The 107,215-nt window shown below is 39.9% G+C and overlaps 2 protein-coding genes, 1 long non-coding RNA gene and 1 pseudogene across 7 annotated transcripts in view; 2 read left to right on the forward strand and 2 right to left on the reverse strand.

The window, feature by feature from the left end:
- Tmprss11g (transmembrane protease, serine 11G) overlaps nucleotides 1-15,986 on the forward strand; it is a 40,946-nt gene extending 24,960 nt beyond the window's left edge. Inside the window, exons 4-11 of one of the 4 annotated variants that reach the window (XR_015636515.1) lie at nucleotides 597-664; nucleotides 1,590-1,750; nucleotides 7,148-7,186; nucleotides 7,939-8,110; nucleotides 8,715-8,974; nucleotides 9,283-9,492; nucleotides 12,608-12,750; nucleotides 14,448-15,962. Coding sequence is in view for 3 of the 4 variants with exons in the window: in NM_001008554.1 (NP_001008554.1) it covers nucleotides 597-664; nucleotides 1,590-1,750; nucleotides 7,148-7,186; nucleotides 7,939-8,110; nucleotides 8,715-8,974; nucleotides 12,608-12,750; nucleotides 14,448-14,609 (1,005 nt within the window). In the remaining variant the exon portion in view is untranslated. 4 annotated transcript variants of the gene reach the window in all.
- Nucleotides 15,987-18,768: 2,782 nt separating this feature from the next.
- On the reverse strand, nucleotides 18,769-26,310 carry LOC148001280 (uncharacterized). The gene is made up of 2 exons (XR_015637702.1): nucleotides 25,998-26,310; nucleotides 18,769-20,144 (listed from the first exon to the last, which is right to left on the reverse strand). It is a non-coding gene; the product is annotated as an uncharacterized LOC148001280 (long non-coding RNA).
- Nucleotides 26,311-35,293: 8,983 nt separating this feature from the next.
- On the forward strand, nucleotides 35,294-102,320 carry Tmprss11a (transmembrane serine protease 11A). Of its 2 annotated transcripts, none has more exon segments than NM_001432900.1 (9): nucleotides 35,294-35,425; nucleotides 53,524-53,645; nucleotides 56,177-56,253; nucleotides 73,109-73,176; nucleotides 76,188-76,348; nucleotides 85,002-85,173; nucleotides 87,203-87,462; nucleotides 98,683-98,825; nucleotides 100,735-102,318. In NM_001432900.1, coding segments are annotated over 9 exon segments (1,179 nt in total). In that variant the 5' UTR covers nucleotides 35,294-35,411; the 3' UTR covers nucleotides 100,897-102,318.
- On the reverse strand, nucleotides 67,595-67,721 carry LOC120096852 (U2 spliceosomal RNA; annotated as a pseudogene).
- Nucleotides 102,321-107,215: the final 4,895 nt, after the last annotated feature.

Genomic DNA, 107,215 nt, shown 5'->3' on the forward strand with positions numbered 1-107,215 from the left:
CTGTCGCTATTGCTCCTGCTTTGGTAAGAAGTAAGTTCTAGAATCATTCACCACTGCTGAAGGACTCTGCATCAGAATGAGAAATGACACGCTGTAGCAGTCATAGACGTATTTTATTCTAAGTAAATATTTTGTACATTTCTCTTCATAAGTAGTTAAGTTTGGAGAAGTGCCTAACAGTGTATGCATCCTCCTCACAACCCATTCTCCAATGCATCAAAACTTCATCTGAAACTGTTTCACCAAAACTTAAAAACTGATCTTTGCAGCACTCAGAGTTTAGAGATGTTGGTTGAATGCATAGTGCATAGTGTGTCCATGGCAACCTTACACAGACAGGCTGTGGGCCTCCAGCTTCTGCTTTTGAAATGTCTGCCTTAGTTCAACTCTGCGCTAATCACCTGCAAACACATGGGAAGTTTTTCCAATTATAGGAATGATTACATGACAATAAGATTATGTTCAAATGAGCTTCTTTGAAATTATTATAAACAAACACTATGGGGTATTTTTTGTATTTTGTATCACAGGGGGTTTGAAGTATATTGAAATGTATAAAATTAATATTTAACTACATTCTCTTTTTTATTTTTCAGATAGATGTGATATTTCAAAGATCCAGTTTAAAGCATCATTATGTCAAATCTCAAGTTGTCAACTTTCGGTAACTAAAGTCACATGATGAAAAGGCCAATTTGTACTATCTAGTTATTCTTTACCCATTCTCTCTGCAGCCAAGATCTAAAGACCCACATACAGCACAGGAAAACTAGCACCGTCTTTTCACATTGCAATTGTTCCTACACAGACTAGAGTGGGAGAGTTAGTTGAATAATCATGAACTGTATTCTTCTCCTCATTCTCTCTAAACTTCTACATTTCACATGGAGATTTCATCAATCCTAATTACTTCTGTTTATCTTGCTTGCTTTTTAGTAAATATCTGCTAGGAATATTTAAAACTATATATATATATATGTATATATATATATATATATATATATATATTCTTTTTTCCCACATGATTATGATCAAGTGTTATAAGCATAGGGTAATCTAAGTCTTTGACCCGTCCAGCAGGTCCAGTTATTCAGGGTCCCAAAGAGGCGCTACCTGAGGGTCAAGGGGGTGAGAAAAGAAGGAGACCAAGCAAAGTTCTGTTATCAAGGTCTCGTTTATTGAGAGGAATGTACAGCATTTAAAGCTCTGAAGCAGGAATTGAAGCAGGAACTGAAGCTTAGGGCAGGGGAGTACTGGGAAGGGCCCAAGGACATAAGGTGAATCATTAAACTGCAAGATATCCTGCTTAGACAAAGAGGCAACAGACTTCCGGGGACAAGTTCTTTGAAAAGGTCAAGCCCTTCTCAGGAATCTGCTCAGGGCAGGGCACTGGCTTTGCTTAGTTCTGATGTCCAGTCCCCGACAAGTCTTAACATATGTGTGATATATAAGGGGAAATTCGTGACAATAAACTCTATGAAATATGTGTTTTATTTTCTTGAGGATACAAGTAATAGTTAAGTACTAATAATATGGTATTAATTCTAATTACTGGGCCATTGCCTCACTTTGGTGCCTTTCTTTTCCAGGCCCAGTAATGATGGTGTGAAAGCAGACATACTGATTAAATTTCAGATTCCCCGTAAGAATGCGGATACTTTAAGAAGTGAAGCTGATAGCATTTTGAATAAGAAGTTGCAGTCCTCCCAGAGCTTCTTGAAGAGAGACATTTCCTTACCTTATCTTAGAGGCAAGACCACTTTTTTTCTTCTCTCAACAGTTAACACTTTTTAAGAATCTTCTGTCTACAGAGAAAGCTTTTTGATTTCACTATAAAACAAATCCATTTTTATTCTAGGTCTCTGAGTCACTAGATAGTGCACAAATTGTCATGCAATTCACACCAAAGATTAGCTTCCCTTGGTTGGCATGAAAATAATCACAGTAACTGTCTGATTACCCAGATATGAAAATATTTTCTGTTATTAAATCAAACTTTAGCAACATCATTTCAGTTATATAACAATGAGTGTGGTATTTAAAACAACCTAGCCTCCACTATCGATCTTTCTTTTTACAACAGACTATGCTTCCATGGCTACAGGAAATGTCCCTGCTCTACCCAATAACCCATAAACAGGGCACTCAGTACTAGGCAGGGAGTGCGGTTCTGCCAAATGATTGATTTTCAGCTCTGTGAACTAACTCAGTCCCTTGAACGTGAGCAAGATACAAAAGGGGTCTTTTAAAAGTCAATTTGAGATTCATCCTGTTCTCATTAATATTTATTCTAAGATTCTTTTAAGATAGGATTTTTAATTTTATTGCATTTGGAGTTTTCTCATTTTATGTGAGCCTATACAGTTTGAACCTACACAAATTTGAACCCCTGTCTTTCACAAATTTGAGGAGTTTTCAGCCATTCTGTTTCAATGCTCTTTTTTAGACCCACAGTTATTTCCCTCACTTTTAAAAATTCACAAGCAGCAGTGCTCTGTGTAGTGTCCCATACACACAGGAGGCTTTGCTCATCTGGATAGTTTTACTCTGTTCTTCAAGCTGAATGGTTCTGCTCTGGTCCTCAGGTTCACTGATGTGGTTCCCACCATCCATCTGCACTAAGGACATCAGCAAGCCAGTTCCTCTGTTCCCACTGCTGCTATTATTCTCATAGCTTGCCTATTCGTCTGTTAATTGCAATCATTTTCAGTGATATTTTCCTCTGTGACTATATTTATTCATTTTACTGATTTGTGACCTTTTCTATATTTCATTTATTACATTTAATGGTAGCAGCTCTTCAAAACTCTACGTCGGCTATTTCTAGAGTGACAGCTCTTCCCAAAATAGCACTGGTTGATTCTGTACTCATTCAAATGATAGATTTCCTATTCTGTTTTGTTTCATTTTGTACGGAAGCTTGTGTACCTCGAACAGTGTATGTTAGGAGAATCTTGGTCCTATTGATGTTTTCTTCTCTGGCACAAGTCAACCTATTTAAGGCAGGAGTCTGGATTTATCATCTACTTTCATTATTTCAATGGCAGTTCCGTCTTTTACATTCTTGAGATGCCATTCTGTTTTCTTTTAAATTAATTACTTTATTTATTTATATTCCAGACATTGCCTTCCCCTCCTGGTCCCTCCGCTCACAGTTCTTCATCCCTTTGCCTCAGAGAAAATGCCCCCCCCCAAGCATCTCCCTTCCCCGAGGGCATTAGGTCTTTACGGGATTTGGCACATCCTCTCCAACTGAGGCCAGACAAAGCAGTTTTCTGCTACATTTGTGCCTGGAGCTTCAGATCATCCACTGTATGTTCTTTGGTTGGTGACTTAGGCTCTGGGAGCCCCCAGGGGTCTGAGTTATTGAGACTCTTGGTCTTCCTTTGGGGTTGCCATCCCTTTCAGCTCATTCAGTCCTTCCCCTAACTCTTTCACACCGGTCCCCAATTTCAGTCCAATGGTTGGCTGTAATTATATGCATCTGTCTCAGTTAGATGCTTGTAGAGCCTCTCAGTGGACAGCTCTGTTAGGCTCCTGTCTGTAAGCACAACATGCCATCAGTAGTAGTGTCAGGGTTTGGTGCCCCCCTTGCTAGTCATAGTTGTAGAATGTGCTTCTCTAGACTGCTCTGTATGATAGATCTCTGTCTGTGTACCTGGGTCTCCTCGTACCACTGAGTAGAATCAGGTATCTAGAGTTGTCTTCATAGATGCTTTGGTTTGTCCACTAGTTCTTTGGCTACAACATGGGAACTGGGATGGTCAAGGGTTTCCTACTGTCATTGCTTCTGGAGAAATGGACTTCCAGGCTTGGATTTTGCAGTAGATGTCTGGGTAGATCTGAATTGTCCTTCCCATTTCCTAGTACTTCATATATACTTTTCCTGGGATTGATTAAACTTGAGAGTTATGCATCGACAGAACTTTCCAGTCCCTAGTCTATGAAAAGAAACTTTATGAAGCACAGCACTTATCCTTTCTCAAATTCTGAAATCATTCATTATCATCTTTACACCTTCCAGAGTTCTCTTACTGTAAGAAATAATGTTAGTATCAGGTCTCTTATATAAAATGCCACAGTATTGCCATACAATGTATGCAGATGTCCCCATGCATTTTGTGTGTGGGGGGGGAATGGGGCCATAAATCAAACCTAAGACCTTGAGATACTAGGCAAACTACTGACCATTTTCCCCAATCCCTTTCATGAACTTTAAATAAACTAGAGAATTTTTATAATACCTAATATAGAATAAGTTATATGTAAGCATGTGGTATACAATATTGTTTAGGGAATATGATGGGAAGATACAGATTTAGAGTTTACAAATATTTCTGAATGCGAGTTAGTTGAACCCACAGACCAGAATCCACGAATACAGTGTAGACTGCAGCTCGTTGCATTTATAGAAGAAAAGAAGAAAAAGTCTGCAAATCTTGGTCCAGAATCGAAGCAGTACAACATTTTTATCAGGCAAGAAAAGTACATCTATTCAGTCATGCCCTGTCTGAAGCCAGGAGACATGTCATGCCCTAGGAGAGACAAAAGCCTAACAGAAGGCTTTCTGAAGATGGCCCATCATTTTGAATGGCTGCCATGGATAAACTAAAATTGCTAGGCTTTTAGAGAGTTCATCTCAGAACTGATTCTTGTTACATTTCTTTGCCATTATTATTAAATAGCATAATGATCCCTGGGAATTAGCCCATCTTATTGGGCCGATGTTCTGTAGATCAATGAAGATGTACTCTCTTATAGTAATGTTATGTAGACAAATAATTTCCTAATACCTAATAATGATTTTATAGAACTCTTAAATACTAGTAATTACTGAGACTTTTATAGCAAAGTGGCAATTAGGGCTCTGTAAACCTTCATGTGTCATGAGCTAATTGCACTAGGATAGAAAGCAGGTTTCGAAATGAATTCATGATCAGGGAAAACATTCTTTTAAGGCTAGTTGTAAAACCAATATATGATAACTAAAGGTCATAACGGCATATGAGCAATTTATTGTAGGTATAAGGACAAAAGACAAAATGTTGTCTGGTTTATCTATGGGAAATGTAATACTAATGAAACAGAAGGCATATGACTTGCCTCTTGGCAAAACTATGCTAAGAAAAGCCACAAGAAAGTTTTATTATTCACAGAACCTAATCCTAAAGATTTTCTATAATTAACTTTTTTCATATTTTTTATTGGATATTTTCTTTATCTACATTTCAAATGTTATCCCCCTTCCTAGTTTCCCCTCCAGAAACCCCCTATCCCATCCCTCCACCCCACTCCCTCCCACTTCCCCATCCTGGCATTCCCCTATACTGGGGCATCTAGCCTTCATAGGACCAAGTATGCCCGACAAGGCCATCCTCTGCTACATATGTAGATGGAGGCATGGGTCGCTCCATGTGTTCTCTTTGGTTGGTGGTTTAGTCCCTGGAAGTTCTGGGGTGTCTCGTTGGTTGATATTGTTGTTCTTCCTATGAGGTTGTAAACTCCCTCAGCTACCTCAGTCCTTTCTTTAACTCCTCCATTAGGGACCCCATTCTCAGTTCAATGGTTGGCTGCAAGCATTCGCCTCTGTATTTGTCATGCTCTGGCAGAACCTCCCAGGTGACAGCTATATCAGGCTTCTGTCAGCATGCATCTGTTGGCATCCCCAATAGTGACTAGGTTTGGTGACTGCATATGGGATGGATCTCCACGTGTGGCAGTCTCTGAATGGCCTTTCCTTCAGTCTCTACTCCACACTTTATCTCCATTTTTCCTCTTGTGAGTATTTTTTGTTCCCCCTTCTAAGAAGCACTGAAGCATCCACACTTTGGTCTTTCTTCTTGAACTTCATGTTGTCTGTGAATTGTATCTTGGATATTCGGAGCTTTTGGGCTAATATGCACTTATCAGTGAGTGCATAACATGTGTGTTCTTTTGTGACTGGGTTACCTCACTCAGAATATTTTCTAGTTCCATCCATTTGCCTAAGAAGTTAATGAAGTCATTGCTTTCAATAGCTGAGTAATACTCCATTGTGTAGATGTACCATATTTTCTGTATCCATTCCTTTGTTGAAGGACATCTGGGTTCCTTCCAGCTTCTATTATAAATAAGGCTGCTATGAACATAGTGGAGCATGGGTCCTTGTTATAGGTTGGAGCATCTTTAGGGTATATGCCCAGGAGAGGTATAGCTGAGTCCTCAAGTAGTACTATGTCCAATTTTCTGAGGAACCTCCAGACTGATTTCCAGAGTGGTTGTACCAGTCTGCAATCCCACCAACAATGGAGGAGTGTTCCTCTTTCTCCACATCCTCGCCAGCATCTGCTGTCACCTGAGTTTTTGATCTTAGCCATTCTGACTGGTGTGAGGCGGTATCTCAGGGTTGTTTTGATTTGCATTTCCCTGATGACTAAGGCTGTTGAACATTTCTTTAGGTGTTTCATGACCATTCGATACTCTTCCGCCAACTTTTTAATGGTGATTCCAACTCAATGCTCCTTGAGTCTGACCTGTATTAATAAAGACCTGACACTGAAATGTTAGGCTAGCTTTCACCTGAGGATACTTGACTGATTCTCACCGCATATGCTGGCATAACAAGCAATACAAGTGGTTTTGGGAGACAGACACAGTTTATACCAATTTCTATTTTGATTTATGAATAAAAAATGATAGCATGCTGAAAGGAAGTATCTGACACAGTAGAAAAAAAATCTGCAGCCAAATTCTAGAGACTTTGAAGATGATTTGAACACCTTTAATATATAACACCAAGCAAGTGAGGCCAGAAGTAAAGACTTACAGGACTATATGTTATAGGGCATTACCTTAAATTTAACTTCTACTTCAGTGAATGTATTCAGATACATAAAATGACATTAATCTTTCAGGCAATTATTGTCTGTCAATGCCAAGAATTCATATTCTTTGTACTTGTGCAAGAATCTTTCTGAAATTCATGTGTAGTCAGAAACTTGTTAATATTTCTCCTCCTCTTTTTCTGATTTATGCTATTGTTCTTATATTGAGGTCCCTAATTAGTATACTTTTTCCCAGGCTGAGAATGTCATGTCCTGCAGGCACTGTATTTTAAATGTAACAGTTATGTTATTGAGAAATGACCTTGACTTTGCTGTTTTTCCAGAAATGAATGCAGCACAAGCAGAACATATTCTAAACAGCAGTAAGTCCAGGAATGGCACTGATATGTTATTAAATCAAAAAAAAAATCAAACTCATAACTCTTTGGCCTTTCCCTGTATAAATGTATCCTATTTCTCAAATACCTGCAATATTTTCAAGTTCTCAATACAGCTAACTTTTAATCAATGAAAAATTACTAATAGAAATGTTTTTATGGATTCTACGGTAATATCTTCTCTTTTAGTAGTAAGATTCACTGACAGCTTTTTAAAAACACTTCCTTGAATTTTTCCAGTTTATTTGATTGATTTTAAAATATAAATATTTGCATATATTTAAATGAAACTCACTATAATACTGAAAATAATATTTATTTATTGGATTTTGAAATATTATGTTTGGAATTTGTCTGCAATAAATGTCAATTATCAATACAGTAACCTGTTACATATAACAGGACTCAGAAAATGTAAAGAACTAATTTTGAGGAATGTAAAAAAAAGTAATTAATTAAAAATAAAAAACTAATTTCAAAAAGAAAAATGTTTTTAAGCAGTTTTAAAGCACTAAATAAGATGATACCTAACTTTTTATTGATGACTTAATTACAAGAATATACATCTCCAATCAACTTTAATATCCATCATCCTCATAATGTTTTCTGTCATTATGGGATACTCATCCATAATACTTTAAAGGCAAGCCGCATCCATAATTTTTTTAATGTTTAACTATTTGTCAAAGACACCCAACTCTCTGAAAATAGCCATGTTACTTTCTTCTGCCTGGCAGACTGTGGCTTGGGAATGGAGTACCCACGCATAGCAAGGATCGCTGACGGCAAACCTGCAGGCTCAAATTCTTGGCCATGGCAAAGCAGCCTGCAAGTGGAAGGCATTCACCTCTGTGGTGCTTCTCTCATTGGCTCCCAGTGGCTTGTGACCTCTGCTCACTGCTTTGACAAGTGAGTCCTCAGGATACACCCTCGGGCTCCCCTGTGAGTCCTCAGGATACACCCTCAAGGTCCCCAGCATCACTGCGTCTCACATTCACATCCAGTCATTCTTTCCACGAGCATCTCAGCCCCGTGTTAACCGGAGGAGAAAAGCTGATCAGTTTCTGAAGAACAGTGCGAACAATAGATTGCTTTCACCTCTGACTGAAAATATCTTTGGCAGTGATCTCAGTTTTAATCAGAAACAAGTCAACACTGAAAAATCAAGTATTCCTGAAATACATTGAAGTTTTCTTTCAGTGTCATAAATTATATCCCAACCTATAATTCATATCTGATATTCTGCATGTTTTTATTCTCTGTATGACTGTTAGGGGTTTAACGCATAGCACTGTTGGAGGAAAAAGAAATAGACGTGGTGACCCTAGTAACACAAAGTAAAACGGAATAGTTCTTGTCAGCTAGAAAACAAACTGTCAGTATGGGAAAGCCTAAGAACAAGATGGTGTTAAAGGCCAGTTCAAGAATGACCTTAAAAAGTTTGCCCATGTTGAATCCTGGGCAACTATAGACCAGAAGTGAACCCACTGTGCTCTTTTTAATTTTTGATCAGTTACAAAAACCCCAAACTGTGGACAGTAAGTTTTGGAAGAACCCTTGGCAATCCACTGACCACACGGAAGGTGGAGTCCATCATCATTCACGAGAACTACGCAGCCCACAAACACGATGACGATATCGCTGTGGTCAAGCTCTCCAGCCCGGTGCTCTTTTCTGAAAATTTGCGCACAGTCTGTCTCCCTGAGGCTACTTTTCAAGTCTTGCCGAAGAGTAAAGTGTTTGTCACTGGATGGGGAGCACTGAAAGCGAATGGTGAGTATTTCAAGAAAAACAAAGACGCCAACAGTGCATGCAAACCTGTGTTGCTTTTGCATGGAAATACCCAAATACCAAATTACAAAATATAAATCAAAATAATCCCACGACAATCACAGAAACTTTTTTTAAAAATGTACGAAAATTTCAGCTGTAAGTATCCATACATTTACATTTGATATCGTGGTTTTATAAGATGTAGTACTAATATTTCTTGTTTTATAGACTAGTTTTTATTTTCGTACTCTTGGAACATTCTCTTCAAGACTTCTCAGACTGTATTCCTTTGCATTGCCTTCTTTCAGGCCCCACCTTTCAGATGTCGAGGCACTTTGGGTCCGTCTGACTCACACAGTTTGCGAACACAAGGAATGATGAGATTCTGCAGGGCCAAGCTGCTAAGCAGAAAGAGCCTCAGTCACAGAATCTGAACAGCCGATCCTGCCTGACGTTAATTAGTAAAGGGGACTTTCTGCTCAGTGTGTCCCCGAAGTTGCTGTTGAACTGATGGCAAAGTAAAGTTGACACATACACTTCCCTGCACTAAATGATACCCGATAAGCAGCAAGGACAGACTTTTAGATGTGGCCCTGAGTCTTGGGTTCTTTTTTTTTTTTTTTTTTTTTTTTGAAACTTTTTTACTATTTATTTTTTTTCTTTTTTTTAAAATTTATTTAATACTTAATAATAATTCTTTGGTTTCCGGGCAAACATCCCCCTCCCCCTCCCCTTCCTTATGGGTGTTCGAGTCTTGGGTTCTTTGTGCTGCTGCTGCTGCTGCTGCTGCTACTACTACTACTACTACTACTACTACTACTACTACTACTACTACTACTACTACTACTACTACTAAGGCTGCTGAGGTTTCTTTCCTTTCCTTTCCTTTCTTTTTCTTTTCTTCCTTCTTTCTTCCTTTCGTCCCCCTCTTCTCTTTCTCTTCCTCCTCTTCCTTCTCACTCTTCTTGTTGTTCATCTACTTGTTCTTATTCTTCTTCTTGCTCTTCCTCTTGCTTTCCTCTCTCCCTCCTCTCCCTCCTCCTCCTCCTCCTCCTCCTCCTCCTCCTCCTCCTCCTCCTCCTCCTCCTCCTCCTCCTCCTCCTCCTCCTCCTCTTCTTCTTCTTCTTCTTCTTCTTCTTCTTCTTCTTCTTCTTCTTGTTTTATTTGGCTGTGGTTTCTCTCTACGTTGTAAACGGAGAGGAGGATTGCCCAGATCTTTTTGTTCTTTCTTTGCAAGATTTACCTCATCAGAGAATACTTCTGAGAGCTTGTAAAATGGAAATTTCCTTTTCTCCATAGCATTTCTTCCTTGAATAGTCAATGTTATAAAATAACAGTGTACTTTCAAGCACTTGAATCATGCTTTATAGTTAAAAATAGAGAACTTGGAAACACTTATGATTATATGTAGCATTTTATGTCACTTAGGAGGCTGGTGCGATTGATCAGTGGGTAAAGGTGTGTACCTCCAACCCTGAAGACTGATTTTGAACCCCAGGACCTACTTGTAAGAGGGAAGACTTTCCTGGAGGTTGTTCTCTGATTTCCACACATCTGCATGGTTGCTTGTGCACTGATGTAACCCATCCACACATACCTCCACCTCCCACACAAATAAATAAATGTGTTTCTATTTAAATAAATTACAATTAGTGAAACTGCAACTGGTGCAGCCGGAGAATATGTAAAACTTTTGTACACAAAGCCAACAGTAGTGAACATTGTTGAATTATCAACACAAACAATGTTAAGATTGGATTAAAGTTCGTCTAAAGAATAGGCAGCAATCAGATTCTTTTGCTAGAAGCATTTCAAGCAGGACAAAAGCTGGAGATAAATGTCTTATGATCCTCCCACACTTAACACTATGACCTGGGAGGCCAGTGAATAAAGGGTGGTATTTCAAAGACCACAGAGACACTTCGCCTTGCTAGCAAGTCAATCTTAGTGACTGAATCCATCAGTTTCTAACCAGAAAATTGGGTTCCTATACCTAAGCTTTAAAACAAACAAATGGAAGAAAACTAGATTTTTCTCTTCCTTTCAACATCTTTTTTTAAGACTTTAACTTGTGGGTTTTTCTTCTTTTTTATTAATCATTTTATTTATTTACATTTCAAATGATATCCCCCTTCCCAGTTACTCCTCCACCAACCCCCCTCATCCCCATCCCCTTTGACTCTATGAGGTTGCTCCTCCACCCATTCACCCACTTCTGCCTCACCCCTTCACCACCCCCTTTGCTGGGGCATCAAGGTAACACACAAGTTATGTACTCACTGATAAGTGGATTTTAGCCCAAAAGCTCAGAATACCCAAGATACAATCCTTTCAACATCTTAACTGTTCCCTGCTATCACTGAGATCAACTGTAAGCTCATGAGCATTTTAAATGGACAACCCTAACTGTGTACCCTAATAACTATGCTTACTGCAATTCAAATGTGGGTTAAGATGCTATCTCAAATGGTTTTACTGTTTTAACATTAACTTCTCCGTTGTACACACAAGTAAAGTTACTCTCAGTAACCTCTCCCAGCCCCTGAATTCTTAATTATAGTAATATTTCTTAAACTTTTATCTGTTGTCTATGAAATTAGAGCATGTAAGCTCATAGCCTTGCCTCATTACTTGTGTTAATGCTGAAATAAATCTATCCATTCAATTGTTTTGAATGTATTTATAAAAAGAAGTAGAATTTCATATGAATGGTATTTTTAAAGATTTATTTATTATACTTTATTTATTTATACATACATACACACACACACACACACACACACACACATATATATATATATACTGTAGCTGTCTTCAGACATGCCAGAAAAGGGCATCAGATCTCATTACAGATGGTTGTGAGCCACCATGTGGTTGCTGGGATTTGAACTCAAGACCTTTCTCTGGAATAAGAGTCAGTGCTCTTAATCACTGAGCCATCTCTCCAGCCCATGAATGACATTTTGAATAGAAACCGTTAAAGGTGGAATGAAAACACAATAGCTTAAAAGTAGTATTTCATTCAAGTAAATGGCCATTTTGCATTACAATCAATACAAACAAATCAATCAATGTGGCTAGTCAAGAAAATATGAAGAGGTGTTATCTTCCTCTTTGTGTTAATGTTCATTTTGAACAGCAAACCACACTGTTTTCATTATATAAACATCATTCTTTTCATGAAGCAGCAGGATCCCATAGAATGAAATTTGATTCTAGGCAATGCTCTTCTTTCTAAATGATGTCTAATTTTGAAACATCTGTGTTCTCTGTACAGTGTTCGCTGTAGGATTCTGGGTAGATTACAGGTGGCGAGAAACTTTTCATATCTAAACTGGCACTGTTTATGTGACAATTTAGCTACGTGATCATGGCAAGAGTCTTAATGATGGGAACATCAGTTTCCTCAACTAAAAATCCAGATTACTCATATCAATATCTTTAGAAGTTTTTGCAGGGACCAAACAATAAATGTATCAAATATGACATAGATATCATCCCAAAGTGTAACTCCTCCTGAACACTGTCACCCAGTCCCAAATTCTGCAACTTTGAGTTCTGCAGTGTTTAAACTCATTTCTCCCCATCTCTTCATGTTTAAGCTACTCATCTATTTATTGTTTCCTCCTTTAGGTCCCTTTCCCAATTCTCTGCAAGAGGTTGAAATAGAGATCATAAGTAATGATGTATGTAACCAAGTTAATGTATATGGTGGTGCTATATCATCAGGAATGATATGTGCTGGATTCCTGACAGGAAAACTGGATGCCTGTGAGGTAAGTATAGTCTACTCGATAAGGATGAAGTCGTTGATCACAGAGTAATGTCATTTAACACAATTCCGTGAAATTAACTTGGGTAGGAAAGAGGAAATATGAGGAGATGTTGAAGAACAAGCCATCTAATGCCTTATGAAACACCATATCGAACAAAGCTGTCTCAATAAGGTTTTCATTGCAAAACAGAACTTTTAGTGGAGACCAGAAATTCATATAGCTTGTAAAAGACAAGTATGAAACCACAGAACAAAGGCTCAGCCATATCTGAACTTTGAATATCTCTTTCAGACTAATTTCAAGCCACGGTGAGACAAGATCTACTGATATTTGACCCTAAATAGCTTATTCTAATTACTATTTAGAAATCTATACTATTTAGAAAAATAATAATCTGCACTTATTCCTATGAATGTAGTACATCACAGATCATTTTTCAAATTACACCAATACCATTTTGTCCATACTTACAACATATTAATTTTAAGTATTAAGCATTTAAGCACAGTATCAGTTCTCCTTTTTTTTTTTTTTTTCGGAGCTGGGGACCGAACCCAGGCCTTGCGCTTCCTAGGTAAGCGCTCTACCACTGAGCTAAATCCCCAGCCCCACAGTATCAGTTCTAATATATAGTTATTTGTAGGTCTGAAAATAACTAAGAAACTAAAGATGTAACCTCTAGCATTTGCAAGTGGGCATAACAACAAAACAATTCCTTGAGAAATTAATATTGACTCTGATAATTTGGCATATGTGTGACATTTGTTGTAGGCAAAGCTGTCACCATTGAGCCAACATTGGCTATCATGTTATGGTAAGAAACATTCATTCACCTATTTATGTAGGTTTTCATGAACCAACGTCTATTATAGACATTACTGAGAGAAACTAACATTTTAAAAAATTGCAATGATCTGACAATTTCATTAGGGCAGGAGTTACTGAAACAAAAGGAGAAAGTCAGGATTCAGCTAGACATTCTAGAATACAAGGTATCCCTCTGAGGAGAAGCAACATGTGTGTCCAACAGGCAGAATCACAAGACTTCGAGAACAAACATGATCTTGAGCCGACCTTCTCATCTCATTGGCTCATACACCCTTACTGCCTTTTACCATTTGTACAGTAAGAGCATGAGGACCCTAGTTATAATGGAGGTCTGAGAAAAGGGGGCTAAGGAGGACTGCCTTCAGTGGATGGGGGTGTTTAGCAGATGCTGGAAGAGACTAAGAAGAACAGGAAGAATTGTGGAAAGCAAGCACCTTTGGAGAGGCTTCAGAAGCCTCTGCCTCTTCCAAACTACTATTTTCCCCATAGTAAACTATCTAAGGGTATGTTTTTGGAAAGAATAGAGACATACTTAAAGACAAACTTTAAATCTTTTGTAGAATTCTTAGGCTAAAGATTATTGGGAAGCCTTCTTGATTTAGGTACTCTAAATGTGTTTTCTCGGAATTCCACCTTAGCCTTTCAGCCAAAAGTGCTACACATTTGATAGAACACTAAAGAACACCCTTCTATTCAATTAGTGAGTATGGAGCAAGCTGGGAGTCTAATTTAAAGCAAAGCAGCACTCCTATTTAATGGAGTTAACATGTTAGTTCCAGGTATGAATTTATCAGTCAGGAGCCAGGGAGCTCTTATTTCTGACACCTCTTTGTTTATTGAACTGACAACATGTTTTTTCTCTTTTCTAGGGTGATTCTGGAGGGCCTCTGGTTATCTCAGATAATAGAAATAAGTGGTATCTTCTTGGAATTGTTAGTTGGGGAATAGACTGTGGAAAAGAAAACAAGCCCGGAATTTACACCAGAGTGACTCACTATCGGAACTGGATTAAATCTAAAACTAACATCTAATGCAACAGCCACCCCTTTATTCAACCTGGAGTGTCACCCACTGCATCTGGCAAACCGTATTCCATACCCACTGCCATGTGCGTCCTCATCGAGCTCAAGATGCACATGAGTATGGGACAGTGACCTCCCTCTTAAATCAGAAGGAGATAGACTTTCTTTCACATCAGTGGAAGGGTTCCGTTGACTATGAACACATAAGATGCTGTCTGCTTCACAAAGATCTACCATTCTGCCAAGTGTCTGATTACCTCCCTGCTCACCTCTGTTCTCCAACCTCATTCGTTTTCAACTTATACTAATCTGGAAGTTGAATAAGTACTAACTGTCCAGCCTCCCTCTGCTTTTCTCAAGAGATGACTTCCTTCTCTGATTCCTCTATAGTTTTTGTCTTCTTCATCTAAAAGATGAAGGGTGTTCACTGGAAGGTTCACCACTGACTGGACAGGCCATGTTAGTCTTAGTCAGTGGTGACACAGTGACGAAGGAAACACTGGATATGAGGCTAGGACTGAGGAGATGGCAATGAGCAGGTCCGTTCCTTTTCATCTTCAGATATGCATTCAGCTTTTCTCTGAAATTCATATTTATATTTGTGCATATTTTATTTTCTTTACACAATTTAGCTGATGTGTATTTTTAAGCGGTTCACCCACCCATATTTTTTTAATAACATGAGATGAATGATAGACATTCCTTAGTATAAATACCTTTCCGTACTTGCAAATTCAAAGTGCTTTTTCTTGTCCCTTTTATTAGCAAAATGTAAATGAGCAAGAATCTAAAAAAGTTACTTTCAGCTCCATCTCCAAAATGAGGGATGTTTCAACACTTGTGTAAATTTATTTTTCAATTGTATGTTATTTTATTTTAATTCACTTTATTTAAACAGCATTATTTTCAACTAGATTTTGAATAATTAAGTACCTGTATAATGGAGAGTCAACATAAATGAATTCTAAGAAAATATAAACATCTGACATGTGACGCTAAACTACCAGTACATATTCATAAAATACTTGAAAGAAGATATCAGTGAAGATGGATTAAATAGTGCATTCTGCAATGGGACATTTATATAAATCATTCAAATAATCTGGAAAGCATCTTTAGAATTCTTAGTTTGAATGATAAAATTGTCATTTTCATATGTATTTAGTTGCATATTTTATAATATCTCATGTGAATATATACCAGTATCAAAACCGAACTCAGATTCACTCTGTGCATTGGAATCTTTATCCTCCTTTTATCATTGTTAAATTATGTGCTGTCTTAAGTTTTTATTTTGGTTTTGTAATAAGTAAAATCTTACACTGTACATTTATGATAATAAACCAAATTCCTTCTCTCTGAGTAGTCACTGGAAGTGACATGTTACTGAACTTTGTCATAGACGTTTCTTCCTTTAGAAAGAGAAGAAGACCCTCAAGGGCATTGGAGGCTACTTAGTAACACTCCTTACTTCTACACAGGAGTTGTTTGCGGGACTCAGTTCCCCACAACTCTTCAGCCAAGTTGTAACAAACAAAATTGACTCCAGATGTTGCAACATGTTTCCAGTGGAATAAGACTACCTTCAGTTGAGAACAGCTACAATGAGGTCTTCAGTGAAAAAGTCACTGCAAAAAGTCATTCACTCTGTTCTGTCATTGTCCCTGCACTTCTTGTAGGCAGGACAGATTTTTTAATATTTTTATTTATTTGTTTATTAGTTTTTTGTTTATTAATTATTTTTTTACACTTTAGATTTTATTCCCCTCACCATCCACCCCCAGAGGGTTCCACATCTCATATCCCACCCCGTGTCTCCACAAGGATGTCCCCAACCCATCCACCCCATCAGACCTCTAAACTTCCTGGGGCCTCCAGTCTCTTGAGAGTTAGGTGCATCTTCTCTAACTGAACACAGACCCCAGAGTCCTCTGTTATATATACTCGAAGGCCTCATCTCAGCTGGTGTATGCTGCCTGGTTGGTGATCCAGTGTCTAAGAGATCTCAGGGGTCCAGTTTAATTGAGACTGCTGGTCCTCCTACAGGGTTGCCCTCCTCCTTAGCTTCCTCCAGCTTTTCCCTAATTCAACAGGAGGGGTCAACAACTTCTGTTCGTTAGTTGGGTGCACATATCAGCATCTGATTCTTTCAGCTGCTTCTTGAGTCTTTTGGAGGGCAGTCATGATAGGTCCCTTTGTGTGAACTCCCCATAGCCTCAGTAATGGAGTCAGATCTTGGGCCTCCCCTTGAGCTGGATCCCACTTTGGGCCTGTCGCTGGACCTTCTTTTCCTCAGGCTCTTCTCCACTTCCACCCCTGCATTTCTTTCAGACAGGAAGAATTATGGGTCAGAGCTTTGGCTGTGGGGTAGCAACCCCATCCCTAACTTGATGGGGGACGTAGATTCAATAATTTCCCTCTCCCTACTGCAGGGCCTTTCATCTACTTCCCCCTCCCTTGAATCCTGAGAGTCTCTCACTCCCCAGATCTCTGGTACATTCTAGAGAGTCTTCCCAACCTCGTTCCTCCTGATGTCACCTGTTTTCATTCTTTCTGCTGGCCTAAGAGTTTCAGTCCTTTTCCCCCACCCAATACCAGATTATGTCCCCCTCTCCTTCCACCTCCAACCCCTTTTCCCTCCCTTCCTCCTTTTGGTTGCTTTCTTTTTCCTCCCAAGTGAAACTGAGGTGTCCTCACTTGGGCCCTTCAGCTTGCTGACCTTTTGGAGTTCTGCGGACTGTATCTTGGGTATTCTGTACTTTTTTTTTTTTGACAAATATCCACTTAGTGAGAATGTACTGTGCATGTCCTTTTGGGTCTTTGTTACGTCATTCAGGATGAAATTTTCTAGTTCCATCCATTTGCCTTCAAAACTCAGGATGTCCTCATTCTGAATAGCTGAGTAAGATTCCACTGTGTAAATGAACCACATTTTCTGTATCCATTCTTCTGTTGTGGGACATCTGGGTTGTTTCAAGCTTCTGACTATCACAAATAAGGTTGCTATGAACATAGTGGAACATGTGCCCCTGTGGCATGGTGTGGCATCTTTGGGGTATATTCCTAAGAGTGGTATTTCTGGCAGAACAGATTTTAGGTCCAAGGTTTTGTTAATAGGATGGTGTCCTTAATCCTCCACTAAGAGTCCTGCCTAATTACAGGAGGTGGAGCTTCAGACTATATCTGGACTGCTAGGAGTCTCAGCTAGATTCACTCTCATAGACTTCCTGGAGCCTCCCCCATCCCAAATCTCTAGCTAGTCCCAGAGATGCCACCCCCTCTCCAGTTTGCCTTATTCTCCTGCCGACTCCCTAGAGCTTATCTCTCTCCTCCTGCCCCCTTCTTTTTCCAAACTCCTTTTCCATCCAGTTCCCTCCCTCCATTCACCTCTAATGACTATGTTATTTCCCCTTCTGAGTGACATTCAAGCATCTTTCCTTGGGCCCTCTTTGTTGCTTAGTTTCTTTGGGTTTGTGGACTGTGGTGTGGGCATCCTGTACTTTAATATTCATTTATGAGTACAAATGGCTGACCACTGACTGGCTCAACTTGAGATCCATCCCGTGGGGAGGAACCAATATGTACAGTTGCAGGAGTCTACCACAACTGTCTCCTGAGCGGCTCCACAGAGCAGCTGACGGAAACAGGGACAGAGTCCCACAGCCAAACATTAGATGGGGCCTGAGGACTCTTGTAGATCTGGGGGAAAGATTGAGAGACCTGAAGGGAATAGGGACACCACAAGAAGCCCAACAGAGTCAAGTAACCTGGATCCTTGGAGGCTCGCAAAGACTGAACCACCAACCAACGGGCTGGACCTAGGCCCTCTGCACATAAGTAGCAAAAGTACAACCTGGTCTTCATATGGGTCCCCCAACAACTGGATCAGGGACTGTGTCTGAACTCTCTTGCCTGCCTCTGGATCCTGTTTCCCTACCTGGGCTGCCTGTCTGGCCTCAGTGAGAGAGGATGTGCCTAGTCCTGCAGTGACATGGTATGTCAGGGTGGGTTGGTACCTGCGCAGTGGGGAGCTCCTCCTTTTCAGAGAAGAAGGGGAGGGGGAGTGGGAGGAGGAGAGGTTCAAAAGGTGGAGTCTGTAAGGGGAACTGTGATTTGGATGTAAAGTGAATAAATGAATTAATGAAAAAATTCATGCACTTAGGGTCTCCTCACCAGCACTTGGAAATATTTTTATTATCTTACTTTTAATAATGCCAGTGCATTTAAAGTCTAGTGTGTATGACCACAGCATGCCTACATAATTCTAGTCAAATGCAGATCTCTTAAAAACTGAACTTGTTTGGAGAAACGTGGACAAATATCCATTTGTAAACAATCTACAGACAGACAGAAGTCAGAGAGGTACAGATACAAATATAGTGAAATTGTTTTTAGGTTCCTAAGTCATCAGAGCAGCTACAGTGTGGTTTTGGATCAAATATATAAGTATCACTTATGTGACATTTATGGATCAGGCTGAGGCAGAATGGCTCAGCCTGTCCAAAATGACAATGCAGTGTAGAAAAATTTACAAAACATCATGAAGGCCTAAGGGGTATTCTGTCCAGTATGGCAGCCACCATTCAGAGTTAAGTTAATTTTTAAAATTAAAATTTTGCTTCCTTGTTTGGACTTATCATACAATAAGTAAAAAAAAAAAAACACACGTGACTAACGGCTACTATTCTGGCTACATTAATATAGAACATGTTTGTTGTCACAGAAAAATCTAATGGATACAGCTAACGTCTACTATCCTAGGAAGCACCTACATGATCACTTAGTCCTTCATCTAGCAAATTTCTTGAACCTATACTTGGACACTCTCATAAATAGAAATGTCAGATCTGGGTTAGGAGAGTTGGAATGTTGTAGGCCCAAAAACCAGTTTTCTGGTTTTATCTTTAGTCTCCATAGGAGCCATTCATTGCCCAACTGTTGTGTGCCCAACATCCTTGTGACTATAAGGTAAATTCTATTAGAACATGCTAATATTAGATTCCACGAACCCCAAAACTAAAAATGCCACCAGGAAGCATCTGGCTATCAAATAGCCCCATCAAAATGTTTTAGATGCCTTAATTGGTACTTTTCTTTTGTTCTGTAACTATAAAAATTTAACAAAGCTGCTACCACATTAGAACATAGAGTTCAGTAAAAGTTGAATTTATATTCGCAGGTCATAGCCACTCATGTTTGGCTGAGAATGCACTGCATCTTGTTCCCTTGAGGTGAGAGATGCATGTTTGTGCTGTAATCCCCATGTGTTGTATCAGGCATTCAGGACGTTGAATGTACAGCTGTGTTCAAAACCAGTCCCCAGTCTGAAGACCATGGAAAGAATTGGTGGTATCCTAGACAACTGTCATCCACAGCAGTAGGCCTCTTGGGGGAATGTGTGTTGGCTGGCATGGCCATGTTTAGATCTTGCTTCTGGTAGACTTTTGTACCAGAAGAAAGAGGACTTTTTAAGATGTAGCAGTCTTGTCCAGTACCACATGTAAGGCTGAAGTCAAAATCTCAGAAATGGAGTTTGTGATCTGCCTTAGAAAAACATAAAAGAACATTGCCAGTTAATGATATATTTAATATATGTTAATATACAATACCTATACCATATAATATAATGGTGCATATATAATATATAATATAATATACAATACATAATATATTATATAGCATATAGCATATAATGCAAATCACATAATATATGATATACGATGGTATACGATGATATATTTAATATTTATACTTACTATATATTTATTAATTAGTATTTAATATTTATACTTACTATATAATAATTAAGACAGACTGTTTCTTAGCCCAGGAAGAGGTATTTATGCCAATCAAACAAAGAAATAATAATTAATAAGGTACATTAAGGTGACAGAAATACTATCTAAGCAAGAAGCCAACCCAAATAAGGCAAGAACTGGACCAGACAATCTTTTTAATATGATTTTTTTATAGCTAAATCTAGGAAATGGTGAAATAGAAGACTAATAATACACACGTAGACCAAATGTGCAGCTATAGCGCCATCTTTTGGCCGATGTTATTTTACAAAATACACTCTATTAAAACTTCATGATTGAAACCTGTGTAAGTTTTTCATTGTAGAAGATGGTACTAGGCCATTATCTGATGTAGACTTGGTAAAGACCTTTTCCCAACCCATAGGTTGCCATTTTGTCCTGTTGACAGTGTCCTTTGTCTTACAGAAGCTTTGCAATTTTACAAGGTCCCATTTTTCTATAGTTGATCTTAGAGCCTGAGTCAGTGGTGTTCTGTTAAGGAAAATTTGCCCTGTGCCAATGTATTTGATGTTCTTTCCCAGTTTCTCTTCTATTAGATTCAGCATATCTGGTTTTACATGGAGGCCCTTGATCCACTTGGACTTGAGCTTTGAACAAGGAGTTAAGAATGAATCAATCTGGGGCTGGGGATTTAGCTCAGTGGTAGAGCGCTTACCTAGGAAGCGCAAGGCCCTGGGTTCGGTCCCCAGCTCCGAAAAAAAGAACTAAAAAAAAAAAAAAAAGAATGAATCAATCTGCATTCTTCTGCATGCTGACCGCCACTTGAGCCAGCACCATTTGTTGAAAATGCTGCCTTTTTTTCCCACAGGATGGTTTTGGCTTCTTTGTCAAAGATCAGGGGACCATAGATGTGAGGGTTCAATTCTAGTTCTTCAATTCTGTTCCAATGATCTACCTGTCTATCTCTGTACCAATACCATGTGGTTTTTATCACTATTGCTCTGTAGTACAGCTTGAGATTATGGATGGTGATTCCCCCAGAAATTCTTTTACTGTTGAGAATCATTTTCATTGTCCTGGATTTTTTGTTATTTCAGATGAATTTGAGAACCAGAAACTAAGTTGATCAAAGACTCAGTTGACAGCACATGCTGGTGAGGATGTGGAGAAAGAGGAACACTCCTCCATTGCTCGTAAGATTGCAAGCTGGTACAAGCACTCTGGAAATCAGTCTGACAGTTCCTCAGAAAATTAGACATAGTACTGCCTGAGGACCCAACTATACCACTCCTGGGCATATACCCAAAAGATGCCCCAACATATAACAAGGACAGATGCTCCACTATGCTCATAGCAGCCTTACTTATAATACCCAGGAGCTGGAAAGAACCCAGATGCCCTTCAACAGAGGAATGGATACAGAAAATGTGGTACATTTACACAGTGGAGAGCTACTCAGTCATTAAAAAACAATGACTTCATGAAATTTGCAAACAAATGGATGGACCTAAAAAATATCATTCTGAGTGAGATAACTTAGCCACAAAAGACTACACATGGTATGTACTCACGGAGAAGTGGATGGAGAAGTGGATGTTAGCCCAAAACAAAACAAACAAAACAAAAACAACAACCCCAAAAACCAAAAGCCAAAAACAAAACAAAACAACAACAACAAAAGAAAACAAAACCGGCTAGGTATACTAATGATACAACTCACAGACCATATGAAACCAAAGAAGGAAAACCGGAGTGTGGATGCTTCTCCTACACAGAAGGGGGAAAAATAATCATGGGAGGTAAAGGGAGGGGGGATCTGGGAGAGAGAAAGAGAGGAGGGGGAGGAAGAAGGGGAACAGGAACAGGGGAGAAGTATGGAGGGTCAGGAAATTGAAAGGGGATATGAAGCAATGGGGAGTGGGGAACTGGGGGTACCCACTAGAAAGTTCCAGGAATGACATTAGCCAAAATACCCAACAAAAAGGAGAGAGAACCTGTGGAGATCATACTCAGTGGATAGGCACTGCCCCCTGTTGAGGGATGAAGCCGCCCACTTATCTTTTTTTTTTCTTTTCTCCAGCTTTATTAAATGGGGTATTTCCTATTAACATTTCAATTGTTATTCCCTTTCCTGGTTTCCAGGCCAACATCCCCCTAGCCCCTCCCCCTCCCCTTCTCTACGGGTGTTCCCCTCCCCATCCTCTCCCCATTACCACCCTCCCACCAACAATCACATTCACTGGGGATTCAGTCATGGCAGGACCAAGGGCTTCCCCTTCCACTGGTGCTCTTACTAGGCTATTCATTGCTACCTATGAGGTCAGAGTCCAGGGTCAGTCCAGGTATAGTCTTTGGGTAGTGGCTTAGTCCCTGGAAGCTCTGGTTGGTTGGCATTGTTGTTCATATGGGGTCTCCAGCCCCTTCAAGCTCTTTCAGTCCTTTCTCTGATTCCTTCAACTGGGGTCCCGTTCTCAGTTCAGTAGTTTGCTGCTGGCATTCGCCTCTGTATTTGCTGTATTCTGGCTGTGTCTCTCAGAAGAGATCTACATCCGGTTCCTGTCAGCCTGCACTTCTTTGCTTCATCCATCTTATCTAGTTTGGTGGCTGTATATGTATGGGCCACATGTGGGGCAGGCTCTGAATGGGTGTTCCTTCAGCCTCTGTTCTAAACTTTGCCTCCCTATTCTCTGCCAAGGGTATTCTTGTTCCCCTTTTAAAGAAGGAGTGAAACATTCACATTTTGGTCATCCTTTTTGAGTTTCTTGTGTTCTGTGCACCGCCCACTCATTTTAAAATGTTAACCCAGAATTGGTTTTGTCAAAAGGAAATGCAGGAACAAAGAGTGGAGCAGAGACTGAAGAAAGGACCATCCAGAGACTGCCCCACCTAGGGATTTATCCCATATGCAGACACCAAACCTAGACACTGTTGCTGATACCAAGAGCTTGCAACAGGAGTCTGATATAGCTATCCCCTGAGAAATTGTGCCAGAGCCTGACCAATACAGATGCAGATGCTTGTAGCCAACCATCAGACTGAGCATGGAGACTCCAATGGAGAAGTTAGGGCAGGGACTGAAGGAGCTGAAGGGCTTTGCAACCCTGTAGGAAGAGCAACAATATCAACCAACCAGAACCCAAGAGCCTCCAAGGAAGAAACCACCAACCAAAGCGTACACATGGAGGGACCCATGGCTCCAGCTGGATATATAGCAGAAGGTTACCTTATCTGACATCAATGGGAGGGGAGCTCCTTGGTCCTGTGGAAGCTCGATGCCCCAGTGTAGAGGAATGCTAGGGCACTGAGGCAGGAGGGGGTTCTGGGGCACCCTCATAGAAGCAGGGGGACAGGGAGGGGATAGGTTGATTTACTGGGAAGGGGAATAACATTTGAAATGCAAATAAATTAAATAACCAATAAAAGAAGAAGAAAAAGAAATGTAAGTAAAGAAAATAACCAATAAAAAATTTAAAAGATGATTATTAAAAGCAAATCTAACATTCTTGCCCCAATCTTCTCTTAGGCAAATTGAAATTTAAAGTTTTTGATGTACTATTACATTATTCTATTGTGCAATAAACATATTTGCTTATATATTTACTATTTATTTTTTAAATGAGATAAATTTATCATTACACAGGACATCTCAATCCAACCCAGAAGTCTTGGCATTTATATACACTGTCCAAATCTAGACTCTGGTCTTCTTATCTTTGTGGCAAGCACTTTAAGTACTAAGCCCTCTGTCCAGCCCTGGAACTGCTTCACTCTTGGGAGTTTATCAGTGTGATTGCCACTGGGAGAGCTAGTTCATGCTAGACCGTCAGCAAATGGGAGTGTAGTAGTGACTGCGGGCTTGTAAGATCTCAGCCCTGGAATCCATCCCAAACCTGTTCTGTAAAACTCACCTTGGCACGGATAATGAGCAGGCTTGGCTCTTCCTCAGTGCCAGCCGGGTACAATAGCTGACTTCTCTTGGGAAATGTGGAGTCATATTCCAAAATAAACACTTGGAACTTTCTCATGAGATGACTAGATGAGATAGCAGAGGATCTCAGAAGTTCAAGAACGTAAAAGAAACACGATATCAATACTTAAACAGATGAGGAAAGATGTCAACTTGCTCTCCGTGACCAAGAATGCAGTTGACAGGGAGACAAAGAGAATGCACAAAGGAGGGAACTATTAGACCATGAAGAGAATGGAAACGAGAAAGAATGATTGCTGAGACGGGTAGCTGCACAGTGGCAACTAAGGAATATATTAATGAACCGGGACTTAAAAAATGATCATCTCTGTAGGAAGGAAAGGATAAAATATGTAAATCAAGTAATAAATTTTCAGAGATAAGAAAGACAGACCCAGAAAGGCCAAGGCCCTACTAAGAGCCTCGGAAGCTGGATCGGTGGCACAGCGGTTACCCCCCCGCTGCTGCTCTGCTGGTATTACTTAGTTCCCGTTCTGTTCTGTGATAAAATACCATGACATAGAATGACTGGAGGAGAAAAGCTCTGTTAGTCTACGGTTCCAAGAATACAGAATTCCTAACAAGGAAAGCATAGCAGGAACACATGTGGAGAGGTCATATTTCATCATCACACTGAGAGGAGTTGGGGGAGGGGGAGGGAGAACAGGAAGTGTGGCTACAACATCTTAAGATCTATCCCCAGGGATCTATTTCCTTTCAGCAAGGCTGCATTTTCTCTAAAACCTCCCAGAACAGTACCACCTGCCAGGGACCACTTGCTTGGAAATATGAGTTTGGTGGTTGTGGTGGCATTTCTCATTAAAACCACAGCAAATGTTGCATTTCCTACCTTGAATTACCACCTCTCTAGTTAGCAAAATCTTGTTTATCAAGTTGTTATCAAGTTGTTTGCTTGTATTTCCTCAAACAAACACTCCCAAAACCATGGACAAGAGTAGAAATATTAATTGGCAGTCCTTTCAATACCCACTCATTCCCTTTCATTGTCAAAATCTATGATAGCTAAGTTACAGACCTACACTATTGTCAGTTGAGTAGACGTTTATCAGACTTGAGGGCAAGGGATTGTCAGAAGTATTAAAATGCCAGCTCGCGCTGAGGGATGGCTATACTACTATAAATCGTGAGGATGAGTCGACAGAACAAACCATTGAGATATCACGGCATGTAGTTGTGCTGTCTTAAGTTTCAGGTTCCTTAGTTTTCACCGCTCCTTTCCCAGGGCTCGGACCCAAGCACGGATGGATTCTGACTATCCATCCCACTCCAGCAAGCTATTAGATTATCAGGCTGCCGCTTAGCTGTGATCTGAGTTTTGATAAACAACTCTTCAACTTAGAATTTAACTGATCTTAGGTTTGTTTTGTTTTGTTTTTTAAAAAAAAAATTTTAAATTTTAATTGATGCATATTTGTGCATATTTACTAGGTATGATGTGATGTCTAGGTCCAATACATATATTGCATAAGAGTTGATCACAGCAACAATTGTGCCATCACCTTAAATTTCCAGCACTTTTCTATGATGAGCACATTCAGAATCTTCTATTCCACTGTCTAACCATTCCGTTACCTGTATTTACAGAGTCATTGGCAACCAGAAATTAAGCCTACCTAAATGTACTGTTGTATCCATAGATGCACGCCTTACCATTTCCTCCCTGTTTCTTTCATCACTCTCTGGTAACCACTTCCATCCTCAACTCTTATTAGGTGGACTGTAGAGTCTAAGATACTTGCTTCGTTCCCATGCAGAGCAGCAAGGGGATTTGAGACGAACCTATTACCCTTCCGTCTTTGCAACAGGCACTCTTTGCTCCCAGTCTTCAACTGCCCGGATCATTGTAACTTGCAAGGGTGTCTCCTTTTCACTTTTGCTCCTCTGACAAAGTAACTTAAAGGAAGGAAGGCTTATTTTAGTTCACAGGTCCAGACAGTCCACCACAGCAGAGAAATATAGGCAACAGGAGCTGGAAGTAGAGAGCATCCATAATCACAGCGTTGTGGCTGCATGCCAATTCTTCTTCCCTTTGTCTACTAACAAAGTTGCAGATGCCACTCAGGGACTGACCCTCACAATGGGTATGCCTTCCTACTTCAGCTAATGTAGCTAAGATCATGGCTCACAGACATGCCCAGAAGCCCACATCCCACATCTGGGAACATCCCAGACATTTCTAGATCCTGTTGAATTGGCAATTAATGTTAACAGTAACTACTCCATACATGTCAACTTGAAACTAAAAAATATCACTCTTAATCCATAATCTCTTGTCTCTATAGACTCATGACCACCCAGTAATGGAAAAGGCATTCAACCCAATATAAAAAGTTCCAATAGTCTTTAACAATTTCAACATTCTAAAACTCCAAAGACTCTTGACCTTTTATGAAAGCAAAAAAAATTTACCTACTTCCAACATATAATGACACAAAGCAATCCTTCCTCTTTTTAAAGAAGAAGCAAGGCGGAGCAAGACATAGTCACACACAAGGAAAAGCAAAATCTGCACAGCAAACATGAAATTCTGAAGCTCTGTATCCACCTAGGGATGGCACTGTAATTGGCTGGGCTCTAAAAGGCTTGGCATCCTTCCTCACAGCTCTGCTGCTGTGCTGGCTGGTTTTATGTCAACTTGACACAAGCTAGAGTCACTAGAAAGGAGGAAACCTCAATTGAGAAAATGCCCCCATAATATCTGTCTATGAGGCATTTTCTTGATTGATGATTGATGGGGCAGAGTCCAGCCCAGAGTGGGTGGTGCCATGCCTGGTCTGGTGGTCCTAGATTTTATAAGAAAGCAGTCCGAACAAGCCAATAAACAAACAGCACCCCTCCATGACCTCTGTATAAATCCTGCTTCCAGGTTCCTGCCCTATTTGAGTTCCTGTCCTGACTTTCTTCAACGATGAACAGTGACTAGAATTGTAAGTCAAATAAACCCTCTCTTCCCCAACTTGCTTTTGGTCATGGTGTTTCGTCATAGTAAGAGTAACCCTAAGACAGCTGCTTTTTGTACACATAGACTCTCTCCTAGGTTATCTGCATTCTATTGCCATAGCTCTCCTTGATACATGCTACATGGTACTGACACTTCCAATATCCTGGAGTCTCCATGTAACCCTGTCTTCAATGTCACAGCTGTGCATAGTGGCTTTTTTTCCCCTGGGAGTTCAACCCTACCACAAATGGCCTGACCTCATGAGGATTTCCTTACCCTCACAATCTTTCATCAGATCGACAAAGCCAGTACCACAGGAATGCATTGCTACACTCTAGAAAAACTGCCATTCCTTGAACCATAGCCATATTAACATGTGTACACTGATGCTATGGAAACACGTTCCTAGACATTGAGTTTTGAAAAGCAGAGAACCTCATGTTTAAGCTTTATTTTCTTTTGATGTTTTTGAGAATTCTATACATGAGTAAACTTTATTTACAACATTTCCACTCGTCCTTCTCCTTTTCCATTCCCCTCGCCTCCAACTCAACCTAAAATTCGTGACCTCTTCTACAATTATTATTTTACACACACACACACACACACACACACACACACACAAACACAGAGAGAGACAGAGACAGAGACAGAGACAGAGACAGAGAGAGAACTTAGTGAGTCTGTTTACAGTTTTTCATATATTATACATGTGTTCAAGGCTGACCAGTTGAAATTGGAATTGGATAACTTCTCAGTGGTCCTGATCCTGGAGAAAACTGTTTTCATCCTTCCCTGACATCCATTGATCACCAATAGTTCATCTACGGGTGGGACCTTGTGAAACGTCCCCCTTTTATATTGGCATGTCAACTTTACGGTCACTATGAAGGTCTTGTGTAAGTGATCACACGATTGTAAATTTACTGGAGCAGCTTTCCTTTTCTATCTAGAAGTCATTTAACTTTCAGCAGGCATTCTTGCCCTCTGGCTCTTAGAATATTTCCATCACTCGCCATTTCTGGACTTTTATTGGTGTATATACAGCACCTTGTTGTATATGGGCATCCTACAGTTGCTTAGTCTCTACACTATAACCGGTTGCGAATCTTGGTAGTAGCTCCTGTCTGCCACAGAAACAAGCTTCTCTGGTAAGGCTTGTCCTGGCTAGTTTTATGTCAACTTGACACAAGCAAGGCATTTTGAAATAGAGAACTTCAATTAAGAAAATTCCCCTACTAGATTGGCCTGTGGTGCATTTTTTTGATTTCATACAGGAAGGCAAAAGTCACTGAGTAGTACCACACCTTGGCTGATGGTCCTAGGTACTGTAAGAAAGCAGGCTGAACAAGCCATGGGAAGGAAGCCAGTAAACAATGATCTTACGTGGCCTATGCTCCTGTTCCTGCCTCGAGTTCCTGACTTGGCTTCCCTCAATGATGGATTTATAAGCTATAAGGTGAAATAAATCCTTTCTTCCCTAAGTTACTTTTGATCATGTTTTATCACAGTAATTGAAACCCTAAGTGATGGAGGTGAGGAGAGATAAACGTATTAGTACCTGCAAGAACAAACGTTTATAATGCAATGAGAAACTATATTGATTTAGGGCAATGGTAATAGTAGTTTCCCCTACTATGACCCTTCCGACCAAAGGTAATTGGCTAAGTTTACAATACCTAACTTGAATCCCCTTCCTACTGAACAGGTGATATAACCAATGAGACAGTTATTGGCTACTTCTAAGATAAAACTGTCTCTAACCTACCACTGGGTGCATTTTGCTTGGTTGGTATTGTTATGGATCATAAGCCTTGAACACACCCAAAGGAAACCTTATTTTATAAACCTACATAAAAACACACATGTAACAGAATGTAAGCTTTCTTTCTTTAAATGAATTTGGCCCTTCACAAGATGGAGCCTGCAATGGGTGGGATTTTGTAGCCAAAACAGTTTTTCTATTGTCCCAATCCAGCATGGGATATTTCTCTTCCATAAGGATGATCTTTTTAGCAAGTACTATGCCTTGTCACACCAAGCCAAACACAATCCTGTCCTGAGATCTCTTCCATCAGAAATAATAATAATAATAATAATAATAATAATAAGAAGAAGAAGAAGAAGAAGAAGAAGAAGAAGAAGAAGAAGAAGAGGAGGAGGAGGAGGAGGAGGAGGAGAAGAAGAGGAGGAGGAGGAGGAGGAGGAGGAAGAGGAAGAGGAAGAGGAAGAGGAAAAGGAAGAAGAGGAAAGGGAAGAAGAAGAGGAGGAGGAAGAGGAGGAGGAGGGGGAGGAGAAGGAGGGGGAGGAGGAGGAAGCCATTATTTTCAAATACAACCTTATTTAACTTTTCAGGACATCAGCACAATGAAACCAGATTCTCAGCCAAAATATCATGTGAATGGATGAACTCCATCTAGCACTTTTGTTCCCATCTGAAATCTCAAGACCCAGGCCTCTCTCCATGTTTCTCTCAGCATTCTTATATTCCAGGATCATATCATAATGGCCCCTTAAGAGTTTGCCTCACTCCAAATTCCAAAGTCTTTCAAATTTCAGATACAGAATAATTCTAATGGCCTAGAACACTTACACAGGTTTATCAAAACAGGCTGGTTGATTTTTTTTGTATCTCTTTTTGTCTGAGCTCATTACAGCTCACAGTTCAAAGTAGAATAGATATCACAGGGAAGTGAAGAAACGGGAGCATGAAGCAGCCGTCACACTGCCTCCATAATCATTAACTGAAGGCAGTAAGTGTATGCTGATTCTGGGTTCCTCTTCTCTAGTAACATAGTCTAAGATCACAGCCAGGAACTGCCAGCAGCGAGAGTGGGAAGGTCTTCTCACATCAATTAATGCAATCAAGACACTATCCCCCAGACATACCCAGAGGCCTTTATGGCAAGTGATTATAGATTCTGTCTATACTAATCATCCACAAAAGTTGACCCGATACCCAGAAGCATCAGGCAGTTTTCCAAGGTCCTTGCTGATGAAATCTTCAGCAGCCTCTCAGAGAAATCTGACTAAAGCCAAAGTGGAGCATTACGTCGTACTTAGCGGACGAGGAGAATAAGTCTCATGGAGGATGTAGAACTTTCATGGACACTGGTGTAACACAACTCTCATCAGCTACATGCATGTAGCATGGCCAGAAAATTGCTACTATACCATATCATGTACTGAGTTAGGTTCAAACTGTCTCTCACTGCAGTTTCTTCACCATAACAACGAGGTACCTCTCTGTGTTTACTTGTTCCAGGAAGGAGAAAACTTTTTTTTTCCATCTTGGATAAACATCCCTAGGTTGTTAGAACAAACCCAAAGGGATTACCTTGCAGAAAGATTACCTTTGAACTCTACAAAATAAACAACCAGATTTCATCTCTCAGTGTTACAGCAATTAAAACAGAGATTTTTACACAGTGATCTTTTAATTCAAAACATCTTTCGTATCCATAACAATTACTTGCTACTTATTACACTACCTGGAAAACCTAACATATTAACACATTCCCATCTTGTTCTACTTTATTGAAAGTGGGAGCAGGAGAGTGATAGGCACAAATTATTTTTACATCATTATCAGGCTTTGTTCCTCACTTTATCATGGAACAAGGAAAACAGGCTTCTCCTAAAATTTCAAAGACAACAGCTTTCACAGCCACCATCCTTCAGAAGATTCCACAGTGCTGAATAAGTGGGATTGTAGTACAACCTGCCCATTTCAGCTAAAACTGCTTCAGTGTGGTCGATGTATGTAGCTTTCAAATAAAGCTGCTTGACCAGTGGCTCAAACATGCAATCATCCCCATTAAAGAATTTCTAGCAACTGTAATTTATTGTTCCAAGAGGACTTTTAAATGTGTTACCCACATTAATATTAGTAGGAAAAAAGAAAGGGTATAGATTCCTAAGTAAATAGAAGAGATATTTTGAGTCACAGCATTATGAAAGTTAGTAGGATATGTGAGATCAAGAGGAGTCTGAGAAAGAGTTCTAAGTGGTTGTCTGGGTTGAATGTGTGCCTCTTCCCAGGGCCTATTTTAAAAGATCTGAGAGAATACTTTGTTTCTTCTTTTGTCTTGTTGCTAAGTTCAGTGAACTTAAAGAAATCATTGATAAACAAAATTAAAAAAAATAATAAAACACAAACAAACAAACCAAAAAACCCAAACACTTTAGAGACCACACAAGACAAATGACAATAACAAATGTGGAACGGGGATAATCTGATTTTGAATGTTACCACAGCATAACATGTTGTCTATTCTTCAATGAGGAAAACATAAGAAAGTGCAGTTCATGCACAGGGAAATCAAAGATTAACAGAAACAATTCCTCAGGAAAAATTGGACATAGGGATTACTAGTCAGCGACTTTTAATCACCTCAATGACTTTGGGGCAGAAATAAAATTTATACCAAAATTCATACGGAATTTTAAGGAATCCTAACTATCCCAAACATCTTTACAAAGCAAAAATGAGGGTTTATACTTCCGTATTTCGAAACCTGATGCAAATCTAATCAAGGGTGTTGGCTTGGAGTTGCAGAGATGGCTCAGCAGGGATGAACTGCACAGCTCTCACAGAGAAGCTGAGTCACAATCCGAGCAGCACGAGACAGCTCACAGCCTCCTGGAACTTTGGTTCTGTGGGATCTCACGTTCTCTTTGGACCTCAGCAGGCACACACACACACACACACACACACACACACACACACACACACACACACACACACACACAAAATTAAAGAATATATTTTTAATTTTAATATGTATATATATATATATATTTAAAGGAGTGTAAGCCAGACATAGTGACACAGCCTTTAACCTCAGTGCTCCAGAGACAGAGGCAGACGCATCTCTGTGAGTCTGAGGCCAGCCTGTTCTACACAGCTTCCAGATAGCCAAAGCTGTCTAACAAGACTGGCCTAAAGAGTTCAGTACTAGAAGAAAGACAGCAGACACAGAAACTAACCAATGAGAACAGAAACCACCAATAAGTAAAGAACATAATGTTTTGGAGAAATAAAATTAATTGTAAAATCTAGGTTCCACATGCAAAATAATGCAATGGTACCATTTAACTTATATTGCATACAAATATTAACTCTGATGGGATCAAAGGCCTAAGGCAGGAGTTAAAGGAGACAAATCTTGAGGGGAAAACATCATAGGCAAACTTCATGACATGTGATTTGGCAGCAGATTTTTTTGGACTTCTTACCAAAGGGATTGACAGCAAAAGAACAAATACATAAGTTGGACTACATCAAGATTTAAAGCATCTGTGCATGAAAGCATACTATTGTTTCCTCAAAAATTAAACACAAATTATCATACACTTTGGGGACTCCATTTCTGGGTGTATGTCCAAAATAATTAAAAGCAGGCACTCGAAGAGTGATTTCTTTTTTTTATTGGATATTTTTTTAATTTACATTTCAAATGTTATCCCCTTTCCCCCACTCAACCACCCACCCCGTCCCACCTGCCCGCCCTGATATTCCCCTACACTGGAGGGTCCAGCCTTGGCAGGACCAAAGGCTTCTCCTCCCATTGGTGCCCAACAAGGCCTTCCTCTGCTACTGCTACATATGCAGCTGGAACCAATGGGTCTGACCATGTGTTCTCTTTGGTTGGTGGTTTAGTCCCTGGGAGCTCTGGTTGGTTAGTATTGTTGTTCTTAAGGAGTTGCAAACCCCTTCAGCTCCTTCAATACTTTCTCTAATTCTTCCAATGGGAACCCTGTTCTCAGTTCAATGGTTGGCCAAGAGCATCCGCCTCTGTATTTGCCATGCTCTGGCAGAGCCTCTCAGAAGACAGCTATATCAGGCTCCTGTCAGCATGCACCAAAGAATAATTTCTACACTCATGTTCACAACAGAATCATTTACAACAGAAAAAGATAAACATATGCCTACAGACTAAGAGATGAGCAGGTAGACAAACCATAAGCAAAGCGTACATCCCCCCCACCCCCATTATTCAGCCTTAAAAATAAATTCTGTTAAATGTAATCACTCAGTCACGATGAGGCACATATGACTCCACCTCAATGAGGCAATATGAATAGTCAGATTACACTATTTATAATGACTTGACTGGTTGATTAATTAGTACTAATTAATTTAAATTAATAATTATACAGTGCTATAGAGGCATGATAGTTTCTGAGTGCTGGAGTTAGAAAGGAATGGGAATGTATTACTGACTACATCCTGAGTGCCAATTTGAGAGGAAGAAAAAGCTCAAGAAACACATAGTTGTAATTGGGAGATACCATGGATGTGAATCTACATATTTCAGAGAATATATGCTTGAGGCTTATATAATAAGTTTCATGCTTTACGTATTCATATTTTCAATAACATTTAAAACTAAAAAAGAGAAAGAAAAAGAGAGGTGGAAGAGACAGTAGCGAATGCAGGCAGAGGCTGGAGACACCAAACACAAGCCAAGGGATGCCTGGTACCGTCAGTGCTAGAAGATGGACACAAAGGCCAGGCCTGGTGGTACAAATCTGCAGTTCCAGCCGCCTGGGAGTCTAAAGCCTGTTTTGGCTACAGTGAAATTTCAAGAGCAGCCTGGATACTTTAACAAGACCTGGTCTTAAATTATTTTAGAGTAAAGCAGGATTGGTATGTAGCTCACTGGTAGAGCAATAGTCTTGCATGTATGTAGACACTAATTCAACAATTAGCACCTCAATATAAAAAAAAAAGCAAGTAATGAGTCTTGCCTAGACTCCCCTAGAGAGAGCACAGCCTCACTGAAACCTTGATTTGGGATGCTCGTTCTTGATAATGGTGAAAGAATACGTAACTATTTTTAATATTGAAAACATTTCTGTTATTAATCTTTTAGTCTGTATTTTAAGTAGGAAAGTCGTTGTGACATTAACACACATATATCATCACTCCTGGCTTTACTGCTAACCTGTCACATTTGTAGTCATTTGCTAAGGTGGTCACCGCCAGTGACATAGGAGTTACTAAGGAGCGGGCGTAGAAAGAATGAAGGAGTGATTGACGGAGAAATAGAAAGGAAGAGTGTGCAACTGCCACCCAAGAGGGAGAACATGACTACGCGGTGGGGATAGAGTGAGTGCAGGAAAACATGGAGCCCGCTGTAAACTCTGTCTATCTGCTCTAGAAGGCGGGGGATGATGAGTCACAGAAACTCGAATTTGTCGAGAGTTACCTTTCATCAAAAGAGTACAAGGGAAAGAGATGAAGGCCCCCAGTCTTGTTTCTAAAGTATCAATGTGACCGAAGAGCACACAGCATGTGTTGTTTGCCTAAACGAAAGAATTTGTTTATTCTTTTGAGGTTTTTCCGAGTCTGATAAATGCCAAATATACATGTTACTGCTTATTACATTAGGTCATTCTTTAAAATCTCATTTGAAATGCATTTATTTGCCTGTATTCTGACAGCAGGCACTTAAAATCAATCATTAGTGCATTAACTAGTACAATAATGTATATTGATGCTAAATTAGCACTGTACACTGTTCACTATATCATGAAACTTGAAAATAAGTGTTTTTCAACCAGAGCTGTGGGATCATTTCTCACTGAGCACTTTTATTGTCTCTAAGCTGTCCACATGCCTATCGACAATCTGCTTTACATTCTTAATCCTTGTACATTCCTAATACATTTCTCACCTAAATTCCTGGGACTGCTTTCTTCTTTAACAGAAGTAGTCAATACAAAAGAAAGAGAGAAAGACAGAAAGACAGATGGCAGGAAAAAAAGGGAAGGAAGGAAAGAAGGAAGGAAGGAAGGAAGGAAGGAAGGAAGAAAGAAAGAAAGAAAGAAAGAAAGAAAGAAAGAAAGAAAGAAAGAAAGAAGGAAGGAAGGAAGGAAGGAAGCCTAAACTATTTCTTTAATGTTGGGAGTTTGTTTTCTCTGGCTGCTTTCTCCAGGCTCATGGGCTGCAACTTCTGTGTTCAGACTTGTCAAACTTGTTTCATTTCAACTACTTGTCATTTGTTTCCGTATTTCTTCCAGGAGTGGATCTCTAAGACAAGTAGGGATGTCATAGAGTTGATTGGAAAGTCAAGTTCAGTGGGTGATACCTGCAGGATCCCTTCCTCCCATTCGTGATGTATCTGATTCGGTAAGTTCAATTTTGTTTCTTTGGGTCCTGCTCCTTTGCTGTGTCTGTCCTAGGGATAGACTTCCCACGCCAGAGGATGGCTGGTGAGGAATCTTTAAGGAATTCAAATTGCTTTTAAGCTTAAAGGATTTCTGGAATTTTCACAGTGAGCTGGAGTAAGTAATCTCTGTTCAAAAACCCGTGTTTTGTGTACAAGTCAGCATCAGCATTATCTCATGTTTCCAAGTTCTATAGTGGGTAATTGAGACTGGAGTGGAAAAGCCAATTCCACTTTGCCCTACTTGATTCGGATCTGAGAGGGAAATGATCATTCGTTTTAAAGCAGTCCTCGTTGTTCCAACCCAACAGGCTGTTCCTTCAACTTTTCCTCTTTGTTGTGTTGGTTTTTCTGGAGTGAGGAAAATTAGGAAGTAATGAATTTCAGAGACACCTGATTCACTGTACACTTCCTGAGGAGAAACTGAGCTAACAGGAGATCAAGACTGGTGATAATAGGCTTATTAATATAGTTAATAAGTCATGCATGAATATGAGTAGAACAGCCTTGCTATTAGCATTGCCATTTTCTTTTTTCTTTTTTCTTGGATATATTTTATTTACATTTCAAATGTTATTCCCCTTTCCCGGTTTCCCGGCCATAAGCCCCCTATCCCATCCCCATCCCCTTCTTCTATGAGGATGTTCCCCCTCCCAACCACCTCCGCTTCCCACCTCCCCAGACATTCCCCTGCATTGGGGGCAGGGTCCATCCTTGGCAGGACTAAGGGCTTCTCTTCCCATTGGTGCAGGCTAACTCTTTAAAACTTCTTTTAAATAGTAAAGAAAAATAAAAATATATAATTTTAGATATGATTTGCTACATTCAAAGATGGAAAAAAGTTGGTCTTATATATGGTGATAATATTTCATTTCTGTTGATATTTATGATCTTCGTGAAGTATTTTTACATACATTATTTCATTAAGAGCCTCTACAAGCCTGGTGAGTTCAGGAGAGTGGGTATCATTAAGGTCTATCCTAGTAAACAAATCTGAAGACACAGAAGTTAGGAGACTTCTCTAGGCTCACAGGGCATCAGATGTCAGAACTTCTTGGTGTAGTCCTAAACTATATAGCCTACACTTTTATTGTCTAATTAGCATATTCACCTTATAACCTCCATCTCCCTAGACAGAAGGCACCATCCTGGGAACTTTACATGTGAGCTTTTGATGTCAGATAGTCTGCTAAGTCAGTGAGCTTCCCTGGAAAACTTGCCCCCCCCCCAGAACACGTATATTTAATAGTAATATTTCAATCCGTGCTTTAGAAAGAAGTTGAATAGTAACCATGGTCTCCAATACTCCTTGGAAGGCTCAGCAGGGCTTCACACATAGCCAACACCTCACAGATACTTGCTGAACAAATGAGAAGACAAACAATATGAATGCTTTGTGCTAATGTTTAGCTTGCTTTTAAAACTCCATTTATCTAGAAAATCCATACCCAGTGCTTATAGACAGTAAGATTACAAAGCAAGATGTTGCATTTCCCATTTTTCTATTAAAATTATCAAGTCTTATAAGTATAGGTGGCAAAAGCTTTCTCTACTAGTGAACAATTACGCACCTGAGAAATTTACAGTTTAAGGGATGTAAATTATAGGAGTAGTATTAATGAGCAGTTGTCCCTATTTTAGACATTACTGACACATTATTAACAAAGAACAGACGTGGTAAGAAACACTAGGTAGCAGCAGTTGCTTTGAGTCGAATTCAGGAATACTAACCCCGAAATGGAAGGTTTTGCAAGAAATCCCGCAAAGAGGCAGACATAAGGATTAAGGACAAGAAGATGCCTACTAGTTGTTGTGATAGCCTATGCTGAATCTATAGTCATTCTAAAGGGCATTCCACAGCTCTGCGCACTGTTTCAGTTTTTACTTCTTCATAAACAAGAAGCAGAGGGAAGAGTAGGAAATGTAACACTTGATTCCCATGATTTGTCCTGTATAAACTCGGATATCCCCACCAAGGGGCCCCTTATTTCAGCTCGGTCCCTGGGCTGGCTTTAGTGGAACACGTTGCAAATTGCAGAACTCTCTGTTTAGATCCCCCCCGCCCCGCAATAACCATATCCCCAGCACTTCAAAAATCTTTATTGATTAAGGGATTTCGTTCACTTTTAAAATTTCATTTCTCTTCTTTGCAAAAGATAAGATGTAATGCCAAGTGTGTTCTTCATCTGAACTTGGGATCAAGTTCCCAGAAGCCTGTACAACCCTCTCTTCCTCTAGCTTAATAAAAAAGCAAAATATAAATTCATCTCTGGCCTATTAGCTTTAGAGGAAAAGGTAGTTCTGGATAAGTGCATTACAAATCTTTGTGGTTTATTTTTTATTATTTTTGGATAATTGTTTCAGTTGACATGCTAATTCATTAAGTCTAATCCCCGACACATCCTAAAAACCACCTTCAGAGTTAAAAATCATTAACTGGTAAATTATCAATTAAATATCATATTTTCTATTTTTCCAGAAAAGCCGTGTGTTCATGACATGCCTTATATGTCAGTCAACTCACCTAATCCTCACTAGTGTGTGACTTAGCCACTTGCTTCTATAGGTGGGAAAAGTAACCAGCCCAACAGTACAAGCTAATAGGAAGAAAAGGTAGGGCCTCGATGTGAAGGCAAAGCCCAAGATTAACTAAAAGGGTCTTCTTCACTTCCTCTATTTAATCAGTTTTTAAAACCATAGTATCTTGTGTCCTCTAATTCTCAATTTCAATGAAGTATTCACGGTCTCATCATCTCCACATATCGATAGATAGATATAGTCCGTGGATTGTAATGAGTATTTATGTCATTGAGATTTAAAAAGTGACCTGAAAATCATGCCTTCATTTCCTGATTATCTAGAATATATGGAATTATATTTCTAATAAAATAGGAAGATGAGGATACCCAGACATACAGACACACACACACACACACACACACACACACACACACACACAACTTATATTCAATACTGTAGAAATTTGTAGAAATTTATTATCAGATCAGTATACAATCCCACATTAAGTGGTAATTTATTTGCATCTATAATAAGGACTATTATTGCCTATTTTTAAATACACATCAGTTTGAATCACAGTATTTATTGGATTATTTATTCGTTATAATCCTGATGGAAGAAAACCTCTGTTTTCATGAGAAGAAAACATTGCCCCAGATCACAGTTATTCAATTTCATGTTGTAAACCTGATACAGCCATTAATATGTCTAAAGTATTTGGCCAGTGGCCAGAAATGGACCCACTAACGATAACAACCAATAAGCAAATCTTGAATATTATTCTATCCTGGGCTTCCACATTTGGTATCAAGGTGGTCTGGCTGCAAACAAGCAACTGGACGCTACACAGACAAGCCCTTTCCTTCCTTTAGCGGACTTCACTAGTGAAATGGTAGCACTCAGACTGGTTTCATCAAGCCATGGCAGAAAACACATGAAATCATGAACATTGGTGGTTCGCAACCTTCCTGATGCTGCCACCCTTTAGTACAGCTCCTCCTCATTTGTGTTGACCCTGAACCGTAATTATTTTCTTTGTTACTTTGTAACTGTAATTTTACTATTACAAGTCATAATGCAAGTGTCTGATATGCAGGCCATCTGATATATGACTCCAGTGAGAAGGGTGTTTGACCTTTAAAGGGGTCACAGCCCACAGGGTGAGAACCTCTTATTTATCTGAAAGCACTCTGTTCAGAGTAGGACTCAGTATATGCTGGAGTCAGTCCTTCATTTGCTCACCTAATGCTTTCAAACCCAGGAGTAAGGTTTATTATCTCCACTTAACAGAGGGCAGGGAACTGAAGTAGACCAGGATGTGAAAACTTCAGAACACACACCACACCGCACCAAGCACTTCTTACCCGAAAAGTTATTATCTCTATATAAAATGCTTACAGAGGATTGTTCCACACAGATGGAGAATTTTAAAATATTTTCAAGTGTTTAACTTTCTTATTTGTTAACAAAATGAATTTTTGTTATAGTTTTACTCTTTTAAACATTTACATAACAAAGTTTGCAGTACTGAATTATTTTGAATCTCACAGGTCTCAAAGGTTGCAGCCCAGAGCTGGGTGTAGGGGTGTAGGCCTGTAATGTCAGCACGTAGGAGACAGAGGCAGGGGGAATGTGTCTATTCAAGGTCAGCCTGGACAGCACAGTGAGACTCTGTGTCAACAGTCGAGGAAAGGGTTGTAATGTGCGTTGCATGAATTTAGAGTTCATGATGTATTCATCCTTACTTCCCCAAACTCGCCATGATGTTTAAAATACTTTATTAAGTCAAGAAAGGTTGAAAAAAACAGTCAAGTGGATAAGTAGACATAGAAGTAGAATGAATGTTGACAGATAAATGTAAAAACAACAAAATAAGAATAGAATACATTGTTACAGCTGGTTAACATCTTAGAAGTAGTTTTTAGAATATATTGTGCACGATTCTTTGACACAGGTATATGAATAGAAAGAGCTCATTCTTAGTACATAAATAATTATTCCAGCCTGAATCTTAATCTTCAATCTAACACATCCTCTTCACGCTTTAATGGATGAAAATAAAAACTGTGTCAGTAATAACTTAACTGCACATAAACATGCATTAACATAGAGGAATATTAAATGTTACCTGTCTTCTGGGGAACTTAGAATGTAGTATAACAAGCTTTGTTTAAGCCTGTATATTTAATTCTTTATTGACCTATTAATAGTACACATATTAAATAATATCTCGATTTCGTTGTATCACTTGTACTACAGTAGAATGTATTTTTATCATTGATTAACTTGCACTAAAATATTCTGGGTACTTTCTGATGTTTAATTGTGTATGCCCCTTCTTTGGGGCAACTCCAAAATAATTAAAATTCCTAAGTGTTTCTGGTATCAAAATTTCTTACAATAACCTCATAATGAAATATTCTTTTTCTCAGAATGGCTGATTTCTATTGTGTAATTACAGTAACAACAAATTGACTCACAGCAGTCGCATCTGTATGGTGCTGACTGTGGCTGTTTGAATGGGAACGGCCCCATAGACTCATGTTTGAAAGGTAGACAGACTCACATGGAATGATGTGTTTAGGAGGTGTGACCTTGTTGTGATCAGCGTGGCCTTGCTGCAGGAAGTGTGTCACTGTGGAGGTGGGCTTTGGGGTCTCATATGCTCAAGTTAGGTCTAGTGTGGCAATCTGCTTCTGCTGCCTGAGAATCAAGCTATAAAACTCTCAGCTCCTTCTCCAGCACAATGTCTGTCCCTATACTGCCATGTGTCCTACAATGATGATAATGGCCTGAAGCTCTGAAGCTGTAAGCCAGCCCCAAGTAAATATTTCCCTTTATAAGAATTGCCTTGCTCATGCTGTCTCTTCACAGCAATAAAACCGTAACTAAGACACTTACTGTGTGCTAGTCTCTTTAGATGTATTAATGCATTTAGTTTATAAATAAGTATAATATTTCCACTTAAAAATGTGGAACTTTTTTTTAAGATTTATTTATTTTGTGTATATCGGATCCCATTACAAATGGTTGTGAGTCACCATGTGGTTGCTGGGAAATGAACTCGGACCTCTGGAAGAAGAGTCAGTGTTCTTAACCACTAAGCCATCTACCCAGCCTCGAGACATTGGACTTTTGATATAGACAGGCCAAATGCCTTGCCTCCCACTGCAGAGGACCAAAGCTGGGATGTATACTCAGATGAATTTTAAATCTGATGTATAACGTTATCAGTTAGATGCCTGTTCAATCATTCTGCATCAATTAAAGTTGCCTGTAGTTCTGTTTTATCACTGATTCAAACACTGAGCTCAACAATGTTTAATAAGGACTTTGAAGCTAAAGCTAGGACAACCAGACATCATGTTTTGCTGCTTTCTCTGCATTAAATTTAAGTTATTTTAGGGCAGAGCTAGAAAATACCATTTTGCTGAGAAGGACAGAGATCTAAAAGACAGAACTGGAAACTAATTTCACTCATTAAGGTCAGGAGGCATCAAAGGATGTGCTTCAGATAATTCAGAGTAAGTCCCATCTCCAAAGCCAGATGGGATGAGGAGTGAGTGAGCCACGATATAATGTCGGGGACGTCCCCCTCCACGAACATGGAGAGCATCAATGGCAGCCATGACAAAATGTTCTCTGTAGCCTTCCACTCACACTCTCATCTGACAGTGTCAAGTTCCTCATGGTTAAACCCTCTTAAACCTGGTTTTGGTTTCCAGTTTGCACTCGCAGGTTCAGGGCAAATACATGAGAAGCAGAGGTTTCTTCTGCAAACCCGAGGTCCTTCTTAGTTTCCTGAATTCAACATAGCCTGCACTTCATTGTTCTTTCCAAACAAGAGAATCTAAGAAACAGGAAGAGATGCTAGTGAAAAATAGATATAGGAATTTTTCATTCAATGAACTCTTTAGGCACCAGTGTCTAAGACTTAAATGGTTTGTGACACACTGTGAATCTGCTAGTGGCGAGGACATATAGAAAACTTGGTGTGTGTGTGGGGGGGAGGGTGCTTCTTGTTTCACTTTTCATTTGAAATAACCAAAAGCTCAGAAAGGAAGATTCCATTCAACATTACTTAAATTGTTTTTATATTCATTACCAAATATATTTAACCTGAAAAACCTCCCTTCTTCTTATGCCTTGGGAAAATGTTTTAAAAAGGCCTCAGTGCTGTGCATGACTTATTCACTGCATTCACGATCTTGCTTTTTTAGAGAAGATGTGTGTCCACATATTAAATTATGGGCTGTGGATATGTAAGAACACTTGCTTCACAAGAACTCATGGAATAAGCTAGGTGTAGCCATGTCCCCCTGTTACTGAGCATGAGGAGGTACTGAGCTTGACAGGAGGATGCCTAGGACTTACTGCCTATCTAGCTTAAGGTTGAATGAAAGACTTAAACTAAAATTCATAAGACAGGTAGTAGTAAAGGATACCTAACTTTCTCCTCTGACTTTTGTGCACACACAAAAGAATTAAAATCACAAGGTATTTGGTAGGATAGAAAAGTATAGTCATTATGTTTCCTTTCTATGCCTCCTCTTAGTCTCCCACCTCTCCAAATCTCTATGTTCACAAAAGGCTCTGTGAAGTTGAGGCAGAGGGGAATCGTCACTTTGGGAAAGCACAAAGATCAATAGATCAATTGATCAATATTGATTTAAGATCAATAGAAAAGATGAATGTGGAAAAAAAACAAACTCAAATTCAAGACATAAGCACAACAAAGACTGATAGAGTTTTTTTTTCCTTTTTCTTTTTTCGGAGCTGGAAACCGAACCCAGGGCCTTGTGCTTGCTAGGCAAGCGCTCTACCAATGAGCTAAATCCCCAACCCCGACTAATAGAGTTTTTGACCAATAAAACATTCTCTCCTTCAGTTCAGGAAAGCCTCTGCTTCCATTTAACTTAAATTCCACAAATCATCCATTTGTGTAACGGGAAGCTTTTCTTGAAAAGTTAAAACCAATCTCTTAAAGGATAATTTGTTCTCCAAGAAGAAATATTCTGAATCATTGACGTCAAAGGCAGACCCTTTGGAAAACACCTAGTGGGTACCATTACACAACTGAGAAGAAGGAATAGTTTCTAATATTCTATAGCTAGTAAAATAATGAAGGGTAAAATTAAATGACTATTTTATAAATAGCTAGTAGGAAAGATTCTGAATATTTCTAACACAAAAAATAAAACCTGCCCAGTTATAGATATACAGCAACCTTGATTTGTTCACTATTTATTGCATACATACACTGAAATATCACAGCACAGTTCATACATAGACATAACTCTGCATCATCAATTAGAGTCAAGAATATGTTTCTAAAAAGTCATGTCCTAACTGCATACTTAAGGTATAAAAACTGGGTAAATTGTTTCTTAGGGTAATTACTACAAATAATTCTAGTTACAAGAATGACTATAGACTTCACAAAGGAACCAGTTAACCCAATAAAGTACCCTTTCCAAATAATAGCTCATGTTTTTATAATTTCTATATTAAGTGGTGATTCTTAAAAGGATGTAAGGATTGACGAGTTGACAGTAATATGTCAAAGTCATCACAAAATGTTCCTTGCCCTTTTCATGTAGCAGTGGCTGAGGACTTCTTGTAGTAAATGCTCCAAGGAAAAGATTTAGTTTCTGTAGATTTTTTTTTTCATTGAAGGTTTCCAGGCAAAGAATTCCCTAGCATTAGCATGACAGGCTGAACCACCATGTGGGTGTCAGAACTAGCTCCACTGTGTACACAGTCAACACTGTCAACCACCAAAATAAATTTGTCACCCTTATTCACTTAAATTAGTAAGTAGACTTATAGCATGGGAAGTTGGGCAACAATCAGTAGACATCAGATAGTGTTTACTGAAGCTCAAACAATGGTTGTATGAATATTAATAGAAACATTACCAATGTGTAAATGGGCAGTCCTATGGCAAACACATGGATATACTTTGTACTGGCTTGTTTGATGTCAAGTAAGACAAGCTAGAGTCATCAGAGAGGAAGGAGCCTCAATTGAGCAAAGGTCTCCCTAAGATCAGGCTCTTGGCAAGATTATGGGACATTTTATTTATCAGTGATTGATTAGCAAACCAGTAAACAGCACTCCTTCACAGTCTCTGCTTCAACTCCTGCCCCCAGGTTTCTGCCTGTCCTGACTTCCTTTCATGATGGACTATGGTATAGAAGTATAATCCAAATAAACCCTTTCCTCCCCAGGTTGCTTCTGGTCATGGTGTTTCATCACAGCAATAGTAACATTAACTAGCACCGAAATTAGTACTAGTAACCTTAACTAGCACCGAAATGAGTACTAGGGTAGTAGGGTATTGCTGTAACAGACATGACCATGCTATTTTCTGGAGGATTGTTGTAGGAATTTGGAACTTTTGACTAGAAAATCCATGAGTGTTGGGAGCTCAGTGGGCTATACTGTAGGAGCTTGGTAAATATGACTGCTGAGGGCAGTGCAGACAATGGAGACTTGGCTTGTGAAGTTTCAGAAGGAAGCAAAGACTTTATTGGCCCTTTGTGTGAAGAATCTGTGCTTCTGGTCATCTAGAGCTGAAGAGTTGTCTGTGATTAACAATTGACCAGGAACACTGTTTTGGTTTGGGTTGTTTTATTGTTTTTTTCTTTTTTTGGCTTTTTTTATTGAAATTTTTTTATTTATTTACATTTCAAGTATTATTCCCTTACTCAGTTTTCCATCCTTAAGCCCTCTATCCCATGCCCCCTCCCCCTTCTTCTATGAAGGTGTTCTCCACTATCCACCCACCCCTTCCCACCTCCCTGACATTCCCCTACACTGAGGGGTCCAGCCTTGTCAGAACCAAGGGCTTCTCCTCCCTTTGGTGCTCAACAAGGCCATCCTCTGCTACATATGCAGCTGGAGCCATGGGTCAGTCGATGGTGGATTAGTCCCTGGAAGCTCTGGTTGGTTGGTACTGTTCTTCTGTGGTTGCATGTCCCTTTAGATCCTTCCATCCTTTCTCTAACTCCTCCAATGGGGATCCCATTTTCAGTTCAATGGTTGGCTGCTAGCACTCACCTCTGTATTTGTCAGGCTGTGGCAGAGCCTCTCAGGAGACAGGTATACCAGGCTCCAGTCAGCATGCACTTCTTGGCATCAGCAGTATTGTCTGGGTTTGGTGGCTGTATGTCTATGGGCTTGACCAGAACCACTAAAGTAAAACCTGTGCTTTACTGGTACAATAGATGTTAGTCAGGTGGGGCTGAAAAATCAGCTCATTAGGAAGGGAGCAGCAATACTGAGGTAAAATCTGGGAAGTATTTCTCAAGAGTCAGCATATAGAATCTGTGTTCCAGAGATGGCTTAGGCTGCACCTCAGGTTTGAAGCTAAACTCGGTAGTGTCAGAGTCACCCAGATGGGATTGGGTTTGAAGGCATGAAGGGGTCACGGGGAGCAGCTGATGCTTGGCAAGAAGCTAAGAAGTCATTGGTGAAGTGCTGCCTTGGTAGCAATTAAAGATCCAGGACTGAAGGGGTCATACAGAAGTTGAGGCTTGGCATCGTGAAGAAAGTCTAGGAAAAGCTATTGGTGAAAGTGAAGCCTCATTGCAGCAAAAGACCCTGGTGTTTTGTGGATGCCATTGCCATGGGATGACCACGAAGAACAGCAGCAGTAATGGGGTGGAACCTTTCCAAGCTTTTAAGGCAACCTGTGTGTGCTGCAGAAGGTAGGGCTGGAGAAAGGACCCCGGCTGTGCTGCAGAAGGTGGGGCTGGAGAAAGGACCCCGGCTGTCTGGGGAGACCAAAAGATTGTGAGTGAATCCCAAACATTGAACACTGAGATATTCACACTATTTAAGTTTGGTTTTATATTGTTCAAATTGTGACTCTGCTCTAGTGCTTCTCTCTTGAAGTGAAATATATATATAATACACACACACACACACACACACACACACACACACACACACACACACCTTAGGATCATAAGGTTGAGAGACTTTTTAAAAGAGGGACTTTGGAGTCCTACAGTTTTGGAGTTTAAAAGAGACTGACGTTTTTAACTACTCAGCATTTAATGGAGTATCATACAGTTTCAGTAAATAATTGGTTTTTGCATGGTGTTCTAAACGAATGCCTAAATTATCAGTATTAGTCAACCAGTATAGTGTCAGAACTTTATTTCATGACACCCCAAACAAGCATCTATGTATAAACAGTACCTTTCTTTCTATAAACTGTCTCAAATTCCATGAAAGCCTCTTCCCAATTGCTCTACCCTCCAAAATCATAGAAGGGTGGTGATTTAGAGACAGTCATTACTGCAATGCACTCCAAATCTCAGCCTCTCCACACCTACAACTTTTGCATTACAAAGAGCTTCAAAATGTTAAAAGGGGAGCAGCAGTGGGGACTGAACATTTTCTTTTTAGATACAACTTTTAAAGTGTTTGAATTTGTAAGGTCGCGGGGCTTTTAAAGTTTGTAAAATGTCTTATGTTGTGAGGCCTCTATTAATTTGTGATCTCGGGAATGTACAAGAAAGGAAAGATTGTGGCGTAACAGTGATGTCTTTGTGTCAACTTGACAAAGAGTCAATTGTTCTGAATAGTTTCATGTCAACTTGACACAAACCAGAGTAATCTGAGAGGAGGGAGCTTCAGTTGAGAAAACGACTTCACAAGATCAGGCTGCTTGAGGGGAAAGACCCAGCCCACTTGGGTGGTGTCACGTCACGCCAGGGTTGGTAATCTATAAGGACATTCTATAAGGAAGCAGGCTGAGCAAGCCACAAGGAGCAAGCCAGTAAGCAGTAACCCTCCATGGCCTCTGCATCAGCTCTGGCCTCCAGACTCTGCCCTGTTTGAGTTCTTGCCCTGACCCCCTTCAGTGATGGACTATGCTGTGAAAGTGTAAGTCAAATAAACCCTTTCTTCCCCAACTTGCTTTTAGTTATGGTGTCTCATCATAGCGAAAGTAACTATGTAACACATTCTTACACCAATAACATACACCATTTTAGGGAGAGCAGAAAAATAACCCGAAAGAATGAAAACTCTAGAGCCTATAGACAAAATGAAAAAGTTGAAAGTGGGGCAACTAGACAGGCTGTAGGCTGCCTGTCGGGGAAGGGCTTCTTAGGGAAAAGATCTCCATGGCAGAAGGCTCAGCATGTTTTTCTACTTAAGTCATGTCTGACACACATATGAAGATACTAAGGAGCTGCATCCTCTAACCTGCTGTGTGTTTTTCAACCTGCGAGATTTAGAGACAAAGTCACACTGTCGAGTGAATACCATTTTTCTTGACAGCATCTTAAAAAAGCAAACAAGCCACAAACCCACCCCTCTCCAAACTGACTGCTGACGGTAATGGATGTGGTAAACTGGCTTTCGTGGGGATTATAGGCAGTGTGCTTCAGAATAAGGATCATCTGTACCAGCTTGTTCCCCAAAAGAATGCCAAGTGCCAATTATGGCAGGACTGGGATTAGCGTTAGCTCTTAATTTCTAAGCGCTCACTCTGTGTGTTCAAAAACATTGCTGGAATAAAACATTCCCTGCTATTCGCTTTACTCCAAGCCCATCTTAGAGCTGTCTTCTCGTGGAGTGGCACTCTCCTACTAAGTCTTAAAGTTTAGTGCTCTCATGCTTTCTCTCTATATGCATGCGCTCCTTATCACTAAGTCATCGTGTTTTTAGTTGTACTGAGGTCAAATCCCAAGATGACCTCCAACATCACCCTCTCTTCTAGATAATGCTTCTTTACTTACTGAATGAATCAAATCCTTTCTAGATGGTGTAAGGGGGTGGTGGTCACAGATATAATAAAGTCCACAGAAAATTTATTTTAAAAAAGGAGTTGTTATCTTTGTAGGTCTAATCAGATGACACATTAAGAAAAGCCTAGTTTTATTTTGATCTCAGTTCGGCCTCAAGAAATTGAGTTCTAGTAGTCTAGTGAACTTACAAGTGAGTCACAAGCCACAGATTATGAAAGCAGCCCCAACCAGAATCTGGATCTCCATCACGTGACTAGGAGCACTAGGTGTTCAGCCCTGAAAACATATATATAACACTATACAGACTGAACTTCTATGTTCAGGAATATATCTATATATGTGCAAGCACATATATGTTTGCAATAATAATTAGGCCAGAAATATAATCATGTAATGTAGAAAGGCAAAAACAAAACAAAACAAAACAACAACAACAAAAAAACCCAACCAAACCAACAAAACAAAACAAAACAAAAAATCCAGTCCACCCCATTACTTTCCCATTCTGCACAGACTCAGTCATCTGCTCGAGATCACTAAAGAAAAGTGGGGAGTGGTATATAGGAGGGATTGGAGGGCAGATAGAGAAGGAATAAATGTAATTAAAATATAATTTCAAAAATAAGAATACAAACAAACAACTTTAAACACACCACAATATATACATATATATATATATATATATAGAGAGAGAGAGAGAGAGAGAGAGAAAGGAAGAAGAAGAAGAAGAAGAAGAAGAAGAAGAAGAAGAAGAAGAAGAAGAAGAGGAAGAGGAAGAGGAAGAGGAAGAGGAAGAGGAAGAAGAAGAAGAAGAAGAAGAAGAAGAAGAAGAAGAAGAAGAAGAAGAAGAAGAAGAAGAAGAAGAAGAAGAAGAAGCAGCAGCAGCCAGCTGTGCCACATACAGCACGGGGTATTGTTTTGTGGTGCAAGTGTTGTCATAATTAGTTCCTCAGAGACAGAAGATGCGTACACCGGTGTTTTCTTTGCCAGCAAAGCTGGTGAAAGAAACAATGTCTGACACAACGGTGCTTCGATTTATAAACAGGCTGGACTCCAAACTGCTGTACTAAGTGTTTTTTTGTTTGTTTTCTAATCTGAGTGATCTTAAGCAGATAACTAACTGACTCTGTGCAGAATGGGAATGTAATTGGGTGGATGGATTTTTTTCTTTTGTCTTTCTGTATTACATGATTATATCCATAACAGCTGGTCTCATCCAGCCTTAATATGACAGGAGGCACCCAACAAGATTGCAACTTGATATGCCATGTTTGTTTGACGTCCCTTTTCTGAAGGGAAACTGAGAAATGAATGGGGAGTGAGGAGATGTATGGGGTTGGGGAGAAGGGACTGGGAGAAGAGGAGGGACGGGAAACTGTGGCCAGGATGCAGTGTATGAGAGAATAAATTAATTTAAAAAGTAATGAATAAAGAAAAGTTGGTCTTAAATGAAGTGTTTACTCATGTAGGGTTAAGTAGCAATCGCTTAAACTTAGGACTCTGTACCTTGTGTTACTCAAAGCTGTGTTGTTGTAAAAATATAAAAATAAAAGAGTATTTGTATTTTACCTCACTAGGTCCAGCACCTCAGTGTCCCAAGGTATCTGCTAGACATCTTGGCGGAAACACATCCCAGCCACACACTTTCCTACACTCAAACACTCACATAAAAGAACACACAACACAATAATCTTAGATCCAACTGATAAGATATAATTGCCCACTTAAACATACAAAGCCCGGTACCATCCATCCCTTGAGAACATTAATAACAACCTGTAAATACACAGAGCACAATTTTAACATCACCTGCCATGGCTTCTCACACTCTCCTCCTCCTGTCTTTCCTTTCTCTCTAGTCTACTCCTCTTCCTTCAAACTTCTCTCCCACCCATCCTTCCTTCTCCTCCAATGACAGCCCTCCTTCTATCCTGTACCTGCCCCTCACCTGTACTTCACAAATTCAATGGGGAGGTGGTTCTGGTGAAGTCACCTGAGTTCTGGGTATGTGACTAGGCAGCTGTCCTTGGGACAGTGAAGTTAACATCAAAATACAGATAACTTCAGGGCAAACCACAAGAAAGCTGCATGGTGACTGTAGTCCCCAAAGGTTCTTGAAAATATATGCATTTTGTTTTATGGGTCTGTGTGTGGGTGGTTGAATGTGAGGCCAGAGGTATTGTCACAGGCGGTTATGAGCTGCCTTACATGGCTGCTGGGTGCTGAACGTTGGTTCTCTGCAAGAGCAGCAATCACTCTTAACCACACAGCTGTCTCCCTCCTCCCCCAAGATGCAACACTTTAAACTCTCGGTCGTCATTGTCCATTTTCCCCAGATGCTCACAGCTTCACCGTGGGATTTGAAGCGGCAAGCCTTATGGTGCTTGTGCGCATACAGTGAAGCTGAAGCAGTCTTTCCCATGTGTGGTGGTCCTGCCATCTTAAATACCTGAATAGCAGGCATGTGATTCTTTCCACAACTGCTTTCCTCTGAATGTTCTGTTCAGAGGAACTGTTGTACGAGAAGGAGATGGATAGATTTGAAAGCTTGTACGTGTCCTTAAGTTAAACATTTCTTTGCCTTTTGGTTATGGCACACTAACACAGTTCCTTATAGGAGAGTGAGTATCCACCTGAGACAGAATGTTTTCTTCAGGCTGACCCAAATCCCCATTCTCCTGGCCAGTCATAGAGAAACTCCCTCACAAACGAGCAAATATTCTACATGCACACAGAAACTCCAAGCACATTTAAGAATTCAAGTGTAACTTATTGGAAGATAGCTTGCTACTGGGAACCTGTGCCCTAGAAGTCAGATGACCTTAGTTTGAAAATCCTCCAACTTCTGTTATGGGAGGGAAATCTTTATATTTAGGGACGTAGGCGTCTTCTTTCGGAGGGTGGTTAAATTATGCTAAAACATCGCTAGGATTTTTTTATTCTGAGTTTATAAACATCAAGCCATTTAGAAAGCGAAGTCCTATCTTTTCTGTTTGAAACATCAGTTTAGTGTTGTAATTGAGCGTGTTAGATTGACTCCGTCAGAGAACGTACAGCACCTCATCTGCCAAGTCTTGGCTTTTGTGTTGTTTTTGTTGTTGTTGTTGTTGTTTCGGTTTGTTTTTAATGAACCATTGTGTATGTGGTCTATATTCTCTACACATAGATTTCATTCCTCTCCAGTTTTTGGGATGAATGTATTCTTTTAAAATTTTGTATAATTACAAATTACTCCCTTCCATTTTCTCCCTCCAAACTCTTCCTTATATCCCTCTCCACTCTATCAAATCCATGGTCTCTTCTTTCGTTTATGGGCATTGCATGCAAGAACGCATGCGTATATGTATAGTCATGTATATTCCTAAATAGAACATGCTCAGCCTGTGTGCTATGGTTTGTATTCATGTTTCAGAGTTGAGCATTTGGCACTGGACAGCCCGTTGACATGCTCTTCCCTAGGGGGTTCTGCCTCTGTGTTCCCAGCTGCCCTCAGTTGTCTGTAATTTGTTGTGTGGTCTTGAGGCTTGGTGGGCTTCTCCACATCTACTGTGGCGTGTCTATATGAAATCTGTTCTTTTATTTACTATACAGGCTCAAACTATTAGACCTTTTTAAACCTCAACACTAACTTACCAAAATGGCTTCATATTTCCCCCTCAAATTAAATAACTACTATTTACTGAATGTTTACTTAGAGCAAAGCATTTCAGTAAATTCTGTGACGGAAATATGAAGAACGTCCCTTGCTCATTGTTATCAATACATAAAGATGACAAACTAACAACACAAGGACACCAGTCACTACTACAGAACATTGTTGAAATGGATCACTAAAGTTACAGCGCCTTATTGGCAGAGTGACTTCTCTGCCAATGTCTTGCAATTCATAAGCAATCTTGATTTAACATGCTTGTAGCTTACAGGTTTATAAGTTTACTCTCTACCAGACTCCTCCTCAGCTTTTAGCGGGAAAAAAATGACCTAAACTGCTGCAGCCCATTAAGGACTTCCAGCCGACTGTGTGTAGTGAGCACTAGTGCATCCACTTGATACAACGCAGTGACCACACTTGTTCACAAAAAGTTAAGAAAGGCAGGTTTTTATTTTAATCCAAAACAGTGACAATTTTCTCTACTCATAGTTTAACAAATTATGAAGCACACATTAGCACGTATAAAGTATTTCAGTCAGTGAACTGAACCAAAAATCTAATTAGGGATTTAGATGTAAATTCTAGTTAAAAGGGACTTAGAAAATCAAGTTGATTGGTACCACAAGGAAGCATCAGACAATAACAGAGGGTGAAACTATCTAAAAACTGTTTGGTTTTCCCAACAAGTCAATGACATTTTAACTTCAAAGGAAGCAAGGCTGCTCTTGACTAAAAGAGACTTATAAGCCATAATTTTCAAGGACTCTGCATTGACCTGCATAAAACGGGATCATATCCTAGCCTGTGTAACACAACTACAAAGACAAAAAGCAACTTGAGGGCAGACTAGCCATTAGAAGATATTAGAGCACTATTAATTAACATTCTTTTTTTTCCTTTTGCATTTTTTGTTATCTTTATTAACTTGAGTATTTCTTATTTACATTTCGATTGCTATTCCCTTTCCCAGTTTCCTGGCCAACATCCCCCTAACCCTTCCCCCTCCCTTTCTATATCAGCTTCCTCTCCCCATTCTCCCCTCATTGCCGCCCCCCCAAAAAAATCACGTTCCCTGGGGGTTCAGTCTTGGCAGGACCAAGGGCTTCCCCTTCCACTGGTGCTCTTACTAGGCCATTCATTGCTACCTATGAGGTCGGAGCCCAGGGTAAGTCCATGTATAGTCTTTGGGTAGTGGCTTAGTCCCTGGAAGCTCTGGTTGCTTGGCATTGTTGTTCATATGGGGTCTCGAGCCCCTTCAAGCTCTTCCAGTCCTTTCTCTGATTCCTTTAACGGGGGTCCCGTTCTCAGTTCAGTGGTTTGTGGCTGGCATTCACCTATGTATTTGCTGTGTTCTGGCTGTGTCTCTCAGGAGAGATCTACATCCGGTTCCTGTCAGCCTGCACTTCTTTGCTTCATCCATCTTGTCTAATTGGGTGGCTATATATGTATGGGCCACATATGGGGCAGGCTCTGAATGGGTGTTCCTTCTGCCTCTGTTTTAAACTTTGCCTCCCTATCCCCTGCCAAGGGTATTCTTGTTCCCCTTTTAAAGAAGGAGTGAAGCATTTGCATTTTGGTCATCCTTCTTGAGTTTCATGTGTTCTGTGCATCTAGGGCAATTCATTAATTAACATTGTTAATGCAGAGGTAAAAATGAGTTTTTATGACAACAAAAAACATCATTGACAAAGTTATAAGATAAATATATTTATTTAGATTTTTCTGATCTTTCCATGATTAAAACTTCACATTCGTTTTTAAAAGGTGAATAAAAACATATGTCTGACATTAGTTTGCAAGCCTCAGGTAGACTGCTAAGAAATGAGGGGGCACTGGAAGGGAAGGAATGGACGTTTGCATGCCTCTGCTGACAACGGCTGCACTTGGCATCACAGGAATGCCACCAAATGTCATTAGAAGCAGAAACTAGGGGCAAGAACATAATTCCCAGATCTGGTCTTTTCCATATCTTCTCACAGGACTAAAATGACTTTAACCAAAATCAAAATAATGTCCTCTTGGTGTTGAAGGAAGCATTAAAGCAATGCAGATTTATCCAAGCACAACTAGAAGACCTGTACCTACTCCAGTGTGAGAGTAACCATGGTGTTCCTTCATGCAGAATGGCAGGCTATGGCACCCACCACAGAGATGTGAAGTCGTGGATAATCGCCCTTCTCACCGCCCTGTCCCTGATGATGGCGGTAGTAACCATTGGACTTCTGGCTCACTTCCTTGTCTTTGGTAAGGTACAGTTGGGACTCTCACTTTGGCACATAGAACAGTGTGATCTGCATATCTGTAAATGAGATTCATACTTTTACCTGGGAATGTCCTCAGAAAATTTTAGAGTTTATTCTGTCATCTCATCACAAATAATTATTGCACTAGTCTTTTTTAAAATTTTTTATTAAATCTATTTCTTTACATACACTTCAAATGTTATTCCCCTTTCCAGTTTTCCTGTCCATAAGCTCCCATCCCATCCCATCCCCTTCCCCCATACGGGTATTACCCCCATACATCCCCTTTACTGCTCCTGGGTCAGTCCATGTATAGTCTTTGGGTAGTGGTTTAGTCCCTGGAAGCTCTGGTTGGTTGGCATTCTTGCTCTTATGGGGTTGCAAGTTCCTTCAACTCTTTCAATACTTTCTCTAATTCCCTCCAAGGGGGTCCTGTTCTCAGTTCAGTGGTTTGCTGCTAGCATTGACCTCTGTATTGGACATGCTCTGGATGTGTCTCTCAGGAGACATCTATATCCGGTCCCTTTCAGCATGCATTTTCTAGCTTCATCAATCTTATTTAGTTTTGTTGGAGATATATATATGTATATATATATGTATGTATGTATGTATGTATGTATGTATGTATGTATGTATGGGTCACATGTGGGGCAGGCTGTGAATGACTGTTCCTTGAGTCGCTGCTCTAAACTTTGCTTCCATATCCCCTCCTATGGATATTTCCTCCCTTTTAAGAAGGAGTGGGAGCATCCGCATTTTGGTCATCCTTCTTCTTGAGCTTCCTGTGGTCTGTGGATTGCATCTTGGGTAATTCGAGCGTTTTGGCTAATATCCACTTATTAATGAGTGCATACCATTTGTGTATTTTGTTATTGGGTTACCTCACTCAGGATTTTATTTTCTAGTTCCATCTATTTGCCTACGAATTTCATGAAGTCATTGTTTTTGATAGCTGAGTAATATTCCATTGTGTAGATGAACCACATTTTCTGTATCCATTCCTCTGTTGAAGGGCATCTGGGTTCTTTCCAGCTTCTGGCTATTATAAATAAGGCTGCTATGAACATAGTGGAGCATGTGTCTTTGTTGTATGTTGGAGCATCTTTTGGGTATATGACCAGGAAAGGCATAGCTGGGTCCTCAGTTAGTGGAATGTCCAATTTTCTGAAATACAAATATTTTTCTGAGTGCTCGTGATCCAGTTGATATAGAGTTCAGCAAGGCATAAAAGCCTCTAACTTGCTGAAGTACAGTATTTTTTGGAATCTACATATAATATCAAAAACACTCATTGTCACTTGGCTGCTATCAGTCAGACTAAGCAAGTCTAACCATTAGCTGTACATCAAGATGAAAAACTGTAATAAAGTTGCTATCAAAATTGGTTCTTTAATTTGACACTGTTCTCTGCCCAGTAGAATTTCTAGGGCAACTCCCCTGACAGAAAACACATACCTAATAAAATAATGAATTTTAAAATCACATATAAATTACGACATAATACTATCTCTTATTCTTAGGAAAAATATCCTCCTAAAACAGTATTTAAAGATTTTATTTTTATTGTCTAATATATTTATATCAACACAAATAATGCTCTTTGCACTACATCCTTCTTTGCTACGTATAAAACACTTACATTTTTGACAAATCTTCAGAATGGCACACTCAGGTGACGTATGTGTGTGATAAAAATGGGAAACTGAAGGTCGTCACTTGTATGGTTTTATATGATGTCATATTTAAAGACTTTGCAACAGGGAAATGCCTGTTCAATGAGATGAGAGTGAAATGACTTTCTACCACACTCTGACAGTCATACTTAAACTCCAATTGCAGTTCATACCAATGACAAAAGATCCACATTAACTATACAAAAGCATCTTTAAGTGTTGGTCCTCTGATCTCTTTCCTTTTCACCTCTGATGGCCAGTCAGCTGATTGACTCCACTGTTACAAACCGTTTTCACTTGCAATCTCTGACAGCCTTTTTCTTGATTCCTTCATTGTACATGGGTCTGTCTCCACAAGAAAAGTATGCAATACTCACCTCTACTCCTGGATGCTTTACACCTCAACACACACCATGAATACCCACATAGCAATGAACACCCAAACTCTGGAGCCTCACTGTGCAATTGAAACATCCGAAAAGACCATCTGTCCGTTGTATAACAAGCACCAAGGTAGTTGATGTTATTGTGTCTTACTTCTCTCCTTTATCAAGTGCAGGTCTTGCCAACCTCAAGAATCTGGACTTATGATGAAATGATACGTGTGAGGTTCTGCACATAGTAAAGACTCAACGAATATCAACTACTATTATTAATGTAAAACTATGCTAATATGCTACTATACTTTTACTAAGTTCAACTAGAAAGGGGTTTGGTGATAAATTTACAGATTCGTTTCTGGCCTGTTATACTTAGGCCTTGGATCCAGAAGTCTTGGCATAGCTCATGCACTTCCTACTTTTTGTTGTCATCCCAGGCCAGAAAATGCAATATTGTCAAGGGACCTTTACCATTTCAGATATTCAAGTCAATAGCAACTCAGGACGAAGGAGCTCAAATCAACTGAACAACTTACAGGACATGAATGAAAATTTGGTAAGTCAGATAAAATTTATCTTATAGAATACTGCTAGAATTTTGTGGCTCATTTATTTTATTTCCAAAAGCATAGTTTTTATAACACCCACATCAACATCCACTTGTAGCTTTCTAGCCCCCCTCCCAGACCAGTTTATCCTCTATTGCATGGAATGTATAGGTAGAGTTGGGGTGAGGGAATGTGCCTGTCTAAAAAATTGGGGCTCTAACTTGAATCTCTCATTAAACAATGAAAGGGTGTATGCTATGGGATCTATCCTACTGTTTCTCTAATTTCTCTAAGAGTTTTTTTCTAATAGAGAAATCTAGCTGCATTAGAACTCACTGTTGGTCACAAGTTTCTTATAAAACTATCCTTCATAGTTTTAAAAATAGCTATAAAAAGACAACAAAGATATCAATTTTACTTTGTAATGTATTAGCAAGCACAGAAGTACTTCATGATATTTATAGTCTGTGTTAACAAATTTATTAAAGCTAAAAAGTCTAGGACATCTTCCAAAAAGGAAATGTCTTCTTGGTTTTATAAAGTTATGTTCTAAATGTCCATGAATTCCCACTCAGGAACTGCTCAGCTTAATTTGTCTAAAGGAAACACAGAAGCTTGAGTCACTTAAAAGGGAATACATAAGGGTTTTTTCTTCATGTTTTAAAGATTTATTTATTCTATGAATGAGTGTTCTATCTGCATGTACACGTACATGCCAGAAGGGGGCTCCAGATGGTTGCTAGAGATTATTCCTGAATTTCCTCCCATGAGTATTTTTCCCCCTTCTAAGAAGGACTGATGCATCCACATTTTGGTCTTCCTTCTTCTTGAGCTTCATGTGGTCTGTGAATTATATCTTGGGTATTGGAAGCTTTTCGGAAAATATACACTTATGAGTGAATACAGGCCATGTGTGTTCTTTTGTGACTGGGTTATGTCACTCAGGATGATATTTTCTGGTTCCACCTATTTGCCTAAGAATATCATATAGTCATGTTTTTAATAGCTAAGCAGTTCTTCATTGTAAATGTACAACATTTTCAGTATCCATTCCTCTGTTGAAGGACATCTAGGTTCTTTCCAGCTTCTGGCTATTATAAATAAGGCTGCTATGAACATAGTGGAGCACGTGTCCTTGTTATATGTTGGAGTAGCTTTTGAGTGTTTGTGCAGGAGTGATATAGCTAGGTCCTCAGGGAGTTCTATGTCCAGTTTTCTGAGGAACCTCCAGGCTGATTTCCAGAATGGTTGTACCAGCTTGCAATCCTACCAGCAATGGAGGAATGTTCCAATTTCTCCACATCCTCCCCAGCATCTGCTGTCATCTGAGTTTTTGATCTTAGTCATTCTGACTGGTGTGAGGTGGATTCTCAGGGTTCTTTTGATTTGCATTTCCCTGACGATTAAGGAAGTTGAACATTTCCTTAGGTGCTTCTTGGCCATTCAATATTACTTAGTTGAAATGTCTTTGTTTAACTCTGTACCCCAGTTTTTAATAAGGTTATTTGGTTCTCTGGACTCTAACTTCTTAAGTTCTTTGTATATATTAGACATTAACCCTCTCTTGGATGTGAGATTGGTAAAGATTGTTTCCCAATTTGTTCGTTGCCATTTTGTCCTGTTGACAGTGTCTTTTGCCTTACAGAAGCTTTGCAATTCTTTGAAGTCCTGTTTGTTGATTCTTGATCTTATAGCATAAGCCCTTGGTGTTCTGTTCAGGAACGTTTTCCCCTGTGCCTACATGTTTGAGGATCTTCCCTACTCTTTCTTCTATTCGTTTCACTGTATCTGGTTTTATGTGGAGGTCTTTGATCCAAGTGGATTTGAGCTTTGTACAAGGAGATAAGAATCAGTTGACTTCCATTCTTCTACAAGCTGACCTCCAGTTAAACCAGTACCAATTGCTGAAAATGTTGTATTTTTTCCACTGGATGGTTTTAGTTCCTTTGTCAAAGATCAAGTGACCATAGATGTGTGGGTTCATTTCTGGGTCTTCAATTCCATTCCTAAGATTTTCAATATCCATTCCAAAGATCTACCTGCCTGTCTCTGTACCAATACCATGCAGTTTTTAACCACAATTTCTCTTTAATATAGCTTGACCTAAGGGATGATGAATCCTCCAGAAGTTCTTTGTTTGTTGAAAATAGTTTTAGATTCCTGGGTTCTTTTGTTATTCCAAATGAATTTGCAAATTTCTCTTTCTAATTCTATGAAGAATTGAGTTGGAATTTTGATTGAGATTTCATTGAATCTGTAGATTCCTTTTGGCAAGATGGCCATTTTTACTATATGAATCCTGCCAATCCATGAGCATGGGAGAGCTTTCCATCTTCAGAGATCTGGGATTTCTTTCTTCAGTGACTGAAGTTTTTGTCATACAGATCCTTCACTTGCTTGGTTAGAGTTACACCAAGGTATTTTATATTATTTTTGACTATTGTGAAGGGTGTCGTTTCCCTAATTTCTTCCTCAGCCTGTTTATCCTTTCATCCCTGGAATGAAGCCTACTTGATCACTATGAATGATCATTTTGATGTATTCTTGGATTCAGTTTTTGAGAATTTTACTGAGTATTTTTACATCAATATTCATGAGAGAAATTGGTCTGAAGATCTCTTTCTTTGTAGTGTCTTTGTGTGCTTTAGGAATAAGTGTAATTGTGGCTTCAAAGAACAAATTGAATAGTATTTCTATTTTGTGGAATAATTTGAAGAATATTGGTATTAGGTCTTCTTTAAAGGTCTGATAGAATTTGCACTAAACCCATGTGGCCCTGGGACTTTTTCGGTTGGGTGACTTTTAATGACTGATTCTATTTCTTGGAGGTTATAGATGATTAGATGGTTTAGCTGATCCTGATATAACTTTGGTACCTGATATATGTCTAGAAAATTGTCCATTTCATCAGATTTTCCAGTTTTGTTGAATATAGGCTTTTGTAGTAGGATCTGGAGATTTTTTTAATTTCCTCAGATTCTGTTGTTATGTCTCCATTTTTGTTTCTGATTTTGTTAACTTAGATACACACTCTATGCCCCCTGGTTAGTCAGGCTAAGGGTTTACTATCTTGTCGATTTTCTCAAAGAACAAGCTCCTGGTTTTGTTGATGCTTTGTATAATTCTTTTTGTTTCTACTTGGTTGATTCCAGGTGAGTTTGATTGTTTCCTGCTGTCTACTCCTCTTGGGGGTATTTGCCTCTTTTTGTTCTAGAGGTTTCAGGTGTGCTGTCAAGCTGTTAGTGTATGCTCTGTCCAGTTTCTTTTTGGAAGCACTCAGAGCTATGCGTTTATCTCATAGCACTGCTTTCACTGTATCCCATAAATCTTGGTATGTTGTGCCTTCATTATCATTATATTCTAAAAATTCTTTAATTTCTTTATTTCTTTCTTGACCAAGTTATCATTGACTAGAGCACGGTTCAGCTTCCATGTATATGTGGGTTTTCTGTTGTTTTTGTTACTATTGAAGATCAGCCTTAGTCCATGGTGGTCTGATAGGATGCATGGGATTATTTCAATCCTCTTGTATCAGTTGAGGTCTGTTCTGTGACTCATTATATGGTCCATTTTGGAGAAGGTACCATGAGGTGCTGAGAAGAAGGTATATTCTTTTGTTTTAGGATGAAATGTTCTGTAGATATCTGTTAAATCCATTTGGTTCATAACCTCTGTAAGTTTCTGTTAGTTTCACTGTGTCCCTGTTTAGTTTCTGTTTCCATGATGTGGCCAATGATGAGTTTGGGGTGTTGAAGTCTCCCACTATTATTGTATGTGGTGTAATATATGCTTTGAGCTTTAGTAAAGTTTCTTTTATGAATGTGGGTGCCCTTGCATTTGGAGCATAGCTGTTCAGAATTGAGAGTTCATCTTGCTAGATTTTTCCTTTGATGAGTATGAAGAGTCCTTCCTTATCTTTTTTTGATAACTTTTGGTTCAAAGTCTATTTTATTCAATATTAGAATAGCTACTCCAGCTTGTTTCTTGGGACCATTTGCTTGGAAATTTGTTTTCTGGCCTTTTATTCTGAGGTAGTGTTTGTCCTTTTCACTGAACTGTGTTTTCTGTGTGCAGTAAAATGCTGGGTCCTATTTATATATCCCATCAGCTAGTCTAAGTCTTTTTATTGAAGAATTGAGTCCATTGATGTCAAGAGATATTGAGGAATAGTGATTGTTGTTTTCTGTTATTTTTGTTGTTAGAGGTGGAATTATGTTTGTGTGGCTATCTTTTTTGGGGTTTGTTGAAAGAATATTACTTTCTTGCTTTTTCTAGGGTGTAGTTTCCCTCCTTGTGTTAGAGTTTTCCATCTATTATCCTTTGTAGGGCTGGATTTGTGGAGAGATATTGTGTAAATTTGGTTTTGTCATGGAATATCTTGGTTTCTCCATCTACATTAATTGAGAGTTTTTTGCTGGATATAGTAGCCTGGGCTGGCATTTGTGTTCTCTTAGAGTTTGTATGACATCTGTCCATGATCTTCCAGCTTTCTTAGTCTTTGTTGAGAAGTCTGGTGTAATTCTGATAGGACCACATTTATATGTTATTTGACCTTTTCCCTTACTGCTTTTAATATTCTTTCTTCGTTTTGTGCATTTGGTGTTTTGACTATTATGTGATAGGATGAGTTTCTTTTCTGGTCCTATCTATTTGGAGTTCTGTAGGCTTCTTGTATGTTCATGGCCATCTCTTTCCTTAGGTTAGGGAAGTTTTCTTTTATAATCTTGCTGAAGATACTTACAGGCCTTTTAATTTGGGAATCTTTGCTCTCGCCTATACCTATTATCCACAGGATTGGTCTTCTCTTTGTGTCCTGGAGTTCCTGGATGTTTTGGGTTAGGACCTTTTCGCATTTTGCAATTTTGATGGTTTTTTCAATGTTTTCTACTGTATCTTCTGCCCCCAAGATTCTTCAATCTCTTGAATTCTGTTGTATTCTCTTGTATTCTGATGCTTGTGTCTATGACTCCTGACTTCTTTCCTAGGTTTTCTATCTCCAAGGTTGTGATTTCTTTATTTTTTTCTATTTCTATTTTTGGATTCTGGATGATTTTGTTCAATTCCTTCACCTGTTTGTGTTTTCCTGTATTCTTTAAGGGATTTTTATGTTTCTTCTTTAAGGGCTTCTCCTTGTTTACCTGTGTTATTCTGTATTTTTTTTAAGGGAGTTATTTATATCCTTCTTACAGTCCTCTATCCTTATCATGAGATATGATTTTAAATCCAAATTTTGCTTTTATGGAGTGTCGAGATATCCATTACTTGCTGTAGTGAGAGAACTACATATTTTAACCAAGACTTTTTTCCTTAAGTATTTCTGTTCTCAAATCCATAGTCATCTTTTCCATGTGATCATATTCCTACATGCAATATGCACACCCACAACATGCTTGCAGTAATGGTATAGATCATGTTTCTAATGCATCTTCTCAATTATCATTAAGTTTTACAGTTTTTCTATCTTGCATTTTCATGTCCCAGTGTATAGTTTATGTTTACAGATCGAAGGATGTTCCCCTATGCTTTTGCATCCAGAGTATATTGGGCAATGGCATTTGCAGTATATTCTTGAGAAATCTCAGAATGAGGGGTGTGTGTGTGTGTGTGTGTGTGTGTGTGTGTGTGTGTGTCACCCAATTAGTTTTAGCTCAAGAGATTTTCTGATACATAACTGGGTGGTGGTGATTGTGGTACATAACTTTAATCTCATCACTCTGGAGGCAAGGGGAGGTAGATCTCTGTGAGTTTGAGCTCAACCTGGTCTACAGAGCCAAGGCTACACAGAAGGAAAAAAAGGTTTCACATACACACACACACACACACCTTTACTTGAAAAATTAAATTCGTTCAGAGATAAAATATTATCACCTATTGAGAATCTTGAACTTCTTTTAGTCTGCATTCAACATTGTTATATTTTTAAATATATAATAAACCATACCTTCATTGAACTAAATAGCTATGATTGTAATAGGTCTGAAAATAAATAGGCAACATATGAACTTACAGAGGATGTGCATCATATCATACCCAGGGCCTGCATGAGTCTGCACCAGGTCTTCTGTCTCTATATTAGGACTTCCAGCTTAGTACTTTTTATGGGATTTCTCGGCATGCAAATGAGTGGGTCTCTGATTCTTATGCCTTCTCTTGGGTTCTTTTTCTTCTTCTGTTTGGTTGTTTTCTCCAATGCTGATGCTTTTTGCTGTATCTCATTTCATTATCTTTTATTATTTAGAATATAAAAGAAATTAACAATACTTGAAAATATATGAGTAACAGAAACTGAGTTTGAAGTAGATTTTCTTTTCTTTTCTTTTCTTTTTTTTTTACTGGATATTTTTTATTTACATTTCAAATGTTATCTCCTTTCCCAGTTTCCCGCCCATAAATCCCCATCCCATCCCTCCTCCCCCTTCTTTTAAGAGGGTGTCCCTCCACCTAAACAACCACCCCTTCCCGCCTCCCTGCCTTCCCACCTTGACATTCCCCTGCACTGGGGTGTTCAGCCTTGGTAGGACCAAGAGCTTCTCCTTCCATTGGTGCCCAACAAGGGCATCCTCTGCTACATATGCAGCTGGAGCCATGGGTCTGTCCATGTATACTCTTTGGGTAGTGGTTTAGTCCCTGGAAGCTCTGGTTGGTTGGTATTGTTCTTATGGAGTTGCAAGCCCCTTTAGCTCTTTCAAATTTTTCTCGAACTACTTCTCAGTTCAATGGTTGGCTGGGAGCATTCGCCTCTGTATTTGTCATGCTCTGGCATAGCCTCTCAGGTGACAGCTATATCAGGTTCCTATCAGCATGTACTTCTTGGCATCAGCAATATTGTCTGGGTTTGGTTGTCTGTATGTATATGGGATGGATCCCCAGGTGGGACAGGCTCTGAATGGCCATTCCTTCAGTCTCTGCTCCAAACTTTGTCTCCATATCTCCTCCTATGATATTTTTGTCTCCTCCCCCCTTCTAAGAAAGACTAAGGCATCTGCACTTTGGTCGTCCTTCTTCTTGAGCTTCTTGTGGTCTGTGGACTGTATCTTGGATAATCTGAGCTTAAGGGTCAGTTACGTGAGTTTCTAGGAATGTAAGTGCTGCAGGCACAGATATTAACTTAGATAATAGATATTATTCTCATGTGTATATTCAAGGTATTTAATGATTATTGTGGTGGTAAAAATAAAAATGTAGTGGAACCGGTTCCTGGGTGTACCCTGGTGGTTTCCTGAGTGTTCCCTGGTAGTTGAGCTCTTTCTCTAGTTCTGGCTCCTACAGACCATTGGAACTAGCACTAATTTACTAATTTATCTCAACAGCTCCACACTGCCCGCAAGTACTCTCTGACCCGCTGTTCATGAGCGACTCCAACACACACCCTGTCAGGCCACCCCGCCCTCACTCACAGCTTTCTTGACGGGTTTCCACCATGCCAGGCATACACGTCCCAATTCTGTGGTGGGCCCAGTGCGTCTGGCCACCATACACTCTCTTGAACTCAATTAAGTCGCCACATGAACACACCACACAATATCTTCTGATAAGAAGATTGATAAGATATAATTTGCCTGTACAAACCCATCCCTTAAGAATAGTCATAATAACCTGTAATCTGTGCAAAGAGGAATCTTAACATCTGTCACCATATTCTCTCAGCTGCTTCCTTCTGGTTCCAGTCTCCTCTGCCTCTCTTAAATTTTTCTCCTGCCCATCCTTCCTTCTCGTCCAATCACAGGCCTCATTCTATCCTGTACGTGCATAATGACATCAACCTACAGATTGTCACTACATATTTATGGGTCAGACACCTTAACTAAATAAGCTGTGGAACCACATGGCCTGCTAAATATTTAATGTCTTTTATCTTCATAAAAACGCACACATATCCCTTCCCCTTCAAGTCACCATTCTGTTTTATGAGAAATTTTGTTTGTTTGAAATCATTCTTGCAGTTTTGTTTTCTGTGAGCATTCCTTAAACTTACCTCTTGTGTTACAGACCATGTTTGTTCCATCCTGGTTTTATGCAAATTCTTTTGGAAGAACTGTCCATGCTACTGATTGTGTGTCAATCTCATTGTAACTTCCCCAAAATAGTTTGGACCTGCCATTTCTTACCTTTGTTTCTGCCAGTCACTGTAAGAAATTTCCTAATCACACTCCTCCTTTTCCTGTTACTGATACATCCATTTATGGAAGAAGAACTCCTGGTTCACTGGGCATAATTTCACTCACTGGTTAACGACCGTTCTTGAGAGTGGCTGAATCCGTGAGTTCTCCTATCTGCATGCAGTGTGCTTTGATTTGTGTGCTTGCACATCTTTCCCACAATGGGGTATCTTACTCTATCCTTGTTTTTATAACAAAAAGAAAAATACCATAGACAGGGTAACTTAAACAGCATACTTTTATTTCAACTAGCTCTGGAAGTTCAGAAGTTTAATATCAAGTTCTTAGTGGACTTGGTATCTGGTGAAGACATTCTCTTTTTTTTTTAATTGAATATTTTAAAATTTACATTTCAAATGTTATCTCCTTTCCCAGGTTCCCTATCCCATCCCCCCTCCCTCTTCTTCTATGAGGGTGTTCCCACATGCATCCACCCACCTCTTCCGCCTTCCTGCCTTGACATTCCCCTATACTGGGGGATCCATCCTTGGCAGGACCAAGGGCCTCTACTCCCATTGGTGCCCAACAAGGCCATCCTCTGCTACATATGCATCTGAAACCATGGAAGACCTTCTTCTTGGTCATAGAAAGCTATCTTCAAAATGTAATATCTTCAAAATTATTTGTAAGTTTTCCATAAATGAGACCAAACACCTGACAGACATGGCTTGAATGAAGAGGTATTTACTTTATCTCAATCCATAGTTGGTTGGTCCCATGTACTTGGCAGAACACCATGCTAGGGCGATGTGTGGCCCAGATCACATTCACATCATGGTAAGCAAGAAAACAGATAGCAATATAACCAAGGCCAGGGAACACGCTTGAGGTTGCCTGCTTCCCTTAAACAGGCCTTATTTCTTTAAGGGTCTACAGCCTCCTCAAGCAGTACCACAGCTGGAGAAAGCAGTGAGCATGTAGCTGTTGTGACACAGCCAATCAGAAAGGAAAAGAAAAGGGTTCCCTAGAAACCAGGGGTCCTGTATAGCCCCAGCTGCCTGTCACTAGCTGTCTACTTAGGCTAGCTGGGCCTCTCTTGCTAAAGCAGCCAAATCCTACCACTATCAAAGAACTTTATTAAACTATGGACCGAGATAAAATAATATTTCGTCCCTCAAGTTGTGTCTGTCAGCTATTTGGTCTCATCTGTGGAAAAGTAAAAAATAATGATACCTTTACATTTTGATAATATTGAGTGCTTTGATTAAGTTTGCTAAAATCCAACTAGAGAGCCTGTTGAAGATATTTGATATTCCACCTATAAGAGGAATACACAAATATCTAGCTAATTTGGGATTATTTTTCTTTTCTTGGTACTATTTGCTAACCTAGTAGGCATAAAGTGGCAGTGTTACCTAATTACATTATTCTAATTTGCACTTTTCAAATTACTCCTGAGTACCTCATTCCTTCAAAGGCATTTCTTTCTACAAATTCTTTGTGTATATTCTTTGCCTATGTTTTCATTCCTTTTACTTACATTTTTTTAGGTGTTATGTGTAATTTCTAGACACCGAAATTTCTAGCTTGCCTTTGTTGTAGACGCCATATGTAACCCGTTTCTTCTGTTTGTATTGATTATGAGATGGGAATCTATGCCATCATACCAACTTTCTGAGCCTCGTAACTGTTTTTGAAAGTTCTTTGACAGTCCTTTCCTCCTCGTCAATCAAAGACATTTTATTGTACTTTCTTCTACTAATCTTAGAATTTTATGTTTTATATTAGCTCTTGAATTCATCTAGTGAATACTTTCACCTTATTTGTGACATGAATCAGTTTTTAGTCACCGTCTAATGAACTAGTTTTCAAAAGACAGCTAGCTAAGCAATCTAAGCTTTTCTTGTTTCTTTTCTCTTAAATTTTTTAAACTTAATTTTGCTTTTTTTATTTATTCGCTTTACATCGAGCTCACTGGCCCCCTCCTAGTCAACCCTCCCACAATCCTCTGAGTGGGTGCGGACCACTAGGCACTACCTCTCCCAATGAGGCCAGACAGGCCCCCCAGCTAGAAGAACATATCCCATGTACTAGCAACAGACTAAGCTTTTCTTAATATGAGTATTAAGCTTATTGTTTTTCTTGGCGCATGGGTCTTTGAGAAAAGGAAATACGATCTGTCTTTTCAAGTTGTTGCAATCCCGTGGGGGAGATGTGAGTAACACACACGGAGTGGGAAAGCAGGGCAGGATATACTTAAGGATTAAACTGTGTGTAGAGGACAGTGAGTGTAGGAGAATGTTGAAGGTAGAACAGGTCAAGGAGGATCCCAGTGGCCAGGAAAAGCTTTGTTTTGTATTATCTCACGAGCTTAAATCAAGCAGGCACTCTCTCCCCCTTCCGCTACAGAGTTAGCTTTAGAGGACTTCCTGGAAGGGTCCAAGTCTCATCCTGAGCCACTCCTCTTAATAGTTGCTAAATCCTAATGGGTAAAACCAGATTCGTCTCTTTCCTATGTGGATACTAATTGGATTGCCGAGAAAGACGGCTGCAGATCCTGTTCTGCCTCATAGTTTTGGCTTTACGCATTTGAATGGAGATGTAAACGTAAATTTGAGTTCATGCCCCGGTATTGCTAAAACTCCCAGTTCCACGAGATATTGTGAGGGATGTTGATATCCCCTCATAGCCTTTCAAGAAGACTGGTTTCCTGGCACCAGGAAAGATACGCTCTAAGTCATTGTAACATTACCACAATGAGCCCAAGATAAGCTGGAAACAGTGTACGGCAAAAAGGCATGTGATACATTTACCTTACCAAATGTCGTAGCTTAGCCTGGGCTATCCTAAAGACACGCAGGACATATACATTAGCCTAGAGTTGGACAAAATAATCTCACACAAAGCCTGTTTTATAATAAACTGACAGGTGGCTCGAGTTATCTCCTAGATATTCCCATGCAAAAAGTTTCTAAAACACATCGTTTTGCTGAGAATCATTGCCCAGCATCGCGGAACACATCACACCCATATTGCTAATCCAAGGAAAGACTGAAATTCAACGTTCAAAGTACGGTTTCTACTGACCCTCCAGTTTTCACACCACTGTAAAGCTAAATAAAATGACAGGATATTTAATTTCTATCCAGATTTTATGAGGGTAAGGATAATCCCCGAGAGGACGTTTTACTTTGAGACTATTTTCAGAGATATCTAAAACATTTGAAACCATTAGGATCCTTATACATGCATAAGTTATAAACTTGTTATACCATAATGACAGTAATAATATATACGCCCATATATGTATATATATAGAATGAAATAACATCTTGATCATCTTACACTTGATCTTAGCCAAAAGGCCGAGAAGCGATACATCTTGATCATCTTGTACATTTATTCTACTTAATCCTCAATGACAACCCTTTTGAGGGAGATAAATTACAATCTAAGTTTTGCAGGTGGGAACATGAAGGGACAGAACGCCCGATTTGCTCCAGAACACACATTCTGATGATCAGGGTAAATATATCATGGGACTGTGAGAGCAGGCACTATGACTTGAGATTCACATCCTTAGTGAACATCTGTCCCCAGGACAGATGTCCTCTGGAAGAATTATCTATGTGAGTGTATTTCCCGTGTACTGCTACTCCAATTCCCAGAACCTCTTTGTTTCTGGCACACTATTCTCTGTCAGTTTTCTTGTTGCCATGAGATTGAAAACCATGGCAACAGTTGGGGTTTTCTTCACTTTCCCCAAGTACTTAAAACGTACTCCCATGCCAAAGAGGAGGCTCAGCCAAAATCCAAGATAAAATGATTAAAACCTACCAATTCTTTCATTTAGTTTTTTATACAAATATATATTTCCTTAATCGATACACCAGAATCACTTATTGTATAAAGGTGTTCTCATCATTTCCTGGCATCAGTGTTTGGTGAGGGAAACAGTAATAGAACCGAGGATAATGAAGAGAATGTTGGTAGTCATGACTTTGTGTGCAGGTTTAGTGTAAATGATCTACAGTTGCACAAACGCTGTGTGTTTCCAAGTGTGCTGTTTAAGGGAAGATTTCTGAGAACGGCCGTGACATAAGACATCTCTGATCATGATAAATATAGTTCTATGGCAAGTCCACATTCCCCTGGATAACCTGTAATATATGCGGATTATTAATCCACTACGGGAAATACAGTAACACATTAGACATGAAAAAGAGACAAAATAAAATTTCTGTGTGTGTCTGCCTGTCTGCCTGTCTGCCTGTCTCTCACCAAATTAGAGATGTAAAAGATAAGTGTGGAGAGGACATGAGCTTTCTACATGGTGACGTTCTCTCCCTTGCTTTGAAGGTCCCTGCTTTTAAATGTCTTTAGTACTGTTTTAAATAGATGCATATTTGATATATCGTTCCGAAGATAATTTGTAGATCCTGTTTTTTTTGAGGCACCCTGAAAGTAATCACTTTTATCTTTTATTGTATCTCTCTGTAACCTCTTAATTTAGACGTATGTACTTTGACTCTCCCACCGCAGGAATATTAATCAAGTTGGGATACGGTTACCTAGCACAGTAAATCCAGCAATATGTGATTAGTCATGGATGTGTGTTTCCTTCAGGCATTCTACAAAGAGACATTGAAAGAGAATAGTGCAAGAAACTGACAACATTATGAAACATCACACCCTATTTAGTGATCTCATTCCTTTGATTTAAGGTAATCAGAAAGCCACACTTGCTTGTCACTTCACCCACACATCCAGACCTCAGATGACCCTGAATCTAACTCCTTTCTCCAGTAGACGCTGTAGTGTTCAATGCCAGGAGAGGTAGACCTTATCTCACTTCATCGAGACCGGAAATGCTAGAAACACTGCCTGGTGTTCAGGCTGGCCGTGCTCCACCCAACGCTGAAGGAAAGATTTAGAGCTCACTTTTTCAACAGCTCCCCTCTATGTGGGGGACATAGCCCAGTCACTAAAGTGCTTGCTGCATACACATGATGATCTGTGTTTAAATCCCTAACATCCACTTAAAGAGCCAGGCACAAAAGCTTTTATTCCTGCAGCACAAGGGTGGCAGATACCGGAGATTCCCTGGATCTCACGGACAAAGCAATCTAGCCAATCAGTGAGCTCCAGGCTCGATGAGGAACCATGACCAAAAAACGGCGAAAGATGATTGAGGACATCTACCGTTGACCTCTGGCCTCTAGATGCACATTACATGCAGTATCTAGAATTGTCAGTCAATAAAATAACATTATAACTGGATCACAGTAAAAGGTACTAGCATCTGCTATTTATTTTGGGCAGACTTTTGCAGTTTCTGGCTCACGTAGTCACAGGCCACTCGCCATTGTGATGAGGAGCTCTGGGTGCTCCTCCTTAGGCCAGTACTGTGAGGAAATTTTCAAGCTGAGAAGCTTGCCAGCCTAGGCCTAATCCCGATTCTGTGGCTCAATGCTGTGTCAATTAGGGCAAGCGACTTCCTCGTCCTAATAATGTGGACAGCAATTGTATTCACCTCTGATGGTTGATGAGACAAGCAAATGTGCTCACATGCCAAAGATTTTTGAATGTAGTGCACAGTTAGCAGACAATAGCGATACTAAATCCTACATTGACCACACAGAGATTCAGGATAGAGCAACTTGCCACAAGGAGACAAACTCCTGGGAAACGTCAATGAGAAGAATCCTTCAACTAGTCCATATGTATTTTCCTTGTTTGTATAGAAGTATTTGATCTCAGCCTATGTAATGGATAGACACATTTAGACCTACCATTGAACTGGTAAACATGAGACTCTCTGCTATACAGCTCTCTCTTATTTATTTATTCACTCTACAACAAGCAATTTAACTGCCATTACAAATGTTACAGACGAGGAAAACAAAATCACCATGTTTGCACATAATTCTTTACGGTTTGATGAAAGGAAGGATATGCTTATGTTAGTAAATATAAAAACATGTAGAAAGTATAACTGGATAAGAAAAATCAAGACAGTAGAAAGTGAGATTCGCATGAGGAGGAGGGGTCAACTAAACCCCAGAGGATTCCCTGAGAGAGATCTCCAAGGATAACTGGGATTCAGAGGAGAGAGATCCCAGAAGGTAGGAGAACCCAGTAAGTCAAAGACCAAGTACACAGGATAATAGAGACCAGGGCTTGTGCTGGTATAGGGAAGGCTGAACAAGAGACTGGAGAGCCACTGAATGTCTGCTGTGTTGACAAAGATCAAATGTAATGACAACCAATTTCCTGTTTCACTGACTTCGTCCCTGCAGCCACAGTAATGTCAAGTAAGCTTTACCAGAGCTAGAGATATTTTTAAAAATTGTGTCAAGCTGGAGAGCTGGCTGAGAGGTTAGGAGTATTCAACTGCTCTTCCAGACGGTATGGGTTCAGTTCCCAGCACCCATATCTGATTGCTCCCAACTGTCTGAGACTCTATCTCCAGGACACTTGGTGCCTTGGCACTCCGCACATGGGCTGCAATATGTACTCACAAACACATGGACGTATTTCTACAACTAAAATGAATGATTTTTCTTTTAAGAATGTACATCCCATTAACCTTTCTATGGTACCATTCTTACGCTTAGGATAAAACAACAGAATCTATTTTTTTTTAATGGCACGATTTTAGTTCCTTTAGTTCTCAGGAGGTCAACTAAGGTTACGTTGGAAATAGGAGCTTGAGTAAACTATTCAGTAGAACAGCTACCTGAGTTTTGCAATCTCGACCTAGAAATACCCTCATGTGAAAACATAGATTACTGTCAAAGAAGAAGTCAATTAGGAAGGATCTAACAGAAAGGGCCCTTGCTTGACATGTGCAAACAGCAACTTCAGGAATGATTGGGAATGAGCTGAATGGCTGGGCGTATCTGTTTGAGTTGTCAACCTCTCCCTAAGTTTTTCATTAAACACCCAACTAAACTCCAATTGCCCTCTTAGTATTTAATCTCAGTGCAATTTGCAGCATTCCAAAGTCACTAAGCAGAAACTAAGTACTACCCTAAAGGGGTCTTTTGTTCAATATCAGGACACTCGGCTCCTAATTACAAAGCCATCAATGCCCTGAAGCAACAGATAGGATTTTAAAGTCATTGACTCTGTTAGATTGTGTATGACAATGAATTTTAGCAAGCTCATTCGTATCTACGCTGGGAGAAAAAGGTGTCCTAGAACTTGGAATGTCACAGCACTGAGTCTGTACGGTGGATCGGAAGACTCTTATTTCATGGGTAATTGTAAGGGTTAACGTAATAAAAGTCCTGGCTCCTAATGAAGCATCTATAAAATGTTAAAAGCAGTAAAGAGGTCAGAACTTGGTCCACTCTTCCTAAACCATCTTTCCTCCATTTGTATGTCTTGCTCTTTTAAAACTAAAAGTTGCATTTCTTGCCCTTGCCTTTAGGATTTAGAACGTCAGATTTCTCTCTTCTCCTCTTCTCTCCTCTCCTCTCTCTGTCTCCCTGTCTCTGTCTCTCTGTCTCTGTCTTTCTGTCTCCCTCTCCCTCCTCTCTCTCCCTCTCCCTCATCTCCCTCTCCCTTCTCTCCCTCATCTCTCTCCCTTTCCCTCCTCTCTCTCCTTCTCCCTCCTCTCCTTCTCCCTCCTCTCCCTCTCCCTGTCTCTGTCTCTCCCTCTCCCTCTCCCTCCTCTCCCTCTCCCTGTCTCTCCCTCTCCCTCTCCCTCTCCCTCTCCCTCTCCCTCTCCCTCTCCCTCTCCCTCTCCCCCTCACCTTTTACATTTATAATTCATCTGGTTTCTCAACAAGAGAAAGAAGCCTACATTCAGATGACACTATCGTCACCTAATGTTGGTTAGAGGGTACTGAAGTAGCAAGCTTGAAATTGCATATTTATCTGTTAAAACTTATATTCTTCTTCTTTCTTAGTGGTATAAAACGGGGTCCATCACTTTTACTTGATATTTCAGCATTATCTTACCACCTTTCTGGTTAGCCTTAGAGTCTACAATGAATTTAAAATCTGTTTCTTCCCAATACCCAATACCCAATACCCTGTATGCTTTATAACCAAAGATCTACAGAGCAAGTGATTACATTCGAAACATACTATAAATGAATGGCAATGTGGTTTTACACTTTTATTATATACTTTTGTGTGAAAAAAGTGTTTATAACATTTCCCTTAAACATGAACTATTTTGCTCATGTGTTAATTGATCTGAAATGTACAACCCCTAGTACAAACTGAGAAGATATTTTGTTTTTAAATTTGGAAATTCAGAAGCAACGAAACTCTTTTTCACAGATTGAAAGGGGAAAGAGGGTGGAGTCAGGGTGGGATCATACAGAATGCTTGCATGCATATTTCAGAATCTTTTTGCTTTTAATGTAAAAGCTTATGGGAAGTTCCCAATTTCTTTTCCCCCTTTCCTTCAGATATTTTGCAATGAGATTCTTTTATACAGAGCAAACAGTTTGAAATAATACCAAATTACTTGATGTTCATTTAAAAATAAAGTACAGCTCTGGTAAGGACACTGAAAGACTCGATAAAAAGCCGCCCATTTTATGTAACATTCACATTACCTCGTGGGTAAGAGCTATATTCGTTTTAAGGCTTTTTTAGAGGAGTAAATAATCAAATTTCTGCAAAAAAAAATCACTAACTTAAATAATCATATTGTTACTGTGAAAATTCTATTTGTTTCCCGTTTAATAGTTTTATTATAAAATATCCTGCTAACACATTGTTTTTCTTTTTTTTATAATGACAGGTAGATGAAATATTTATAGATTCAGCCCTGAACAAGCGCTACGTCAAAAACCACATAGTCGGACTAACGTATGTATATTTGGGCAAGGGTGTAGTTGTGAGCCTGCAGGGACAAAGGGAAAGGACACAGGGCCCCTCACATAACTTGTGTCTCTAGACCTTTTACCGGAGCTCTTCAGAAAAATTCTCTCTACTATAGTCTCAAAGTACAGGGCTGAACCCATCCTGAGAATTCAGAAGCTAAGATGTGGGGAGGAGAGTAGCGATATGCCGATGTTACCCCAAGAGACGGTTACAACTCAAGCCCTACCCAGTGGCTGTGCAGCCCAGAATCCACCTTAATCCCCAACCACGGGTAAATGCAGGCCATGTCGCTGCATGCACCGAGTCCTATACTTCTGACAGATACAGCGTTTCAAAAACACCAAGAAGGCAAAGTTTACTACAAAATGGGATCATAAGTTTTATCCATAACCAAGCCCTAGTGGCAGGCGACATGCCCGAACCGAAGATGATCCGTGTTGTAATAGATGCTCCCTTTTGCTTGGGTGTGGAGGCACGACTCATATCAGTTGCTGAAATTACTTAGAGGCCTCAACTTTGTTATTTAAAAAAAAAATTACACAGCAGAACACACAGGCACAGAGCCAAGAGTTTGTATGAATCATTTCAAAGAGAGAAAAAGATACTCAAACAAAGATGTAATTATGAAACCCACGACTTTGCACAACAAACATATACTAAAAAAAGCTTCGTGACAGCAACTGGATTTACTCAGCTGGATTTATTGGATGGGAAAGGTGCCAACCGTTTTTCTTACCAGTAAACCAATGTACCATTGAAGGCTACAGTTTGTATACGGGACAACTCATGACTTCCATGAGGAATTTTTAAAAATTAATTTTCATTTTACACTAATTACTGTTTTGGCTGCATGACCATATGTTTATCCCTCCTGTTCTGTGCTGTTGGAGGCCAGAAGAGATCAACAAATGGCTGTGAGGCACCGTGTGGGTGCGGGAAACCCAACTCTGGTCTTCTGCAAGAGCAGCAAGTGCTCTCAACAACTGAGCCATCTCTCCGGCCCCTGCATGAAGTTATTACAATATGGTTGGGTAATTTAGGATGTAAAAAGCATGTGCATTCTGGAGCTTTCCATATTTCTGACTTTGAATTCTGATTTTTGTAGCCTTTTAGTGACATCACCATAGTCTAAGAAACTCATAATTTGTAACCCATTTTGAGTATGTTATTGTTGTGAACATTAAACTCAGTAAACTGCCTTAACTCCTCTGGAAAGAATATCTGGGTTCTCCTTTGCCAATTTAACATTAAATTTTAGTTAGTTATATTACCCTATTCTGGAGCCAAAATGAAATGTGAGACATATCATGTGTCGGAATTGATATCACTTCCTTTTTCTTTTTTTTTGCCAAAAGATTCAAATAGATTAAATAGATTAGACTCTCGACTTTTTAGAATGGTTGTTTTGTGGTATAAAAATAGGGGCAATGAAAGATCATTAGGTATCATTTTCAACTTTAAAAACATCTTTAATGAACCACATAGGTATATTTTGCTGTATATAAACATAAAAACAAGACAATACTCAGTGGAAATTTTTAGCATTTGTGTTTGAACATTTAAGTCAGGTTAGTTGCACATAAAGATACACATGCTGAGAGTCGCAAACAAAACCTCACTCTCCTCATCTCTGGAAAGGAACCCCTTTCATGGTTTCGTATCCCTACTGTGAGTCCCTGTGAGAGTTCACTTGCACAGGTGATGGGACTTGAAGCCATTTGAGGAAGCAGGTATGATGATCCGGAGGCGCCAGGGACCACACACCGCTGCCTTCAAACATTTAATATGGAAAAAGGGATTGATGCAAAAATGCTTGAAACTGGTTGCTCTAAGCTTTGCGTCACGGAAAACTAAAGGGTGGAGTTCTACATAAATAACTTTTAAAATAGAGCTGAACAAGGGGGAACATTCCCTTTTAAGCAAAGCAAAATTTCCACACCTTAATGACTGCCCGGGGGGGGGGCAGGGAACCACTTCTCACCCCTGCTGTAGAGGTGATCCTTATATCAGATACCCGATTCATTCCTCACGAGAACATGAGGCTTCATTCAGCCCTCAGAGGTTTTTATGTTTTTAAGACTCGTCTGTTGTGAGTACAGTGCATCTTATCATACCCCACAATTCCTCCTTGTGCCCCCAACGTCTCCCTTTCATATTTGTGTCCTCTGTTTCTATTATTACATGTGTACATATGGATACCACACACACACTCACATACACACACACACACACCCTACTAGGCTCAGTTTGCACCACCCATACACAGAGCAATACCCATACAAATACATACATACACATAGGGGTAGGACTGACCTCTGGCATGTAGGCAACCTATAAAGACACTCATCCCTGAGGAAAACTGACTCTTCCAACCCTCAGTAGCTGTTGGCTTCCTGAAGCTCAATAATTACAACAGAGGTCTTATGGACCCTCTCGCCTCCAGTACTGTTGACTGGTCTGGTCTTGTTCAGATCTTATGCAGTCAGACATAGCTGCATAGCTGTTGGGAGTTCTTAAGTATAACATCTGTCACGACCGTTTCGCAGCTGACCTCCTGATTCTCTGGCTCTTAAACTCTTCCATACCCGCTTCCATGATATTCCCAGAGGTTTGGACATAATAAGGTTGTTTCCCATTTTAGAACCTGCACCTCGAAGTTGGCTACTTATTCTCTGCATTTTGACCCGCTGAGGGATGAGAACTACACTGCTTGCAAAAGCCCTTGACTACCAAACCTTTTTACGAAATAAAAATATTAGTAACATGTCTTCAAGTTAAGGGGGTGCAACTCAAAATATTTTTTTTAAAGATAGAGGAAGAAACATGGGAAATGCATTTAAGTCAGAGAGTAGTATATGGAGGAGCATGGATGTGAGCAGATTACCTAGCGCTTGACAGCCTCAGCACCTGAGGCAGAGATCAGGAAATCACAGGGAGGACCTTGAGACAATACCCAGGCACCCTTTGAATGTGAACCCTGCTCTTGTGCTTCCCAGACCAGAAGAGGATGATACAAAAGCAGACATTGTTATGGTGTTGCAGCCTCCTTCTACAGGGCAAAGGACCATAGGAAAAGAGAAGACGCATAGCATCTTAAACCAGAAGACAAGGAACGCAAGAGCTTTGCCAGCTGATGTCTCTGTGGTTCAAGTTAATGGTAAGTAGGCTGATTCGTACATGATACAAATCTTCATACATTCATAAACTCGCTGTGTCATTACCATTCCAAAGAACAGTAAGAAATTGTATGGAAAATAATTCAACCTAAACATGGAACAATTCAGGTTTTGATTATTCCCAGATGAAAGCATGTCCAACATGAGTCATGACGTGGTTTTCCTGGAAGTAACCGATCGGTGCTCAGTTCTCAATAAAAATCATCTTTACAGCAAGCAGGGTTAATCCAACCCAGCCACTGCCTCCGTGATTAATCACGTGAAATTAAGCAATAGTTGATTTCTGGGTGGGACCTTCTAAAGACACAAACTCATCCGTAGCCTTTAAAAACGTAGGTAGTTTCTGAATTTGATGGTATTAGGAAGTTTTTCTTCTTCTTCTTCTTCTTCTTCTTCTTCTTCTTCTTCTTCTTCTTCTTCTTCTTCTTCTTCTTCCTCTTCTCCTCCTCCTCCTCCTCCTCCTCCTCCTCCTCCTCCTCCTTCTTCTTCTTCTTCTTCTTCTTCTTCTTCTTCTTCTTCTTCTTCTTCCTCTTCTCCTCCTCCTCCTCTTCCTCCTCCTCCTCCTCCTCCTCCTTCTTCTTCTTCTTCTTCTTCTTCTTCTTCTTCTTCTTCTTCTTCTTCTTCTTCTTCTTCTTCTTCTTCTTCTTCTTCCTCTTCTTCTCCTCCTCCTCCTCCTCTTCCTTCTTCTTCTTCTTCTTCTTCTTCTTCTTCTTCTTCTTCTTCTTCTTCTTCTTCTTCTTCTTCTTCTTCTTCTCCTTCTTCTTCTCCATTTTCTTCCTATAATATTTAGAAAAAAGATAACCTGCATTTAGAGCCACTGAAACCATTGGATAAATACTGCCTTGAGTATCAGTGGGGAAAAACAAGTGACTGCAACTTATATATTTGTATATTACTGCACTTTTCTCTTCTCTGTTTATCTTCACTCATTACACTAATACCACCTCTCTAATTGCACAAAATCCATCTCTATCCAGGTCCATCTGTACACTTTACATACAGCAACGAGTTTAATTTAATATCTTAATGAGGGATGGAAATTCTTTTACATTGCTGTGAAATTTTTAAGGAGCATAATAATTAAAAGGCACCAAGATTCAAATCTAGCCATCTAGTTTCTTGATGGGCATAATGAAAAGGGGGCTTTGAGCCTAAACAAATGTTGGAACCCTATGATCTTTGTCTCCTGGGAACTCATCCCTCTTTCAGCATGTTTGAGACTCTGAGGAGCTCACGTAACCAGAAATCTACTTACCCTGCAGATCGTGTGCAACCACAGCATCTACTTCTAGCAGACAGGTACAGATTATCTCACAAACTCCACTAGACACCAGATTTGTGACAGTAAGAACAAGTGATTTGTGTGAGAAGTAAAGCAGGGTGCCCTGCCCTTGTAAGGGTCAAGCTGACTTTTGAAGAGGAAACCTCATTAGGAAATGAGCCACCAAGGTAATGGATGAATGGTGCTTGCTCATATGACATAAACCAGTTGCTAAGAGCCTACATCTATGGACCCCTCCCAACTGGAAGGAAGGGACCTGCCAGAATTGTGATCCATTTTAAGTGTTAGAGTTGTGAAATAATATCCATTGTCATGAGCTACATGACAGGCTGTCTGTCATTTTCAATAGTGAGTTAAATTTTCAGGAACTCAAAAGTCTACACTATCCAGAGATGAAGCTTCACATGGTCCCTGACCACCAGGCCTTCCTATTCCATTTGAACTTGTCTTGTAAGTTTCATGTACCTTAATGATTGTACTATATTTAAGACGAGGACGTTCCTATAGAGAGCCTGATTTGCATTACCCAGTTCTAAAGTCCCTTCATTACTGCTATGTAGGAGTAATTGTTCACCCCTGTGTGTGTGTGTCTTTTTTTCTTAAAAGCTGTAAACGTGCAATGGCAATGTTTGTTCTTTTTGACAACACTAAAGTCTGAGGAAAATATATAGGAAATTAGAAAACAGTACAGCACTGGAAAACTATTACTTCAGACTACGGAAAATTACATGCCCTTTGGAAGCTGATTGACTAGTAGGAGAGAGAGCAAAACTATAAATAAAGGCTGCAGAATTCCCAAATGCACAGTGTTTATGAGGAGCTAGAAAAGAACCACAGACTACAGAGCTCATATGCACAGGGAGCAGGTGTGTGTGTGTGTGTGTGTGTGTGTGTGTCTGTGTCTGTGTGTATGTGTGTGTGTGTCTGTGTGTGTGTGTCTGTGTGTGTGTGTCTGTGTGTGTATGTGTCTGTGTGTCTGTGTGTGTGTCTGTGTGTGTCTGTGTGTCTGTGTGTGTGTGTCTGTGTGTGTGTCTGTGTGTGTCTGTGTGTGTCTGTGTGTCTGTGTGTGTGTCTGTGTGTGTGTCTGTGTGTGTCTGTGTGTGTCTGTGTGTGTCTGTGTGTGTGTCTGTGTGTTTGTGTGCGTGTCTGTGTGTTTGTGTGTGTGTCTGTGTGTGTCTGTGTGTGTGTCTGTGTGTGTGTCTGTGTGTGTCTGTGTGTGTGTCTGTGTGTGTGTCTGTGTGTGTGTCTGTGTGTATCTCTGTGTGTATGTGTGTGTGTCTGTGTGTGTATGTGTGTATGTCTGTGTATGAGTGTCTGTGTGTGTGTCTGTCTGTGTATGAGTGTCTGTGTGTGTGTCTGTGTGTATCTCTGTGTGTATGTGTGTGTGTCTGTGTGTGTATGTGTGTGTGTCTGTGTGTGTCTGTGTGTGTATGTGTGTGTGTGATGTCTTTCTATCTCTTTCCACCTTGTTTTTGTTTTGTTTTGTTTGAGGCAGAGTTTCCTGCTAAATTTGGAGTACAGTGGTTTTGCCTAACCTGGCTGGGCAGTGAATTAATTATATGGCTCCTACTGTTTCTAGCTCCCCAGTGCTAAGGTTACAGGATCCCACTATGGCCATATCCAGATTTTTACATGATAGTTAGAGCTCCAAACTTTCTTGTGTGGATGCTAAGCACTTTTCTGACTGAGCTCTCTCCATTCTCTGTTAAGGCAGCTTTCACAGTTAAGAGCAAACTGGTAACTGCTAGGAAAGAGAGTCACTTTTCTTTCATAGTATTGCTCCTAGTACATTGGCCACGTTCCTGTAGAAGGCCACACGTCCAAGAGTATGTGAGCAACAAAAATGAAGGCAGAGGTAAAGGAAAGAAATAAAAAGATACTAGGTTGGGTGGATCAGGAGGGGATGTAAATCAGGGAATGAGGTGGGGGAGAGGTTATAGTTATATTATTAGAAAATATTATTAGAAAATGGCAGAACCTAAGTTAAATCTACATGTAACTTTTCAGCTCAACGTTCTTCCATACTTTAACAAGAATCTGTTTTATTTGAATAGTTAACTGGGCAGTGTGGATCCTTCACTAGGTACAGTGTTGGGAAAGCAAGGGTACAATCAACTTCTTTGTATCTCTAAAGTCACTACTGTTACAAAATAGCTCACTGTCTGTGTCAGAGGCACTGTGCCCCTTTTCTTATCACAAGAGCTGTAGTCTGCAAAACTGCTAATATGGTAAAATTTTCTTAACCTCCAAAAACTATAAAAAGTTTTTTGTGCCTTGGAAAGAAAAAAGTATTTTATAAACATTGGAAGTATTCATCTAGGGACTGACAGATAACCTTTTAAACATTCTCCCTAAAAAAAATTATTCTTAGAAATCCAATTCCAGAGCCAGGCAAGGAGGTAGATACCTTTAATTCCAAAACTCAAGAGGCTGAAGCAGTTCCCCTAAAGTTAAAGCCAGGCCAGCATAAATAATGAGGTCAACCAGGGCAATGGAGCAAGACTCTGTCAAAAGCAAAAACAGAGAAGGGAGAAATGTTATTTCCAATGATGCTGCTATAGTGCTTGCCCTGGAGTCATCCCTGGAGATGGACATTTTGTATTTTCCTGATACTGAATCAACGAAAGTCTAATCAAAACATTCTAAGTGTAACCATGAGCCTTGTACCTTGCTTGCTACTCAAAGCACCCGTGATTTAATGATAAGTTGTTGGGGTAAGGAAAAAAGACACATTTGGAAATTTAACCAAAGCAAAGAAGACAGAGCCTCTGTCTTCGTCATTTGTCTATGGTCATGACAAGGCATCATGGGAGTGGCAACTCTCAGAAGAAAAGAGTTGATCGGGGCTTACAGTTTCCGAGGGTGAGTCCATAACAGTCATGCTGGGGAGCATGGCAGGCAGGCAAACATGATACTGAAGCAGTGGGGGACAGCTCACATCCTGAAATGGCAAGTGTGTGTCAGAGAGAGAGGGGTGAGGAGAGAACGCCAACTGGGAATGGTGCATGTTTCGAACCCTCAAAGCCTGCCCCCAGTAATATACCTCTTCCACTAAGGCCATGCCTCCTAACCCTTCCCAAACATTCCCACTAATGGAGGCCAGTCATTTAAATACGCAAGACTACAAGGCGCCATTCTCATTCAAACCACCACATGCTCTTTCCAACAAATATCATCCTTTAGGTGGAAGCAAGCACCCAACTTCTCTAGGGAGCTGTACAGAAGCATGCAGATAGGTGGGCACCCGGGGGAGTTACAAATTCAGGATACACCACCCTTATTTTGAGCCTAATGCTGATATACTGCATTGCTGCATGGCCTGGGGTCTGCATTGCTACATGGTCTGGGCTCTGTAAACCTCAAGAAAAGTTATTGATAAGAAAGTTTTGGAATTCACATTTTCTTTGTACCCTTTCCAATGAATCATTAATTCTGCCATTATCATCAAGACAAAAAGAGTACCTTTTCTCAGAAAAAAAGGGGTAGACAGCAACTGGTCATTTTTTCCTCAGAAACCTGAGGGGGATAAAGGCAAACAACTTTCTTCCAGAGGACGAGGGAGGAAGCACTCAGCGGAGATCAGTCTTTTATTAGCATCCGTGTGTGTGTGATTGTATGTGTGTGTGGTTTGTTCAAGAAACTTACAAACTACTTTAGTTAGAAAATCGCATTTCTTCCATAGGCTAAGCACTGAAAACTTGAGCAATTGCATCTTTACTGTGACCGGTGGATGTCCAAGGTTGACATGGGGGTCATCATTTTTTACGTTTCTGCTTCATAAAGGTCATTGTTGCCAGCAGCTCATATAACTCATATAGGACTTGAGGTAGCAGAACGGCAAATTATAGTTTTCCTCAAAGAGAAAAGCAGGTTGCAGAGACTGTTTCTGAGAAACGTGATCCCGTCATTTAGCACAACCTTCTTCTGTGAGTCCCGTGAACCAAAATGTCACCAGTTTTTATGCAACTTCCCCCCATCATATTTCCCAAGTGTTACTCACAAGTACAAATTGTAAATAGACATTGTTTCCAACATGTTATTTCGTTGATACATAAAGTTCGTTTCCTTTGTCAGATTTCTGACTTTTTGGAAATTGGCAGAATTTAACCTTAAAGATGATCTCTCACAGTATTCAGCTCGTATTATATAATGATATGTGAGAGTTTCCTTTTTCCTTTTTCCTTTTTGCTTATCTTTTGAGAAAGGGTCTGTCGTGTGATTTTCCTGAGTTGCAGGCAGGTGCGACTGTGTCCACCTAAAATATTTTCTTAATCCACAGCATGTAATTGGTTAGGAACATGTCTGAGTACTTTAAACACAATTTACGTTGGAGCTTCCCAAAGTCTTTTTCACCCTAAAGGCATTGAGAAAACAAGCTTATATGAAATCTTACGTAAACAAAAGAGACAAAAGCAGGCACGTTTTGGTTGAGACAAAGTGTGAGGCCTAGGGGCCCATGTAATTATTCTCTCTTCTCATCCTACAGTGGAATCCAAGAGGATTCACCCTGTAGTCCTGGAAAACCACAGTTCTGCATTAATGGAAACTATTGTGTGTTTTATTTATCCACTATTTTTGTCTAAAACAATGAGTAAGAAATTACCCAACTAATTAGATGCTGCCTCTCATATCCAATGTATGTTAGAAACCCAGTGTCCTGACTTGTCTGTTTGCTGAACTGTCTAGAATCCATAGTAGTTAGTGACCTCTGGAAATTCCTGGTTATTATGAGCCAAGAGAACATCAAATCAACTCTTACTATATTTTGGATTTGAGCAATGTGCTCATCAGCAGGGAAACTAACTGTCCAAGCATGCAACTCTAGTTAGTTTATATAAACAAGTTCAGTTTCTACATTGGCAATAGTATCTTCAAATATAAGCTTTGCATCTATTAATAAAATGTCCAAAGCATTTCATAATTTCTCAACCACACTCATATCTTCATCTCAAAGACTATTAGACAATATGATATATGTTTTTCTAATTCATAATAATAGGATATGTGCTTTTCTAATTCTAAGACTAAGAAAGTTAAAACAAAATTACATGTTTCCAGTTTTGAGTGGGCTTACTTTTTACTAAGTCTTAAAAAGGGCTATGAGACCTTCTTTCTGCTGAAATTAAGATGATATAAGGAGATACAGGGGAAGAAATGAACCCACTATCTGAGACTGACTACTGAAATATACTAGTATTATCTTCATGCCCAGAAGTGACTTTATCAAGACATTAAAACTCTCTGTGGCCTGAATTTTGAGAGATTTTACAAGTATGGTGTCTTAGGGTTTTATTGATGTGAACAAAAACCATGATCAAGACAACTCTTATAAAGGACAACATTTAATTGAGGCTGACTTACAGGTTCAGAGGTTCAGTCCAACATCATCCAGGTAGGAGCATGGCAGCATCCAGGCAGATATGGGACTGGAGCTGAGAGTTCTACATCTTCAACAAAGGCAGACAGGAGAATACTATCTTCCAGGCATCTAGGAATAGGATCTCTAAGCCCACCAGTACAGCAACACACTTCTCTAACAAGGCCATACCTGTAATAGTGCCACTCCCTGGGCCAAGCACATTCAAACCACCATATGTGGTAGAGAAGTTGAACATCGAGTCATTCTTTTGCTTCTGTGTCTTGCAAACATCTGTACTACTTTTTTCTCACTTCTGCAATACCTTTGCATCTATTAATACAGTGTCCAAAGCATTTCAGGAGCTGGTCATACCACTGTGACTAAGACATGATCTTATTTAACCTATAATTCCTAAGTAAAGGAAGGCAAAACTAACTTGGAAAAATGTTAATATAGTATAATAAATGATTTGAGAAAATATACAGTGCTTTAGGAGTCTAACAGAGTTAGTAAGCTGATCTTGTTGCGATATAAAATAATCCCTAAAATAGGAAGAAGAAAGTCCGTGAATCAAGTGGCTGGTAGTAAATATACAGGACAAGGGGACCAGGTGACTGGAGACATCATCATTTCCTACAAATGAAAAAGTCTGCTTGGGTGTAAGAAAGACTTGGGAGCTGGGAGTATGGGGGAGAGATGTGACTAATAGTCATGCATTAGAATCCCCTGGAAAGAGTTTTACTTCATTCGGAGGGCAACGAAAGTTTCCTACATTTCAGAAAGCCCATTCAATGTCCAGTGCTGCAAATAGAATGCAGAAGGACAGGATTGTTCTTTCTGTTCTTTCAGATGACAAAAATGGTTGTCTACCCGAGAGTCACGGTAACATGATGGAGATTTCAGAGACGGCCATGTTGGAAATATAGTCAACACACACAAAATTAATTTTTACTCATATGAAGAAGAGCCAACCTACTACATTTTCTTTTTCTTTCTTTCTTTTAAAAACACTATGACCTTAAGAAGCTCTTGTCTCACAGCAGCCCCGAGTAAAGGCAGCGTCTGAGGTGATGGAGTTCATGTTTATTCTTGTTGATGGTGGATGTGAAGTTTATGTGGAAACATGGAAGCCTGCATCCTAATGACTGAATGACTAGCCGCGATGCATTAGTCCTTGGACACCTTAGAATGTAGTCACTATAGAAAGGTAGACATCAAATGGGTTTCCACCAAACAGACCACAGCTTAGCTGGCTAGAAGGAGTTGTCCTTCTGATGAGGACCCCATGGTGACAGCCCAACCCCGTTGGATTACTCACAATTGCAAAACAATAATCTTGGTGGGAGCTTCAAGAGTAACTGTATAACTGCCAATTGTGAGTCCATAGTTATAGTTTAGTAAAACTTCACAAACAACAGATGTACACGTATATAAAGGTTGGACTAAACAGTGCATCGATGCATAAGGAAACACAAAGAATGAAGAGCAGTCATGCCTAAAGAAAGGCAGGTACAAGGTCTGCATTGTAATATTCTATGGGATCCTCTGCATCAAAAGCTAGACAGATGCTTCTTTTTTTATCGGACATTTTATGTATTTACATTTCAAATGTTATCTCCTTCCCCCCCTCTCTCATCCATCCTCCCCCTCCCTCTGCTTCTATGAAGATGCTCCCACTCCTCCCACCTCAAAACCCTGGCATTAGCCTACAACGGGGAACTGAGCCTTCAGAGAACCAAGGGTCTCCCCTCCTATTGATGACAGACAATGCCATCCTCTGCTACGTATGTGGCTGGAGCCATAGGTCCCTACATGTGTACTCATTGGTTGGTGGTATAAGACCTGGGAGCTCTGTGGGGTCTGGTTGGTTGGTATTGTTGTTCTTCCTGCGGGGTTGCAAACCCCTTCAGCTCCTACAGTCCTTTCTCTAACTCCTCCATTGTGGTCCCTGTGCTAGACAGACGTTTCTTATAAATGGTTTCGTCTCTTTCAGATTGCGGCAAGCGAGCCATCCCATTAATTGCCAACAGAATAGTGTCTGGAAACCCTGCAGCCAAGGGTGCCTGGCCTTGGCAAGTTTCCCTTCAACGCAACAACATCCACCAGTGTGGGGGCACACTGATTGGTAACATGTGGGTCGTCACTGCAGCGCACTGCTTTAGAACGTAAGTTATTGAAGTCAAGCCAGTCCTCAGATTTGCTTAAAACCTCCAGCATTTCCGTATTCTACTGCCAATCAAATCAAATAAAATCTTCCTGATCCTTGTCTAAAGGATGACGTTATACTTGCAAACTTATTAGGAATGTCTGGTATGAATAAAGGAGTGCTGAATAGTATCCCAGAATCCATTAATTAAGTCTTCAGGGTCTCACTAAAGGAATTGCATCGATAGCAGAACACAGCAATTTACTGATAAATCCAGCCCCTTATTAAGTAATGCTCTCCACGTAACATTAGCGCCTGTTTCATTAAGCACTTGGCCAGCCCCATGAGGATGCTAAGTAATAACCTGAAGATAAAGTCTTCAAGAAAGGCCGGGAGTGGGTGACCGTTGCTCAGGTCAAGTTTTAAAGCGCTGGCATTTGTAGCCAGAGTTCGATTGTGATTGGCATTACATCTTTTTTTTTTTTTAAAAATCAAAGCCGGAATATATGACATGTGAGCCCTAAGCTGCCCAGATCTTACCTGGGAGAGTAAATTCTGAACTGGGTGGCATACTTAAAGAGAGCTTGACAGGATGGGATATCAATACAAAGTGTCAGATGACAAAGGGGCAGGCAGTACGCCATCTGCCTTGCCACTCAAAGGGCAGTTCATCAAGCAGCAGCGCCCACCTTTTTAATAAGAGCCCCAAATCATTGGTGTGCACATGAATACCTGGGAAACATCGCCCTCCATGATGCAATCTCATTCTGAGAAATCTCTCATACGGATCATAGAATTGCATTAACTGATCTGAAGTCCTGTCCTGTTTCTGGAAGAGACTTAGAGAGTCAAGAAAGAACTTGCCAGCAGGCAGAGCTGCTCAAAGATGAAAGCGATGCCGAGGTGAACAAAGGGATTCCGAAGAGGAGCAAGCCTCCATGTGCAGAGGGATCAGGCAGAGGCAACGGAGAGTTGACGGTGGCTTCCCAGCAGCAACCAGCGCAGCTATGAAGCTCCACGGTGCTACAGGCACTTGATTAGACACTTCATATAATTCTTAGAGTCCTCCCTCCATGTAAGGCCTGAGGGGGAAGCCCTTTCACTGAGATGTGAGTCTAGAAGTACTCAGAAGTACAGATTTATAAAACAAACAAACGATAGAAAATAGCATGTCATTGTTTATTGGAGATGTCACTTAACAACATAACAACAAAAACTACCCTGTTATCTCAATCTAATAGTGAGTAAACATGAGAAGTCATTACACGAAAGATTGACATCCCAAAGGGATGTTCTAGCATCAAAAGATATACATGCATAAGTGAGATACATAACTTCCATTTTGAAAACATCCAAGAATTCCACTATCCCTTAAATACTGCCTAAGCATTTTCTCTCTCCCTGTAAGAAACTCTGGTCCCTACCTACCTCCTTTTCCAGCATCATCTTCCACCGTTATCCCACTGGTGTTGTGAACTGAGACCCACCTGGAACCTTGTCTCCCGCATCATCTCCTAGCTGACTCCCACCACCAGCTATGTCTTATCCTAAATCTACTCTTTTTCAAAACAAAAAACCCAGTACCTTCCATATCCTCACACCGGTGCATTACTCATTGTCCTCTTTTAATTTTTTAGTCGTCTTCAGAACTCATATTATTTGTCAACATTTTAACGTATTTTATAATTTGTTTCTTTTCAACCAAAATACTCGAAGTTAAAATTTATGTTTTGTTCACTTGCTTCACATGCATGATTAATAAGTATTTGCTGAGGGAACAAGTGAATAATTTTGTATGTGCTTTACGGTCCTAAAACTCAATAATTAAATATTAAGTTTACCAGCAATGTTCTATTGGTATATGTTCTTATATTTAAGTCATGAGCAGCAGACATATTTAAATAGCCAATGAGACTATAATTACAACCAACTATTGTCAGGGTGGCAAGTTCCTTTGCATTAATTCACGTAATTGCTTGTTGTTAATTCATCTAGATGTGGAGTCAATGGATACTGTGCCTCTCATGTATGCTGCTACTCTTTTCTAGCAATGCAAACCCTCGCCAATGGACTCTTAGCTTTGGAACAACAATAAATCCTCCCTTAATGAAAAGAGAAGTCAGAAGAATTATTATGCATGAGAAGTATCGCCCTCCAGCCAGAGACCACGACATCGCTCTTGTGCAGTTTTCTCCCAGAGTCACCTTTTCAGATGAAGTACGCCGAATTTGTTTGCCAGAACCCTCTGCCTCGTTCCCACCAAATTCAACTGTCTACATCACAGGATTCGGAGCACTTTACTATGGTGGTGGGTACCTCCGAACAACAAGCAGACCCCTCAGTTCTTTAACAGAGTTCTTCGATCACCAGTATTTTGTTGCCATCCCTTTCCGCACAGCTCGTTTTGTCAGTCGGTACTCTTGTTTTACAAGTAACAGAAATCCAACATAAAGAAGAAACAACGCAAATTTAGCCCTTGTAATTCAGTAGTCCCCTGTGAGAAATACAATTTAAATATAAGTAGAATGCAGAGTTTAATTGATGTTGCTGAACCCTGAACCACTAAAGCTTTGTACCTCCAAGTCCTTCTTCCCCCTAGATTATTAGCTTCACGATCTGGAACTCTAGCTCCACCCAGTGGCAGAAGTGGCTCACAGCGGTACCGGATTGACTGACCAATTTCAATATTTTTTTTTTTTTTTTATTAACTTGAGTATTTCTTATATACATTTCAAGTGTTATTCCCTTTCCCGGTTTCCGGGCAAAATCCCCCTCCCCCCTCCCCTTCCTTATGGGTGTTCCCCTCCCAACCCTCCCCCCATTGCCGCCCTCCCCCCAACAATCTAGTTCACTGGGGGTTCAGTCTTAGCAGGACCCAGGGCTTCCCCTTCCACTGGTGCTCTTACTAGGATATTCATTGCTACCTATGGGGTCAGAGTCCAGGGTCAGTCCATATATAGTCTTTAGGTAGTGGCTTAGTCCCTGGAAGCTCTGGTTGCTTGACATTGTTGTACTTTTGGGGTCTCGAGCCCCTTCAAGCTCTTCCAGTTCTTTCTCTGATTCCTTCAACGGGGGACCTATTCTCAGTTCAGTGGTTTGCTGCTGGCATTCGCCTCTGTATTTGCTGTATTCTGGCTGTGTCTCTCAGGAGCGATCTACATCCGGCTCCTGTCGGTCTGCACTTCTTTGCTTCATCCATCTTGTCTAATTGGGTGGCTGTATATGTATGGGCCACATGTGGGGCAGGCTCTGATTGGGTGTTCCTTCAGTCTCTGTTTTAATTTTTGCCTCTCCCTTCCCTGCCAAGGATATTCTTTTTCCTCATTTAAAGAAGGAGTGAAGCATTCACATTTTGATCATCCGTCTTGAGTTTCGTTTGTTCTAGGGATCTAGGGTAATTCAAGCATTTGGGCTAATAGCCACTTATCAATGAGTGCATACCATGTATGTCTTTCTGTGATTGGGTTAGCTCACTCAGGATGATATTTTCCAGTTCCAACCATTTGCCTACGAATTTCATAAACTCGTTGTTTTTGATAGCTGAGTAATATTCCATTCTGTAGATGTACCACATTTTCTGTATCCATTCCTCTGTTGAAGGGCATCTGGGTTCTTTCCAGCTTCTGGCTGTTATAAATAAGGCTGCGATGAACATAGTGGAGCACGTGTCTCTTTTATATGTTGAGGCATCTTTTGGGTATATGCCCAAGAGAGGTATAGCTGGATCCTCAGGCAGTTCAATGTCCAATTTTCTGAGGAACCTCCAGACTGATTTCCAGAATGGTTTTACCAGTCTGCAATCCCACCAACAATGGAGGAGTGTTCCTCTTTCTCCACATCCTCGCCAGCATCTGCTGTCACCTGAGTTTTTGATCTTAGCCATTCTCACTGGTGTGAGGTGAAATCTCAGGGCTGTTTTGATTTGCATTTCCCTTATGACTAAAGATGTTGAATATTTCTTTAGGTGTTTCTCAGCCATTCGGCATTCCTCAGCTGTGAATTCTTTGTTTAGCTCTGAACCCCATTTTTTAATAGGGTTATTTGTTTCCCTGCGGTCTAACTTCTTGAGTTCTTTGTATATTTTGGATATAAGGCCTCTATCTGTTGTAGGATTGGTAAAGATCTTTTCCCAATCTGTTGGTTGCCGTTTTGTCCTAACCACAGTGTCCTTTGCCTTACAGACGCTTTGCAGTTTTATGAGATCCCATTTGTCGATTCTTGATCTTAGAGCGTAAGCCATTGGTGTTTTGTTCAGGAAATTTTTTCCAGTGCCCATGTGTTCCAGATGCTTCCCTAGTTTTTCTTCTATTAGTTTGAGTGTGTCTGGTTTGATGTGGAGGTCCTTGATCCACTTGGACTTAAGCTTTGTACAGGGTGATAAGGATGGATCGATCTGCATTCTTCTACATGTTGCCCTCCAGTTGAACCAGCACCATTTGCTGAAAATGCTATCTTTTTTCCATTGGATGGTTTTGGATCCTTTGTCAAAAATCAAGTGACCATAGGTGTGTGGGTTCATTTCTGGGTCTTCAATTCTATTCCATTGGTCTATCTGTCTGTCTCTGTACCAATACCATGCAGTTTTTATCACTATTGCTCTGTAATACTGCTTGAGTTCCCCCTGAAGTCCTTTTATTGTTGAGGATAGCTTTAGCTATCCTGGGTTTTTTGTTATTCCAGATGAATTTGCAAATTGTTCTGTCTAACTCTTTGAAGAATTGGATTGGTATTTTGATGGGGATTGCATTGAATCTGTAGATTGCTTTTGGTAAAATGGCCATTTTTACTATATTAATCCTGCCAATCCATGAGCATGGGAGATCTTTCCATCTTCTGAGGTCTTCTTCAATTTCTTTCCTCAGTGTCTTGAAGTTCTTATTGTACAGATCTTTTACTTGCTTGGTTAAAGTCACACCGAGGTACTTTATATTATTTGGGTCTATTATGAAGGGTGTCGTTTCCCTAATTTCTTTCTCGGCTTGTTTCTCTTTTGTATAGAGGAAGGCAACTGATTTATTTGAGTTAATTTTATACCCAGCCACTTTGCTGAAGTTGTTTATCAGCTTTAGTAGTTCTCTGGTGGAACTTTTGGGATCACTTAAATATACTAGCATGTCATCTGCAAATAGTGATATTTTGACTTCTTCTTTTCCGATCTGTATCCCCTTGATCTCCTTTTGTTGTCTGATTGCTCTGGCTAGAACTTCAAGAACTATATTGAATAAGTAGGGAGAGAGTGGGCAGCCTTGTCTAGTCCCTGATTTTAGTGGGATTGCTTCAAGTTTCTCTCCATTTAGTTTAATGTTAGCGACTGGTTTGCTGTATATGGCTTTTACTATGTTTAGCTATGGGCCTTGAATTCCTATTCTTTCCAGGACTTTTATCATGAAGGGGTGTTGAATTTTGTCAAATGCTTTGTCAGCATCTAATGAAATGATCATGTGGTTTTGTTCTTTCAGTTTGTTTATATGATGGATCACGTTGATGGTTTTCCGTATATTAAACCATCCCTGCATGCCTGGGATGAAGCCTACTTGATCATGGTGGATGATTGTTTTGATGTGCTCTTGAATTCGGTTTGCCAGAATTTTATTGAGTATTTTTGCGTCGATATTCATAAGGGAAATTGGTCTGAAGTTCTCTTTCTTTGTTGTGTCTTTGTGTGGTTTAGGTATAAGAGTAATTGTGGCTTCGTAGAAGGAATTCGGTAGTGCTCCATCTGTTTCAATTTTGTGGAATAGTTTGGATAATATTGGTATGAGGTCTTCTATGAAGGTTTGATAGAATTCTGCACTAAACCCGTCTGGACCTGGGCTCTTTTTGGTTAGAAGACCTTTAATGACTGCTTCTATTTCCTTAGGAGTTATGGGGTTGTTTAACTGGTTTATCTGTTCCTGATTTAACTTCGATACCTGGTATCTGTCTAGGAAATTGTCCATTTCCTGAAGATTTTCAAATTTTGTTGAATATAGGTTTTTATAGTAAGATCTGATGATTTTTTGAATTTCCTCTGAATCTGTAGTTATGTCTCCCTTTTCATTTCTAATTTTGTTAATTTGGACGCACTCTCTGCGTCCTCTCGTTAGTCTGGCTAAGGGTTTATCTATCTTGTTGATTTTCACAAAGAACCAACTTTTGGTTCTGTTGATTCTTTCTATGGTCCTTTTTGTTTCTACTTGGTTGATTTCAGCTCTGAGTTTGATTATTTCCTGCCTTCTACTCCTCCTGGGTGTATTTGCTTCTTTTTGTTCTAGAGCTTTTAGGTGTGCTGTCAAGCTGCTGACATATGCTCTTTCCTGTTTCTTTCTGCAGGCACTCAGCGCTATGAGTTTTCCTCTTAGCACAGCTTTCATTGTGTCCCATAAGTTTGGGTATGTTGTATCTTCATTTTCATTAAATTCTAAAAAGTTTTTAATTTCTTTCTTTATTTCTTCCTTGACCAGGTTATCATTGAGTAGAGCATTGTTCAATTTCCACGTATATGTGGGCATTCTTCCCTTATTGTTATTGAAGACCAGTTTTAGGCCGTGGTGGTCCGATAGCACGCATGGGATTATCTCTATCTTTCTGTACCTGTTGAGGCCCGTTTTTTGACCAATTATATGGTCAATTTTGGAGAAAGTACCATGAGGAGCTGAGAAGAAGGTATATCCTTTTGCTTTAGGATAGAATGTTCTATAAATATCCGTTAAGTCCATTTGGCTCATGACTTCTCTTAGTCTGTCGACATCACTGTTTAATTTCTGTTTCCATGATCTGTCCATTGATGAGAGTGGGGTGTTGAAGTCTCCCACTATTATTGTGTGAGGTGCAATGTGTGTTTTGAGCTTTAGTAAGGTTTCTTTTACGTATGTAGGTGCCCTTGTATTTGGGGCATAGATATTTAGGATTGAGAGTTTATCTTGGTGGATTTTTCCTTTGATGAATATGAAGTGTCCTTCCTTATCTTTTTTGATGACTTTTAGTTGGAAATTGATTTTATTTGATATTAGAATGGCTACTCCAGCTTGCTTCTTCTGACCATTTGCTTGGAAAGTTGTTTTCCAGCCTTTCACTCTGAGGTAGTGTCTGTCTTTGTCTCTGAGGTGTGTTTCCTGTAGGCAGCAGAATGCAGGGTCCTCATTGCGTATCCAGTTTGTTAATCTATGTCTTTTATTGGGGAGTTGAGGCCATTGATATTGAGAGATATTAAGGAATAGTGATTATTGCTTCCCTTTATATTCATATTTGGATGTGAGGTTATGTTTGTGTGCTTTCATTCTCTTTGTTTTGTTGCCAAGACGATTAGTTTCTTGCTTCTTCTAGGGTATAGCTTGCCTCCTTATGTTGGGCTTTACCATTTATTATCCTTTGTAGTGCTGGATTTGTAGAAAGATATTGTGTAAATTTGGTTTTGTCATGGAATATCTTGGTTTCTCCATCAATGTTAATTGAGAGTTTTGCTGGATACAGTAACCTGGGCTGGCATTTGTGTTCTCTTAGGGTCTGTATGACATCAGTCCAGGATCTTCTGGCCTTCATAGTTTCTGGCGAGAAGTCTGGTGTGATTCTGATAGGTCTCCCTTTATAAGTTACTTGACCTTTTTCCCTTACTGCTTTTAATATTCTTTCTTTATTTTGTGCGTTTGGTGTTTTGACAATTATGTGACGGGAGGTGTTTCTTTTCTGGTCCAATCTATTTGGAGTTCTGTAGGCTTCTTGTATGTCTATGGGTATCTCTTTTTTTAGGTTAGGGAAGTTTTCTTCTATGATTTTGTTGAAGATATTTACTGGTCCTTTGAGCTGGGAGTCTTCACTCTCTTCTATACCTATTATCCTTAGGTTTGATCTTCTCATTGAGTCCTGGATTTCCTGTATGTTTTGGACCAGTAGCTTTTTCCGCTTTACATTATCTTTGACAGTTGAGTCAATGATTTCTATGGAATCTTCTGCTCCTGAGATTCTCTCTTCCATCTCTTGAATTCTGTTGGTGAGGCTTGTATCTACAGCTCCTTGTCTCTTCTTTTGGTTTTCTATATCCAGGGTTGTTTCCATGTGTTCTTTCTTGATTGCTTCTATTTCCATTTTTAATTCCTTCAACTGTTTGATTGTGTTTTCCTGGAATTCTTTCAGGGATTTTTGCGATTCCTCTCTGTAGGCTTCTACTTGTTTATTAATGTTTTCCTGTGTTTCCCTAAGTGTGTTCATGTCTTTCTTGAAGTCCTCCAGCATCCTGATCAGATATGATTTTGAAACTAGATCTTGCTTTTCTGGTGTGTTTGGATATTCCATGTTTGTTTTGGTGGGAGAATTGGGCTCCGATGATGGCATGTAGTCTTGGTTTCTGTTGCTTGGGTTCCTGCGCTTGCCTCTCGCCATCAGATTATCTCTAGTGTTACTTTGTTCTGCTATTTCTGACAGTGGCTAGACTGTCCTATAAGCCTGTGTGTCAGGAGTGCTGTAGACCTGTTTTCCTCTCTTTCAGTCAGTTATGGGGACAGAGTGTTCTGCTTTCGGGCGTGTAGTTTTTCCTCTCTACAGGTCTTCAGCTGTTCCTGTGGGCCTGTGTCTTGAGTTCACCAGGCAGCTTTCTTGCAGCAGAAAATTTGGTCTTACCTGTGGTCCCGAGGCTCAGGTTCGCTCGTAGGGTGCTGCCCACGGGCTCTCTGCAGCGGCAGCAACCAGGAAGACCTGTGCCGCCCCTTCCGGGAACTTCAGTGCACCAGGGTTCCAGATGGTCTTTGGCTTTTTCCTCTGGCGTCCGAGATGTGTGTGCAGGGAGCAGTCACTTCTGGTTTCCCAGGCTTGTCTGCCTCTCTGAAGGTTTAGCTCTCCCTCCCACGGGATTTGGGTGCAGAGAACTGTTTATCCGGTCTGTTTCTTTCAGGTTCCGGCGGTGTCTCAGGCACAGGGGTCCTGCCGCTCCTGGGCCCTTCCCCACGGGAGCCCAGAGGCCTTATACAGTTTCCTCTTGGGCCAGGGATGTGGGCAGGGGTGAGCAGAGTTGGTGGTCTCTTCCGCTCTGCAGCCTCAGGAGTGCCCACCTGACCAGGCAGTTGGGTCTCTCTCTCACCGGGTCTGGGAGCAGAGAGCTGCTGCGGGCCGGGCCAATTTCAATATTTTTATGCCTATGCAGCTAGTTTAATGGTGGCTAAGAATAAAATCAATGGAGAGATAAATCATCAAAACCTTCTTACCCTCCCTAAAACAATCCAACTTTATTACTAACCTATAATGACTGCTGCTGAATGCTTTCAGTCATTCTCAGACACACTCTGGATTCTAGAGTGTACTTTGGTTATATAAATAAAAACTGCTAGGGTGTTTAACTTCAGTCTTGAGAAAAAGCAAAACAGGCTTCTGAAAATGGGAACATCCATTCAAAGCAGCCTGTCTTATGTATGTATACACAATGAACTTCAAGGAAAAAGACTCTAATCTCAGGCTCCACCAAGGAACTAGGAAAACACTTAGACAAACATCACCAGGCTTTGAAGACTCTAGATTTTCTTCAGACATTCTCCGCAGTTCATATCCATCTTAGGCATGTGTAGCATACGTTGCTTTCTTCATGGTCATAGTACTGACTGCAGGAAATATTACCCATTGTTTCTTAGTTCCAGCAGGATAGCAAGGCTGAGACCAACCATGTCTGCACATTAAGGTTCTCTCTGTAACATAACCACTGGTTATTATGAAAGGGACATGGTGAATACCTCTTGGTATAAGAACACCCTCTTCTGGCAATAGTTTGAGGTTGGAACAGACACATACCTGACAGACTACATTGTGACTAGGAATAAGATTAGACATTTACAAAACAGTCTCCCTTGAAGTAGGAGGCCATACATTAACGCCAAGAACTTATGGCTTACTCTCCAGGAAAGTCCATTTCCATATATGAAAAGTCACCATTAGTAAATATGAAGTAATTGAGGCCATACGCTGAATGTTCTAAGACAATATGAACTCGAACTGGAAAACAATAGCAAAAATAACTAAAAAATGTCCAGATGCTTAGAACTTAAAGGACCCATTTATAAATGAAAGTCTGGGGGTGGATCTCTTAAAAGTACCTAGAACCAAATTAAAAATACTGTTTACAGAGTGTATTTGTTTTTACTTTTAAAAAATCTAAAATATATAAACTAAGTGTCAACTTTAATGCACTAATAAGGATAAGAAGATAATCTAAAACAAGCAGAAGGGAAAATAATAAAAATGAAAAAGTAGAGAAAATGGGCAGATAAAAATGAAGCTTTTTGATATAAATCAATACTTTTTAAAGAAGTGCCAATAAGAGAACACAAAGTAGTCGGGAGCTGTTAGGATTTGGAGGTATAAATTTTGGAACTATGCCTTTTTAATTTTATTACACTTCGCCAAGAAGTTTGCTATAAAAGTAATTAATTTATCTATCACCTAGAAAATATCAATTGTCATATCCACTAAACCTTCCCAAAGGGGAAATAGAATTTTTTAAATTGATAATACAGATATAATAATAAATATCTATATTTATATAGAGACAAAGCATTTTATAGACATAATCTTATATTGGTAGAAATCTATATCTTGATGCAGAATCGAAGTTATATTTTCTTACATTAGTACAGAATTTGTACATTGGTACAAGTTTAAGGTTTTTATTTGTATACATCTTTGTATATTGATATGAAATTTAAATTTAATTTTGTTCCTATGCAACTCATTTAAGAGTACAAGGCTTAGACTTGGTCCTTTTAATAGCTGCTATTACAAACTATTTAAAATAATTAAACAATACAAGTTAATAGTCGCATAGCTAAACTCGTGGTCATATTAGATTCTGATTTAGTTAATTACAATAAAATGTTTTCGAGGTTATTCAAATAGTAAGTAACTAAAAAAAATCAATATTTGACACTTCAGTTGTGCTATGTATAGGTGAAGTCTTCAAAACTGTCCGAGATCCACAGAAATATGGCCTTTCATGTTATTTCTTTATTAAAGGGTCTTTTAACTACAAGACATGTCTACTCCAACATTCCACTTCAAAGACAATATTGAGCATCAATACCTCTATGTAGAGTTGATTTAAATAGAGCAAGCTAGCCACTGGGCAAGAAGTGCCCTAATTTTATCTGCAAACAGAATGCTGTCCAAAAGGACAAATGGACAGGAATAGTCCATTACTAACCTCTGCCAATACAGGGTAAGCTAGTCCTTCATAATGCCTACTTCACTTAAGGTCGACTAGATATTCTGGGCAAGAAGGCTGAAGACAAATGTTCCAACGTTATAAGGAATGTTGGGGACTACTCAGGCAGTCAACTGTCTCTGTCATTTGTATAGTTTTGGAAGTTATGTGTTTGTGCTTCCTGAATACTCAAATAATATTTAATCCCTTCTCAAATCTCTAACAGGGTTGAAGACTAAATAGTTATAGTCTCACAATTACACTTAAGTTGTATCGCCTTGATGATGTTCCAAATTTAAAAGGATGGTTTTCAGATGATAATACAAGTTAAAATCAAACATGATTTAAATATAGAATTGTAAATTCATTAAGTTAAGATAGATGATAAAATATTTCATCTAAATTGCCTAATATGACAGGCTAGCCATTATAAAAATATATCATACATTATAATTTACATAATTGTGATAACTGAGAGAAAAGACCCTTTCAATGGACTAAAAGGGGAAATTGCTGAGGTTTGCCTTTCACTGTCTATTGTAATGCAAGTGTGGACCCCCAGGACCTGGAGTCTGCACTAGCTCCTGTGACCCTGCCCCCAAGCTATTTCTGATTGGTAAATAAAGATGTAGACAGCCAATAGTTGGGAAGAAGAAACATAGGTGGGGTTTAGGTTTCCTGAGCTAGAGATCCAGGGATGAACCAAGAAGGGAAGAAGAGGAGTACAGGAGGAGGAAGGAGAAGCTGCCACGGGTTAGGTGAGCCATAAGAACATGGTCCTGAGGACTGGTCAATTGGAGTTAAGAGGAGCCCAGATGAAACATAATAAATAGTAATAACTCTGGGTTATCAATAGGAAAGTAGATTCTAATAACATGGAGGGTAGGTATTCACCCAACTATAGGCTTGTTATAAATGTAAAGATTGTGTATGTTTTCATCCAGGAACTACCAAAGTTCTACCCAAGGCAGGGTAGAAATCCCAAGTTGGGATTTAATAATTTCTAAACAGGTCAGAAGTTCAGGTTATTGGATCTTCTTTTCTGAGATTGTCAGAACAGTGGTTTGGGCATAGCCTCATCTGTTGTTCAAGATTCCCTTCCAGACTGGGTGCTTAAATTCTGTTTCTTGCATCTATAGAGTTTGCCTCCTCAGCAAACATGTGTGAGCAAACATGGAGAAATTATAAACCTCACCTGATTTGGCCAGGTCTGCCTTGGATAATCTCCCTCTGATAATGCCAAGGTCAATCTGGTTGAAGATATTATTTTGTATAAAAATTTCTCAGCACTTTGACACATATAACTTAAACTTAATTATATAAAAAATGATCTTCATCATGTTCTCTGAGTCCATCCCATGCTTGGGGAAAGAGAAATTACACAAGAATCTTGGGGCCATGCTGGAGTTCTGCCAACCAGGGTATATATCATGATTTCCTATCTAGTCTGTGGTTGAGAAAAAGAATTTAAGAATGTTTATAATATTCTTCATTTTCCTCTGCTTCTACCTTTCATGAGGACCTAGCTTAGACTGAATCCCTACATTTTTTTCTGAGACAAAGCCATTGTCGTGTAACATAATCATATACATAAAAGATTTTTATAAATGTACAGGACTGGAGAAACATAATTTAAGAGGTACTTTATCAAGCCAAGAAACAATACCGACTAAGCATGTAGTTTTTGTGGAAACAATCTGAAATCAATAAACACACTTATTTTTTTTAAAAAAAAAGAATGCTGTCTTTAAAAATAAAGACTGGTTTGAAGGGCTCTGCAGTTAACAGCACTGGTGGCTCTTCCAAAGGACCCAGGTTCTGTTCCCAATATTCACCCAGCAGCTCCCAGTCATATATAACTCCAGCTCCAAGGGATCCACCTCTTTTGACCTCCACAGACACTGCATGGATGTGGTGTACAAGCATACAGGCATGCAAAACTCCCTATAGGCATAAAACAAAAAAATCAAAATTAATAAATACCAGTTATTTTTAAAGTAAAGATTCAAAGATTTTCCAGAAAACAAATGGCAATACTGCTTGTAGATGTATTTAATAAAATGAATAATACAGTTTAGTTTGTTTGCTTGTTTTCTGGGACAGGGTCTCACCGCGTGACCCTGCCTGTAAAACAAACTGGTATCAGACTTGTAGAGATACGCCCATCTCTGTCTCTATGGGTACTGATAAGGGTATTTATAGCATATGCCAGATTTTAGCTAGCATTTTTTTCTAGGACTGCTCACACTAGCCTTAGTCTGGATAAACAAATCTCGAATGAAGACGGTTAGCTCAGAATCTCCTCTCCTTGGTCCATCTAAGACTTATTGAAAAGTGGTGAGAATGCTTTGTTTTTGTTTCTTCTCTAAGGGGAGTCCCAAAATGAGCTCCGTGAAGCCAGAGTACAAATCATAAGCAACGACGTGTGCAAGCAGCGACATGTGTACGGCAATGAAATAAAACGCGGGATGTTCTGTGCTGGATTTCTGGAAGGAATTTACGATGCCTGCAGGGTAGGTTGGAGAAAAAATAATTCAAAGTCACTAACTCAAAATCTTTTTTTTTTTTTTGGCCTAGCCCAGGAAATACTCTATGTTTTTTATAGTCACATGGGGCATGCTGACATCTTCAAATGTGGTAATGTCACAACACCTAAGGACTTCCAAGTGTTTTATTATTGAAAACCCTGAAACAAAGGTTTCTTTGCAACCAAACACAGAATGTAGTTCTCTTAGTCCGGAAGCTCTCGGGATAAGAGTCTTGTAATGACATCTTACATTCCAACAGGCTCACGAATTACAAAGGCAGCAACTGTGTACAGTGAACTGCAGTGCTCTAAGAATGTAATGGAAAAGAGATCGTCTCCCCTTCAAGAAAACGTTCTCAGAACAAACATCAGAGAAATGATGCTTTACTGAGACCTAAAGAATACGTAGCACTTATACAATTACAGAAGAGGGAAGAATAACTACAACTGTGAAGATGTGTACATTACCAATTACTATAATCTGTAATGGGCAACCCCAAGCAAAGCACAAGCAGAAGGGTGCAAAGATTGATTAGGTATACCTATCAATATTCTACAGATCTTTACAGTGTTTTCCCCAGTCTTCCAGAATCTGTGTGGCACGTATATTTTCTGACAAAAAAAAACTCGAATATGTTTCTTGCCATATCCAAACATTTTCTTTTTGAGATGAGACCCTTGCAAACATCAAGGAGGTCAATCTGCACAGTGAAATGAGAGTGTTGGTGGCATGGGTTGACAAAGAGATGACACAGAACAAACTGTTGGGGGAAAAAAAAGAACAAAAATTTATAACACCCAGGCCAGTCCAGAACAAGATCTAACAGATAGCTAACCTCTCTTGCCAAGAGTGTGACAGCTATAATTTAGAGATCCAAGGAACAGGAAGGAAGAGGTGAGCGGAAGCTCATCAGAAGGCTTGCAACTGATGGGGATGATAATTCAGAGATCCATGGAAACATGTGTGGCTCAGAGGATTCACTGGGATTGGATTCAAAGAAATATAAGAAAGTCTCTACTCACAGAAAAAGTCATTGGAAAAGTGGCTCAAGTGCCGGAGAACAGTGATGATAATGGGGTGCCTGATCAGGGCTTCAGAGACTCTGATAAAACAGAATAACAGGCACCAGCATCAGCCTTCCTTACATTCCCAAATGCTTATCTGGAATTCAATAAATGCCCTTTACATACAGAAGGGAAAGGAGATGGAGGAGAGAGGGGGAGAGGGAGAGGGGGAGAGGGAGAGGGAGAGGGAGAGGGAGAGGGTGATGGTGATGGTGAAAGAGCAGGAGAAAGCAAGAGTGAAAGTGAGAATTTCTCCCCCAAACATCTAGGTAAACAAAATCCAAGCACAGACTTGCTGATGAGAAACCCTGTCTTCCAAAAAACTAAAAAGGTTCTCACAACTTAGTGTGCAGATTTACAATTTTGTTTCTGGTTGGAGCTCAGTTAGGAGTTTGATGAAATAAAGATTCCCTTTGTAATCACTTCCGGGCAGTGGAAAGGGCAGGGTTGGAGGTGGTTCTTAAGGTGATGCTCAAATCACTGCAGAGCATAGCGGGTGGGAGAAGTTATCCTCATTTGACAACAGCTCCCAACGGAAAAATTCTCATCTCCAGCAGAGTTTCACTGGCTCTACAAACCACACTCGAGCCCCATGCCCAGCAGTAGAGAGTCAACACAAAACAGCTCAATCGTAATTTTGGAGACTTTTCTTTTTTGTATCATGTTTGGGCATTTTCTACTGTACTGGTCTTTTTCTTGTATGTTATGGGTTTTATTTACTTATTTGGTGTTGGGAATCTATACACACACTTAGAATAAACTAAACGGCTCATCAACTTTCATAAATGAGAAACTGTGTAGCCAATTGTTTTTCTCATGTTTACTTTCAGGGTGATTCTGGGGGCCCATTGGTTGTAAGAGACGACAAAGATACCTGGTATCTCATTGGAATTGTGAGCTGGGGAGACAACTGTGGTCAAAAGAACAAGCCTGGGGTGTACACTCAAGTGACTTATTACCGACGCTGGATTGCTTCAAAAACGGGTCTCTAACTCGCCATGGATAAACTCGCTAAAGAAAACAGTAGCATGATGGTCATATGTATATATGAATTCAGACATTCATTTGGTGGCCTTGGTACAATGAAGTAAGATTAAAGAGCTGGACCTAGCAACACGAAACATATGATCTATTTCAGAATCACATATCTGTGAAGGGATGGGTTGATTTATCATCGAAAAATGCAGTAAAAATATTCACCTCCTTAAACCAAGCTAACTAGAGTATACGCAAGATGCATTATGTCGTTTTGCAGACAGCCTGGGAGAATTTTAGAGTATGTTTCTCCTGGGTTCCCTTCAAGAGAAAAATATTTTGAATCTTCAGGAACCTCCAGGTGCTCATACAAGTCCCTATGACTTACCCGAAATTCACAAACATCTTTTTTGTCTTCTTCACATTCCTTCTAGATTTTCCTAAGTTTTTCCATCACGGGAAATAAGTTTGTTACCTCTATATGTGTATCAGGGAACTTAGAAGAGAAGACTAATCAAAATTCTGTGGCAAAATAGAGCAAAGTTACTTTAAACTTTGCTGGGAATTTTTCTGTTTTTTTTTTTTCCTATGACTTTCTAGAAACACAAGCGTGTAAACAACACTCATATCACCATACTGATTGCATAGATGTGCGTAAGATAAATATTGATCGATGTTTTTATATAAGGGAATTACTTAATGTATAATTTTTATCCTGAAAAGTTGAGAGGGAATGATGACTTTGTGAGCTGTCCTAGCACAGGTGTACAAGAATTTGACATTTTGAATGTGCACTGACAGATTTTGGTCACCAGGGGGAGATTTTTGTCCAGCATTATCTTAGGGTCAAAAGATTGAAAACAATAGGGAATTTGTTAACACGTAGAAAAACATTTGTTTCTCCTCACAGAAAGGAAATTCTGTTGCCTTTATTTCTACCATCAAGTTTCCCCCAAGGCTCATATTTTGGTTATTACAATCACAGGACCATACAATATGAGATGCGTGGATTTGCAGATTAAGGTGTATAAACAGCTTGACAAAGCTGTTTTCAGTTTTCATCCTTTGTTGTCAAAGTCATGTGTCCCCTTTCCTTACAAAGTTTGTTTATGGCCACTGTGTTTATTGAAGGAGAGTACCTATGACATTTCTCACTAAGTGCTATGGGATCAGTTTTTAAACTAGGAGGCTATTACTACGACTACTCACTTCAAAGCAAGGTTCTTTCTTCCTATATGTAAATATCCATTGTCACATAAATTTTCTGAATTGTGGTGGTTAAATGTGATTGTGTTTCTAATGCTAAGACTCAGTCTGGTCTTAGAGTTGTCAATAATGTCCTCCAAACTGTCTTCTGCAGCATTCCATTCAGGGTTGTATGGGAACAAATACTGTTTTATCGTTTTAAATCTAATAAAGTTGGTGATCGGAGCATTCCATAGACAGTATCTCTGAGTCTGTGTTCAGGCAGCAGTGTGGGTCTTTCAACTGATATCAAGGGTTACATTCTCTTTTATAAAAATAAAAAAAAGCCAAGGTCATTCTCAGCTTCTCAGGAGATTTGAAGCCAAACTCGGTTGTGGGAGACTTCATCTCAGAAAATAACAAAACCAAGCAAAAGAATCACACTCTGTAGATTACTAGTTAGGGTAACTCTGAAGAAAACAAGGACTCTTAACCTTGGTGTTATTGAAGCTTTTCCTGAATTAGTCTTGATTGCAGGGAGCTACCCAGTTCAGAGGGTTCAGTGCTCTTTCATGTCTGTAGCACCCCTCATCCACAAATTTTGATAACCAAAAGGACCTCTACATATTAGCGAACATCCTCCAAGGCATGAAATTATGCCCCAGGAGAATTGCTGTTTTGAAGGCAGTTGATCACTTTTAGAAATACCAGGAACTGAAAGAGGTGACGTTGGGTATTCAAAAAACACAGTATCGTTATCAGGGGCAATAGCTGGATGGATGAAGAGTGCCAGTCAGTAGCTGTTTCAGATACAGGCTCATCTCCCCGCGCAAAATGAGCCCGGAGAATTTCTACCTCCGAGTTGGGAGGTCACAGGTGGGAGACTTTAAGTGAAATCCCCTGAGGAGGTGAAGCTGAGGAGCACGGGGATCGGCTGAGCTGAAGTGAGATAGTGGTGGGCGGGCATGATAAATACGCATAACAGAAATGTACGGAACTAGAAAGGAGTAAAAATATCATTAAATTCCTTTGCCTAATTATCTTCTCTAAATATAGTGTGCCATACAGCACCAAGTCACACTTCAGGCAGAGAGGTGGACTCCGAGCTCACCGTGTGGAGGGAGACCACGATTTCTACTAGTCCGTGTACCCTGACGATAATACACAGGAAGAAACAGAATACTTTAATGTCATAATCTCACACACACACACACACACACACACACACACACACACACACATACACACACATACACACACTGAAATATATAAGTAATGATTAGATTGAAGATTGAAGTTTTTCACTTATCCATACTGAGTGTGATGGAATAGTTTTATTGTTTCTATGACTATGAAGCTAGTACCAAGTTGGCTGTAATCTACTAAGTCATCACCTTCAGAAGATAATCTGAATAGTCCTTGCTATTACCCATTCCCACCTTGTGTTACACTGCTACTCTCCTCTTCCTGGGCTCTCCTGGTGGTATTCACTTAATGAGTGGTTACTAAGTTGGATGACCCCATAATTTTGTTCCCTTCAGTCAAAATATCGTTGATATCACTTTTGCCTGAGAATCAGCCATGTATCAACCAATGGAATTTATTTTTGCTCGTGACTCTGCCTCTCATGAACATTACTTCCTCTTTTGTCCCATTGTTCTTTTGTGAGAACAGTTTCCTGTTTTGATCACACTGCTTTGCTTACTGTATAAAACCAAAATATTTTTATGGAACTGGAAAATATCATCCTGAGTGAGCTAACCCAATCACAGAAAGACATACATGGTATGCACTCATTGATAAGTGGCTATTAGCCCAAATGCTTGAATTACCCTAGATGCCTAGAACAAATGAAACTCAAGACAGATGATCAAATTGTGAATGCTTCACTCCTTCTTTAAAAGGGGAACAAGAATACCCTTGGCAGGGAAGAGAGAGGCAAAGATTAAAACAGAGACTGAAGGAACACCCATTCAGAGCCTGCCCCACATGTGGCCCATACATATACAGCCACCCAATTAGACAGGATGGATGAAGCAAAGAAGTGCAGACCGAAAGGAGCCGGATGTAGATCGCTCCTGAGAGACACAGCCAGAATACAGCAAATACAGAGGCGAATGCCAGCAGCAAACCACTGAACTGAGAATAGGACCCCCGTTGAAGGAATCAGAGAAAGAACTGGAAGAGCTTGAAGGGGCTCGAGACCCCAAAAGTACAACAATGCCAAGCAACTAGAGCTTCCAGGGACTAAGCCACTACCTAAAGACTATACATGGACTGACCCTGGACTCTGACCCCATAGGTAGCAATGCATATCCTAGTAAGAGCACCAGTGGAAGGGGAAGCCCTGGGTCCTGCTAAGACTGAACCCCCAGTGAACTAGACTGTTGGGGGGAGGGCGGCAATGGGGGGAGGGTTGGGAGGGGAACACTCATAAGGAAGGGGAGGGGGGAAGGGGATGTTTGCCCGGAAACCGGGAAAGGGAATAACACTCGAAATGTATATAAGAAATACTCAAGTTAATAAAAAAAAAACCAAGATATTTTTAAAAGTATGTCATTTTTATTAAATTATTTTAATTATATTCTAAAAGTTGCCTCCCTTCCTGGACCCCCATTCCTGAATTCTTCACTCCATCCTCCCTCCTTCCTCCACCCACCTCTGAGAGGGTACTCTCCTTCCTGCCCTCACTCCCACCAGCATCCCTCTTTCCTGGATCATCAAGTTTCAACAGGATTAGACACATCCCCTCCCACTGGGACCATACAAGGCAGTTCACTGCTACAAACATGTCCCAAGACCATGAAACAGCCCATGAATACTGCTAGGTTTTTGGTTTAGTCTCTGAAAGCTCTGAGGGGTCTGTGTTATTTGACACTGTTGTTGTTTCTATGGGGTTGTAATCCCCCATCAGCTCCTCAGTCCTTCCCCTAGTTCTTCCATATTGGTACCCAATCACAATGTGATGATTGGCTGTCTCTGCTTTTGTCTCAGTCAGTTGCTGGTAGAGGCTCTCAGAGGATAGCCATGCCAGGCTCCTGTCTTCACGCACAATATGGCCTCAGTAATGGTGTCAGGATTTGGAGTATGTGCATGGGATGGATCCCAAGTTGGACTCATCTCTGGATGGACTTCAAGTCTCTGCTCCATTTTTGTCCCTGCATTTCCTTTAGATAGAAACAATTCTGGGTTAAAAATTTTGAAGATGGGTAGGTGGCCCGCTGCCTTGACTAGGGCCGTGTCTGTCTCCTGGAAGTGGTCTCTTCCCATTATATGTCCTCATTGTTGGGCACTTCGGGTAATGCCTTCTTCCCTATTGAGTCCTGGTAGCCTTTCACATTCCAGGTCTCTGGGACTTTCTAGAGGTTCCTCCTGCTCCCTACTCCCAAAGCTATACATTACAATTCATTCCCTCCTGTCTCTCCCAAGAACTGACCCTGCCCCTCTTTTTCCCCTACTCCCTCCCCTCTCCCACCAGGTTCCTACCTCCCTCTGCCTCCTATGATTATTTTGTTCCCCTAAGTGAGTTTCAGGTATCCATACTTGGGACTTCCTTCTCATTAACTTTTCTCAGTCTGTGAGTTGTATCATGGATAGTCTGAATTTTTTGGCTAATATCCACTTATCAGTGAGTATATACCCTTCATGACCTTTTGGGTCTGAGTTACCTCACTCAGGATGATATTTTCTACTTCCAACCATTTGCCTGCAAAATTCATGATGTTCTTGTTTTTAAACAGCTGAATAGTATTCCACTGTGTAAATGAACCACATTTTCTGTATTCATTCTTCAGTTGTGGGACATCTGAATTGTTTCCAGCTTCTGGCTATCACCAATGAGGTCACTATGAACATCATGGAGTATGTGCCCTTGTGGTATGGTGGAGCATCTTTTGAGTATATGCCCAGGAGTGATATAACTAGGTCTTCAGGTAGTACTATTTCCAATTTTCTGAGGAAATGCCAGATTGATTTCAGAGTGGTTGTACCAGTTTGCAATCCCACCAGCAATGGAGGAGTGCTCCTTTTTCTCCACATTCTTGCAAGCATGTACTGTCTCTTGAGTTTTTTTTTTTTTTTAATTTTAGCTGTTCTGATTGGTGTTATGTAGAATCTCAGGGTTATTTTGATTTGCATTTCCTGATGATTAAAAATGTTGAACATTTCTTTAAGTGCTTCTCAGTCATTCAAGATTCCTCTGTTGAGAATACTCTGTTTAGCTCTGTACCCCCATTTTTAAGTGGATTATTTTGGGGGGTTTTTTGGAGTCTAACTTCTAGAGCTCTTTCTATATTTTGTATATTAGTCCTCTATCAGATGGAGGGTTAATGAAGATCTTTTCCAAGTCTGTAGGTTGCTGTTTTGTCCTATTGACCATGTCCTTTGCCTTACAGAAGCTTTTCAGTTTCATGAGGTCTCATTTGGCAATTGTTGATCATAGAACCTGAGCCACTGGTGTTCTGTTCAGGAAATTTTCCCATATGTCTTTGTGTTTGAGGCTATCTCCCACATTCTCGTCTATTAGATCCAGTGTGTCGGGTTTCATGTGGAGTCCCTCAATCCACTTGGACTTGAGCTTGGTACAAGGAGATAAATGTGGCTCAATTTGCATTCTTCTACATTCAGATAGCCAGTTTGACCAGCAGCATTTGTGGAAGATGCTTTCTTTTTTCCACTGTATGCTGGACTTGTCAAAAATCAGATGACCATAGCTGTGTGGGTTTAAGTCTCAGTCTTCAATTCTATTCCACTGATGTACCTGCCTGTCTCTGTACCAATACCATAAAGTGTTTATCACTCTTGCTCTGGAGTATAGTTTGAGGTCAGGGATGGTGATTCCCCCAGTTTTTTTTATTGTTGAGAATTGTTTTTGATATACTGGCTTTTTTTTTTTCATTTTCCAGATGAATTTGAGAACTGCTCTTTCTATGTCTATGAAAAATTATGTTAAATTTTTGATGAGGATTACATTGAATCTGTAGATTGCTTTTGATAGAATGGCCATTTTTACTGTGTTAATCCTGCTGAGCCATGAGCATAGTAGAACTTTCCATCTTCTGAGAGCTTCTTCGATTTTTTTCTTCAGAGACATGAAGTTCTTGTCATAGAAATCTTTCACTTGTTGGGCTAGAGTTACACCAAGATAATTCC

This window comes from Rattus norvegicus, chromosome 14 (genome assembly GCF_021556685.1).
Source record: "Rattus norvegicus strain SHRSP/BbbUtx chromosome 14, alternate assembly SHRSP_T2T, whole genome shotgun sequence".
NCBI lineage: Eukaryota > Metazoa > Chordata > Mammalia > Rodentia > Muridae > Rattus > Rattus norvegicus.

Excerpts from the sequence above, each read along its gene's own strand:
- Tmprss11a (XM_087584357.1), top strand. Across the intron at positions 73,177-76,187 it reads AACCACATAGTCGGACTAAC|ACCAGAAGAGGATGATACAA; the intron begins GTATGTATATTT and ends TGTGCTTCCCAG. Across the intron at positions 76,349-85,001 it reads CTCTGTGGTTCAAGTTAATG|ATTGCGGCAAGCGAGCCATC; the intron begins GTAAGTAGGCTG and ends CGTCTCTTTCAG.